The sequence below is a fragment of the Callithrix jacchus genome, chromosome 6 (genome assembly GCF_049354715.1).
Source record: "Callithrix jacchus isolate 240 chromosome 6, calJac240_pri, whole genome shotgun sequence".
Lineage (NCBI taxonomy): Eukaryota > Metazoa > Chordata > Mammalia > Primates > Cebidae > Callithrix > Callithrix jacchus.
In genome coordinates this window covers 141,328,816-141,472,103 of record NC_133507.1, presented here as the reverse complement: position 1 = coordinate 141,472,103, position 143,288 = coordinate 141,328,816, and the positions used below count along the sequence as shown (strand labels likewise).

General features: G+C 46.9%; 2 protein-coding genes, 2 long non-coding RNA genes and 1 pseudogene across 24 annotated transcripts; 1 reads left to right on the top strand and 4 right to left on the bottom strand.

Annotated features, from left to right (window-relative positions):
- Positions 1-32,717: 32,717 nt before the first annotated feature.
- On the bottom strand, positions 32,718-34,345 carry LOC144576715 (uncharacterized). Its single transcript, XR_013519117.1, has 2 exons — positions 34,116-34,345; positions 32,718-32,948 (listed from the first exon to the last, which is right to left on the bottom strand). It is a non-coding gene; the product is annotated as an uncharacterized LOC144576715 (long non-coding RNA).
- Positions 34,346-48,279: 13,934 nt separating this feature from the next.
- On the top strand, positions 48,280-49,288 carry LOC100413562 (dnaJ homolog subfamily B member 6-like; annotated as a pseudogene).
- An 18,986-nt stretch (positions 49,289-68,274) lies between these two features.
- LOC118154811 (uncharacterized) lies at positions 68,275-70,012 on the bottom strand. The gene is made up of 2 exons (XR_004745073.3): positions 69,886-70,012; positions 68,275-69,008 (listed from the first exon to the last, which is right to left on the bottom strand). It is a non-coding gene; the product is annotated as an uncharacterized LOC118154811 (long non-coding RNA).
- Positions 70,013-89,688: 19,676 nt separating this feature from the next.
- Positions 89,689-104,044, bottom strand: SLC4A3 (solute carrier family 4 member 3). Of its 13 annotated transcripts, none has more exons than XM_035305874.3 (23): positions 103,929-104,044; positions 103,631-103,774; positions 102,858-103,270; positions 102,253-102,530; positions 101,974-102,089; positions 101,321-101,520; positions 99,556-99,704; positions 99,231-99,411; positions 98,669-98,804; positions 98,226-98,409; positions 97,706-97,805; positions 97,054-97,238; positions 96,156-96,381; positions 95,758-95,976; positions 95,200-95,348; positions 94,832-95,026; positions 93,946-94,176; positions 93,495-93,584; positions 92,777-92,943; positions 91,912-92,165; positions 91,366-91,535; positions 91,008-91,181; positions 89,689-90,000 (listed from the first exon to the last, which is right to left on the bottom strand). In XM_035305874.3, the coding sequence occupies exons 3-23, from the start codon at positions 102,964-102,966 to the stop codon at positions 89,923-89,925; spliced, it is 3,591 nt and encodes a 1,196-aa protein (XP_035161765.1). In that variant the 5' UTR covers positions 102,967-103,270; positions 103,631-103,774; positions 103,929-104,044; the 3' UTR covers positions 89,689-89,922. The 13 variants fall into 13 exon arrangements, with proteins under 13 accessions (XP_035161765.1, XP_035161766.1, XP_035161763.1 ...); XM_035305875.3 differs by having other exon boundaries at positions 102,909-103,270; XM_035305872.3 differs by having other exon boundaries at positions 103,105-103,270.
- An 11,652-nt stretch (positions 104,045-115,696) lies between these two features.
- STK11IP (serine/threonine kinase 11 interacting protein) lies at positions 115,697-136,361 on the bottom strand. 9 transcript variants are annotated; one of them, XR_013519115.1, is made up of 25 exons: positions 136,293-136,342; positions 136,058-136,144; positions 132,771-132,976; positions 132,492-132,566; positions 132,122-132,217; positions 131,658-131,765; positions 131,456-131,527; positions 126,703-126,829; positions 126,379-126,482; positions 126,156-126,251; positions 125,923-125,964; positions 125,587-125,733; positions 125,133-125,217; positions 123,855-124,229; positions 123,377-123,582; positions 122,964-123,080; positions 122,637-122,814; positions 120,362-120,592; positions 120,146-120,249; positions 118,986-119,083; positions 118,221-118,399; positions 117,923-118,004; positions 117,477-117,692; positions 116,819-117,066; positions 115,697-116,101 (listed from the first exon to the last, which is right to left on the bottom strand). XR_013519115.1 is itself a non-coding variant. In XM_078328667.1 (25 exons), the coding sequence occupies exons 2-25, from the start codon at positions 136,116-136,118 to the stop codon at positions 115,955-115,957; spliced, it is 3,255 nt and encodes a 1,084-aa protein (XP_078184793.1). In that variant the 5' UTR covers positions 136,119-136,144; positions 136,319-136,361; the 3' UTR covers positions 115,697-115,954. The 9 variants fall into 9 exon arrangements, 7 of the variants coding, with proteins under 7 accessions (XP_078184793.1, XP_008997808.3, XP_078184795.1 ...); XM_078328667.1 differs by having other exon boundaries at positions 117,622-117,692; positions 136,319-136,361; XM_008999560.6 differs by having other exon boundaries at positions 117,622-117,692.
- Between the last annotated feature and the right edge of the window lie 6,927 nt (positions 136,362-143,288).

Sequence of the window (143,288 nt, the reverse complement as noted above, 5' to 3'; positions counted from 1 at the left end):
TCTAAATGTTCATATCTATTTAAATGCAGTATGCATCAAGTTTTTAAAAAATACTTAAGACCCTAAAAATTCAAGTAGTTGCATCTAATACTAATAAGAAACAGTAAAAATGAAAGAAGCATGTTCCTGAAACCATATGTATTTCTTTAAGAAAGACAACTTTACAGGCATGATCATTCCTATTAGCCTTGGATAGATAACCATCAGTTAAGTAAGTCACTGCAAGGGCCTAAGTCATTTCTCTCATTTGATTAATCTTTATTAAGCAGCTGCTGTATGCCATACACTGCACTGGGCATTCGGGGGGCAATTCTAATAAAGTCAGATTTCTTTCTGGTCCTTCTGGAGCTTATAATATCATGCCAGACATCAATCAACCATCCACAACTATAAATATAAAATTACAATAGTGATCAGTGCTACCGCCGAGAGGTAGATGGTGCTACGGGAGCATTGTTTCTCTTCAAGAATTCTGTTTTAAAATCCATCTGCATAGTAGGAAAATCCAGTATTGTTGAATTCTGGCCTAGGGCAGAAAAAGCTCGAATCAAAGAAGTAAAATCAACATTTTGTAGGGACAACATAACCGAGCAAACTCTGAGGTAGTGGTCAAAAAGGTGCTTCATTCCATTTAAATATATTTGTTCAGCATCTATGCTATGTAAGGAAGTGCTTATCAAACTTTCATGCGCTCAGGAATCTCTTGGCAATCTTGTTCAATGCAGATTCTGCCTCTGTAGGTCCAGGGTGGGGCCTGGGATTTCTAACAAGCTCATAAGAGATGCTGATTCATCTGGTCCCTTGATCATACCCTGAGCAGCTCCAATTCAGGCCGAGATGCTGAACTAGCAAGACTGCTGGATGCCTACCCCACCTCTCACCCCCATTAGCCCCATGGGAGCCAGAAAAGTAAAGAAGAGAACATTGTGAGAAGCTCTTGAGTTGACTGGGGATGTTTTTTCAAAAGAGGATTGTGAAGTGGTGGCTTTGTCCCAAGGCAGGAAGCAGCCCAGCAGGGCTGTGGGAAGAGAAAATAGAAAAACGGGTGGAATTTGGCTCCTGCCAACCTCTTATCACCTTGGGCAAACAGTGCCTGCACCTCACCCGCCAAGCTCAGATATCCTCAGAAGAAACTGACCTCTGAAAGTTATTTCTATGTACCTTCCCCTTCAAACTCCCAGGGCTGGAAAATTACAATCTGGTCTTGATGGTGGGCCTCAAACTTGGCTGCTCGTAGAAATCACCTGGGAAGTTTGAAAGTACTGCTGCTTGGATTCCACCTCCAGAGATTCCATTGAAATTGCTTGGGGGCATGACCCAGGCACCAAGATTTGTACAGTCTTCCCAGGTCATTAGAATGTTCCCCCAAGATTCGAAACCACTGAATTCTGACTGCCTCCTGCAAATCTGCTTCTCTCTGAGGGACAAAAGATGAAGGCCTGACCTAAAGGCTTCTTTTGTGGGATAAGGACCAACAGAACATACTTTTCAGGGCTCTTAACCCTGGGGCTCATCCAGCCCCATGGCCTGAGTTCACTGGAGCTAACAGGCCTGGACCTGCCTTTTCTATCATGTACTGCCTGTGGAGTCATTGCCCTAGGGAAAGAATGAGCACACAAAACAAAATCACAGGACACTTGAGGAACACAAACATCTCCAAAGGAAGATAGCCTCCTAGACGACAGATTCCAACAGAAGCAGAAATATTAGGACAGGTGGATCAAGTATTTTTAATCATCGTGGTAAATATATTAAAAGATAGAAGGAAAATTAATAAGCAAAAAATATATAAAAAGAATAAAGCAGAAATACTAGTAATAAAAATATAAAAATGCAAATAAAGAGCAGAATTGATACTACTGAAGAACAATTTAGTGATTTGGAATACAGATTGAAAAAAATGTAACAGAAGGTAGAAGAAAAGGACAAGGATGTAGACGATATCTTAATAAAAAGAAAAGCTAAGAGACAAGGAAAACAGATGCAGAGGTACTAACATCCAGACAGGAGTTCCATTAAAAAAAAGAAAAAAAAATGGAGGGAAAAACATTTGAGGACATAACTAAGATCAATCTATAGAAAGAGAAAGAAAAAAGCAGAATACACACAAATGCACACATACACATGAAAGAGAAAGAATGGAAAAATTCCCATCTACGTATGTTATAATGAAACTTAAGATTTTTATAAAGGCTAGGCACAGTGGCTCATGCCTGTAATTCCAGCACTTTGGGAGGCTGAGGCGGGTGGATCACGAGGTCAAGAGATCGAGACCATCCTGGCCAACATGGTAAAACCGTGTCTCTACTAAAAATACAAAAATTAGCCGGGCGTGGTGGCACGCACCTGTGGTCCCAGCTACTCGGGAGGCTGAGGCAGAAGAATCACTTGAACCCAGGAAGCGGAGGTAGCAGTGAGCCAAGATCACACCACTGCACTCCAGCCTGGCAACAGAGCAAGACTCTGTCTCAAAAAAAAAAAAAAATTTTTATAAAACAGAAAAAGTTTTTAAAGCTGTCATAAAAAGAGCAGACCACACACCAAAGAATGAGAATCAGATTGGCATCAACAATATTGGATATGAAAAAATGGAGTAATGTTTGACAGAATTGAAGGAAATAGAATTTAGAACCTAATATTTTATATTCAACCAAACTGTCATTCAAATATTAAGGTCAAATAAAATATTCTCAGACATAGAAGATTTGCTGCAGAAAGATATGCATTGTAAACTGTTTTGGCTGAAGTACTATGTAAGAAAGAGAAAAATCCAGGAGACTCTGCAAGTGATTTTGTGGAACAAGGATGATCAAATACCTTGATAAACTCTTATTGCTTAAAAAGGAAAAAAGCAAACTAAGACCAATGAAAAGGAGAAAATATATCTGTGACAATGCAGAATTAAAAGCCCAGGTTATATCAACATAACAGGGCAGGGGAGGGAGCAAGAAATCCTCGATTTTTACCTTATTAAGAAGAATTGGGGAGATACAAATATATTATTTAAAAGAAAAGTAAGAAAAAATAGAAGAAAGCACTGAAAAAGTAGCACAGCTGAAATAACAATGATAAAAGTTAGAATTAGATTTTTTAGAATGATAAAAATTGGTCCATGTATGTCATTTATTATAACAAAGGTAGATGGATTGAACTCACCACTTAAAACATAAGGTGTGACAGATTAGATTCATTTTTAAAATTCTGACACATGCTATTTACAAAATACATACCTCAAACATACAGATATGCAAAGACTGAAAGCAAAAGAATGGAAAAAGACATAGTACATAAATATTAATCAAAAGAGAGCTGACCTAGCTATATTAATTCCACAAAACATAGCCTTAAGTAAAAAGCATTATTAAGAAAGGACATAGCAATTCAATCCCAGGTATAAGCACAGAGAAAATCATATGCATGTGTAGCAACCAAGGCAGACAGAAGCTGAAATGGTCACCAACTTACCTTCTAGTATTTATACCCTTATGCAATCTCCTTCCTTTGATTGTGTGCCAGACTGGTGAATTACTTCCAACCAATAGAATATGGTCATGGTGATGGAAGATACATCTGTGATTATTTTACCTAAGAATATAATGTTTGTCATGCCTGCATGACCCTCTCCCTTGCTAGCTTTAATGAAGCAGGTGATCACTCTGGGGAGGTCCATGTGACAAGGAACTGAGGGTGCTCTCTGCTGACAGCCAGTAAGAAAATGAGGCCCTGGCCTGGCAATGTGAATCCTGCCAACAACTGCATGCACTTGAAAGTGAACCTTCCCCAGCTAAGCCTTGAGATTAGACCACAGCCCTGGACTGCAGACTTGTGAGGACTTGAAGCAGAGGACCCAGCTAAGCCCTTCCCCGACTCCTGACTCACAGAAACTGTGAGATAACAAACGTATGCTATTTAAGTAACTAAGTTTTGGGTTATATTAGCCAGGTGCAGTGGCTCACACCTGTTATCCCAACACTTTGGGAAGCTGAGGAGGGTAGATCACTTGAGATCAGGAGTTCGAGACCAGCCTGACCAATGTGAAGTCCTGTCTCTACTTAAAAAAAAAAAAAAAGTTTGGGTTATATTGTTACACAGCCATAGATAACTAATACAACAAGGAACATACATAAGACTGTCAGTAGTAAAACAAAACAATAATAAAATCCTGGAAACAACCAAATGCCCATCAAGAGGAGAGAGGAACAAATAAACTGTGTCATAATATGGATAAATCTTAACAATATAATCCTAAGTGAAAAAAATGTTAATTCCTAAAAGATTACCACAGCATGACACCTGGTAAAAAATTAAAAACAAAATCAAATTCATGTATTATTTAGAAAGACAAACATATATGAATTTCTTGTGAAATTAAACATGATGTTCTTATAAAGTTATATATAACCTTACCATATGGCCAAACAATACCACTTCTAGATATTTACTAAAAAGAAATGAAAACATTTGGCCGCACAAAAGCCTGTATATGAATGTTTCCAGTAGCTTTATTTATAATTGCCAAGAACTAGAAAAATATCCCAGTGTCCTTTAACTGGTGAAGAGCAAAACATACTGTGGTACACAACAGAACGCTGCTCAGCAACACAAAGCAACAAATGACAACAAACACACAACAACAACAGAGCAACAAACACACCGCCACATGGATGAACCCCAACGCTGAGTGAGTGAATCCAGACTCAAGAGACTACACATTGTGTGGTTCCCTGGATATGACTTCCTTGAAGAGGCAGAACCATGGAGACAAGAAACTGACCCGCTAGGTTGCCAGGGGCTTGAGGTGAAAGAAAGGAATTGACAACAAAGAGGCGAGAGAGAACACGTTAGAGTGACCTGTTCCATATCTTAATTTCGGTGGTAGTCATACTACTGAATTTATGTGTCAAAACTCATAAAAGTATACTCTAAGCAGGGTGGGTTTTACTGTATGTAAATTATACCTCACTTAAGTCAATATATACACACACATCAGGTAAGTGCTCCTTTTGACAATCCCCCAAACCAGATCCTCCACCCCTGCCATACCCTAGAGCCCCTTCCTGATCCCTATACAAAGAACAAAATGAGAAGTTGTGTCATTGGGAATGCTATGGTTAAAATAAGTACAGAAAACCCGGAATGGGGACCAGAGGAGAAAAAGGAGAATTTTGACAATTAAAATGATGTTTCAAAACAGAGTCAGGAAAATGGAGAGTATGTTCATGCCCTCTCCATAAAATGGGGCGTGTCTATGACTTTACAACAGTGAATCTCATTTAGCTTGAAGTGGGGAGTCACTGAGTCACTGTCCAACTCCCTGCAACACAGAAGGACCCGTCCCAAAGTCAGTAGTCCTATTTCTTTTGGATTCACGTTGCCTTGGACACCCTGATAAATGGCCCATTAGCAGCCCACAAAGAGATTAGGAAACAATTTCGTTTAAGAGAATGCACAGTTTAGCAAAATGGTCCTTGAATCAGAATGTTCTGCTTCTGCTATCTTTTATGAACAAAAGTAGCAGGGGTTTGGAGGTCACAGTCAGCCTGACCATATTTTGTTCTTATCTCCCTAGTTTCTACTCTATAATGAAATTTAAATAGCTCACTATCGCTAAGTAAATAATTGGCGCCATAACAGCCTTCTGGAAGCTTTTAATTGTGTCAAAGCAGCTCTTCAATTCTAAACATTCCTTACAACGAATGATACTTAGAGCTTTGGGTGTCTTCTTGGCAGATGGAGATAGGAACACAAAATGGCATAAGAAGGCAAGAACTTCGCGTTAATCATGGCAGTGTTCCTTTACTCAAAGATCATAAAACGCCTGAAATCACAGCTTTGTCTTGGCGAGGGAGGGAAAGGGGCCTCACTGAGAAGCAGAAAGTCTAGCTTTTAGTCTCTGCAGGGCCCCTGCCCAGCTTCCTGATGTGGAACAAGGTGCTCAATTATCTCTTTGGACCTCATTTTCCTCCCAGATTCTATAGCCAGGTGTCCCCTTCACATTGTCACAGGTCAAGGTCCTCTACCAAGCAATAAACTTACCCCCCCGTTCCAGAATTGGAGCTTCTCCCCTTCACCTTGCTGTCTGTCCAGGGCTCTGCTTCGATGTTACCAAAGTCCTAGGGTCCTTGTGGAGAAGTGTCCCCACAGGGTGGCCAAACTGTGGCATGCAAGAGAGACTCCAGGCACTGGCCAGATGCTCCTAACCCAAGATAAAGGGCTACTCCAGACAAAGCTTTCCACACTCAGAAACTACTGGGAAATCCATCTGAAACAAATCAAATCAATTTCTTTACCGCACGACTTCCCAGAGTCTTTATTTTCTCATGTACTTTGAGACTTTCCTAGAGGTAGGGACAGAAGTATTTGACCAAGGAATCCATTTTGTCAAAGATCTATGCTCAGGTCTGGCAGGCGTTAAAAATGCTAGTCCGAATTTATGATGTGGGCTGTTGATTTTTCATGCATTTTCTACAAATCGGGAGGGACTCAACCTTGGCTGCAGAATAGCATCACCTGGGCCCACTCCCTGGGCCTCATCCCCAGGAAGAGGAATCACATTTGTCTGAGAGGTGGGTACTGTTTTCAGCTCTCCAAATTCTAACATGCAGCCAGCATGGAGAGACGCTAGCTCAGGGGCAGGGGAAGGGGCTTCCTGCTCCTACACGTATTCTAGAGTATATAAGGGGGAGCACAGCCCCACTCCCGCGTCAGTGCCGAGGAGTAAACCCAAGGAAGTGTTTATCTCTCCACTCAGAGTCGAAGCTACAAGCCCCAGAAGCCCCCTACCTACTGATAGGATCTCCATGGAGGACGTAGAATGAGTAACACCGCATTTCCTAACAGTTACTCAATTAGGATTCTGGCCCTAATCATCTCTTTTAAAAACCCTGTGGACTTTTCCTTTCAAAACGGAAATAACTTCACTGATTTTCTGGTTGTAAATTTAATGCCTCCTCTTGGCAGGGGGTGGGACTACATAGAAGTGTAAAGCGAAAACGAATCGTTCTTAATCCCCCCCGCTGTGAGCATTTTGTGTTTACTTCTAGGCCTTTATATGTTTTTAATATCACTTTGTAACTTGACTTTTTCTTTACTTATCAACATTTCTCAAATGTCTTTTCATCTCAATATAAATAAAACAAGATCATTATTTTTAATGGTATCGCCATATTCTTAGTAGATCATAAATTAATCGAGCCCCGTGTTTAGCTATTCTAGTGGTTACCATCCATAAGGGAATAGACATCTTTGCACATACATCTGATTGGTTTCTTAGAATAAATTTTTGGAAGTGGATGCACTCACTCCAAATCCCAGAAGCCAACTTTCTATTTATCCTTCCCTTTCTATTTACCATCCTGGGGCATTGCTTTTCCTTCTCATTTCCCCACCCTAAGCCCCTCCAGCTTTCTCCACTCCCTAGCTCTTGTAAATTATTTTCCAGCTGCTGTTGATCCATGCCCCTCCACCTTTTATTAAATCTCCCTCAAGGTCTCTCTTAAAGCTAGCGTTTTACTTTAGAAAGTCCTGATTCCATGCAAATCTTCACTCTCTTTGCACCCACCATCTAGTTCCAGCTGGAGGTCTCATCCCCCAGCAGAGGTCACCAAATCCTCTTTTAAGGAATGAGCAAGGGGAAGCAAGCTGAGGCTGTCCCTTCTGCAAAGACTTAGGTGACCTCCCACACGTACCCTGGCCCCTCCAGCCTCCCCTAGAGCACCTGCCCTTTCCTCTGCAGTAGCACTTGTCACTCTGTGCTATGATTATGTATGCATCAGTTTTTCCCTTGACACTGAGTCCTTTGTCCCCATCCCTGTGCCTCTGGACTCCATCACCTCCCTGGCTGGGGAGACAGACGCCTGGCTGAGGAGACGCCTTACTGAATGCCTGCTATTAAAAGGCCACAATTTTTCCAGGAAAAATTCCAAGCAGTCTTTCTTTATAATTTTGAAAGTAATAACTATGACCTACATCCCCACCTTTTGCCAAAAAAGGACACAGCCTCAAGCTCATGCCTAGGTTGAGGCTAACTCTTGTGACCTAGCCACAGAGGCATTTGAACCACAGTAACTCCATCTTGAATTGGGCTAAGTAAAATGAGGTTGAGACTCACCGGGCTGCATTGCCAGGAAGTCAGGCATTCTTAGTCACAGAATAAGATGGGTCAGCACAAGACACACATACAAAGACCCCACTGACAAAACAGGATGCAGTCAAGAAACTGGCCAAAACCCACCAAAATCAAGATGGCAACAAGAGTGACCTCTGGTCATCCTCACCGCTCATTTTACACCGATTACAATATATTAGCATGCCAAAAGACACTCTCACCAGTTTCCAAATGCCATAGCAATGTCAGAAAGTTACTCTACAAGGATTCAAAGGAAGAGGAATCCTTAGTTCCAGGAAATCCCCACCCCTTTCCTGGAAAACTCATGAATAATCCACCCCTTATTTAGCATATGATGGAGAAATAAATATAAAAATAGCAGCCCTTGGTGATGCTCTGCCTGTGGAGTAGTCATTCTTTATTCCTTCACTTTCTTAATAAACTTTCTTTCACTTTACTCTGTGGACTTGCCTCGAATTCTCTCTTGCAAGAATCTTTGGGTCCTGGATTGGGATCCCATTCTGATAATAAATGCCACTGAATTACCGGAGTGCACCACATCTTCCAATGATCAGGTGTTGAAAGGAACTCCACTTTTCTTACTCACCAGTGCCTCCTGAAGTCCCTGCCTGACCTTTGGCAGGGGCAGGAAGGTTGCTGATAAAAACCATCTCAATGCCAGCAAGTGGCTTAGTGTGTTTCCTTCCTGCCAGCTCCACTTAGGGTTTTTACACAACTCACAAGTTTGATCATTCATTCAACCAGTCCTTTGTGACTGGAAGCCCTGTGCTAAAGCAGACAGATGTAGCCCAGCGTTCAAAGAGGTTACATTTTAGGGAATCCAAAAACTAGTAAACAAACAAAATATGTACGAATTTTGATGACTGCTTTGAAGGAAACAAAAAGGAGGCAAAAATAAAGAACAAGGAGATTCTTATTATTGATTCCTCTGAGTGGTCAGGGTAATTAGGGAAGGCCACCTGCATGCATGAGGAAAGGAAGGAGAATATGCTTCCAGGACAGGGAACAACACCCTGGAGCACCCTTGAAGCAGAAAGGGGCCTGGAGCCTGGCGAGGCAGGGGCAGACTGGAGACAAGTCTGGGGAGACGCGGGGAGTGTTGATGTGTATTTTTAGGTACATGAGTTTTAAATTATCTGCCGGAATTCAGGGTCTATTGGTTACTATCAGTAAGTAACCCAGATTCAAAATTACAAAATATCTCGGGTTTTTTTTTTACTATCTTCCATAAACAAAAAAAATTATTATCTTTGACTCTTCGAAGTATCTCAAACCATGGTCATGTCAAGACCATCCAGCTGGATGAAACCGGGACACTATATTGAAGGAGAGTCACATAAAAATTCTCTGAAACTCTGATTTTAATGTGTTTTCAGTTTCTTTTAATCAAAAAACAAAGCCTATCTAGAGATGTCATTTTCATTTTTTTTTCTAGTTTCAACTTTTTAATTAGAAGATCTTCACAGATTCCTCCATGAAGGAGGGAGAATGAAGGAGGAGGAGAGGCAAGATAGAGCCAATTTATACAGTTCTCAAAATAGAAATGCGGACCCTCCTTCTCCACTGTGAATAGTATGACTTAAGCTGCCCTTTCTCAGTTCCTTGCACCTACTTCTGCTCCTCTCTGGGGCCCCACTTCTAACCATGACTTCTTTCACTGGAGGTATTTTTGCCTTCAGCCTCCTATTTGTCTGGCCCCAAAGTTAGAACATATGCAGGCAAGTGTCCATGAAAACAGGGTCTGACCTGAAAGGACTGCACGGATAAGGACCTGTGTTCTGCTTCAGAGAAGGGAGGGTCACACTGGCTGAGGCAAGCGTGCGCTATTGGGAAATATAACGACATTCACAGTCTTCCTTAGTCAGGGCTGTTTGTGAATAAAATGTGCATTGAGTCCTTCTGAGTGCTGCCTTTAATAACCTGCCTCCCAGTAAGAACATCTCCAGCTCTGCAGCTTCAGAAAGTTGGTCTTTGAGGATTTCTGAAAGTAACCCAAATCTGAACTCCTGGCGAAGGGGGAAAAGGCAAAGAGAGATGGAAAGCACAACTCCATCACAAAATGCCTAGGTCAACATGGCTCAGCCAACCCTTTTATTCTTACCCTGAAAATAATTTCAAAATCAAGTGTCTTTGAAATAAGTCACTTTGCAAACACATACTAGGGTCTTCCAAGGGTCTTTGCAACACTCTCAGGAGTGACGAGAAGACAAAGAAATGTGAAACATAGTAATTATCCTTCAAATATTTTTACTGATTAAATTTTGAAAGATTTTCATTGTCTACTGGGCAAGAGGTGGATGAAGGGGAAGCTAATGAAAAAGAAGTCAAACAGCACTACAGCTAATCTAAGAGGTTAAAAATGCTGTGGGATTCAAGGGAGGGAAATTCTCCATCCATCTGTGAGTATGTGGCATAGATTCACAGAGAAATTCTCTCTAAATTCTATTCTGTTTTTTATGCCTCAGTACTGAGGTAGGTGTTGAGAGAGGTTGGGTCTGCCAGGGTCAAATTTTCTTGGCACTTAAATTACAGGGAAACATCACAGAGTCTGTGCGACCACATGAAATTTCAAGGTTCTGAAATCCTAAAAAGAAAGGCTAAGATTCTAAAATTTCAATATGGACATGCCAACCAGTTGAACCCAAACAGGTGAAGGCTGCGGGTGGGGGTGGCCACTTCATTTTGCCATACTCTGTATTAAGGGCTCCTTTGTTGCTCCGGGTGGAAATATGTGTACATGAAAATCACCCAAAGCCTCAGCAAGTGTTTTCTGGTTCCTCCCATGTCTAATCTAGGGCATCACAGCCAGGGTTTCTTGTTTAGTAAGAAAGCACATGAAATAGACCAATGCTCATGGCCAACGAAGGGGCATGCTCTTTCCAAACAGACAGAGCCCCTGAGAGTTATTTTTAGGATGCTACAAACACCTGGATGATGTCCCCATTCCACATCCAAGTAGACACCACAAATCGATCATGGCATTTATTCTCACCAAGCCAGATGCTACTCCAGAAACCTTCTCAACATAGGACTAAGTCTACCGTAACAGGAATGGTCACAAGAGATGAAACCCAGGCACCCTCTCTGTCCTCAACTTTATAGCAGTTCATGATGTGGGAGTCTTGTCTTCCCTTGCAAAGAGCTATGAGGTGGGTAGCCATTAAGGGTCTTGTGGTCTTGGGCCCTGCAAACAGCTTTGTGGAAACTTGAGGTAAATCATTAAGAAGATGGCTACAGGGCTGGGCATGGTGGCTCATGCCTGTAATCCCAGCACTTTGGGAGGCCAAGGCGGGTGGATCATGAGGTCATGAATTCAAGATCAGCCTGGTGATCATAGTGAAACCCCATCTCTACTAAAAATACACAAATTAGCCGGGTGTGGTGGCACACACCTGTAGTCCCAGCTACTCAGGAGGCTGAGGCAAGAGAATTACTTGGAGGCAGATGTTGCAGTGAGTGGAAACCGCTGTTGCACTCGTGTCTGGGTGACAGAGTGGGACTCTGTCTCAAGAAAAAGAAGATGGCTACATCCTCTTCAACAAAATGAATTTGTTATGTACAATCTTCCAAGTCTCGTTGAAAAAATAATACTCTTACCTTTTAGGTTGACTCGCGTTTGAACTATAAAGTAGATATGAACTTTTGGAGTTTCCAACTTTCAGAGCGGTTAACTTGGGGAGTTAAGTTACTTTCACAAGGACTTTAAATGCCAAGCTCCCTCGACCAAATGTGTTAAAGACTCTTAATACCTGGCAGAAAAGGAAAGGAGGAAGATAGATAAATATAAATTCTACCTGCAGCAAGGCACCACAGCTCTTTGAAAACGAATCCCAAATGACCATAAAGCAGCCATGAGAAAATGTGATTCTGTTTACATGAGTCTGATCCATACATGCTTCTTCAGAAAGGACTTGACTCTGAAACCATCACACACTGGGCTTGACCTGCCGGGCCCTGTGGCTGAATAGTTGTCAAGTGTGGACCACGGGCCAAGGACAGAGTAACCTCATGGAGAGGCAGGAAAAAAACTGGACATTTATCACTGAAAGCACACGTGAGGCTGTGTTCACGAAGCACAAGTCAACCGCTCTGAAGTCATTCTGAGGCTTTCACCCAATCAAGAACAGTCATTCTCATGACTATTAAGGGCTGCTAAGGTCAGTTGGACAGTGGCCTGTTTAATTTCCAGCAGTGGTTGTCAAACATTCCCTGGAGGTGCCTCAGAGCTGCCCAGTGGGCAGAGGAGAGACAGGTGCAATGGACAGGACTCTAATAAAACACCCAATGAACACACGCACGCTTCCCTCGGAGTGGCTTCTGTCATCTCCTCTGCAGCTTGATGCCCCACATAAGATTTCATTTGCAAAGAAAGTGTTTCACCACCCAAAATAAAAGGTTTTTTGAATTACTGGCATTACCTATTCTAAGATGTGGTCAGACGTCAACAGGGTCCCCAGAACCAAGACCAACAAACCGCACAGCAGGAAGGCAAATGTTCCTGAACCAAAGCAGGCCATACAGGACTGAATTTTTTTTAATTGGAAAATAATTTTGAACTTAAGAGAAAAACTGTAAGAACAAAAATAGTAAAAGAATGCCTATATTTCTTTTACCAAGAACCACCAATCGTTGACAGTTAACCCGTTTGTTTTATTATTTGTTCTTCCTCTTTCTCTCTTTTGCTCTGTGTATAGTTGATCCTTGAGTAACACAGGTTTGAACTGCACTGGTCCACTTATACCTGGATTTTTTTTTCAATAAATATATGGGAAATTTTTTGGAGATTTTCAACAATTTGGAAAAACTTGCAGATGAACCGCATAGCCTAAAATAGTTTAAATGAAGCTATTTTAACCACATAGCTTTAAAATTTAAGAAAAAATTAGGTATGTTATGAAAATATATGTAGATACTAGTCTATTTGTCACTTACAACCATGAAATATACACAAATCTATTATTAAAAGATGACGTTTATCGAAGCAAATACACACAAATACTTCCAGACCATACGTGGTATCATTCACAATCGAGAGAAATGTAAACACACATGAAGATGTAGTTTGAAATCATAACTGCATCAAGTTCACTGTAGTACATACTGCACTCCTGTAATAATTTCACAGCTACCGCCTATTGTTATTGCAGTGGGCACAAATGATGTGAGTAGACGCAGTGTGACACTAATCATCTCTGCGTGAGCAGCTCGTCGCTCACAGTAAAACGTAATCTCTCGCGGTTCTCATGTATTTTTCATCGTGTTTAGTGCAACACTGTAAACTTTGAATAACACCATGGGACCCATACCAAGTGCCACAAGTGATGCTGGAAGTGCTCCCAAGAAGCACAGAAAAGTCATGGAATTACAAGAAAAAGTTAAATTGCTTGATGAGTACCATAGATTGAGATCTGCAGCTGCGGTTGCCACCATTTCAGACGGACGGTTCATCCTGTAAACAGATGGCGCAAACTTACAGCATCAGTAAATACAGTGTAGTGCTGCAAATGTATTTTCTCTTTTTTATGATATTCTTAATAACATTTTCTTTTCTCTAGCTTACTTCATAAGAATACAGTATATGATACAGAAAACATATAAAATATGTGTTTATCAACTACTTATGTTATCAGTAGGGCTTCTGGTCAACAGTAGGTGATTAGTACTTAAGTTTATAGGGAGTTAAAAGTTATATGAGGATTTTTGACCACAGGAGGGGTGTCCCTAACCCCTACACTGTTCAAGAATCACTGTACATGATTACATTCTCTCATATAGATAGAGTATCATCCTCAACTCTAGTAAATTTAACAATGAAACAGCACTTGTATCTAATCTACTGCTCCATTTTTGTCAATTGGCCCAATAGTGTCCTTATAGCATTTTCCCCTCCAGAATGGAATCCAGTTTAGGGACAGGGATTGCGTTCAGCTGTCTCCATCCTTCATTGATCTACAGCCCTTTCAGAACCTTTCTTTGTCCTCCATGATGACATTTTCCAAGTCTAGAGCACTGCCCCGTTTCTAACAGAATGTTTCTCAGTTAGAGTCTGTCTAATATTTCCTCATGACTGAGGTTATACATTCTTGGCTGGAATACAACAGAGGTGCCATTGTGTCCTCCCCAGGGCATCACATCAGGAGGCACACAACATCCATCTGGCCTCATTGCAGATTTTGAAAACCCAGTCAAGCTGTCGAATTTCTCTACAGTATAATTGCTATTTTCGTTTCTCTTGGAACTAATACTCAGTCTGTAGGGAGATATTTTTAGACCAAACAAATATCCTCCTCCTTATCTAAATTTCTCCCTAGCTTTTACATCCATTGATGATTCTTACTTGATGATTCTTGCTGATCTTTGCCATAATGGTTGCAAAATGCTAACGTATCAGCTCTGGCCCTTCCTCCCAATTTACGAGTGGGCATGCAGCATTTCACTGTAAGCAAAAGCCCTCTCTTCTCCCCATGTAAATAAAGTAAAAATCCATTTATTATCAGTATGGGCTCATAAATTCTGATTTTTAATAGCTTATCATTCATTATTATACTTAATTACTTACATTGTTTCAGATTTAGCCAGCAGAAGTTCTTTCAGGCCAGATCCTGTGTCCTTGTGACATGGTCCTATCTCTTTTTAAGCTCGTTCCTAATTTCTAGTATCAGTATAACAGAATATTCTGTTATACTAGAAATTAAGAAAGTTCCAGGCTCACCTGGTACAGCCCTGCCCCAACCTGGAATCAGTTGGTTCTCCCAAGAACCCTGAGTGCTTTTGGTGAGGAATGGAATTAGAAACCAAGATTTGGGTGCAACGTGTGTCCATTGCCACTGAGGTATTATTGCTTCTTGTCCCTTTCAGCAGACAAAACTAGGTAATACACGAAGGCATATGTATTTATATATACATAGTCATATACATTTACATACACACATACATATTCATTTTAGAAATATAATACGTGGTGATACCCCAAATATAATCCATCCCAACAGGGCTCTTTCTCGCCTTCTCCCCATTCCATATACTGTCACTTTTTCTTCAGTGAGAACCCTGGTTCCCAATAGCAAAACATTTACTCATTTGCTCAATCCTATAATACGTATGTCAAACCTAAGTAACAGACAGAATGGGAGACTCTCTAAAGGAAAATGATATTTATTAAGGAGTAGCATTGCAATGGAAATGCACATGCCAGAGTAAACTATGAGCATATCCAGGGAGGTTGACACACACGGAAGTTTTTAAAGGCAAAATGAGGGGGAGTACATAAGTTTTTTGAGTAAATTATCCTTGGCTACAAGGATCTATAACAAGGGCCGTGTCAGTCTGAGGTTGGACAGACATCCTTGTGGAAGTATTTTCTGTGTAAAGCTACAGTGGCCTCTGTGCAAGGTTATGGTTTTTGCAGTGTTTTGTGATAGTTCTTATTATCAGGCATACATTCATGAGAACTCTGTCTTCATATCCTTCTCTGGCTCCATTTGTCAGGGTTTTGACACAAGTGACTTCATTTTGATTGAGACAACTTTCACACATATAAAGTTGTTTCAGAATGCTTTTACTCAGCAGGGTGCAGTGCCTCACACCTGTAATCCCAGCACTCTGGGAGGCTGAGGTCAGGAGTTTGAGACCAGTCTGGCCAACATAGCAAAACCCCACCTCTACCAAAAATACAAAAAATTAGCCAGGCATAGTGAACCACGCCTGTAGTCCCAGCTACTTAGGAGGCTGAGGCACAAGAATCACTTGAACCTGGAAGCAGAGGTTGCAGTGAGCCAAGATTGCACCACTGTACTCCAGCCTGGGCAACAGAGTGAGATACCATCTCAAAAAAAAAAAAAGAAAAGAAAAGAAGAATTGCTTTCTTCTATCACTACAAAAAACAAGTCTACTTTTTAAAACAGTTCAGGATTTATTACAATTCTACATATTTCTTCACCTAAGACTGAGGGTATATAGTCAAATATTATGTTCATAAGTTACTAGAATTAGTCCTTTCTTTTTTTCTCTTCAAAGTGATTATGGTATTCATTTGAAAAACAATTGGCTAATTTGTTTCAGTTTGCATTCAGTTTTAGGGATTTTGCCCTTTTCCATCCTTATTAATTTTACTTTAGAATATACAAAACATTAACATGCTTCTGAAGGTCAAAACTCTGCAAAAAGATAGATTTAGAGAAGTATTCCTCCTTCCAGATTTCTCCTGCCCTATTCCCTTCACCAAATTTAATGCTTCCTGATTTATCCTTTCTGTTTCTTTTGTAGAGATCAACAAATATATGTTTTATTATTTTTCCTTCTCTTGTACATAAAAGGTAGCATACCATATATGTTACTTTGAACTGTGCGTTTTTCACTTAACAATATCTCCTAGAAAGAACTCCACATCAGTTCACAGTAGCTTCCTCATTCTGTTGCTGTTGTTGTTACAGTGTCTCACTCTGTCACCCTGGCTAGAGTGTAGTGGTGTGATCTCGGCTCACTGCAACCCTCACCTCCCAGGCTTAAGCAATCCTTCCACTTCAGCCTCCCAAGCAGCTGCGACTACAGTGATGTGTCACCACTTCTGACTAATTGTTGTTTTGTTTTGTTTTGTTTTGTTTTGTTTTGTTTTGTTTTGTTTTGTTTTGTGAGACAAGGCTTTACCACATTGCCCAGGTTCGTCTTGAACCCCTGGGCTCAAGTAATCCACGTTTCAGCCTCCCAGAGTGCTAGGATTACATCTGTGAGCCACCTACCCAGCTACTCATTCTTGTTTACAGCTGCATAGTACTCCATTGTGTGTGAGTACCCATAATTTAGTCAGTCAGTTTCCTATGCTTGGACATTAAGATGGTTTCCAACTATAATTAATAAACTTGTGTGCTTTTTTTATATTATTAAAAGTATATCTTCAGAATAAATTACTATTAGTTTAATTGCTGGGTCAAAGGATAAATGCACATACAGTTTCATTAGCTACTACCAAATTCTCCTCCATAAAAATTATGCCATTTTTTCATTCCCATCAACAATGGATAAGAATACCTGTTTCCCTATAGCCTTGCCAATGAGTGTATTGTCAAGCTTTCAAACTTTTGCAAATATGATGGAGCAAGTTTAATGTGTAAACACAGTTATACACATTAAAGATTTATGGTGGAAAAATAAAAACTAGACATAGAAAGATCATTGGAGAGATTGAGGGCAGGACAGGTGACCAAATGCATTTTACATCATAAATATATAAATTGGAGATTAAGAAGTACAATAAGATGAAAGAAGAAAGAGACTAGAACTAATAAAAACCCAAATTAAATTACTTCTCAATCTCTGTAATTAAAAAGATTAAACTAACATTATATGCAAAAAAGAATCCAGTTTAGCCAAGTGACTGATGAATTCTGAGGTTACACATTTAGAACATGATGATACCAACATGTATTTTCTCCTCCCAGTTGAAATGCTAACGTGTTTTTGTTCCTTCTTTTGAGATGCCACCCCTGTACCCTGTTTATATTTATTCAATGGCATTTGTCTCATGCATTGCAATTATTTATTTCCAAGTTTGTCTTCTAAGACTATGAGCCTATTGAGAGCAGGACTACATCTTATTCCTGTCTATGTTTTTACCACAGAATCATTACAGATGAGCTTGGTCTCCAGCAATTAAATCTTGGTTGAAGAAAAAGAGAAGTGGAATGGAAAATGAAAGTATTTCGTAACAACTAGAATAGAGGCACTGCATATCAAAACATCAAGGTTCCTTCCAGTGTGAGATTCCAATTCAAAGAAATCCCGTTTTCCCCCCAGTTAACTTACTGCAGCTCTGAAACAGATACTTTCTTAACCTATATTTAAATATATGTTTAGACATCAGAATAAGAGAAGGATGTCACATACCGGGGGTGATGGCTAATGTCTAGTGAAGAGAAACTTCATAAATTTTGTCAAGATTAATCTTTTCGTGCCTCAATAAATCATCAAGCTTTGATTACAGGTGTCAGCGCAGAATGGCACCTTGGTGAGAAAAGGAAATCAGTGAGATTCAATGAAGCATGAAATTTAAGCACAGAAGCATTCACTAACAGACATTAGTGGCTAATAAGGCATCGTCATCACTAATGTAATAAATAACTAACCTTGAGAGCTTGCCAACATTTTATATGTTTATATTACTTTTTAGATTCTCACAGCTTTAAGGAATAAATTTTTTGATAGCCTTTTTTCAGGAGGGGAAACCAAGTCTTACTTTATCCAAGATCATTGGATTCTGGTTTTCTGAACTCTGTGGCTGTACCCTGCAGGCCAAAGAAGCTGTGTTAAAATTTAGCAAATGATTAGAATTGACTGGAAAAACAGGAACCCAACTCTAATTAAGGAATTTGCTAATTACCCTTCTCTCTGCAGACATTACTCCATTCTTGGTCTTCAGCCCTGGCATGGACTTGGCCTCCATCATGCTTTCTGCAAAACAGCAATGGCAGACAGAATACTGTTTCCAAGTTACATTTGGCTACAAAACAAATCCCTTCTGTCCTTTCTACAGCTATATCTTCAGCCCTTGGAGAGAAGAGCTGCCTACTGCTCCCCAGAAACCATATTAAGCCTAGCTTCCTACCCAGGCTTTCCCAGGGATGAGCTTCCCAAGGCTCTGGGTCCCACCAGCTTGCCTCTTGGCTTTTCCTTCCTCTCTTGTCCCTGGTAACATAGGCTTGGACCTGATAACATAGGCTCTGGGCAATCCACTTTCTGACCAACTGGGACATCCGGAATGCAGCCCCCAGAACCATTCCCAGATGCCACAAAACATTGCCAATGCTCAGTGCCCATCCCAGGCCAAGGCTTCAAATTGTCAATGATCAAAACAAAGGACAGGTTGTCAGCTCTTTGTGTGTTCTTCCAACCCCACATGGGAAGTCCACTCAACAAGTTTTCTATACCACCTATAACTGAGCACTACAGAAATTAAATATAATCAAGGAAAAGGAGAATAATGTGGAGAAAAGAAATGGTATGAGCAGGCAGATCTAGATATTTTTGTGTTCCCTCTCTATTCACAGTGCCACCACAGGCGTAGTGGTTGCCTTAGTCCATTTGGACTGCTATAACTAAAATACCATAGATGGGTGGCTCAAGCATTTATTTCTCACAATTCTGGAGACTGAAAAGTCCAAGATCAAGGTGTGAGCAGATTTACTGTCTGATAAGGCCCTGTATTAGATTGTTCTTGCATTGCTATAAATAAATACCTGAGACTGAATAGTTTATAAAGAAGAGTTTTAATTGGCTCATGGTTCTGCAAGCTGTACAGGAAGCATGATGCTGCCATGTACTCAGCTCCTAGGGAGGCCTCAGGAAACTTATAATCATGCCAAAAGGCCAAAGAGGAGCCAGCACTTCAAATTGCTGGAGCAGGAGGAAAGAAGAGAGGAGAGAGGTGACACACACACTTTTAAACAGCCAGATCTCACAAGAACTCACAACATCATCAAGGCCAATGGTGTTAAACTGTGGGAAACCACCCCCATAAGCCAATTGCCTCTCACCAGGTCCCACGTCCAACACTGGGGATTACATTTCAACATGATATATGGTTAGAGACAAAGATCTAAACCATATCAGGCCCTCTTCCTGGCTTACGGAAGGCTGTCTTCTCATTGAGTCCTCATGTGACAGAAGGGGCAGGGAGCTCTCTGAATTCTTTTTTATAAGGGCACTAATTTCATTCATGAAGACCCCATTCTTATGATCTAATCACCTCCCAAAGACCTCCCACTTCCAAATACCATCACACTAGAGATTCAGTTTCAACATATGAATTTTGAAGGGACAGAAAGATTCAGTCTACAGCAGTGGTTAAGGATACAGGCTTTGAAACCAGCTACCCAAGTTCAAATTCTGGTTCTGCTACTGACAGTGACACTTGGGCAAGCAAATTACCTCAATGTCCATTTCCTCCATCGGCAAAATGGATATAATAATAGCAGGATCTACCTCATAGTGCTGTCATGAGGAATCAATGTGAAATACATGTGAAAACACTTAGACCAGTGCCTGGCACATGTTAACTGTAGTTTTCACCACTTCACTTTACTCAGGCTGCAAACCTCTCTTATTTCCATCCCATTTCTAATTATTTGTCAAGCCTGGTCATTATGTGTCCAGGTGTCTCACACATTCTCCCTCTCCTCTCGATTCCCTTCACCACCACTACTTGAATTCACACTCTGAGGCATAACCTACCATTTGCCTTCCCCAACATCCTTTCTCCCCTTTCCCCTTAATAAATGAACCCTCCATTTTAGCCAAGCACATGGCCACCCAGCTAAAAGACTACATTTCCCAGACTCCCCTCGAGTTAGGTGTGGCCATGTGACTAAGTTCTAGCCAATGGGAAGTAGGCAAGCATATCATGTGGGACTTCTGGGAAGTCATTCTGTAAAAAACGTGCTTTTCTACCCCATTCCTCAACTTTGCTTCTGGAATGATCTTCAGAACGACAGCAGCACCCTAGGGATGGCAGAGAGCTAAAAGAGGACTAGATCCCTGATTACTTTGTGGAGACTACACATCAATTCTGGACTGCTTACCATAACTTCTTTTACATGAGAGAGAAATACACTTAACTTGTAATCCTTCCTAGTACAGGTAGAGGAAATTAATTCTGACTAATCACCTCTCTGTTTCCCAGCTTACAGGAATGGGTTCCTAATTTCTCTCCCTCTATATTCCCATCTGACCTCTCTCCCTACACTGCTGACAGACTGATCTCCCTGAAGCACAGCCCAGCATCCTCATGGAGGCTTCAATGACCTCCCCATTGTACAGTTTTCTCAACTACCATGATTTGCCCACCACCTTATTTTCCACACTTACTCCTACTCCTTCCCTCCTTACCCAACCAAACCCAATTACGCCTCATTGCACATTCTCATCCCACTTTTTTCCTGCCACTGTCTTTACCTATACACTCTCCCTTTAGACTTTATGTGCCCAATTCTGGACAGTCTGTCAGAATTCAGATGCCATTCAGTCTCCTCCATGGAGCCAGTCTACCCCTATGCCAGGAGTAATTCTCTATCCTCAGAACTTGCCCAGCGTTCACTTCCTGCTTGTGTCAGGGAAAGTAACAAACATGATATATGTGAGGCAAGTCACAGGTTTAAGGGAGCTCACAAGGCTCTTTTTCTTTCTTCTTTTTAAATTAAACTCTTGGTTTTTGAGATCCTAATAGATTCACATGCACTTGTAAGAAATAATACAAAGACATCTCCTGTACCCTTCGCCCAGTTTTGCTAGCCACACTATATTTCAAAATCGTAGTAAAATATCAAAGCCAGAAAAATGACATTGATACAATCCACCAATTTTATTCAGATTTTCTCATTTTCATGTGTGTGAATGTGTGTGTATATTTAGACTGCTGCAGTTTTATTACATGTGTAGATTACCATACGCACTACTGCAGTCAAGATACAGAACCCTTCCAAGGCTTCCTTCTCCTGTTACCCTTTCATAACTACCTATGTACATCAACTCACTCCCACCCCGCACTCCCATTGCTAACCCCATCCATCCCTAATCTGCTTTCCTTCTCTACCATGTGTTATTATTTATATAAATGAAATCATACAATTAGTAATCCTTTGGACTGACTTTTTCACTCAGCACATTTCCCTTGAGATTCATCCAAATTGTTCCATGTATCAGTAACTCATTCCTGTTTATAGCTGAGCAGTATTCAGTGATATAGACATACCATAGTTTATTCAACCATTTGTTCACTGAGAAACATCTAGCTTATTCCCAGTCTTAAACTATTACAAATGAAGCTGCTGTCAATATTTGTCTACAGGTTTTTGTATAGTCTTCTTCTATTTTTAGAAATACAAATGCAAATACAGGTGGACTTTTGCTACAAAGAAGTTATTTCCTTTAAAGCTGTAAGTTAAACAAGAGAGTCACAAGCCTTCTCTGACCACAGCCCCTGCTCGGAAGCTCTGGCACCTTCTTGAGCAGGAAGCCATAGCAGCACTGGGCTTCCTCCCTCTGGTTTCATGTATACAGGTGAAATTCACCAAACCCCCCAAACCACACACACACCCCATTTTAAACCTGCTGTCAACATTCTTCTTGAAGGCCCTCTTTCCAGAATCTAGGAAAGAAATAGAAATAAAAAGCCAAAGTAGATTTCTCCTGGCTCAAGTAGATATTATATATCTCAGAGAACCTTCAAACTGAAGACCGCCTTTTCAGGGGTTCTCTGCCCCTTAGGAGGAGTCGTCGGGGGCATTTCCTCCCATCTTCTTTCATTACATTTTGTCTCTTTCTATTTGAACACACCTTCTAGTAACTGTGTGTATTTGCATCCCTTCCCATCCCCAGCTGTACTTGACTTCTCTCCTGGTAGACTGCAAACGCCTTGGGGAAGAATCTAAACTTGGTTCATCTTTGCAGCCCTATCGAGCATACGTAGACCAATACCTCGCATGAGTAGCCATTCATTCAAGCATTAAATTAAAATAGATGAGATTTGTTAATTAACTGCATCAATGAAGACGAGACTTGGCAGAAATAATCTATGGAAAAGACAGAGCCCAAACCCATCATTCAAAGAAGGGATCCACTTGGACTTGCTGAGGAAAGGAAGAAACACTGCTGCGCATGGGGCTGCTAGGACCCTAGAGTGATGTTCTGCAAATACTTTCCCTTTGTCTCTCTCATGATCATATACCTGCGCTCCAAGCTTCATGCAGGGGAGCCTCCAGCTCTACACAGGCTTTGGAAACTCGAGAATTTCTCCAGTCAGGTGTCTCAGGGACCATGGATTCTACTATTAATACATCTGGGGTATCTGGTCTTCTGGAAGACCAATGACAGTTTCAAGGGAAATCTCAAACCCAGGCTCTACAGCTTGCACAATTTTTCCACCCCCACATTCTCCATCCAGTTTTGGAATTAAAAATAATGGTAAGAGGCTATGTGTGTGTGTTGAGACTATGGAGGGGAAAGCTGGAATTAAATTTGTCGAGTAAATATCCTCCAATCTGCATAATTCACTGTAGGAAAAGTCATTAGACTCATATTAGGCCCTTTTGTGAAAGCCTGTTAAGTGAAATTGTTTGAACTCGCAACCAAGGCAAAAAACCCTAGCTTTATTATAAGACAGGCTATCAATCTCAAAATAATTACTGATGGTCAAGGAAAGATTCAAACCAATTAGGTTTTTTGCTCAAGTTGATTCTGTCCCGGCTTCCAGTACTCTTGTGAAGTCTTTATATAATCCAGGGCAAGTCCCTCCCTACTACAGGAGGTCACAGATGAGAGGGGCAGCCTGACCCAGGCTTCATGCAGGCAGATGTCTCCACTTCCAGCCAGTTTGGAAGCAGGAACTGTGCTCTCCAATTCTAGCCTCTCATCTGTTTATATGAGGTTCTATGTCACTGTAACTGCTTGGAAAACTAAGCCATGTGGAAGCCATTTAAAATCATTTCACTTCTAATTATAAACCAGATAGAGTCATTTTCATGCAAGGGCAGGAACACTTCAGAGACTGTCAGGGTTCGGAACATTCCTTGGGTGACAGGTGGCTGGAATATTTAAAGAACTCTCTGTGCCCAAGATAACCTTGACTAGAGGAGTGAGCAAGGGAATTTTAAAGATATATGAAGTTGGAGCACGTGAAATACTTACTAGGACCTGATTTCAGAAAATGCATTGGACAGGTGGGACCAGTGGGTTTCCTTGGGAGGCCACATAGTGGGAAGGATAGGCTGTGGGCTTTGGTGCTAAACCAAGCTGAGCTAAGTAAATGGTGCTTAGCTATATTATATATATAATTATATATATAATGGTGCTTAGCTATATTATAGGTCTCTCAGAGCCTCAGGTTATTTATCTATAAAGGATGAGAAGTGCCTATTTGCAGGATTATTGTTTTAAAAACTAAATGAGGCTAGAGGCAGTGGCTTGCGTCTATAATCCCAGCACTTTAGGAAGCTGAGATGAAAGGATTGCTTGAGGCCAGGAGTTCAAGACCAGCCCGTGCAACATAGCAAAACACCATCTCTACCAAAAAAAAATGTTTTTTAAGTCAGTCAGGCATGATAGCACATGCCTGTGGTCCTAGCTACACAGGAAGTTAAGGCAGGAAGATCACTTGAGCCCAGGAGTTTGAGGCAGCAGTGAGCTATAATGGTGTCATGTCACCACACTCCAGCATGGGCCACAGAGCAAGACCCTGTCTCAAAAGTAAATAAACAAAATCTAAATGAGATAGTGTATGTGAAACTATCTACCTCTGTGTTTAGCATATGGCTGCTCCACCACTACATGACAATTATCATCCTGCTTATTATTATTAAGTCATAATTATACATTTGGAATAGTAGGTAGGTCAGGACTGGCCTACCTCATATGACTGGCTGTGCTTATGTATTTACAGAAGTATTTACAGTGGCCCAGGAAAAGTGAATGAGAGAAATACAATCTCCAACTTCACCACTGTTATGTAACTCCCACAGCTTTTTACCTTTTCCCATCTTCTTCCCAGTTGTGAGCCCTGCCAAAGAGAGTGATGCATCTCAGAAATTCAGTGTAGGATACAACATTTAGGACTAAGGACTCGAGAGGAGCAGGAGATCAACCTTCTGGATCTTGCATGAAAGCACATGTACAACTCCATGAGAGCTGACCTCGTAAGCTGAACCATCAGAGTCATGGAGGCCAGAACATGGTTGGACCAGAAAAGTGTATGCACTAGACTGGACTCTAGGGAGAAATGGTCACAAGTAAGGGATGTCACTGACCTGTGGTTCCATGTATGATCAACCCCAGTTTAGCAGTCTGCTAAAGTTTAATGGGCTATAAATAAAACAACTATTTCAACAGCACTCATTTGCCTCATTTGATGAAGCCTGGGGGTAGCTTGTTGTAAATCCACTGCATTTCATCAGTTGCCCATAAATTTTAGACATGTGAGTTGGTGTTTGTTTTCATGGTTGGACAGGACATCGTGGATTACAGCTTGGTAACCAAACCAACATGTGAAAAAAAGAGTACAGATGTAAGTCAGAAGCAACATTCAAAATATTTTGACAGCCAGAGTGACACAAATACAGACCAATCAAGCATGAGCTCTGTAGCAAGAAGGACAATGTCCCTTTCCACAAAATGGTTCCAACAGCACTAGTGCACGTAGGCCGAGTTCCCTGAATGGAATTAATTTTTCTTCACATTGGTAGTCAGAATGCACATTTACCAGCTAGCACTAGCTTTATACAAAAACCTGAAAGCCAAGTTTAATCCTGTGTGATTAAAAACGCTGAGCTCCACATCCCCCTCAAACTGTGCTGAAACACAGAACTCAACAGGCTTGTAATTACATGCGGTGCCACTATCTGGCATGCCTATCATACCATTTTACAACACAAAGGAGCACTATCGAGTTCTATTCACAAGAGAAAGTGCTACAGCGATTCCTCTCCTGGTGGGATAGAAAGCATACGTCATAGCATGTATTTTTTCTGCAATTAATTTTTATGAAACCAAGCATAAAAGATAACGTAACTGATTGCTGTATTTATTTTAATATACCCTAGGGAAATTCTAACAAACCAGGAGAAGCAGGAACAATGATGGGACCCATCCGGATTCCAGCAACTGAGTAAGGAGATATCCCCAGTGTGAGAAGCAAACTTGTTTTGTTATCCTTGACTGCCTTTCCTCCTCCATCCCCTAACCCCTATTTCCCCCCAGGCAAGACCACACAAAATCCAAAATCCACCCCCAAATGGATAAGACCTGCCTATTTCAAAGGTCCCTAAGGAAAGCCCACCTGGTCTTCATCCCAGTGACTAATGCACCTCATTATCAGAAAACTCTGCCTCACAGCTAAGCCCTATGTAACTGAGATGTCCCGCCCTTCTGACACCCACATTTCCCCAGAGGGCACTTGCATGCTTCAGACTCCCTCCAAAGTGTAGGCACTGGGGCCCCTCTCCCTAACCCGGTTAGTGGGTATCACTGACTGCAGGAGCCCCCAAGAGAACCCTGGAGCAGAGCCTCAGTGAGTAGGAAGGACAAGCCAAGAACCAAGGACATGGGGACACACCAGGCCAGGCGGGTCCTCTGCCCCACTCTTGCCTCAGGTTCTGGAAGGATGCCAGTTGTTACAGCTATTTATCTGAGCTCCCATACTCCCCCACTCTGTGGACTGCAAGCCAGCTCTAGAACGCAGGATCCAGGTGGGCTCAGCTTTCACAGCCTCATGGGTCCAGGGCCCCAGGCACCATCTCCGCTCCAAACATCCTTCCAGGAATTATTAGTCTCTCCTCCCAGACCCTGGTCCCAAAATGTCTGCTCACACTTCTTTTTCTGAAAAACTAAAACTAAAACTTTTCTGAAAAAGATGACTAAGACCCGTCATCTTTTTCCATGTCTCCAGGAGTCCCAGACCTCTACATGGGACCAAGAGACAGGGTACTTTCAGTCATTCAAAGATTTATTCTCCCTAAGAAACAAGATATTGTCAGGCATGGTGACTTGTGCCTGTAATACCAGCACTTTGGGAGGCTGAGGCTGGAGGGTCACTCGAGCCCGGGAGTTCAAGACCAGCCTGGGCAACATAATGAGATCCCTATCTCTACAGAAAAATTTAAAAGCCGGCCATGGCAGCAAGTGCCTGTAGTCGCAGCTACTTGGGAGGCAGAGGTGGGAGGGTCACTTGAACCTGGGAGGTCAAGGCTGCAGTGAGCTCAGATCACCACTGCCCTCCAGCCTCAGCTGAGTAAGACCCCCACCTCAGAAAAAAAAAAAGTGGGGTGAACAAGATATCTTTCCAACCCTTTCTTGCTAGAACAGAGGGGAAATACAGGTTTAATCTCCAGTAGGGCACACTGCTCTATTTATGGTATATATTTATTTTCAATTTTTAATCCCCTTTATAGAGATACAGACTAAAATTGATGAGTCCTTTCCATGCAGTCCTTGAAAATTATTGTAGTAAATCTCCCTATGATTCGTTTTCTTCAGTTAGAACTTAGTTCATTTCCTTCACATGCCAGATAATTCAGATAAAATCCCACTAGAGCAAATACAATTAAGTAAATGTTCTACATAAAGCGATTTGCCTTTTATTAAAAACTTCGTTGTTAAATGCCAATGCGAAAACAGTAAATTTTTTATTTCAGCAGCTTTATATTTATACCAACGAGGGATGCATGTCTCAGTTCAAATTGGTAGCAATTTACTAATTAATTAATTGCATCAAAGAGATTACAAGGTTAATAGCTGCTGTTTCTGAATATCGTTGGTCTTTTATGCAGGATATTAAAAAATAAAAATATACTTGTATTTGTAGAAGGTGTGTTTGCACCAAATAAATTCACTCTAATCCGGGAAGAGGGGTTCTTTTCAGTGCAGGGAATGTCAAATTTGGTACAAAACCTGAAAACCTAGATATGACTTTTGATTTCCCAAGTTACTCCATCTCCTTTTCTCTCCACTAAAAATTTATTTGACAGATTTAGATTTCAAATGGGAAAAATGATACCCAAGTGGTAGCTATAAGCAGGTAATAAGATCTGCCCAAGTTCCCTGGACTTGGATGTCACCCGAAGTCTCACTTTCCTATCTGCAATTGTTCTTTGCACCTGACCTTGGCATCTACATTTCTCCCTTTAGAAGCTGAGCTCTGTGCACTATTGAGCCCAACCCATCCTTCTAAATATTAATACAAGCACAAAGTTGGACACACAAGCTTAGAGAAGCTGCATTGGAGGTGGAAGCTGCATTCGAATCAGCCATAGAGCCCCTCAGACCCACTGAATCAGAATTACCGGAAGCAAAACCCAGCAATGAGCATTTAAACAGGCTCAGGCTGAAGTGTGAGCACATGAGAAAAGATGATGATGCAGTAGATGAAAGGTCTCCTGCAAATCTCCATGCAGGAGGTTGGATCACTGGCCACAGTGTGAGGCCACAATACTATGAGTGACAGCGTGGGCCAACTACCTAAAGGACAGGTTCTTCCCAAAGCCAGTTGTCCTAAATCAGGACATTAAAACTTGGTGGGTGGACTTGAGATAAGAGGTGGAGACTTCCTCTTTCTGGACATAACTCTCCTACTCTGTGCTCTAAGTATGCAGATATTCTCAAGGTGCCTCTGGGCATTGAGATGGGGAAACTGTCTTTGATGAGGGGGGCTGGGTACTGCCAGGAGAGGCCCCAGAGACATAGCTGTTCCCACTGCAGCCACGCCTGGCCACCCATACTCACCAGCTGTCTGTGGGGTACCTCCTTTGCTATTCCCCCAACAAGCCTGCAGGAACGTCAGACCTGCACACCAGCCTGGTCTCAGCTTTGCTCTCGAGAAAGATCTATGTCTTCCCTTGGCCAGAGTGGGAATCAAGAATAGAGTTCAGAGCTGGTGAGTGAGGACAACAGGAAACAGTCCCCCAAACCGACAACAAACCTACAGAGAAAGAGTTGGAACTGGGAGTTCTGCTGGTGAGAGTCAAGGAGGAGGGAGAGGTCTGTGGCATTGGGGGAAGACAAGAGGGCTTTGTGCTAGGAGTTCAGAAGGCCTGGGAAGCCAAAGACTTTTAGCAGAAAGAGCAATAGGATCAGATTTGTGTGCAAGGAGAACAACTGTAGCAGGCAGGATAGATTGCCCAGGGGAGGGCAATGCGGAGGGGAGAAGGAAGCAGAGAGACAGGTAAGGAAGACACTGCAGTTATTGGGTTCAGATGAGGAGTAGAAGGGAGCACCTGTATCACTTTCCCCATCTGTCACTTCCAGACACCCCATCAGGCCCTCATCCTTGTCCCTTCTGCCCAGGACACCCCTAGTAGGAGATACAGTCTAGACGGCCCCACCTAGGACTGGTCAGAACCCTGATAACTCCTGTCTCCCTTTCCTCCCCCAGCACCAGCTAAACTACTTAGAATGATTATTTTGTTTAAGATCAACTCTGTTCAGCTATGGTTATTTACACCTTTCTTTGGTCCCCGGGAAGGCAAGGGCCTTTGGGAAGAAAACGACCCCTCCAGCTAATGCTATTGAAGACCGCTTTGCTCTTCCCCGAACAAGCCTGGGGAAATGTCAGAATCACAGGCCAGTCTGGTTCTCAGCTGTGCTTTAAGGAAAGATGTATGTCTTCCCTCGGTCAGAGCAGTAATCAGAGAACAGAATTCAGAGCTAGTGAGTGAAGACAGCAGGAAACAGTCCCCTAAGAGAAGAGCAAATCTCCAGAAACAAGAGTTGGAACCGGGAGTTCCAACTTATTAGAGGAAACTCCTATGTGAGGGAAAATGGGGAGAGAACTCTCCTTGCTGGGAGTTCCTTGCTGGAGTGAGGCTCACAGGCCCAGTCAACATGAATGCTCTTTCATGCTTCCTCGCTGGAAGAGGTCAGGGTGAGGGTGCTCCCTGCATTGCTTTGTTCTTCATTTTAACTATAATCACATCCCTTTTGCTGTGCTGCTTTTTGCAGTGCATCTGGCTCAGCTCTCGCCACTGGCTATGCAGCAGCCATGGGAAGGCACCTCACCTCACAGGCCTCCAAATCCACGTGCATCACCCCCCAAAGGCCCCAGAGCCTGCACTCTGAGAGCTATGTCACCTTTGCACTGAGACCAATGACTGCGCACAGCCCAGATGCTAAGGCAGGTCAGTCTGAGGCTGGTGGACCACTTTGGCTCTGAGACTCCCCAGCAGCCTTGCTTAACCTTGCTTTATTTGCAAAGCAGTCTAAGATGCCACCACCCAGCCTTCCCTCCCCACTCTCTCCTGCAGTAGGGCAGGGGGTCAGTCTTACAGCACCCAGACCTTTTCCCGGCTCTCTCCCCATTTTCCCTCACATAGGAGTTTCCTCTAATAAAATCCTTGCATGTCTAATCCTGCCTTGATCTCTGCTTCTCCAAGGATCCAGATAAACACAGCTGTCCAGAAAAGAGAGACAAACCGTTGTGCATTTGGAAGCTGGGACGCTCTAGCCCCTTATTCTCTCACTCCTGAAACATCTGTGAAGAGCTTAAGGAACTTCTGGCATTGGGGTTGGGGGTGGGAGAGTACGAAGGCAGCGCTTCCTGGAAGAGGCAGGTTGGGAACAGGAGCTCAAAGTCAAGTCAGAATCCACCAGTCTGAACAGAGCCCTGGGCACTACCAGGAACTCAGCATGCCTCCATCTCAGACACTAACAGGAGAAAAGATAGAAAACCCTTCCTTACACCACCCCCTCTGGGAAATATTTCACACCACTAACAGAATGGCACAGTTGTGAAGAACACCTAGCCAGCTTGACTGACAGGACCCGAGTACAGGTAAGGCGGAAGAGGAGCCTGAAAGATTAGAAAACAGAGGAAACACTTCCAGCAAAAGCAAAAACCCAAATGTAGACTCAAGCTGAACGATTAAATGGCTTACTTGCAACAGCACTTCACGGTGAAAACCCAGAAAGTCGCTGCCAATCAGGTGCTCTTGTTGAAATTTTTTTTTAAATTCATTTAGACTTTCAATAAAAATAAGTGCCAGGGCATGAGAAATTTTTTTTTAACTCTCAATGTTGCCTAATCATGGTGAACAAGGATTCTCATCCTTCTACTTGAGTGAGGATTAAGCTGCTGACAGCAAGTTTATTAATGAAGTCATTGTAAGAAGGCAGCCAGCTAATGCTGCGAAGCTCTGCCCTGTGGTTCATGGTGGGTATCATTTAACCAAGAGCCTTGAGTTGATGGACACCGATAATCACATTAATCTGCCTTTTCCTTGTGATCTGGAGGATGTGACAAAAAGGAGTTTCAACATGATCTGCAGACAAGTTGTATCAGAGGAGTTGACAGAAGAGTCTCTTTATCCCACCAAGAAAATCAAGGGGCCTAAAAACTGTTAAGACTCCACATCTGTCACTAGGTGGTTAAACACCCCCAAAGAGCGTTCACAAAGACCCATAAGAGAGCTAGCAGAGAATAATGTGGATTTTGGGCAGCCTCGGCAAGCAGACTTCACCTTGCAGCACTGTGGGCTTACCCAGAGGCCGGGAGCCAAAAGAGTGTTTAAAGACCTTCATCTGGGTGGGGCATTGTTACTGGCAGAGCCAGCTGCAGGCAAACTGTGAAGTGGCAACTCGCTCCCTGCAGCTCCCACCATTCCCTTTGCTTGTCCTGAAATGCTCTCTCCCTTTCTGTCCTAAAGATCCTATTCCAGACCTAAGAAGAGAGAGGGAAAGAAAGGGAAACTGTTAAGTGTTCCATTTAGTTTTTCCCTTTCCCTTATTACCACAAGCCCACTACGGTGGGGTTGGCTGATAATTTCTAACAGAGTGTTTGAATTGAATGTGTCCTCTGTCCTACACCATAACCACCCTCTACTATCTCGAGGCTCTTATTGCAGACCTGCTCTGCCTGGCCTTGTCATTACTGTATTGGAAGAATGAGGACTGGTACTTCCTAACAGAGGGTGAAGCAGGTAAGTAAGAAGTGAAGGCAGTCCCAGGAAATGGCATGAAGGTGAGGAGAGAATAACAATGAAGACAAAGGCAGGGACACAGGTCCACACCAGCACAGCAAAAGAACAGTATCTGGCCAGGCACGGAGGCAGAGACGGGAAGATCATGAGGTCAAGAGATCGAGACCATCCTGGCCAACATGGTGAAACCCCATCTCTACTCAAAATACAAAACATAGCTGGGCATGGTGGTGCACGCCTGTAATCTCAGCTACTCTGGAGACTGAGGCAGGAGAATTGCTTGAACCCAGGAGGCAGAGCCAAGATCACACCTGGCGATTACTGCTCTGATTACTGCTCTGTCTGCCTGGCGACAGAGCAAGACTCTGTGGAAAGAAAAAAAAAAAAAAAAACCAATATCCCAGAGGAAGGTGACCCTGCAAAGGGAGAAGGTGGACACTGGGTAACATGTGTACCCCTAGCTTTCTGTTTTTTAAAAATGTATTGCTATAAAAGACATGGAATCAACCTAGGTGCCATCAACAGTGGCTAAAGAAAATGAGGTACACGGATACCATGGAATACTACACAGCCATAAAAAAGAACAAAATCCTGTCCTTTGCAGCAACATAGATGCATTTGAGGCCATTATCCTAAGTGAATTAATGCAGGAACAAAAAAACAAAATACCACATGTTCTTATTTGTAAGTGGGAACTAAACATTGGGTACACATGGATATAAATATGGGAATGAAAGACACTGGGGACTCCAAAAAGGAGGAGGGAGGGAAGGAGATGAGGGTTGAAAAATTATTGGGTACCATGTTCACTATTTGAGCGACAGAATTAACAGAAGTTCAAACCTCAGCATCACACAATATACCCATGTCACAAACCTGTACATCTACCCCTTGAATATAAAATAATTTTTAAAAAGAAGTTAGATTTAAGTACAAAGAAAGTAATGCTATAATATACGTAGTTGAAATAAAGACTAGTTTGTGACAATGTAGGCTTACCTGGAGGGTGGTACTGTCCTTACATTTTGGTTTATACATTCCAAAAATGTCTGACCTCCCAAATATTGCCTTTATAGTTTCTAAATGCCATAATGTTTGCTAAAAATCCATAGCATGAGAATTAAAACACCCTGACATGAGAGCAAAGTATTCAAAGAATCTTAACCTTAAAAGGGGAACGCTTTAGAATCAGAGGCGTACAAAGGGGCTAAAGGCAAACATACAGCCTCAAACCAAGGGACCAAGGCTCAGCGAGGTTAAGTCTTCGTCCAATGTCACGCAGTGGAGATGAAGCTCCAGGAGCCAGGTCTTCACCTAGCTAATGCTGGGTTCTTTCCACTACAGTCTGACCTGAGCATGTCCTTACTTGTCCTCTGAAAAAAAAAAAAATTAATATTTCAGTTTTCAGGTTCTCAATCCTTTGAGACTAGAACTTCTGTAGGACAGTAAAGCCTTGTTTAGTATTTTTTAAACCAAACTGTTTCCCCAGGAATCTGTTCTGGTCCTCTGCTTGTCACTCCCCCTTTCCATGTTTAATTCAAGCCTCTGGATTTATTTAGTCATGGCTGGAGTAAAGAGAGAGGGGAGGAGACAGCACGAGAATGTCTTTAATAACCGTCAGATGGCTGGCTGCTAAATCCTTTTCAAGAACCGAAGCTTTTGCTGTCTCACTGCTTTTCAGTCAAATTACAGGGAATGATGCCTTGGATGATTGGGTCTGTGACGAAACTGGCTATAGAAGCTATTTCAGAACCCACAGCGGTTCCCACTTAAATCTAAACACGAAGACCTGCCAAAGATACTCTATCTAAAACTATTTCAACGTGTCACGGTCTTCTGCACATGTCAATATTCCCTCATTAGCAAAGGTAATCAATAACTAAAGAGAAAAAAAGCAGACCTTGGTGTGAAAACACCTTTGGCAACCCTTGGCTATGTGAACTGCTGCTTCGGCCTGCAACCTTCAGTTGTATTTGCTGGCTTTGTTATCTGAGTAAGCTGCCCTCTGAACTATATTTCTTCTGTGTTTACTTTCAAAATTGAATTGTTTTCATTCTAAAGTGTACCAAGGATGCCGCTGTAGACAATCCAAGCTCATGCAGCATAAAGTGGAGTCAAAATCTGGTAACAACCTGGTTTAGTTTGCTCATTGGAGGCCATGAAATCAGTTTCCTTAGTCACAAATGACCATTTGTGGGTCTGAGGGGGTCTCACATAGCTCTGAAAAATATATCATGTTAACTGGATAAAAGGCAAACTCCCGAAGTCCTGTGTACGGTAAAGACCTCTGCTAGTTGTTGTTAACAAGCATGAATTATTTTACCAATGAGTCACCACAGACTTTTGTCTTAATTTACACCTCACCCTAAGAAGAGTTTTCCAGGGCAAACCTTATATGCTATGATGTGGATCACAACAAGAAAACAACATAACCAGGTCAGGTGGTATTTTCCTTTATTGTAGTATCAATGTGTTTCTTCATGTACCATATGAGGAAAGCTACGGTGGATACAGTATTTAGGAAACGCTAAGAAACTCACCCCATAATGCTTGAAGCAACTGGTTTCTGTCCTCTGTGTACCAGAGCTCGCCTTCCACACCCACAGTCCCTGGGGAGAGGAAACAAATTTAAAGATAACCACATCATAACGTACTTTTGGCAAGTGGGATTACTCTCTACTGGAACCGTTAATAACTCCTTCCTGGGGTTTTGTTTCCTGCTCTGAATTCACTGCAGATTGGGGATAATAAAGAGGGTAGGAAATGGCAAGTAAACTCCTCTAATACCAAGTCGGAGACGCTGCTACACCCTGGAGAGGGAGCCAGTGTCTGCGGTAACTAGCCCCCTCACCAGCTGCGTGTGAATTGCCCAAAACAGAGAAATCTTTAGAAGTACGAAATAAGCTAATAAATATAGATGTGCTCTATACATGATAAAGCAGATACATATTTGTTGTCCCTGTTACTTTGATAAATGTAACTGCAAAACTTCTCGAATGCCCTCAGTGATGAACAGGATGTTCACTTACAGGAGACCTAAAACGAGACCCAGGAAGTGCAAATGCTGTCCTCTACCTGCTCAGGTTTCACCTCTTCCTATAAAAGCCTCAGATGGCAGGGAAGTGTTTTTTTTTCCACTTTGGACGTCCCCCGCTGGCTGAATGTGCTCATTTATAAGGCCTTCTGTGACCGAGGGGAGCCAAGGATAAAAGGAAAAATAGGATTCTCAGGTATACAGATCAAGGAGGAAAATCCCCCTAACTTCTATGTGACCAGTAAGAGATTAGTGGGAATATGGCAATAATGTGGTAGCAAATGGTTTTTGCTGGGTGTTTTGGGAAGGGGGCAGAGTTCAATGGTTTGGTTTTTTTTTATTTTTCACAAATATACTAAAGATTCAGGCAGTGCTGCCAGCTTCGGACGTCAGCCTGGGCCACACAGCTGCATACTCCTTTGCAGCTGGCCCTGTGATGGCAGAACCTTTCATCGCACCTTTATTGCTTACGATGACCCTGGCATTTTCTTCAAACTAAAGAAACAAGCCATCTTTTCTCTGGTATGACTTTTGTTGTCACATGATCACTGCTGGATGCACCTTCCTTCTGAGCTCTGGCTCACCTACTGACCACGGTCGTCACCACATTATGCACGCCAGCAGGAAGTTCCACTGTCCCTTGATCTCATCCACAGAGATGATATACAGATTTTTCACTCCTGTGTGAGCAGCACGGTTGATCATTTTCCTACCAGAAGACCCAGGGAAATCCAGAATTTCATGTAGGAGGACCTACCACTCCTCACACTTCAACATCTTCTGAAAGGGGGTTGGTAAACATCTAACAATTGCTTTCTGGGGAAAAATGCATGCACATATAGATATACTACATATAGGTATTTGATATAAATCTTACCAATATAAAGGATCTATAGCATCCAATTTACAGATAACAAATTATACAATACTCTTTATTGTAAACTCCATATAGCCAATAGGTTCTCACAGAAGGCTTTGTTGATTTTTGCAAAATTCTTGTATCTGTACTCAATCTATGGCTGGAATAGACAAATTCACTTACGACATGAATGTTGGTTGATATTTTCTTTACATTAACAAGAAAAGAAGAAGTGAGATAATAAAGATGTATGTCAATATTTTCACTTGTTCTTCAATGACATGAGTGATTGCTTGCTGAATCTGATGATAGTTTCAAATACCGAGAGAATTTCCTAAGATTTTGTACTATTCACAATGTAACAGTTACAGACATGATACACTTTTAAGTTTAATATCCATTATTTACATCTTCCCCATCACTTTCTTAAGTTTAGGCAATCAACAAGATAATAAATCAAGCCCTGATAGCATTTTCAGATTTCCACGGTATAAATATTTCCACCAGGGCTGACTCCAAGCTACCATTTGATTTCATGGACTGCAGAATTGGGAAGAAATGTGCAATAGCACACTGTGACATACTGTTTCCACCACACTGATAAAATGGGTAGAAATAACATCATGGTCATAGAGAACAGTAAAAAGGTAATAAAAATAAATAGGAATTAATGAGTTTTGAGAATTGATTGCCTTTTTCATGTAATTTATTTAATTGTAAGCTTACATAATTTAATATTTAAGAATGGCTGTGTTTAACAATTGGCTTTCAAATTTCCTGAAAATTTGACAATCAGCTCTCATGAGCTGGTATGAGCCACTCCAGGACACCACTAGAAAATGCCCAAAACATAGCTGTGTGGGCTGGGAATTTTTGAGAGGCCGAGCATTTGAGACATTCATATACATGGGTTCTGGATTTTAGGGAAGATGCCTAATTTTGAGCCCAAGTTCTTGAAGTGGTGGTTAGGATAAGGAGAAGCCCATCTGAGTTCCTGGCCAAGCTTTGAAGGTTTGTCCTAGATGTCAGTGTTAATTCTCATGTATGATCTTTCTAGTCCAACTAACTATACCTATTTTGTGTTCTTCTGAGTAGCACCCATTAGACAAGTAGGGTTACCAAACCTAGCACAGCCTTCTTCAAAGCACATCCTGAACCTGAAGTCTGATCATCTTGGCTCCACCAGGAAACAACCATCAGCTGATAAATCACAGGAAGATGACTGGCCAGGGAAAGGCTAAAGGATACCTGAATTAAGTTCACAATAATCATACTCTATCTAGGAAGAGGAGGCAGGAAAAGAAAGATTGCTGGACCATGTTTGAATGCAATAGTATGCCTGCCTGAGAAGAGGGAGGAGTCACATGGGACAGTACCCTGGGTACTACCCTTAATTTAGAGTTTGTTGAAATCTTGCTACAACTCTTTTAGCCCCATGGCTTAGGGGAAATGCAAACATCAAAATTATCTATAGTCAGAGGCATCTTATTTGGTGCACTTGAAAGTTGACATGGTTCTCCTATAAGGTCCAAGTCACCTCTGAAAAGCATTGAAGTAGAGGGGTAGACTCACACATAACTTGGGGAAATCCTCCTGATATTTCCTATAACTTCAAAAAATGATGAATGTCTGAACACCCAACAAGAGGGAAAGAAGAATCATGATGAAAAGTCTGCTAACAGTTAAGTAGATTCATAGAGATCAAGGTTAAAATCTCTGCTTCCCCACTTACTAGCTGTGTGAACTTCAGTGAGCTTCCTTACTAGTAACATGGGAATAATAATTTTACTTACATTTTGGGGTCATCTGCAGATTTCATATATAAGTATAATATATATTATATACAAATATATACATATTATATATAAATATATATCATATATATTTATATATGTATAAACATATACATATATTTATGTATATGTATACATATGTATATACATATATGTATAAACATACATAAATATATATTTAAATATATATGATATATAATACATATATATTATATTTAATGTACATATATATGTATATGTATTATATATCATATATATTTAAATATATATATTTAAAGCCTCTAGTAAACAGTAAATATCTAATATATTAGCTTTAAAAAAAGTAACAAGAGGAAGCACCTATAGTTGTTTCTTTAAAAAGCAGAAGAATACAGATTTATTTACATTTCTGTAGTATATGAGGAAAAATGGCCATAATATTTTGCAGCTCCTCTCATCAAGTGGTAAAATCTGTTTATATAATCTTCAAATACAGGTTTGGCATGTAACTGGCTTTGGCCACTGGAAATATTAGCAAATGTGACACAAGCAAAAACTTGATAAGTACTTGCACAAGTACTTGAGAATTCTTCCCTTCTTACTGTTGGGAACGCTTTTGCTGTCATGTGACTGGCCCATTGGATCATGAGAGGCAGGCAAATGGTCATCATCCCAGTTGTCATCACATTAGCTGCCACCCATGTGAGTGAGGTCATCCTACTCTATCCAGTCCCAGCTTAGCTGGCCAGAACAGAAGAACCACCTAGCTGACTCCAAGAATCACGAACAAATACAATGGTTCTTGATATAAGCCACTAAATTTGAGGGCTGTTTTGCAGCAACAGCTAACTAATACACTTCTGACTGCAGCTATATAGAGTTACTTATACATTGAACAACATTTAAGGGATACTGAGATAAGAGCTTCTTGCCCTCAACTGCTCACAATCATTTAAGTGAGAGAGACAAGACATAGAAATAGACAATACAATTCAGCACAATTGTTGCCAATAGGTTCAGGGTGGTATTAACTATGAGTAATTTTTTACATGTTCTCTTAAATTATGATCAGTTTGTTCATACAGTTTTTAAATTGAATTTTTAAAAAGAGTGACTTAAGACTGTTAAGCTAGCATCTGCCCGAAGTGGAAGTTACAGGAGACAGAAAGAAGATGTGAAGTCTTCCCATGTGTACCCTCCTGAATCTGAAGGAGAGAGCCAGCCTGGCCAAATCATTTTCATTACCTTGAACAACCCCATAATAAAGTCAGGATGTGTGGATTTACCCAAAGTTATCTCCCTTATCATTTCAATTAAACATATGGCTGAGGAATCTAATGAAGAAGGCTTGAGTGATGGCCATAGAATCAATAAAGTCTTTCTGGCCTTATTGATTTAGCATTCTCCATGCAGTAGAATTGATTTATGTCCTCAGATTTATTTTGATAACTCAATGATAACTCCACTATTCCCAAATTAATGTCATCTTTTCCTCAGGCTAAAATTTTTTCTAGGCAAGGAAAAGATCTTATATCAAAGCCAAACTGATTTTGCTAAGCAATTCCATGGCTACCAGGATGCCATAAATCAAAGAGAACCATGTACTACTATGATTGTAAATCATCCTTGTCACAGAAAAATACAACGGCATTTATTTGTCAGTATGGTGATTGTATCATGCAGGGCCTCTTTCCTGTCAAAATTCATATCCTCCAATACAAATCCTATTGTCTAATTGCAATTTCATAAGTTCAATAGATTGTTTAAAGACTACATTAGTTTCCATCTCCTACAGCTTAAATTTCTAGAACATGTGAGGTGGATAGGTCCCAATTTCTAAGCAGCACAATCTTATTGAACAAGATAAACCATCATCTTTGCAGGAGGAACATTCATCTCGGACACACACAAGCAAGACAATTAGTGCCATGTAAATGGGTATCTTTGCAAATGCTTGGGGAAAAAAAAGGATTTTCCAACCAGCTCTACAAAGCAAAAGGAAAAATAGAGAAATTCTTCAATAAAAAAATATCAGAATGAGATAGCCCAATTAATCACCAAGTCTGTGAGTCCACCTCCTACATAACTCTGAAATCTACCCAATTCTTTCTATTGGCCCAAACACCATCAGGACCAGGAGAGCATCACTGCTTGCTGGATGCTGTGACAGACTCCTTGCTTCTCTTGCTGTCACCGCTGCTGCTTTTTCCAATTCATTTTCTACATTGCAGCTAGAGGGTTTGTATTCAAAAATGCAAATCTCATTATGACATTACTGCCTACTCCTTCCCCAGGCTCTCGGAATAAAGAAAAATAAGCTATCGAAGCAGTCTGCAAGACCCTGCCTGCCCCTCCTACCTCATCTGCCCAGTCTCCTGCTCTCTGCTCCAGCCAGGCTGGGCCTCTCTCAACACCTCTGACATGCCCCTGGAGTCCCACACACATGCTGGTCTCCCTACCTACAGCACACCTGCACCCTCTATTTGCCAAGCTAATCCCCACCATCCTGCAGCTCTGGGCTCAAAACACCAGTCAATATGATTTGGCTGTGTCCTCACCCAAATCTCAAATTGTTGCTCCCATAATTCCCATGTGTTGTGGGAGGGACCCAGTTGAAGGTAATTGAATCACAGGAGCAGGTGTTTCTCGTGCTGTTCTCATGGTAATGAGTAAGTCTCAAAAGATCTGAAGGTTTTGTAAAGGGAGTTCCCCTGTGCACACTCTCTCTCTTGCCTGCCGCCATGTAAGATGTAACTTTGCTCCTCCTCTGCCTTCCGCCATGATTGTGAGGCCACCCCAGACATGTGGAACTGTGAGTTCATTAAACCTCTTTTTCTTTATAAATTAGCCAATCTTGGTTTGTCTTTATCAGCAGCGTAAGAGCAGACTAATACACCACTTCTCCCAAGAAGGGTTCCCTGAGCTCCCCATGGGTTAGACCCTTCCACAACCTGCACTTCTCCTTTACAGCCTTTTCTGCTTCTCTGCTTCGTTTCTGTCTTCTCTGTTAGACTGTAGCATCCTGAGGATGGGGACAATGTCTGTTTACTCCCACTCCCCTGTCATACTGGTACTGATCTACATTTAATGAGTTCTTGACTGAGATGGGGCAGGCAAGTGGGGATGGAGATCAGAAGAGCAGGAGCATTCACTGGGACAAGGCTGATATAAATCCAAGCACACACCAAAGGACCCGTGAAGGAAGACGGGCCAGGCCAGCAGTGTACAAACGGCATGTGCTGCTGTGATTGCATGTTGGCCCACCTTCTTAATTAATGGACCTTTTCATTTTCAAAGAACTTCAAACCAACAGAACAGCTGCAAAAATAGTATAAGCAAACCACCATATATCCTTCAGCCAGATTCACATATTCAAATTTTACCAACTTAGTTTGTGTATTTAAACCTCTTAAACAGTTACCAATTGGACACAGCTAAAATACTTAGTCTAGCCAACTGGGCAAAACCTTGTCTCAGAAGTTTTCCAGGGGTGGCAAATTATTAAAACCCAGTCAAACCCCAAAACGGAAAGTTTCAGGTAAAGTAAAATTCCTAGATTTTCTCTGAGCAAAAGCAAACCACCTCTAAGCACAATTACAGGATCAGTGTGGCCTCTAAAGATCCTCCAGAGGCAACCCCCTTGGGCTTATAAAACTTTAAATCAGATCAAATCCATCTTTAATGCATTGCTAGGTAGGTCAATAGCCAAGCACAAGCTCATTCCCAAATATAAGTGCCACCTCTCCCAACTGGACCAAAGTGAGATATGGAAACAGAGTTAATAAGGGCAGGGACAGGGGCTGGTCACAGAACAAGCACAGCCAGGGGACATTCAGTAAATTAAATGGCCCATGGGAGGCAGTTCACACTCGAAAGAGCAATTTAAACTATTTATGATCGTTGATAGGCCTTGAATTAGTTATAACTTCCTAAAGAAAAAAATCTTGAGATTATCACAAAGCCAGCATTGAATATGGCTGCGCAGTGCTCACTGGAGGTCAGGAAGGAGAATGAGCTATTAGTCTGTATTAAGGAGCGAACACCATGGTAATGGCAAACTAGTGTGTAATACAAATGCGGGCGGCCCGACCTTGACTGCCGTTCAGTGCTGGGCACTCCATCTCAAAAGGAAATAGACGAGGCCACAGGAGGGCCACGGGGTGATTAGCGCATCGGGGAGGGCTCAGAACCTCTAAATGAGGAAAGGTTTAATTATACGGGCAGCTAATTAGGAAGAAGAGAGGAAAAAATGGATAGAGGTGTGTACATGAAAAGATGAGGATTTGGGGGTGACTGAATGAGGCCCCAAACGTTCTAAATGAGACTTTTACAAAACATCCATGAGGTTGGTTTTCAAAGAAAATTTTCAGTGGATCAACAAATTCTTTTGAGAAAATAAAGGGCCGGTCTCCACAAAGCAGTTCTAGATATCTAAATAAATGTGTGCCTGTTTGGAATTGACCAGAAATTTTAAGTGGTTATGAACTGTGTTTTATCCAGGAAACTGGATAGAATAGAGTTGTGAATCCAGTTGTTTGGGATTCTTAGAAAAAAAAAAATTGCCGTAACTAGAAAGGGATGATGGAATACTCACACGAAGGTCAGCAAACTATGGCTTCAGGCCACTTCCAGCCTGTTGTCTGTTTTTATACTATCACCAAGCTAAGAATGATTTTCCATTTTAAAGCTGTTGGAAAAATCAAAAGGAGAGTACTATTTCATGACACGTGAAAATAATATGCAGTTCAAATATTTGTGTTCATGAAGTTTCATTGGAACACAGTCACGCCCTTTCACTTTTGCACTATGACAGCAGAACTGAGGAGCTGCAACAGAGACTGTATTGGGCCACAAGTCTAAAATATTTACTTTCTAGGCTGGGTGAGGTGGCTCATGCCTCTAATCCCAGCAGTTGGGAGGCCAAGGCAGGTGGATCACCGGAGGTCAAGAGTTTGAGACCAGCCTGGCCAACATGGTGAAACCCCATCTCTACTAAAAATACAAAAATTAGCCAGGAGTAGTGGTGCATGCCTGAAGTTCCAGCAACTTGGGAGATTGAGATAGGAGAATTGCTTGAACCTGGGAGGTGGAGGTTGCAGTGAGCTGAGATTGCACCACTGCATTCCAGCCTAGGCAACAGAGTCAGACTCTGTCTCTAAACAAATTAATTAATTAATTTAATTTAATATTTACTTTCTGGTCCTTTTCAGAAAAAAAATATGCCCACCTCCACTCTAAGGTGTCATGTGTTAAATATTTCTAGTGTGGCCAGGACCCCAGACAATCAGCAGTGCTACTGTTCTCATGTCCAGTATCAGAGGACGGTGTAAGCCTCTTGCCAGAGTCCCCCACCTGGACCCCAGATGGAGATGCTCAACGGAATGCAAGTGAAGGGACCGGAAGAAGCTGCAGCACTGGCAAAGAAGGCCACACACCACAGCAGAACCTACTTGGGGCCACCTAGCAGCCCGCTGACCTCCTTGAGAGGCTCCCTAGCAATCTGGGGTCAGCCTGCTCAAAACCCTTGACTTTACAGAAGCATTTGGTGAGCGTTCAAAGGCTTTTTGTGCACCAGAGCCAGTAAATGCCATGTTTGCCAGCATTTCACAGGCTGGCATGTCAATTTTTCAGAAAGGTTTTTGGAAAAATAAGTAAAGACTAAGCTGTAATGGAAAATATTTTCTTCCTATAAATACAATACACAGCATTGTGACACCATTTTTTAAAAAATATCATTTTGATACACAGTCTATTATACCTAAAAAGAAGAAAATCACAGAAATAAAAAGAAATACCTTGGTATTTATGAATATAAGTTGTAGCGAAAAAACACTCAAATTTATAATGTAGAGGAATTACTCAAATTTTATATTTATCTGTGTGGTCTCTTATTGTTTCTGTTTTTGTTTTGTTTCATTTTGTTTTGATACAGGATGGAAAAGCACTCACCTTTGCAGAGATGTATGTTGCCCTACTCTGCCACTAGGGGGTAGCATGCCCCATTGTTTTACCTCTTTCTCAGCCTTCTGGCTGTCCGTTACAAACGTGTAAGACTGACAAGAAAACTTGTGTATATAATAAACAACTAGATATTGTATAAAGCAAATATGATGTATATGTTACATGTATAGTATTATGCAATATGTAATATATCTTATGTTGTATATTCATATATTATCATTATATTATTCATATATAAAGTATAAAATTTTATGCTGCATATATAATACATCATTTGGGAAAAGTGGGGAATGTATCCTATACAGCGGTAAATACGGCAAGCCTCACTGGAGCACAAAGAATCCAGTCGGAGTTCATCTGCTTCTGTTAAAAGAATAAGGGCAGCTCTGCTTAATGTTAAGGGAGAGATTAAGCCTATCAGGGTCTTCCCAACAGAAAGCTCCAGAAGGTTGGACCACCTAGAAGGCTGCATGGTCACCGACCAGCTTGTGGAAGGAGAAGGAGGCCCGGAGTCATGGGATATACAGACTCAGTAGCCAAGGGATCTGAGAGATGCCCAACCTAACTCAGAAGCCAAGAGGCCACAAGAGAACAAAACCAGAGGCCAGAGCACTTGAGGGACACAGGGAGCCCTGGAGCCTGAAGGTGAGTCCGGAGCTGCAGGTAAAGCTGGGTCAAGAGTCGAGGCTTAAAAACAGCCACAAACCAACGCTCCAAGTAGCTCAGTGCATCACATAGTCAGAATCTCAAAAATGTGACTTTAAATGCATTTCCAAAATAAGACAAGGAGTGGCAGAAGGGAGATTCAAATTCCAACCTGTCCAGACATTCTGAAACATAAAACCCTGAATGTTTGGGGGCAATTAATCCAGAAAACATCTCAGCCAGCTTCTAACATCTGCCGCTGGAGCAAGGATGAAAAGCACTGAAAATGACAGGCTCTCCTGTCATCTGGGAATCTGGGTGTGCAGGCCAGTTCCCAGCACACATGTGAACAATCCTTTACTGCAGTCAGAACTAAAGCTGCGTTCTGCATGGTCCATGTACATAAGGTCCCTCCATACACATGAAATGTCTTCGTGGTGCTTTTCAGCATACATCATACTTTTCCAATGAATCATTTCATTTAAACCAAAAAAAAAAAAGACCTATGAGGTAGGTATTAATATCATACACATTGCACAGATGAAGAAATAGACACAGAGAGCTTAACTTGCCCGAGGTCACGATAGTGAGTGATGGTGCCAGGACTTAAAACAGAAAACTCTTTATGTTGATCTGTTTTCATACTGCTATAAAGAACTGCCTGAGAATGCATAATTTATAAAGGAAAGAGGTTTAGTTGACCCACCGTGCCTCAGGAAACTTACAATCATGGCAGAAGCCCAAGGGAGATCGAGACACCGTCTTCACAAGGTGGCAGGAAGAACTGCTTAATGAAGGAAGAGGAGCCCCTTATGACACCATTAGATCGCGTGAGAACTCACTCACTGCCATGAGAACAGCATGGGGGAAACCACCTTGTGATTCAGTTACCTCCACCTGGTCTTTCTCTTGAACTATGGGGATTATTGGGATCACAATTCAAGATGAAATTTGGGTGGGGACACAAAGCCTAACCATATCACTCTTCTTGCTTCAAAATTGCCTGTTCTTTCTGCTACATTTGCTGCCTACCAAGACGTGTATAAAAAGGCAGGCTTCAATGAGCACAGTGGATTTCTACACATCAGAGGCATTCCAACCAGAGTGACTCCATCTTCAAGAGCAGCTGGGTGAAATGGGGCTGAGACCTGCTGGGCTGCATTCCTGAGAGATTAGACATTCTTAGTCACAGGATGAGATAGGAGGTTGGCAGGACCATTATCACAAAAACCCTACTGATAGAACAGGATGCAGTAAAGAAGCCAGACAAAACCTGCCAAAATCAAGATGGTGACAAAAGTGACCTCTGATCATCTTCACTGCTCATAGTACACTAATTATAATACATTAGCATGCTAAAAGACACCAGCACCATGACAATTTATAAATGCCATGGCAAACTCTGGGAGTTACCCTATATGGTCTAAAAGGAAAGGAATTCTCAGTTCAAGGAAATCCTCCCCCCACCACCACCTTTTTCAGAAAACCCATGAATAATCCACCCCTGGTTTATCATATGATCAAGAAGTAACCATAAAGATAGCCAGCCAGCAGCCCTCAGGTTCACTTTGTCTATGGAGTAGCCATTCTTTTATTTTACTTTCTTAAAAACATGTTTTCACTTTACTCTGTGGATTTGCCTCAAATTCTTTCTTCTGTGAGATCCAAGGTCCTTCTCTTGGGCTCTGATTGAGACCCCTTTCTGGTAACATATACATTTAAAAGAAAAAACACACAGGCAAACATAATAAAAATGTTCCAAAGGCTAATGGGTAGCCAGGGGTCATGAGAGAAAAGAACAGGAATTAGGGAAGAAAGAAGGAAAGGACTGGATTCAGAAGACAGGAAGATGGGCACTAACCTCGTATCTTTTCAAAGCAAGTGTAAGAGGTGCCAGCTGCATTTGGTGGCTTAAAATTCTGAAGGAGCCTTTGCCTGGCCCAAGAATGGAACCAGGAAAGGTGCCTGGTATGTAAAGGGAGCTAAATCAATAGCAGTGGAAAGAAGGAAGGAAGGAAGGAAGGAAGGAAGGAAGGAAGGAAGGAAGGAAGGAAGGAAGGAAGGAAGGAGGGAGGGAGGGAGGGAGGGAGGGAGGGAGGGAGGGAGGGAGGGAGGGAGGGAGGGAAGGAAAGAAAGGAGGGAGGGAGGGAGGGAAGGAAAAAGGCAGATTTATGCCTGGTCTAATGGCAAAGGACAGCAGCGGAAGCAGGGGCACCCCAGGGACTGAGCAGAAACAAAGACTCCAAGAGCAAGCAAGCTGAGTCTCTCCAGAGCTGCACAAAGCCACATTCTTTGCCTAATTACTTAAGCCTGAGTATGTTCGCCTGGAAGTTTCCTGCTGTTCAGAGGAAGCAGTTTTGTTTCTGTTGTTGATGTCTTGGTTGAGGGAGGAGCTCCAGGTGATTCTAGAAGACAGACAGGGCAGGACAACAGGGAACAGGGAACATGGCATGCCAGACACCAGACGCCACAATTCCACACACCACAGGTGGTTCCATTTCAGCCCAGGAGTGATCAGACCAGCCTGGGATTAGCTACTTTTCCTATTCCTTCTGCTGTGTTCTTTGCTTTAATGAGAGAGACAAAGAGAGAAAAGAAGAGAGATATAAGGAGGGGAGAGAGAGAGAGAGAGAGAGAGAATATGTCTCTGTAACAGTAAGAAAATAGCCATGTATCCATCCAATTGGAAGGCAGGTAAAGAAAGGGGGAAGCCCAGGTGTAGTGGCTCATGTCTGTAATCCCAGCACTTTGAGGGCCAAGGTGGGCAAACTGCCTGAGGTCAGGAATTCAAGACCAGTCTGGCCTACATGGTGAACTCTGTCTCTACTAAAAATACAAAAAAATTAGCCAGGTGTGGTGGCATGCACCTGTAATCCCAGCTACTCGGGAAGCTGAGGCAGGGGAATTGCTTGAAACAGGGAGGTTGCAGTGAGCCACGATCACACCACTGCACTCCAGCCTGGGCGACAGAGTGAGACTCTGAGAAAGAGACAAAGAAAGGAAGGAAAGGGAGGGAGGGAGGGTGGGCGGGAAGGAAATGAAGGAAAGGGAGGGAGGGAAGGTGGGCGGGAAGGAAATGAAGGAAATGAAGGAAAGGGAGGGAGGGTGGGCAGGAAGGAAATGAAGGAAAGGGAGGGAGGGAGGGAGGGAGGGTGGGCGGGAAGGAAATGAAGGAAAGGGAGGGAGGGAAGGTGGGCAGGAAGGAAATGAAGGAAAGGGAGGGAGGGAGGGTGGGCAGGAAGGAAATAAAGGAAAGGGAGGGAGGGAGGGAGGGCGGGCAGGAAGGAAATGAAGGAAAGGGAGGGAGGGAGGGTGGGTGGGAAGGAAATGAAGGAAAGGGAGGGAGGGCGGGAAGGAAATGAAGGAAAGGGAGGGAGGGCGGGAAGGAAATGAAGGAAAGGGAGGGAGGGCGGGAAGGAAAGAAGGAAGGAAGGAAGGAAGGAAGGAAGGAAGGAAGGGAGGGAGGGAGGGAGGGAGGGAGGGAGGGAGGGAGGGAGGAAGGAAGGAAGGAAGGAAGGAAGGAAGGAAGGAAGGAAGGAAGGAAAGTGGTCATTGAGAAATTGAGAAATTTTCAGCAAAGACTGGCCTCATGGAAACCTTAGCATGTCCCTGGAGGGGCTGCTGACTGCACCCTGTGCCAAGTCCTGCCTTGGCTGATGCTCACCATCTCAGTCCAGCAGATCAGGTGAGGCTGACTCAAGCACTCAGGGGCAGATCTAGCACCTGCTGTTCCCTCATCTAGTCGTGTTGTAGGACTTTCTCTTTAGTTCAGCAAAAAACAGGGTCCTTGTCACATGGCCAGGAGAGATTAGGTTCACAGACACTTCGAAAGGTGAGAAAAATTGAATTTCCTGAGTGAAAAGGAAATAGGGAGTCAGCAAAGCTGAAGTCCTACTAGCTGGCTTCTCGCCTCACAGATTGAATCCCTGGGGTACCAACCCCGAACAGGGATAACCAGGCTCCTCCCCACTGCAAATGGCGTGAGCATCGTGGCTGCACCCTCCTCCAGTGCAGGCGGGTAGGAGACGCTACCGGGAGCCCTCACTACCTGGCTGTCTCGGTTGTACCTAAATCGTCTGCTTGTAGAAGACTGTGGTTTAGTCTACCCAGGATGCTTTACCCACTTTCTTCTCCTGACCCCTTGGGGAACTCACCCTCACTCTGTGTGTCCCCTCGAGGCTGTCAAACACATTGGTGACACTGCAGGTAGAAACTTGTGATTCAGAGGCCCCCACCTGTCTGTAGTGAATTGATCGGAATCAGCCAACCCAGTCCAGTAGAGGTCCTGCAAAGGCCAGATACATGGATAAAAGGCCAAAGAGAAAGGAAAGCAGAAGGGGCTGCCACCGCCACCACCAGCACAGCATGCAGGAACCCAGAGGAGACCTGGGCTGTCTCCCTGCCTCCTCCTTCCAGCAATCTGCTAAAATACCATGGATTACCAAGAAGTTCCAGATGTGCAGAGACATGCCTCACCTGAGGATATTAAAAAGGCATACTGGCAACTGGCACTGAAGTGGCACCCAGATTTCTTTTAAATCCTGAGAATAAAGAAGCAGAGAAAAAATTCAGACAAGTAGCTGAGCCATATGAGGTGCTACCAGATGCTTTTTAAAAAAAAAAAAGAAGAGAGAGAGACATACACAGCCAAAAAAAAAAAAAAGTAGGCCAGGCATGGTGGCTCATGCCTTATCCCAGCACTTTGGAAGGCCAAGGCGGGTGGATCGCAAGGTCGGGAGTTCAAGACCAGCCTGACCAATATGGGGAAACCCCGTCGCTACTAAAAATGCTAAAGTTAGCTGGGCCTGGTGGTGGCGCCTGTAGTCCTAGCTACTTGGGAGGCTGAACCACTTGAACCTGGGAGGTGGAGGTTGCAGTGAGCCGAGATCGTGCCATTGCACTCCAGCCTGGGCAACAGACTGAGACTCTCTCAAAAAAAAAGAGAGAGACATCCACTGCAAAAAAAAAAAAAAGCCAAATACAGCCAAGAAGTATTAAATGATGGCGGTAGGAGATGGAAGTCATCTTGACAGTACCTTTGAGTTCAGCTTCATGTTCCCTAACACAGATGATGTATTCAGGGAACTGTTTGCTGGAAGGGACCCATTTTCATTCAACACCTTTGAAGACTCACTTGAGAACTTTTTTGGGAATTGGAGAGATCCCCAAGGAAGCAGAAGCCGAGGGATGTGGTCATTTTTCTCTACCTTAAACTGGATTTCCATCTTTTGGAAGTGGATTTTCTTCTTTTGATACAGAATGTATTTCAATCAGGTCACTAGGTCACAGGGGACTCACTTCCTTCTCTTCCTGTCCTTTGGTGGTAGTGGGATGGAAAACTTCAATTTGATATCAACTTCTACTAAAATGGTTAACAGCAGACAAACCACAACAAAAAGAATTGTCAAGAAAGCGAAGAAGTTGAAGATGACGGCCAGTTAAATAAAGTCCTTAACAATACACGGTGAGGGGCAGGCAGCAGCTGTGCTTGGATAAGAAGCAATTCAACGCATGCATTGAACAGAAATGTTCAACTACAACAAGCACCATTTGAAGACTAACAGGGACAATTTTTTGACGATTTCAAACAAACTTGCCTTTCAGTATAGTGGCACCTGAAGTATTTAAAACCAGCATCTCAGAGACCCTATTTGTCAAAGACTTTTGAGTTTATTTGAGGACTGTATTAGTCCATTTTCATGTTGCTGATAAAGACATACTGGAGACTGGGCAATTCACAAAAGAAAGAGGTTTAACTGGACTAACAGTTCCATGTGGCTGGGGAAGCCTCACAATCATGGTGGAAGAAAAGGAGGAGCAATTCACATCTCACATGGATGGCAGCAGGCAAAGACAAGGAGCTTGTGCATGGAGACTCCCATTTTTAAAACCATCAGATCGCATGAGACCCATTCACAAGAACAGCATGGGAAAGACCCACCCCCATAATTCAGTCATCTCCCACCAGCTCCCTCCCACAACACGTGGGGATTATGGGAGCTACAAGATGAGATTTGGGTGGGGACACAGAGCCAAACCATAACAGGGGCCATTTTGTTTTTCTTTAAAATTGTTGCAAATCTCTGTATGCACTTTGCTTTTTTATTAAACTCACTCCAAGGTGAGCCTTGACTCTTTAGTGGTAGGACAAGATCATACACTAATACCAGCGTGGACCCGCTTTCCCACTAGGTCTGAAATGTGAGTCAAGTAGAGTCAGCCTGCCTGACGTTAACATTGCCAGGATGAATCTTTTACAGAAATCATTTTGATTTTATCCAGTTTTTAGTAGTGAAAAATATTCATGCTTTAATGGTAATACATTTCTGGTTTAATATAAAATAAGGATGTTTTTCACTTGTGCATGAATGCGGGTGGCTTAGTTTTGACAACTGTTTACCTATGTCACGTTAAGCTTAGGTTTAAAAAAGTAAAGCCAGTCAACAGGGACTTTGTTATTTGCTTCAAAAGAAGAAAATAAACCTGAATGTGTTTGGTGCATCAACAACAAACCAAAAAAGAGTCCAACCATCTTGTTCTACACGTGTTTCTAAGCTGGAAGGATGTGGGTCTGACTCCACTACTGGTCACCTTATCCGCTGCTCAAAGGCAACTCTTCAAGGACAAAGGCAGAAGAAGAAGAGCTGAAAAGGCAACAAACTCCTGACGATAAAATGTATGTTCTTGGCTGGGTGCAGTGGCTCACGACTGTAATCCCAGCACTTTGGGAGGCCGAGGCAGGTGGATCACAAGGTCAAGAGATCAAGACCATCCTGGCCAACATGGTGAGACCCCATCTCTACTAAAAAAAAAAAAAAAAAAAAAAAAATTAGCTGGGCGTGGTGGCGAACACCTGTAATCGCAGCTACTCGGGAGGCTGAGGCAAGAGCATTGCTTAAACCCCGAAGGTGGAGGTCGCAGTGAGCCGAGCTCACGCCACTGCACTCCAGCCTTGCACCAAAGCAAGACTCTGTCTCAGAAAAAAAAAACAAAATGTATGTTCTTGGATGCAAACCTGTCTGAAGTAAGTCCATCTGTGAGCTTCCCGATCCATCACATGCGTACTTGTTCACTCTGGCTTGGGTTTCATTTCTGCAGCCTGCTCACTTTTCTTCCCCTGCGGTTCTTGCTTCCCACATTAGCCTCTGCCCATGCCATGGCGTACTCTCTTCCCATCTCTACATGTTTAACCCTAAAGTCTTTTAAGTCTCAACTCAATGCCATGACCTCCCCCATGAAGTCTTTCCTTACCCCTCATGTGCCAGCTCACCTCTCCCACCCAGATAGCCCCCTGACACTTTATCTGTACTTTTCTGTGCCTATGTCAGGATGACATTGAGCCTCGGGGCACAGAAAACTACAGCAGCTTAGATAAATAGGGGTTTATTTTCCTCACATAAGAGGTCATCTCATGGAAGGCAGCTGCCAGCTTTGCTTTGGAGGCCTGACAACATCAGGGACAGCCTCTCTACAGTGGCCTTTGTCTTAGACTTGTCACCTCTGCTGGACAGTCCTTAGATGGACTTGCAAGACCCAGTTTCTACCCCCTTCCTTCCTGCATGTAGTTCCCAGAATAACTTTAGAATGTCCTGGAATGCAACATCCTGAGATAGGACTGCCTGAAAGAGCTTGGCCCTTTTCCTGTTCTTCCTGGGGAATGTAAGATGTTGAGTTAAAGGGAACTGTTCAGGACAGCCCACGCTTTGTTCCTCTCTTCCCTGGAAGCAGGATGTCCTTCCAAGCTTGGCTCAGTGAGTCGTGGAGCCCCTGAGGCTTTTAACTGGAAGGGAGCTGTGTTTTAGGGGCCGTCAGCTGTCACGCAAGTGGGGCACAAGCAGTGGAAACTCCATCTACCCTGGGCAGCTTTCTCGAACACATTCACACTCCTTAGGGGACTGGTTCACAATGGATCCCAGTCTTCTTTGTCTCTTGCTGACTGTTGGTGAGCAATAAATCCATTTCATGTAACTTGTTTCACGTGAGTATGTTCTATCTCACAGGACTCAGGCAATTGGTAAAACTGCAGCCCGCAATGCAGTGAGCAGAATTGTTCAGACTCCTAGTCATGGTGGTTGGCATAGTGATGGTCTTTGCTGTCCTCTAAGCACTGGGGGTCCTCTCTTGTGATTGGTTATTGGTGAACCTGTTTCTCAGCCTCGTGGTTGCAAGATAGCTGCCACACATCCAGGCATCATATTTGCTTTCCAGGCAAGAATAAAGAAGTAGGAGGACCCATTGCTTACTCCTCTTTTATCAGGAGAACAAAAGTTTTCCTGAAAGCCACTAGCAGACTTCCACTTAAAATTCATGACCCCAAACCACATCATCACTGACTAGTTACAATGGAGGGCAGGAAATGAGGATTTAAGTCCCCTAGAGTAGACAAGGAAAACAAGAAGGAGATTGAGAATGGCTATCAGGTTAGCCTAAGAATAGTGACTGCCCCGCTTGCTCAAGGCCCTGGGCATAGTAACATCTTTTATTACAGTGTTTTGCATGCTAAAATCTAAGGCTCCCTCTGGGAAGGAGCTGAGTTCTCAATCACTGCAGCCTTCACAGAGCCTAACACATGAGACTTTGATAAATCTATACCTGGTGACTGTGGGGCTGCTACTTGCTCAGGCTCGTGGGGCCTCCTGGCAGGCTGAGCAGATTGCAGCTGCAGAGGAGAGGAGTAATTAAATGTGCATCCTTCTTTGATCTCTAAGCTTTCCCGTTTGAAATTCATCTGAATGGAGTGGAAAGATACTGGGGATGTGGACACCCCTGCCTTGTCTAATCATCCAGAAAGGGTTAAATAAACCCTTTCTATTTCAGGTCTCTTGTGATCAAGAAAGGTCTGCTGGCAGGAATGCCTCTTTGGTGCCTTAAAGGCAAGCAATTGTGGGAATTAAGAATTAGCTCTCACCCTGACTATTCTCTCGATACAGTTAGAATAAAAGCAGCAGTGACATTGCCAACGACCCAGATGTTGGAGAAACCTTGGATTAAGCCACAGAGGTCCTTGCCTCCAAATCCTATAATATTGCATTAACACAGGCTCAACCTGCAGAATTGGATTTAAATCCAGCACTTGAATGCTCACCCTACTGCAGCCCCTTCCCACACCTAATCTCATTTTGTCCTCAGAGTGCTGAAAATGATGGTAATGTAGTTGCCGTGGAAAGTGACTGTGTGAGCATATTTTACATTAGAAAGGCTCTTAATAAAGTAAAAGTGCTTTAAATGCAGAAGTCTCACCCTTTACATCGCTCCTGCCTGGATAATGAATGATTTGTCATAGTTTCAAACTTCTGTGGCCTACTGGGTATAGGAGCTGGGGACAGCCAAGCAGCACCAGGGCACAGGTGCTCATGTGTGCTGGGATGCTGGGCCCAGACCTACATGAAACACAGGACAGAGAATGAGTCAAGACAGAGACAGCTTTATGGCCAGAGGCTCTCCTCCACCTTCATTCATACATGTCAACAAAATAATAATAATGGCAGTTACCATGTGCTGAGCATTTATGACATGTTAAGAGCACTACACACATTGTCTCATTCAACTTCCTCAACCTCCCTAGGGGCCGGGCACTATCATTGTCCCCATTTTACAGATGAGGAAATTGAAGCTCCAAGAGGGTGAGTCACTTCCAGGATCATACAAATAGTGGGTGGGAGAGCTGGGACTCATGCCCCTGAAAGCCCCCATGCTGCCTGGGCTACCTCCGCATTGGAGTAAGGCAGTGGTTCTCAGTCAGAGGTGGTGGGATAGAACCGCCTGCCAAGTTTTAGGGACCCCCACTCAGACCAATTAAATCTTAACCCCTAGGTACGGAGCGAGTGCATCAGGGGCTTTAAGCTCTCAGCTGCGTTCTGGTGCTATGGTCTGAATCATTGTGTCCCCCAAAATTCCTCTGCTGAAACCTAACACCCAGTGCGATGGTTTTACAAGGCAGGGCCTTTGGGAGAGGATTAGATCATGAGGGCAGAGCCTTCCTGAATGGAATTAGTGCCCTCATGAAAGAGGCTCCAGAGTGCCCCTCCACCCCTTGTACCAACTGAGGACACAGAGAGAAGGCTGTGTCTCACTTGTCACCTAGGCTGGACTGCAATGCCACAAGATAAAATAAAAGACGGCAAGACCAACTTCCATTTTTTCACTGTTTTTCAATTTATGACAAACCATGTACCCCTGTTTGCCTGCATTAATCACTAATTAAAATTTAGCGTTTCTCTCAATTATGAATGTGGGCACTCACAAGGAGGTATTAACAGGACTTGTGACTTTGCCACCAACAGAACCACAGATATTTCATATCACGCTACAGTTGTCACAGTGTCTAAAATAGAGAGTTTATAGTTTATACTCATAACTACTTCCATATTAGGGTGATTATAAAACCATTGCTAGGTTTTATTATTTAATAGGTTAATACAAAAGATAAACTGTTACTACATTCACAAATTTGATTTTATTTTGTTTTTTAGTGTTTGGATAGACATATTACAATATGATCAGTTTCCTTTAGAATCTTATGTATTATAAAAGAGGTCCCTAACCTCCAACAGACAGACACACACAGAAAATGACGAGTATCTGCTACTCACTCTCTTAGGGTAAAGTGCTATATAAATGCTTGAAATATTATAATCTTTGTACCATTTCACTTTACATGTTTGTGTCTTACTTTCCCCAAATAAATTACCAGCTCTTGACAGCATGGACTGAGTCATATAGTTAGTTCTTCCTTTCCTCCACAGGCCCTTAAAAAGCATAGTCAGTCACTCAACCACTGCTTATTGATTTGCTGGCTGGTAGAAATCCCTCAAGCTTCTGTAGTTAAACCCAGTATCACAATCAGTGACCAGGAGACAAACAATATGGCAGAAGGAAGAAAGGTATTGAGATCAAACCTTCCAGATGGTTGGAAAACCCTGTGGATAGGGTGCTGAAACTTGCTTCTTAGAGACTAAATGTATCTGTAGAGAAAAAGGTCCATTGGAATTTTCCATCAAAGCTGGTAGGGTAGGGCAGAGTGCCCAAATGTCATGGGAAGTGAAGCAGACTCCAAACTGGGAAAACACTCCTGGACAAGAGGGCATCATTTTTATATGCATTGGAAGCCTGAGGAAATAACATCAGATGTCCCAGAATCCCAGTTCCCTGCCAAGAACCCCACTCTACCCAGAACATCACACAACTCCTGATTCTCTGGCACTAGAAGGCTGAAGGGGATTCAGGGACCCTCGGTTGTAGCTGACATCAAGCAACTCTGGCTGTTTCTGTCATCTTTGTTGTATGCCCAGGACTTTGTGACAGAAAACAACCACCGTTTTACTTTGCTCCCAATTCCTGTGGGGATTCAGGTACAGTGAGGATGACTTTTCTCTTCTCCAGAATACCTAGGGCTTCCAAGGTGGCTCCTGCACTTACAGGTCTGGTGCCTGGACTGTGATGGTCAAAGGACTGGCCAAAACACCAATATACGGCCTCTCCACAGGGGCTGGGCTTTTCACAACATGGCAGCTGAGTTAGAGCGAAGGCTTGCTAAGAAGGTCTCTGGAAAGCAAACACTTTCAGAGCACCAAGTGGAAGCTGCATGGCCTTTCAGTCTTAGCCTTTCCACCATACTCTGTTGGCCAAAGCAGAATTAAGAGGAAAGGTCAGCCAAACGCAGTGGCTCACACCTGTAATCCCAAGTGGATCATGAGGTCAGGAGATCGAGATCATCCTGGCCAACTGGTGAAACCCTGTCTCTACTAAAAATACAAAAAATAGCCAGGTGTGGTGGTGTGTGCCTGTAGTCCCAGCTACTCAGGAGGCTGAGGCAGGAGAATCACGTGAACCTGGGAGGTGGAGGTTGCAGTGAGCCAAGATCAGGCCACTGCACTCCAGCCTGGCAACAGAAAAAAAAAAAAAAAAAAAAAAAAAAAGAAAGAAAAAAAGAGGAAAGGTCATAGACTTCATCCCGGATAGGAAGAGTGCCAAAGAATTTAGGAGCTATGTTTTACAACCACCACACTGGCCAAGTGAATTCCTTGCTTCCAAGCTTAGAGATAATATCTAGACTCCCTAGGGGGCTAGACATGGGTTGATCTCTAACTTAGGTGGGAGAAGAGTGGGTGCTGGCCACCCCAATAAATTCCTCAAGGTTGATTCTCGAGAGTGTATTCGTCTGCCCCAAGAGAGATGCCCAGAGGAGGCTCAGCCCACAGGCAGCCGTTCACAAATGAAAAGAACCCTCTTGTCACTATCAGCCCCCACCCACCTTAATTACTATTCCTCCTGAAAACCTTTTCACCTCCAAATTACCCTCCAGCAAAAAACCTGCTCCCACAAAGCACGCTGTGCATGCTGGTGTGTCTCATTGTTCCTCTATTAAGACACATCATTCACAAACACTGCGTTTCTTAAAAGATACACTCAGCTGTCACTTACGTAACAGAACTTGGCAAAAACAGATGGAGCACGACAGCGGTGCCTTTGCCTGGGGCAGTATATGCTAATATCTTGGCACAGGCACCTTGAGCAGCTTTCCCCCCGCCCCTGGCAAAGTTCCATCAGCTGGAAAGTTTGAAGGGGCAAGCAAGATCATGGAAAAGTCAGTAGAGGAAGCTGTTTCTTTTTTTCCTCTGGAAAATAAAGCCACCTTCTCATTAATAAAATAGTGGGAAAAATCTGTAGAGCTGCTCCCCAAAACTCAGCAGAAAGGAGGAAGCTTGATGCTATCTAAAGAATAGTACCACACACAAAAGGAAGGGTCACGTGACCCAGGATGCAGAAAAAAAGGGCATTTCAGAGAGAGGGAATGGCAGGCACAAAGATGGGGAGGAAGGAATGTGTCTGACTCATTCCCAGAGAATCGAAATAGCTGGTCTACCTGGAGTGGAGGGTTTCGGCTTGGGAGTTGTAGAGGCCATTTATCATTTTGCCTTCCCGGATCATTTGGGAAACAGCTCTACTTCCATTTGGTTCTCTATAGCCCTGGCTGGGCTAATCCTACAAACTGGCTTCTTCTTCTTTTTTTTTTTTTTTCAGCTCTTTCTTTTTATTGCATTTTAGGTTTCGGAATACATGTGAAGAACATGCAAGATTGCTGCATAGGTACACACATAGCAGTGTGATTTGCTGCCTTCCTCCCCATCACATACATCTGGCATTTCTCCTCATGCTATCTCTCCCCAACTCCCCACCCCCCGCTGTCCCTCCCGTATTTCCCCCCGACAGACCCCAGTGTGTGATGCTCCCCTCCCTATGTCCATGTGTTCTCATTGTTCAACACCCAACTATGAGTGAGAACATGCGGTGTTTGATTATCTGTTCTTGTGTCAGTTTGCTGAGAATGATGGTTTCCAGGTTCATCCATGTCCCTACAAAGGACACAAACTCATCATTTTTTATGGCTGCATAGTATTCTCTTTGATATAAGTAATTGGTCCAGGGATAGGCAAATGGCCAGGCCAATTAAAGCCATTCCAGCCCAACTGCAGTGAGTTGGAAGAGCTCTTTCCTCTCTGCTCTCAAGAGGAGAGGCAAGAGAATGCACAGGGCTAAGAGCCCACGCTCTTCAATCAGCGTTGACTCCAGATCCCGAAGCTCTTTACCAGCTTTGTGAACTTGGGAAAGTTCCTCACGGAGGCTCCATTTCTTTATCTGTAAAATGGGGATAATGAGACCCATCTCATAGGTTCATCCCGTGGATTAAATGAGATAAGCAATTCAGGTGCTTAGAATTAAGATGGCAGCCCCAGAGCTGCCCATGCCATGGTACCAACTTTAAGGGACTGGCTGACCTGAGACAATTAAGTCCGTCCTCAGAGGAAGCAGGGATGAGAGTAAAAACAACCCAGCCTTCCTGAAACTTGGCAATAGGAGTCAATGAATTCACCTTTTCCAAATGTAAGCTGGCTTGAATTTGATTTCTGTTCATGGCCCCTAAAAAGGGCTTGAGTTGTATTTTTCAATGCAAAAATATACTTAGAAATACATCCATAATGTATTTCTCTATTTACAAAATCCATCCACTGAAATAATGCTAGGGTTTTGAAAACTTGTTTTGTTTTTTTCATTTCCCTAAAATCAACCTGCTAAGCTCTCAAAGACTACAAGCGAAGCTGGAGGAAGTACCAGGAAGGAGGAGGGATGATGGGACAGAAATTTGAGTTGTGGATGTGAAGGAGAGGATTAAACAGCCCACCAGTTTTGTGGGTCCCCAATCCAAAGGATCCCTTGAGCCCCTGACCTCTACTCCTCCCCAGAACCAATGAGAGCCCAAGTCAGAACTCAGGCTCAGTATCCCAAAACAAAATCAGAGAAGCAGAAGCCTCAGAAGAAACCAAATGGAAAACCCAAGAAGTCAAGAGAAGAATGCCCATGATCAGCACTGAAATTCACCGTCGTTGTAGGAGAATAAAAGTCAGAAACATAACAGAGAAGATAATATTATAATTATTTGCAACCGGTTTTGACTCTACACCTGGAAAACCAAAAAGAATCAAGTAAAAACAAAAACAAAACTGTTAAAATCATTAGGAGAATTCCATAAGATGGCTAGCTATAAAATATGTGTATATAAAAATCAATAGCTTGCTACATACACACAACTGATTTGAAAATATAATGAAAGAAAAAAATCCCATTTAAAAAGCAGCACTCCGCTGGGTCCTATGGGTCATGCCTATAATCCCAGCACTTTGGGAAGCCAAGGTGGGTATGTCACCTGAGGGCAGGAGTTCAAGACCAGCCTGACCAACATGGTGAAACCCTGTCTCTACTAAAAATACAAAACTTAGCTGGGTGTAGTGGTGAGCACGTGTAATCCCAGCTACTCAGGAGGCTGAGACATGAGAATCACTTGGCGATCCAAGATGGCCGACCACTAACAGCTCAGGATTGTAGCTCCCAGTGAAAGCCCAGAGAACGAGACGACGCCACACTTTTAGACGAATTTTCGTCACTCACCGATCAGCCGATTCCCAGTGGAGGAGCCCCACGGGACTCTTGTGGCCGCCGCAGTGGTCTTGCCGGCGTCTCGGCGCAGCAGCTCTTCATGCAGAGCCAACGGGACTGCTTCCCCTACTGACCGGAGTTTGGAGCTCCAGGAAGTCAGAGCCGCTTGTTGCGGACTCAAGAAGGAAGCCAGACCAGAGATTCCCGGGCAGAAGAGCACCATCAGTCTCACCGCTGCTATTTAGGCCGCCACAGTGGGTTGCTCGGATCCCAACACTGGGAATCAATAAGTCAGACGTCGACTCAGAAAACTAATTAGAAAGGCGGTTCATCTACAATGAAGGGAAAAAAACAGCCTAAGAAGGCCGAGTATACTCAAAATCAGAACCCATCAGCAACAGAACAAGCCCTGATGGAAAAGGACTCATCAGCAGCAGAACAAGCCCTGATGGAAAAGGACTCATCAGTAACGGAACAAGCCCTGATGGAAAAGGACTGTGTTCCATTATCTGAAGTAGGCTTTAAAAGGTGGATGATAAGAAACTTCTGGGAGTTAAAGGAACTTGTTCTAACCCAATGTAAAGAAACTAAAAACTTGGAAAAAAGATTAGATGAAATGTTGAAAAGAATAGACAATATAGAGAGGAATACAAATGAACTTATGGAGTTGAAAAATACAACACGAGAACTTAGTGAAACATGTACAAGCTTAAACAGCCGAATGGATCAAGCAGAAGAAAGGGTATCAGAGGTCGAAGATCAACTTAATGAAACAACACAACAAGACAAGAATAGAGAAAAAAGGATAAAAAGGAATGAGCAAAGTCTCCAAGCAATATGGGACTATGTGAAAAGACCTAATATACGCTTGATTGGTGTACCTGAATGTGACGGAGAGAATGAATTCAAGCTGGAAAATACTCTCCAGGACATTATCCAGGAAAATTTTCCTAATTTAGCAAAGCAGGACACTATTCAACCCCAGGCAATACAGAGAACACCACAAAGATATTCCTCAAGAAGACCAACCCCAAGGCACATAATCGTCAGATTCACCAAGATCGAAACGAAGGAGAAAATATTAAGGGCAGCCAGAGAGAAAGATCAAGTTACCCATAAAGGTAAGCCTATTAGGCTTACAGCAGATCTCTCAACGGAAACCCTACAAGCTAGAAGAGAGTGGGGGCCAATATTCAATATACTTAATCAACAGAACTTTCAGCCCAGAATTTCATATCCTGCCAATTTAAGCTTTACATTTGAAGGAAAAATAAAATTTTTTAGGAACAAGCAAGTACTCAGAGATTTTATTACCACCAGGCCTGCTTTACAAGAACTTCTAAAAGAAGCACTATACACAGAAAGGAACAACCAGTACGACCCTTTCTAAAAATACACCAAAAAGTAAAGAGCATTAACATAAAGAAGAATTTTTATCAATGAAAGGACAAAATAGCCAGTTAATATCAAACGGCAGCAACCCTAAATTTAAATCGACCAAACCTCCCAATCAAAAGATACAGACAAAATCTAACGGTATATCCAAAGATATACATAGACTCAAAATAAAGGGTTGGAAAAAAAAAAACGTACCAACCAAATGGAGAGCAAAAATAAATAAATAAGCAGGAGTTGCAATTTTCACATTTGACAAAATAGATTTCAAAGCTACAAGGATACAAGGATAAAAGGATTAATGTAATAATAAGAGATCTTAACACCCAGATACATAAGACCCATAATGAGATTTAGATTCAACGAGACAGAAAATTGATAACGATATCCGGGACTGGAACTAAGATCCAGAACAAATAAACTCAATAGGGCTCTCCATTTTAAACACACAAAATATTCATTATCCACAAAATCTAACGATATATCTAAAGATATACAAAGACTCAAAACAAGGGGATGGAAAAAAGCTCACCAACCAAATGGAGAGCAAAAATAAATAAATAAAAAGCAGGAGTTGCAATTCTCACACTTAATAAAATAGATTTCAAAGCTACAAGGATGCAAGGGTAAAAGGATTAATACAACAATAAGAGATCTTAACACCCAGATACATAAGACACATAATGAGATTTAGATTCAACGAGACAACAAATTGATAAGATATCCAGGACTTGAACTCAGAACCAGAACAAATAAACACAACAGAGGTCTCCATTTTAAACACATAAAATATGCATTAACCACTTTAAACACTCAAAATATTGATCGGCCATTATTGAAACCCATTTTAGGAATGAAGTAATATTCCTTTTTCCCTCTTTTTCTTTTTTTCCCCTTCTTTTTCTCTTTTTCCCTAAAAAAAAAAAAAAAAAAAAAAAAAAAGAGAATCACTTGAACACAGGAGGCAGCAGTGGCAATGAACCAAGATCACACCACTGTACTCCAGACTGGGCAATGGAGCAAGACTCTATCTCAAAAAAAAAAAAAAAAAGGTAGCAATACAAAAAAGTACAAATAAACCAAAATGCTACAGATACACCTAATAAGAAATGTACAGTACTATATGCAGAAAAAGAATAATTTTTTTTTTCGAGGCAGGGTCTTACTTTGTCACCCAGGCTGGAGTGCAGAGGCATGATCTCAGCTCACTGCAGCCTTGACTTCCTGGAATCAAGTGATCCTCCTACCTCAGCCTCCTGCATAGCTTGGACTATACTATATGTGCATGCCACCATGCCCAGGTAATTTTTGTATTTTTTTGTAGAGACAGGGTTTTGCCATGTTGCCCAGGCTGGTCTAGAATTCCTGGGCTCAAGCAATTTTCCCAACTCCGCCTCCCAAAGTGCTGGGATTACAGGCATGCACCACCACACCCAGAAGAAAATTTTTTTAATTCTAATGAGGTTTTATATAAATTTTTAAAGACCAGCAGATGATAAGGCAGAGTGAGAGACTAGACATATGGTACTGGAGAATAGAGATCAGAGGAACCAGATAAAAGAGAAGCATGGAAAAGAGTCAGAAAGACAAAACCTGTCATTTTTCTTGGACCAGCGAGAGAAGGGCTGCAGGTGCTTTCCCGGGGGCCCATGATCTGGGCACTAGTTGGGAGGAACTGACCTGCATGACCACCACAAATCTCTGAGGCACCCGTCCTCCCCTGGAGTCATGTTGCACTCCAGGCCCCCAAGATTTCGGGGCAGACTGGACACTGAGCAAGCCAGCCAAGATGGCTACTGGGCAGCAGAGGCATTGCTGTTGGCAGAAGCAGAACCCCATCCCAGCTGATGAAAATCAGAACCCCCATCTCAGATCCCAGTTCACAGCGCATCTGCACTTTCATGAGCCTATACCTTGCCCCTGACTTCCCTGAGAGAGAAGAAACCTGGGGCAAATATCCCTGTGCCTAGCTTCCTGATGATCAACTTGGATATTGTATTAGTCCGTTCCCACACTGCTATAAAAAACTACCTGGGACTGGGTAATTTATAAAGAAAAGAGGTTTAGTTGACTCACAGTTCCTCAAGGCCAGGGAGGCCTTAGAAAACTTACAATTATGAAGGAAGGCAAAGAGGACGCAGGTGCCTTTTCACAAGGCGTCAGGAGAGAAAGAGCAAGGCAGAAGTGCCACACTTTTAAACCATCAGATCTCGTGAGAACTCACTCACTATCACGAGAACAGCATGGGAAATCAGCGCCCATGATCCAATCACCTCCCCCATTAGGTCTCTTCCCTGACATCTGGGGATTATAATTTGAGATGAGACTTAGGTGGGAACACAGCAAAACCACATCAGACACCCAGGTCGCATGTGGTTCATTAGGTAGCAGACCCTTTCAAAGGAATAATTGTATGACTTTCAACTATACACATACTGCTTGAATATCAAATTGGTTTTTTAAAAATTGTATTTCAGTAGCTTTAGGGATACAACTTGTTTTGGATTATGTGGATGAATCATACTCAGGTTGCTTTAAATGAGAACAGGACAAGAATTAGAATCTTGCAGTCCACAGCAGTCCTTTCTCCACATCACTCAGTAGATACCTTGATATATACACATCTGCTTGTTTGATACGAAACATATGAGGGGACGATAGGAGAGGAATTTCTCAACCTGATTCAGTTGCCTGAAAATCCTTACCTTAGCTCATTCCTTTGAGCTGAAGGTATTGAAGCCCTCCTTTAAAATGCAAATATCATCTAGGAAGAGTGACACATAAATCATTGTCTTTCATTAGTCCCACAGACCAGAGCAGTTTATCAATCACTAATTTTTCTCCATGCTACTCAGAGAATGCTAACGTGGAACGTGTCTAGACTCACTGAGTGGGGTGGGGTCCTGCAGCTGGCAGGACACCTGTGTTCTGGCCTCTGTGTTTTCACTTTCGAAACAGGGTTGGATTTGATGATCTTTGAAATCCTGAGACTTAATGCCCCCTGTTATAGTCTGAATGGGTCCCTGCAAAATTCATATGTTGAAACTTAATTGACAATGTGATGTGTAAACAGATGGGGCCTGTTTAGGGGGTGATTAAGTCATGAAGGCAGAGCTCTTATGGATGGGATTAGTGGCCTTATAAAAGAGGTATGAGAAGGCCAGGTGCCGTGGCTCACACCTGTAATCCCAGCACTTTGGGAGGCTGAGGCGGGCAGATCACAAGGTTAGGAGTTCAAGACCAGTCTGGCCAATATGGTGAAACCCCTATCTACTAAAAATACAAAAAAAATTAAACAGGTATGGTGGCAAATGCCTATAATCCCAGCTACTCAGGAGGCTGAGGCAGAAATTCTTGAACCCAGTGGGCATAGGTTGCAGTGAGCCAGATCACGCCACTGCACTCCAGCCTGGGCAATAGAGATATTAAAAAAAAAAAGAGAGAGAGAGAGAGATACAAAGAATCTGTTTACCCCTTCCATTGATCTTAGATTTCTCAGCCTCCAGAACTGTGGGCAATAAATTTCTGTTGTTTATAAATTACTCATCCCAAAGTATCTTGTCATAGCAGCCCAAGTGGATGAAGAAACCCCACATCCATCAGAGGGCAAACTCTACCTTGTACATGTGTCTTGGGGAGGCTAGCACAATACAGTCCCACTTCGTCCCATCTCTGGCATTTGAATCCAAATCTCTTTGTTCTGTTAGGCAACTGTTTGGGGCTTTTTACTCATTTGACAGGTGGATCTTTTTGAAGTTCTCATTTAAAATAATTTGATATTCAAGCTGTATGTGTGTGGTTGAAAGTCATAAAATTATTCATCTGAAAGACCTCTCCTTTTCTCTCAGATACAAATTGAAGTGTGCAGCAGTTCCCCCGAGCAAAGCTCACTGCCTAGAAAGCTCTTTTTCAGCAGCGCTCTGCCACCATCACTAAATTGAGTTATTCCAACAGCCTTTGATGCTCTGGCTTTTTTTCCTAAGTGTGCATATGAAAGCTGAACAGCAACATAATTTAATTCTTCAACATTTACTTTTTAATCACCAGGGTGATTCTTGTGGGGTACAGAGAGTTGACCCCATTTTCTCAAGTTGAAATTGATTTAGGTCAAATAATTCTTGGAATTTGAATTAGATATTTTTCTCCTTATCTGCCTGAACTTCAAGCTTCATTTTCCAGCAGTTGGGAACATCTGTGCTACCTATGAATTACAGACGATTTGAGAAAACTAAACGTGGGCAAATAAGATAGTCACAACTCACTGAATTCTATCGGCAGAATTCTTCATAATGAGCTGAATTGGTGTCGAGGTACAATTGTGTTAGGTGTCTGAGTCCCTCTTATGAAAGAAAAATGAGACAATTACCAAGGACTAAGAATGTAATCAAAATAATACAAGCATTTTACTGTTGAATAAGAAATCTTTTCATAAACACTAAGGCATATTATTCTAGAATAAAAGTATTTACCATGAGGGGATTCTAGTGAAAGCTGTATCATGGAAAGTTAAGAGGCTTCTTCCCCTTAACTCAAATGTGCACTCACAGCATTATTGGTCTGATTACGTATTCAATGAGCAAGAAATAAATATATCTATCTAGAATAAATCACCCCGTTTACATGAAGGTATTTCTTCATACACGGATTGAATTTGGATACATCAATATTTCCATATGATTTGTCAATTACCTTTAGTACTAAAAATACTTATATCCTCCCAATGGAAAAAGATTATCTGAAAAGCCAACTGATTAAAGAAAAAAAAAAAAACGCGCTAGATTACCTTGAAAAATCAAAGAGTTAAGGCAAAGCATCTTGGGTGAGCCCACAATAACTTCACTCCTCAGCTGCTGCAGATTCATACCTTCGCGTATTTAGCCATCTGGGCACTCAGTGAATTAAAGTCCACAGCTGTCCAGCTCTCCTCTCATCCTCCCAATTTAGAATTTTTTAGGAAGACAGGGAAGGGCTAGGAGTGGATCCCCAGGCCTGATGAGGATGTCAGTTTCAGGGAAGTTCTAGGGATTCCCACTAGACCAGGGTTTCATGAGAGCTTTGCCGTCCCACAAAGCCAAGAAAAACGTCTGCAACAGGACAGAGAAGACTGAGACACCCTTATATCAATTCAGTAAATACCTCCTGAGCACTGATTACACTTAACCCTATGGGGGCTCCAAATCAAGGATTCTGGCATGAGGTGACACAAGTCTAGCTCCAACACGCCTCAGGCACTTGATATTTACTGAAGAAGAGGGCAGTGTGAATGAGAACAGAAAGGCACTGAACTCACAGTAATCACACAGAAAACATTTGAGGAGTCAGTAACTGTCTGGAGAAGAAATGAAAGAGAAGGGAAATTGAACTGTAGCCCAAAAGGTTTCTCACCCAGGGACCGATGTAATAGGAATACCAAAGGTGCAAATAGGGAGGGATATGGAGAAAAGAAGGACATTCTGGTGGAGATCGCAGCCTACCTGTCCTCAGACAGGCCTAGTTCAGAGCTGGACAAACCGCCCTTGGATGGCTTCCCGTGGAAAGCTGAAATTGGAGGCCCGAGATCCAGAACTGTAGAAACAGATTCTCTGACTGGGGGTCTCGTTAAAGGCCTTTATTTCAACCACCCATATGATCCACGAATTTATGGCTTATGCTACCCAAATCTTCCTTACATGGGCCCCAAACCTGTTTCTCTGTAATTACTCAGCTTAAAATGTTCAGAATTTAACATTTCCATCTTTTTCTGTTTATTTGCCCATGATGCCTAAAAACATGTTCTTCAGGTCCTTATGCTGTCATCTAATTTCACCCAGTCTCCTCCCTCTATAGAAATAGCTATTGATGTTCGTTTTGCCTTCCTGAGACTTGGCAGACCTGCTTTCTTTCTCATTCAGGAGGCGTGAAGGAATCTGGTGCCTGGAAAGGGAAGCGATGGGTTCAGGCTTAACCAAAACTGCATCCTTTGTCTACAATGGGTCTAAATGATCTAAATTGCTCGGTTGTCATGTGACTCCCCAGATGCCATGCACATGAAGAGTCTGCCTGGGCCGGGCGCGGTGGCTCACACCTATAATCCCAGCACTTTGGGAAGCCGAGGCGGATGGAACATGAGGTCAAAAGATCAAGACCATCCTGGTCAACAAGGTGAAACCCCGTCTCTACTAAAAATACAAAAATTCGCTGGGCATGGTGGTGCATGCCTGTAATCCCAGCTACTCAGGAGGCTGAGGCAGGAGAATTGCTTGAACCCAGGAGGCGGAGGTTGCGGTGAGCTGATATCGTGCCATTGCACTCCAGCCTGGGTAACAAGAGTGAAACTCCATCTCAAAAAAAAAACCAGTCTGCCTGTTTCTTCTGGGAACCCCATCCCAGAGTCAGAGGGTTGCAGTATCATGGGGAAAGGGAGGGTGTGGCCATGGTATGGGGCAGTCACTGAACTTATCCAGTGACTCATCTCTGTGGCCATATACAGATGGAAGAGCAAAAGGAAGCAGGCGGAAGCCAGAAGACGCTTCTTGCTGAATCTTCCTCCTGAATATAAAAATGCCCAGGGGTGCCGGGCACCGTGCCTCACGCCTGTAATCCCAGCACTTTGGGAGGCTGAGGCAGGTAGATCACGAGGTCAGGAGATCAAGACCATCCCAGCTAAGGCAGTGAAGCCCCGTCTCTACTAAAAATACAAAACATCGGCCGGGAGTGGTGGTGGGCACCTGTAGTCCTAGCTACTCAGGAGGCTGAGGCAGGAGAATTGTTTGAACCCAGGAGGCAGAGGTTGCAGTGGGCCAGATCATGCCATTTGCACTCCAACCTGGACGACAGAGCAAGACTCCATCTCAAAAAAAAAAAAAAAAAGAAAAAGAAAGAAAGAAATGCCCAGGAGTATCCTCATTTGAAAGACGCTTGCACGGAGATTCCAAGTCTACTGCTTCCCAAACTTCTGTCACCTGGGTCCCACCTTCAGAATTTTTGCCTTTGTCATATCACACTTACATTTATAATTTTCTTAATACTTTTTGCTTAAGTCAACTCACACTGTATTCAAATAAAGTTACTTTCTAAAAACAACTTTATGTCACTGTTATAAAAGGGAAAACCAATTTCACTTGCCATATAAGTCCAAAATATGAGATAACCCATAAAATAAATATAATGAAAAACTCACAAATTAATCCCTGTTCTCTGTTAAAAGGAGATTAGCAAGTGCCAAGAGAGGTTGTTGAAACATTAGGACCAAGCTGAGACCTTCTCTTTATTAAATCAGAATTAAAAGTGAATTCATCATCATTAACAAGAAACATTTACACAGAACTCTGTGCCAGGCACAGCTCTCACAACAACCCCAAACAGCAGGTATCAATCTTATCACCTTGAGAAATGTGGAAACTGAGGCACAGAGAGATTAAGTAACTTGCCCATAGTCACTTACATAGTAGATGGTAAGGCCAGGATTCAAGCCCAGCCAGTCTGGCACCAAACATTGGCTGGGCACAGTGGCTCATGCCTGTAATAAATACCAACTACTTGGGAGACTGAGGCTGAGGCAGACGGACCACTTGAGCCCAGGAGTTTGAGACCAGCCTGGCCAACATGATGAAACCCATCTATACTAAAAATACAAAAATTAGCCGGGCTTGGTGGCAGGTACCTGGAATCCCAGCTACTCAGGAGGCTAAGGCAGGAGAATTGCTTGAACCCAGGAAGCAGAAGTTGCAATGAACTGACATTGAGCCACTGCACTCCAGCCTGGGCAACAGAGCCAGACCCTGCCTGAAGAAGGAAAGAATCCCTTTCTCATGATGTTGCTTAACGTTGTGCATCCATCACCTCCAACCCCCGCCCTGACTCTTCAGCAGCCACTGATCAAGAGCAGCCTGACTCAGAAGGGAGATGTGCCAGGCCAGGCTCATACATTCAGAGTCAGGACCAGTATTCACTGCACCGTGACCTGGATCAGAACAAATCCTGCCCTCAAGGTCTGTCTGCCTTATTAACTTGTTACCTTCAACAAGTATTTCTTTTACAACTCACTTATCATCTCAGTTTCTAGGTGAACTCTGCCTGTTGCTCTGCTGCTTCTGCTTCTTCTTGTTCAAATAACGTGGTTTTTCTTTCTTTTTTTTTTTTTTTAAGACAATTTCTCACCCTGTCATCCAGGCTGGAGTGCAGAGGCGTGATCACAGCTCACTGCAGCCTTGACCTCCCAAGCTCAGGCCATCCTCCCACCTCAGCCTCAGCCTCCCAAGTAGCTGAGACTACAGACACACGCCACCATGCCTGGATAATTAAAAAAAAAAAAAATTGTGGCACTAAATTCTCACTCTATTGCCCAAGCTGGTCTTGAACTCCTGGACTCAAGCAATCCTCTTGCCTCAGACTCCTAAAGTGCTGGGATTATGGGTGTGTGCCACCACACCTGGCCAACATGGTACTTCTTAAAAGACTGGACACATTTCAAGAAACTTGATCATTTAACACTTAATTTTCAGCCTCTCCATCTTCAGACTTCAAACTAGTCACATGATTCCTGGGGCGGAGGGGGTAAGGGAGACATCTCACTCCGGCTCCTGCAATATCTTCAGGGAAAAGGGAGACGCAGCCTCTCCAAGCTTGAGATCTGATTAAAGAAGCAGCAGTTCAAACCATTTTTAGAATTATTGACTGAAGAGGAGACGTCGGTAATTGCTCAAGCCAGGGTTGGTGACTTAATATACTCGTGTTTGGATTCGTTAATAGTTCAGTTCCAAGAGGTTATGATTGTAAATCCCAGGACTGCTGGCTTCGCTTCAATGTGCAACTCAGGACGGTCTGTGAAGTTGCCATTTACAGTCAATCTCCTCTGAGGCAGAGGGAGAAGAAAATGGAAAAAGGGAATATTTGAATATCAAGTGAGTGCTTTTAATGCCTGTGTTAGCCCCTGGAGAATCCTGGTGAAGTTGGCAGTGTAAGTTGACAACCACACAGTGAAGCTGACAGCAGCCAGGCTGGGACCATACATCATCACCCCCTTTGAAGTGGCACATTCATTCATTAAAACCTAGGGGGTTATGCCGGGTGAGATGGCTAATACCTGTAATCCCAGCACTTTGGGAGGCTGAGGTGGGCGGATCACAAGGTCAGAAGATCGAGACCATCCTGGCCAACATGGTGAAACTCCATCTCTACTAAAAATACAAAAATTAGCTGGGCATGGTGGTGAGTGCCTGTAGCCCCAGCTACTCAGGGGGCTAAGGCAGGAGAATCACCTGAACCCAGGAAGTGGAGGTTGCAGTGAGCCGAGATCGCCCCACTGTGCTCCAGCCTGGCGATGGAGCAAGACTCCATCTCATTTAAAAAAAAAAAAAGCTAGAAGGTCATGATGATAGAAAATGCATGGGTTGTACCCCAAAACTTAAAATGCAATAAAAAGGGGGAAAAAAAAGAAAACACATGGGCTTGAGTCCCCTCTCCCCACCCATGACTCCCCCACTTCACCCTCATCCCCTCACCCTCAGGTTTCTCCTCCACCACCTGATTCGTCTCTCTGCCCCTCCTGGCTGAAGCTATCCTATGAAACCTCCCAATTAATGTTTCTAAAGCCACCCTGATTGTGTTCCCTCTTAAAGACTGGCTAAAACCCACTTCTGGCATGCTCGCCCTGCTAGCCCAAATGGTGATCTGGGGAAAGACCTGTTTACAGAAGCTCATATTTAGTTCTGAACTAATAAATTACTTACCATTTAAAAAATCCAATTTTTTTTTTTTAACACAGAGTCTCGATGTCACCCAGGCTTTGTTTGCTGAGGCAGAAGCCAGGTCACTCCTTGATTGAACCTTATTTACGAAATGCACGCAGAACAGACTAAAATAAGTACGAAGCCAGCAAAGGGAAAGGAGCTGGGATCGTTCACTGAAGCTGATGACAGCCTGTCCCCTGGAGCCCAGCCAGGAAAACGCCAGCTCCTCTTTCGGCAGGCAGTTCACACGTCTCAATTTACAGCAGTGGGGGTCCTAACTGGATTCAAACACTCCAGAGCCCTCCACCCACCACCTTGCGCTTTAATAAACGACTACTTTCCTAAATGAGGCAGATGGAGTTTTCTTGCCCTTTCCAAGCTACAGTGATAAAAGGGCCACCCCAAGGCTTTGGTGGGAGGCAAAAAGAGATTCCAGGAGCATATGTTTTTTTGTTGTTGTTGTTTGTTTTTTACACAGAGTCTTGCTCTGTCACCCAGGCTGGTGTGAACTTGGCTCACTGCAACCTCCACTCCCCGTGTTCAAGCAATTCTTGTGCCTCAGCCTCCCAAGTAGCTGGGATTACAGACATGCACCACCACACCTGTTAACTTCTGTATTTTTAGTAGAGGCAAGGTTTTGCCATGTGGGCCAGGCTGGTCTTGAACTCCTGACCTCAAATGATTCTCTCACCTTGGCCTCCCAAAGTGCTGGGATTACAGGCGTGAGCCACTGCACCCAGCCTAATGCGCTCGACTTTTGCTTTGGGTGGGGCTCAGGATTAGCAAGAGAGACGCTTGTCCTATAGACTTTTCCCTCCTGGGTGACTAGAATAGCCAGGCCCAGGCCCAGAGGCAGGTTAGGTTTTCTGAGAAGCTAATGAGGCCCCCTCCTGAACCCTGGGTAGGGTGAGGCATGACTCACCTGGTCAATGGTTTTGTAAAATTTGCAGCAATAAGACATTTTTGTTTGCTTTTTCTTAAAGAAGACCTTTAAGTATGAACTTCAGGCTCCACAAAATTTGAGTCTACCCTGTCAGACCTGGGACTATGCCCATAGCTCCCTCCTCCTTTTGCACAACATGAGGTTTTCCTGCTGATATAGTTAGCCTGTGTCCCCACCAAAATCTCAACTTGAATTATGTCTCCCAGAACTCCCACGTGTTGTGGGAGGGACCCAGGGGGAGGTAATTCAATCATGGCGGCCAGTCTTTCCCATGCTATTCTTATGATAGGGAATAAGTCTCTTGAGATCTGATGGGTTTATCTAGGGTTTCTGCTTTTGCTTCCTCCTCATTCTCTCTTGCCAACACCATATTAAAAGTGCCTTTTACCTCCCACTGTGATTCTGAGGCCTCCCCAGCCAAGTGGAACTATAAGGCCAATTAAACCTCTTTTTCTTTCCTGTCTCAGATATGCCTTTGTCGGCAGCATAAAAACAGACTAACACACCTGCCGACACTAACTGGCTGACACACTAACCACAGAAACCATGAGGTAAAGGAAAGAGCGATGGGACCCGTGGAGAGGACAGAACCAGAGGAGAGAAAGAAGAGCCGGGAAGGAAGAACCATGAGGGCCTCCACCAGGACAGGTGAGGAGCAAGGCAGAGAACTGCTCCCCAAGGTCTTTTAGACTCAGGATAGTCGAGGCAGCCTGGTATAGGGCAACCAGACTGCCCGGGTTCAATATGGGCTCTACCACTTATTGGCTGGGTGATCTTAGGCCAGTTACTTAGCCTCTCCGTGCCACAATCCTGTCCTTGGTCAAGTAATACAGAGTAGGTGTCTCATTGGATTGTGAGGATCAAATGAGCATTGTGCATGTAAAATACTTAGACCAGGGTGTGGCACACAGAAAGCACTAGCGGGTCACAGTATCTCCCTGCTTTGTCAAACACGAAATGCACAGCTAAGATATTCTTTACAGCACGGGTCCCCAACTCCCAGGGCAAGAACTAGTACCGGTTCTCCCTCCGAGACCTGTTAGGAAGGTGAGCCAGGAGCTCAGGCCAGGAGCATTACAGCCTGAGCTCCGCCTCCTGTCAGATCAGTGGCGACAGCAGATTCTCCTAGGAGCAAAAACCCTATTGTGAACTGTGCATGTGAGGGATCTAGGTTGCATGCTCCTTATCAGAATCTAACGAATGCCTGATGATCTGAGGTGGAACAGTTTCATCCAGAAACCATTCCCCCATCCGTGGAAAAATTGTCTTCCGCAAAACTGGTCGCTGGTGCCAAAAAGGTTGGGGACGGCTGCTTTACACAATGCCAAGCCCACTTTATGTTTTATCACTCCAATAGCTTGCAGGTGATAACACTATCTTTCTTAAAAGCATTCAGAGACCAGCTCCGCTCGCCTACTTTGTATTTCCTATACCAACAGTAGAGACTTGTCCCGGCATTAACTACTCCACCTTCCAGAGTACTCCCCACTTCCTCTCACACAAACAGCCTTTTCTAGTTGAGCACCTCTTTCTCTCCCCGGGGTAAGCTATGCTCCTCCCAGCCTCAGCCTTTGCTTTCCCCCATCAGAAATGCCTTTCACCCTCCTTTCATATCTCTTAATTCCTGTGACACGCAGGTATTTCTTTCTTCATTCTTGCACTTAGTGATTGTCCTCTGGCTCAACAAAGAAAGTATGGCTTTGTGTTCATGCTAATGACATCTGAGCTTCAAAGAATGGGAACGTGAAGGAGAACAAGCATGGGGGACAGTGGCAGGGAGTGGGTTTATACTTGTCCCTTCATTTACTCGTTTATTCATTCATTCATTTACTCATTCAAGCAATAGTTAACGGGGTGATCACCATGTGCTTAGATTCTATAGAGGGATACAGGGCTCTAGAACACGGCGCATCAGAATTATCCAGAGGGCTCGGGAAAACACAGATTCTCAGGGCTGCAATTGGCTTATGAATTTGCATTTCTAACAAGATCCCAGATGACATAATGCTGCCCATTCAAGACTACAGTTCAAGCAGCACTGCCATAAAAGGCAGCCCCCACTTGGCGACTGATCTGTGATGATTCTGATTCACCAGTCATCTCTGAGCAACATCCCCTTATCCATGCATGTGTTCCTGCCTGCATCAGGGTCTCCCCACACAGAGTATTTCCTCTGGAATACTCTTCAGTACTTGTACTTTCCTTACAAAGCTTGCTCGACTTCATCAGAGCCTCCCTACCCAGCCCCCCCACACATACACACACTCACACACACACTTCTCTACTTCTCCTTATTTGTTTCTTTCAGAGGACTTTCCAAAATTTGTGTTAGGTACTTGTTTACTTGTTTCTCCCACTAGAATAGACACTCCTAAAGGTGGGAACAATTTCTCTTTAGTTTTTCTGTGTATCCCCAGTGTCTAGCAAAAAGCTTGGAACTTAGCAGGTGCCCAACAAATGTGTTGATCCATTAACTAACTCTTCTGACAATGTTTGGCAAGTGCCCACTCTGTGCCAGGCACTAATGGACCCAAAAAACCCTCAATTCGTGGAGTATACATTTTCACAGGGTGGGGGAGTCTGATAGTAACCAGGGAGTGTAATAAATGATTATATTGTATAAGACACTGTAATCTGTTAAGTGCTATAGAAAAAAAGTGAGCAGAGCAAGGGAGCAGGAATGCTTGCAGTGGGGAGCTGGGCTTAAATTGAGTGATCAGTGTGGGCCTCCTGGAAATGGTGACATTTGAACAAAGATTTGGGAGTTGAGAGAGTTTGCCAAGCGGCTATCTTTGGAAAGAGCTCGCCAGATAGTTTAAAGTCCTTAAAGCGTCACTGCGCGATGGAACTTTCTGGGATGATGTTTTCTACCTGTGCTGTGCAATACAATAGCTACTGGTCTCCTGTGGCAATTGAACATTTAAAGCATGGCCAGTGCAACTGAGGGAATCAACTTTCTTTTTTCTTTCTCTTTCTTCCTTTCTTTCTTTCTTTCTTTCTTTCTTTCTTTCTTTCTTTCAAGAAAGGGTTTTGCTCTGTCACCCAGGCTAGAATGCAGTGGTACAATCATGGCTCACTGCAGCCTCAAATCCCTGAGCTCAGATGATCCTCCCACCTCAGCCTCCCCTCCCACCTTTATGAAGGCAAGAGGTTGCTAGGACCACAGGCACACACCACCACACTCAGCTAATTTTAAAAGTTTTTGTAGAGACAGAGTCTTGCGGATATGGTTTGGCTCTGTGTCCTCATCCAAATCTCATCTCCAGTTGTAATCCCCATGTGTCAAGAGAGGGACCTGGTGGGAGGTGATCGAATCTTGGGGTGGTTTCCCTCATGCTGTCCTCATGATAGTGAGTTCTCATGAGATCTGATGCTTTAAAAGTGTTTGGCAGTTCCCCCCTCACTCTCTTTTTCTGGCTGCCTTGTGAAGAAGGTGCTTGCCTCTTCGCCTTCCACCATGATTGTAAGTCTCCTGAGGCTTCCCCAGCCATGCAGAACTGTGAATCAATTAAACCTCTTTCCTTCAAAAATTAACCAGCCTCAGATAGTTCTTTACAGTAGCGTGAAAATGGACTAATACAGTTGCCCAGGTTGGTCTCGAACTCCTGGGTTCAACCAATCCTCCCACCTTGGACTCCCAAAATGCTGGGATTACAGGCGTGAGCTTCCACACCAGCCTTCAACTTTTAATTTTAGTTGAATTTAAGTAGCTGCATGTGGCTAGTGGAAATGAATCAGGTAGTGCAGCCCTAAAGCATGAACAGGTGAGGGAACTAAGTGGGAGATTAACTCAGAAAGGCACAAGAAAATAGGGAAGGACTTTGTTGGTCATTCCAAGGACTCCAGCTTTTATCCCAAGTGAGTTGGGAGCCATGAGAGGGTTCTGAGAAGAGCAGAGGTATAATATGAGTTCTGCCTTTAAAGGATTCCTTTAGCTGTGCTTTGAGAGTAAACACAGAGGGGCTGAGGGTAAATGGAAAGAGACCAATTGGGAGGCTGGGAGAGGCAGCCAGGTGAAAGACAGTGGTGGATCAGACCAGGATGCAGCAGTAAAGGAGATACTAAGTGTCAGGTTAGAGATAGATTTTGAAGGTTGAGCCCACAGGATTTCCTGGCAGCTGCTGATTAAAAATATATATTAAGCTCCTAATATATGCTGGGCACTAGCTATGAACTACTTCTGAGCCATATTTGCCAGAGAAATGTCACCCAGGCTTTGACAGCTACCAGCTATTCCTAAGACTGATTGCACCACGGGGCATTTCTCACTCTCAGGGTCCCACAATTTGGTCTTCAAACATCGCCTCTTCAGATCAGAGCCAATACAGCCTGCTGGCACTGTGAAATTTGTTGTTATTCTTATTATTATTCACCCAGCATCACTGCATGGTATCTACATTAAGAAAATAGATGACTTGAGTCCTCTATAAATCCTTCTTTCTTCTGCTTTATTTCCCTGTCCATCACCTCCTCATTTATTCTTAATATTCAGGTTTTTGCATTCAAGGCCGGGCCAGCTCTCTCGAGGACTTCCATCTTCTTCCTTGCACATCTGCCCTGTCCTCCTGAGACTCACACAGCCTGAGGATGGGAAATTGAGTCATCTGTCTTCTGTAACCATATGGATAAGATGTAGTCATTACCGTTCTCGGCATTGTTGTGCTTTGGAAGCTAATTAAGACAATTAGCTATTAAATACCAAAAACAATTAGGCTAATTGAAATAAACCATATGCAGTTTACACCCTTGCGTAGACAAAAAATTAACATGTGGCTGAATGGTAGCACTGCAGACACTCTGATGCCAAAATAAATCAGGGACTATGGGAAGCGAAGACGGAGGTGTCTTAGCACCCAATCCGTTTACTGCACAAAATGTTTCTCAAAAACATTTGGCTTGATTTTTGGAGTTTCCTTGTATTCTGAAAAAGAAAAAAAGTGCATTCCTGTCCAAATGTTTCTTTCAGGCTATAAAACAGCAGAATCGTGCTGTTTCCCTGCCTCTGCCTTAACTCTGTGTCTGGATGCAGCACAGAAGAGAAAGGCAGCCTTCTCAGGGGACCTCTGAAGCCTATCCTTAAAAGTCAACCAAATCTCTAGGTAGAATGGAGGCGTTCCATGGTTTTAGGTTGCAGCTGCAAGTTTTAGATCACAATTATAATCTCCAGAGTGGAGCCAATGGAGGAAAGAGAGGCTGTACGGACCAGGGGCGCTCTGTATGGAGTGTGTTTCTCTGAATTTTTTTCAGCTGCATGTGCCAAATAACTCAACTGGAATTTGCTTAAACCAAAAATGGAATTTAGCAAGGGAGGCCAAGCTGCAGGGACCAGGAACTCAAAGGCTCAGGGACTCAGCCCAAAAAAGACTCTGGCTGGGCGTGGTGGCTCACATCTGTAATTCCAGCACTTTGGGAGGCTAAGATGGGCGGATCACGAGATCAGGAGCTCAAGACCAGTCTGGCCAGTATGGTGACACCCCATCTCTACTAAACATACAACTTAGCCAGTCATGGTGGTGCACACCTGTAGTCCCGGCTACTCAGGAAGCTGAGGCAGAAGAATCATTTAAACCCAGGAGATCTTGCAGTAAGCCAAGCAAGACTCCGTCTCAAAAAAAAAAAAAAAAAAAAAAAGGCGGGGGGGATGAAATGAAGAAAAAGACTCTGTCTCTTATCTCTGCCCAGTTCTGTGTTGGCCACATTCTGGCTACAGAGAGGTCCTCCCTGTCTGTGAGGCAAGGACCATGAATACTGCCAACGCCAGTTTAGCAACTCTAGTGGGTGAAGAGAATGCCTTATAACCAATGTCCATGTGTCCTCTTGTCTATACAGACCTGACCTTTGGACCTATCACCATAGCTGTAACATAGGATAGGATAGTTCATCAGTTCCACAGGTCCATCTCTTTCTGCTTCCTTCTCATTTATGGCCAAATCGATATGCAAGGGATGGAAAAGCTTGCAGAAGAGCAAAGGTCCCTAGATCAGGATGCTAACAAAAGGATCTAAATTTGACGGAGAGAGAGTAGAAATGGCAGTGCCTGGGCAAAAGTATAAAAGAGATCTGAGCATTCGCGAAGCTCCATTTTTTTTGTTTGGTTTTTTTTTTTTTTTTTTTTTTGTAGTTTTACCATCCTGCCATTTCTATGCTGAATATCAAAGAAATGAGATTATAAACGGCCAGGATTCCATTCCTCCAGCATCTGCTTCAACCACAGTTCACAACGGCCTTCTATAAAATGAGGGAAGCAATGAGGTAGAGAGGAAGTAGCCTTAGGAAAAGCCAGCTTCTTCCTCCTCTATAACTGATCTGAGACATTATCCATTTTTTGATTGACATTTGCTCTTTGGGAGGCGGAGTCACCCAGTATCTAAACCCACTTCCTATGTTTGAGAAATTCCCTACCTTATAAGCAGTGGTGTCCCAGTGAAAGTTTAAAAACCATCTACGAAAAAAAGAAGGGGAGGACCTAATTTGTAGTATCTGCTGATTTCTCTGGTGTAAATACTCCCACAATAGCCAATTTCAAGCTATTAGTGTAATGTCACTGAATGCAGAATTGGGAAGAAATGTGCCACAGCACATCATTATAGAATATTTCCAACATACAGATATAACAGACATAAATAACACTGAGAATATAGACAATAGTAAAAGTAATAAAATAATTGGGAAGTCATGAATTTTGAGTATTCAGTACTTTTATTTTTAATATAATGTATTTACCTGTGTTTGAATATAATTTTTGTTAATTATACATTTTATTTTGAGATTAGTGTCACAACCAGAATACTGACATTGGCAGGGAAAAATTAAAGAACATTTCAATCACAATAATGATCCAATAATAAAATAATGATTTCAATAATAAAAATTATTGAACTAAATGAAAACTAAAATATAGCAAAGTTATTTGTTTCGTTGATTTTCTCTACTGTTTTCGTTTCCAATTTTGTTCATCTCTACTCTTATCTTTGTTATTTCCTTCCTTCCATTTGCTTTGGGTTTAGTTTGCTCATCTTTTCTAGATTCTTGAGGTGGGAGCTTAGATTATTAGTTTGAAACTTTTCCTCTTTTCTGATGTATACATTTAATGCTATAAATTTCTCTCTCAGCATTGCTTTGGCTGTGTCCCACAAATTTTGATGTGCTATATTTTAGTTTTCATTTAGTTCAATAATTTTTTAAATTTTCCTTGAGTCTCCCTTTTTGACTCATTAATTACTGAAAATATGTTGTTTCATTTCCAAGTGTTTGGAGGTTTTCCTATTATTTTTCTGTTATTCTAGTTTAATTCCATTGTGGCAGATAACAAACTATACTATTTTAATTCTCTTAAGTTTGTTGCAATTTGTTTTATAGCCCAGAATAGGGTCTACCTTGGTATATGCTCCATGACCATGTAAAAAGAATGTGTATTCTGATGGTTTAGCCTTCGTGTTCTGTAAATGTCAATTAAATCCTCTCAGTTGATATTGTTATTGAGTTCCTCTATATCCCTGCTAACTTTAGCTTCAATTATTCTAGCAATTGTTGAGAGAGGGGTGTTGAAGTCTCCAGTCATAATTGTGATTTGTCTGTTTCTCTTATCAATTCAATCGGTTTTTGCTTCTCCTATTTTGCAGCTCTGTTGTTTCGTACATGTACATTTTGGATTGCTATGTCTTCTTGAAAAATTGAGTCTTTTGATAAATTGACTCTTCTATCATGATATAGTGTCCCCCTCTGTCTCTTACTGCTGAATGATTACAAAGGTTCTGACTCCCCACTAGGCATCCTCTGACACCATCCAGTGGAAAGGATGAAGAGTACCTTGTTATTGCTAGGTGGGGCTGGAAGTCCAGGTTCTACTTGGTCTCCTATGACATCACTCCATCATGGGTATTGAGGTGCCTTGATGGTTTCTCAAGGTTGGAAATATAGGCTTCCAATTTAGCCTTTGTTGGCCTGAGTTGGGATGGGGTGAGGAGGTCACAGTATTTTCTGCTGTGTTTGGCTATTAGTGTCTGAAAGTTTTCTGTCCTGCTATGTTTCCTCTTTCCTACTCCTTTGGCTAGAGAGAGCAGACTTTGGTTGGGGCTTTTTTGCCTACACCTATTGGCATTTCTGCATTGCCAGCTTCTTCAGCTCAGAACTCACTAATGTATTATTCCTGGGTCCCAAGGTACCTAGCTCATCTGCCTTTTTCTTGCCTCCATTAACAGTCTTATATTTCTTTTAGACGTTGCAAGAGGAATAGAGAGAGTATATCTATTATAATTTACTTTTTAACAATGACTGTGTTTAACAGCCAGTTCACAAGTCCCTGAAATTTTTACAAGCAGCCCTTGTAAACTAGCTCCAACACATCACTACTGTCAGAGCCAGAGCTGCCTCCTACCACAAAAGCTGAAATGTCACAAGCCTCCTTCTCAGCCTTCCAGCAACTTGGACACAGGCACATGACATGAGCCAGTCAGGCACATCCACCTGAGACCTTGTGATGGATGCAGGTGTTGGGATGAATGCAGAGAAGCAGGATGTGCAGAATCTTCCTGGTAGCCATTTCAGGGGTGACATCCCCCACCAGGGGCTCAACTGTGGGATCTCATGTTCCACAGCAACAGCAGCATTACCACCAGATGTTTTTCTGTGGCATGTCTGTGACCATGGTTCTGACCAACACTGCTTCTGAGTTGGAGTCTCCTACCTCCCCAGTGATTCTGTGAGTGGCTTTTCAACAACCCTCTTTCTGCTTAAATCAGCTGAAGCTGGCTTCTACTGGCTGTAATAAGAATTTGGGGGCCAAGTGTGGTGGCTCACGCCTGCAATCCCAGCACTTCGGGAGGCTGAGGCAGGCAGATCACGAGGTCAGGAGTTCAAGACCAGCTTGGTCGACATGGTGAAACCCGTCTCTACTAAAGATACAAAAATTAGCCAGGCATGGTGGCGGATGCCTGTAATCCCAGCTACTCAGGAGGCTGAGGCAGGAGAATCCCTTGAACCTGGGAGGCCGAGGTTACAGTGAGCCAAGATCACGCCATTGCATTCCAGCCTGGGTGACAGGGCAAGACTCCATCTCAAAAAAAAAAAAAAAGAGAGAGAGAGAGAATTTGGACTGATACACATTCCCACTGGCTCTCAGCAGCAAACCCCCTGGGAAACAAAAACCTCAGCCTCTACCATAGAATGTTCTTATTCTTGCTCAGGGGAAATTATCTGGTGAGTAACTAACAGCAAACAAAACAGTGGAATATAACTTAGAAGGGCTTACTGAGAGGGACTGCTGAGAGCCCAAAGCCATCACGACTTAACCTACCTTCTTAGTCGCCAAACGCCCTCCTCAGCAATTCTGATCCCCCACACTGTTAGCGTGTGTTTAATTATAGTCTCCTGTGAGATGAGCAATTTGGCATGGAGCAGAATACACCATCTAGCCTGACCTTGGGGACAAGACAATCCAATGACACTAAAATCTTATTTTCCCTTTTCCATTTCCGCTCCCTCCCCCGGCACTGCTGAAGACTCACTGGTTAGGAAGGTATTTTATGTCCTTGAGGGTGGCTTTTGCACACTGAAAAGACCACTCTGAAATTTACTTGGGTTTTGAAAATTAGTATTTGATTTATTAAATTTCTAGATTTAGAAATTTATAGCTCTTCCTTACGCTTTTAAAATCACCTTAAGAATCTTATTATCCTATTTATAAGTCTAGCAAATATTAACAATCACTTTGAGAGGGTTTTGATTAATGCTTAGCCCCATTTACACGCTTAGTTAATTAAACCTCTTTAACATTTTAAATGGCATTTAATAAATTTAAGAAATGCAATTCCTTTTTAAGTACTTCATCTGACTGACAAACCTTCCCAAGTACAAAAGTAATTCTTACAGATCTAATAAATTCAGCATACAAGATACAGTGAACCTTAAATTCTCCTAATGTCCAGACTATATGTAAACTTGGAAATATTTCAACTTATCACAAATTCCAATCAATTACTCAAGTACATACATTAAAATGAAATATTGAAGGTAGTCTAGTATTCCAATAGGCCAAATTCTCTAAAATTATGCTCACATAAATATTATATATGCACAAATTCTTTAACTTGAAACTATGAAAACTATAGTTTTGATTCTGTTAAATGTTTGTGTGCTTAATTTTAAATTTTCCTAGGGCTATGAAAATGTCAACCCACAGGAGAGGTTTTCTCTTCTCAGCCACCTGAGTTTGCTAATCAACCAGAGGTTCCGGGTGGGATGCTGATTACATCCGAGCTGCTGACTCTATGAACCTGTCAAGCCCTATTTCCAAAGTTTGTTTGTTTGTTTGTTTGTTTGTTTCTTTCTTTCTTTCTTTCTTTTTTTTGAGAAGGAGTCTCGCTCTGTCACCCAGGCTGAAGTGCAATGGTGCAGTCTTAGCTCACTGCAACCTCCACCGGCCAGGTTCAAGTGATTCTCCTGCCTCAGCCTTCCAAGTAGCTGAGTGGCACTTGCCACAACACCCAGCTAATCTTTGTATTTTTAGTGGAGACAGGGTTTCACCAGCTTGACCAGACTGGTCTCGAACTCCTGACCTCAGGTGATCCACCCACCTCAGCCTCCCAAAGTGCTGGGATTAGAGGTGTAAGCCACTGCATCCAGCCCTGGTTTTTAACTTTTTAACTTAAAGATGGAGGAGGCTTAGTAGACTAGTCTCTTGATTACAAGTGATCAGTTACTAACAGTCAAGCCAGAGTGGAGTCCATAACTCCCTATCCAGGTTCTATAGCTGTTATTTATGTGAACCTTAAGGCTTATAACTATGTATTTGTCCATCTTACCTCTACAGAATCCTGCATCCTTTTCATGTGCTTCTTATGTGATAGGACCACACACCTCCTACAGATGTTGAAACGTCACCTAATTCTGGTGATCCCTCACAGCTTTTCTGAGATCCTGAAATCATTCTCCAAGTCATTGCTCAGCCCCACCGCCTTTTCCTACCCATCCCACACATTGTGTCTCTGAGTTCCTGATTCCCCTAGAAATGCAAAAATGGACTCCCTAGGATCTACACACCTTTTGACCTGGCAAGACTAAAGGAGACAATTCCTAAGCCTAGTAACTCTGCTGAGAGATTATTTGGGGGTTCCTGTAGCACTACAGACAGTGCTTCCCCCCCGCCTGAACCCCCTGCTTCTTGAGCAAGCACTGCAGTGTTGAGTCAATTGAAAGAACAAGGTCTATGAAGGAGGTGCTGGAGCCAAATTCCTAATGTCTCACAAGGATGAGGCAACTTAAGTTTAAGTCCAGCTAGTGCCCGAGGTGGGGCCAAAACTGAGGACTCCCGACTGCCAATCCCAGTGTTCTGGCCATCCAACTGCAATGCCATCAACAACAACAAAGTCAGAGGAGCAAGAGAGGGGCTCACAGATCACAGCCCCAAACAAGCAGCCTAAACATTAGAATGTGCCACGTGCAGCCCTTTCTTTCTTTATTTTTTTTTATTTATTTTTATTTTTTTATTTTTTTGAAATGGAGTTTCGCTCTTGTTACCCAGGCTGGAGTGCAATGGCGCGATCTCGGCTCACCGCAACCTCCGCCTCCTGGGTTCAGGCAATTCTCCTGCCTCAGCCTCCCAAGTAGCCGGGATTACAGGCATGGACCACCGTGCCCAGCTAATTTTTTGTATTTTTAGTAGAGACGGGGTTTCACCATGTTGACCAGGATGGTCTCCATCTCTTGACCTCGTGATCCACCCGCCTCGGCCTCCCAAAGTGCTGGGATTACAGGCTTGAGCCACCGCGCCTGGCCCTCTTTCTTTATTTTTTAACTTTAAGTTTCCGGATACATGTGCAGAACGTGCAGGTTTGTTACATAGGTATATGTGTGTCATGGTGATTTGCTGCACCTTTCAACCCATCACCTATGTTTTAAGCTCCACATGCATTAGCTATTTGTCCTGATGCTCTCCCCCGCCTCGCCCCCCACCAACCCAACAGGCCCCCACCAACTCAACAGGTTCCTGAGTCCATGCATTTACATCCCTTTCAGTTGCTTGATAAACAGAATACAAATAGGCATGGGTATTGCCCTCAAGCTTACTTTATGAAATAAATATGCATATTAAGTAAATGTTTGCATTTCCACGCCAAAGAGAAGCAATAAAAAGAAATAACGTTCAACCACAGTGAAAATTGTGGTGGAAATCAACCATAGGAAAGAATATATTGGTTTAGGACGATGATTCTCAAACCTGACTCCATATTAGAATCTCTGAGATTTTGAGGGGAAGGCAAGGGGAGGGGAATGTTTAATAAAATACCAGTGTGTGCCTGGCATACTGGCTCACACCTGCAATCCATGGACTTTGGGAGACTGAGGCTGGAGAAGCAGTTGAGCTCAGTTCAAGACCAGCCTGGACAATATAGCAAAACCCTATCTATACAAAAAATAAAAATTAATTAATACCATTGTGAACCTATAGAGATGAGGCTCAGACACTGATATTTTTTGAAACACTCCAGTGATTCCATTGCTTAGCCAGAGGTATGATGCTCCGGCTTGAAGCCATAATTTCTAACTTGTAGCCCTTTCCCTGTCACAATTTCTTCCTGTATATGCTGTATTAGTCAATTCTTACACTGCTATAAAGCTGAAGCTCGAGCCAGGCGCAGTGGCTCACACCTGTAATCCTGCCACTTTGAGAGGCCAAGGTGGATGGATCACCTGAGGTCAGGAGTTCAAAACCAGCCTGGCCAACATGGCGAAACCCCATCTCTACTAAAAATACAATAATTAGCCGGGCATGGTGGCACGTACCTGTAATCCCAGCTACTCAGGAGCCTGAGACACAAGAATTGCTTGAATCCAGGAGGTGGAGGTTGCAGTGAGCCAAGACTGCACCACTGCACTCCAGCCTAGATGCAGTGAAAAAAAAAGAGAGAGAGAGAAAAAAACCTGGAGCTGGGTAATTTATAAAGAAAAGAGGTTTAATTGGCTCACCGTTCTGCAGGCTGTACAGGAAACATAGTGGCTCTGCTTCTGGGGAGGCCTCAGGAAACTTACAATCATTGCAGAAGGTGAAGGAGAGGCAGACATGTCTTACATGGCCAGAGAAGGAGCAAGAGAGAGAGAGAGGGGAGGTGTAGCACACTTGAATGATCAGATCTCATGAGACCTCACTCACTATTACAATAGCACCAAGGAGGAATCTGCCCCCATCATCCAATCACCTCTCACCAGGCCCCACCTCCAACACTGGGGATTGCAATTCAACATGAGATATGGGCAGGAACACAGATCCAAACCACATCATATGCCTACTAACTGTACAGTTATAAACTTGGTACTCTTTCTTTTCTTTTTTCTTTTTTTTTTTTTTTTTAGTGGAGTCTCGCTCTGAACCATGCTGAAGTGCAGTGCTGCAATCTCAGCTCACTGCAACCTCCATCTCCCAAGTTCAAGCCATACTCCTGCGTCAGCCTCCTGAGTAGCTGGGATTACAGGCACATGCCACCACGCCCAGCTAATTTTTGTATTTTTAGTGAAGACAGGGTTTCACCATGTTGGCCAGGATGATCTCTCTCTCTCTTGACCTTGTGATCCACCCACCTTGGCCTCCCAAAGTGCTGGGATTACAGGGGTGAGCAATCACATCCAGCCTAACTTAGTACTTTTTCTTTAAATCAACGCACTATTTTTAAGATACATATTTAGGGCCGGCACAGTGGCTCAAAAAATACAAAAAATTAGCTGGGCATGGTGGCGTGTGCCTGTAATCCCAGCTACTCAGGAGGCTGAGGCAGGAGAATTGCCTGAACCCAGGAAGCGGAGGTTGTGGTGAGCAGAGATCGCGCCATTGCACTTCAGCCTGGGTAACAAGAGCGAAACTCCGTCTCATTAAAAAAAAAAAGATATATATTTAGACATATCCTACACAATACTGTCTGCAAAATTATGGGCTCAAGTCCCCATTGTATTTTTTTCTAAAACACATGAAAATACATAACTGTGACAGCTAAACTATCCAAACTACATCTAACATCATTGCACATACCACTACTGATATCCCTCCCCACTGGGGAAACACTGCCTGGGCACTCCTCTGATCTCAGAGAAATGTTCCCCAGCTCTGGGCTCTTTTCAGTAGTTTGTAGGACTTGCTGCTTCATATTTGTTGACACAACTTGGTTATTTTAAAATATTGTTTGTTCACTGGGTACAGTGCATACTACTCAGGTGATGGGTACACCAAAAGCTCAGAAATCACCACTAAAGAAGTTATCCATGTAACCAAACAGCTGTTCCCCAAAAACCTATTAAAAATAATAAAATTAAATTCAAAATGGTGTTTGCTGTGTGGACCACATTCGTGGGAAAATTCTACCTATCTCAAGAGCCTGATATCCTGACCAGCTGCTCCAGGCCTTACAGTCTAGGCTGGATGTCCCTGGAAGAGACACCACTTCCTAAGAGTGTGTCCTCCCTAAGCTTCCCCCACCCACCTTCTCTCTCCCAAGCCCGGAAAAGCTGCATGAGCTCCCCGGTGGCCCTAGAGTGCAAGGACCACTATGTTCCCTCTTATGATAACCGGTTATCACAGATGAGGATGCACATCCCACTGGATCTAAATGTGGTGGAGTCTGCGACCTCTTGGTCCTTCTTTCTCTGCCACCTGCTCACCCCCTTGCCCTCCATGCACCCCTGTGGCCAGGCACTGTGGGAGGCATTAGGAGTACAAAAGAGACTCAGGCCAGGTCTCTGTCCATCTCACAGCTTAGAGGGAGACAGACAAGAACATGCGATGGTGAGATGCAGTGAGAGAGGAGGCATAGCAGGGTATGCTTAGGGACTCTAAAATGAAAGTCTGGTTTTGCACCCTCCTCCATGCTCCCCTTGTCCTCGCCTTCCCACCAGCTCTGAGCTCTTGCTCCCAGTCCCTTCCCCATCTCTGGCTGTGCCCCAACTCCTCATTGTCCCTTCTCTCCCTTGGTCCTGAGCCCTGCCCCTGGAATTACAGGCATTAAAGAGCTCCCTGCTCCTCCTCCCCATCTCCCAAATCCAACTGTGACTCATCCACCATCCAGAGAACATTCCAGTGGCTGTCAGCTTAGTCAGCACTTAATAAAGCATTGTTCAATAAGAAGAAAGAGTTCCAACAAAATTAAAACTAATCTCAGCAGCAGGCTCAAATATTAAATCTTTCTTCCAGAACATAAATCCTGCAAACACTAGTCTGCTCTTTGCACAAATGGTGAATCACAATTATATAATTTATTTGTCTGGAAACCACATTCCTCACTTTGCATTTCTTTTTCTGCCACAATGGATCGAATCCACCATTCCCCGCTTGCCCAGAATCTGTTTTATTGTTGTTTTCGGCAATGGCTTAATCACCAGCTGCACGGGCAGCACTTGGCGCAGGTGCCCTTGAGTGCAGTGTCACCTTCCCCTTGCTGCTCAGAATTCCCTGTGAGAGCTCCAAGTGTCCACAGGCATGATCATTATTTGAGTCACCTGATAAGATAGAAGAAGAAATGTCATACAGGCTGCCAAACAGGACACATTATTGCCACGTTCTGTGCCCTAAAGGAGGGGCCCAGGGCAATCCCAGCAGATGGTCTATGAGCTCTGACAGCCAGACACTGTCACAAGGGCATCAGATATCTTGAGTGAGCTGAATCCTCAGCATGAACAAGAAAGTGACAGCCACCCTCTTTGCCCAAAGTAAAAGAACGAGCTAGCACTCCTCAGGGCCTGAAGTGGGCTTGAACTTGTCCGGGGATAATGAAAGCTTCCAGCAGCTGCCCAAGATGTGGCCATAACCCCACTCAGAAAGCAGCAAGGGGTGGGGGAAATGGCGACAGGCCAGATGAACTTACTGAAGGGCCCATGCACGTGCACGCTCCCAAAGCTGCTTCCAGTCCACAGCAGATGGCAGAGAGGCCGGATGTCCAAAAATACAATGGCCTTTGTCCCCCGTTTAGTAACTGTCCTGTCCATCCCCCCCCAGAGCTGGACCATCAGGGGCTCCCCTCCACTGACTCTCCTCTGTACCTTGAAGAGGGCCCCAGTTGAGGGCCCCTCCAAGAAAGAAGGTCAGAGACCTGGTGAAGAGAAAGAGGAAACACAGGGGCTACGGAGGGCTTCAGGACAAACTGTGAATGTCCCCAGATGACATGCTTTCTAACCAGCCAGGCCCTGGGCCAGGCCCGGTTGCCTTTCTATGGTTTCCCATATGTCTTGTCATCCCCTGTGTCATACACCCAAGCTGGGTCTCTCTTTCCTCTCCTATCCCCGTGGGTCTCCATCGCTTGGCAGCCGTTTGGGTTGCTGCAGCTTTCTGGGTCTTCTCAACCCTCCATATTCCCCCTGAGTGAGCTGGGTGAGCTCAGAATGTTAGCTGACTCTGGCCTCCCTCCTGCCCTTCCTAAACAGCTGCCCTCCTTTGGCATAGATGGCGTGGTGTTTAAATGAGTAAGGCTGTCAGGCTCTCTCACTGAAGCTATGTCACCTATTGCTCTGAGGCCTCAAGACCTAGTTCTGCTGGAGGCCACCCTGACCCACCAGCCGGGACCAGGACACATTCCCTGTGTCAGAAGGCCCCGCCCCTCTTTTCATTTTGCAGTGGAGGAACACCCACAGTTCACAGCTATTTGCCAAGCAGAGATGACTGACACCATCTGTGTCCAATGAGGAATCCAGCTTGCTGAGCCCACGTCGCCGTTTTCTTGCAGGAGCTGGAAAAAGTGCAGGTTTCTTCCTGTGGGGTCTAGGAATCCCGGAGATCAAACAGGGGCGCCTTCCCGCATCCAGGCCCCCAAGGAGGAGCAGGGCTCTGGGAAGGAACCAGGGTTCTCACGTGCAAAGCCTCGCAACCAAACTTGGCTGAGTGGCCCCCGCCATCTGTGTTTGGAATGTCCCTTCTAGGTTTTGCGTTTGACCTTGACTTTGTTCCTTGGCACAGTTCTTTTGAAATTCCACCCAGCCTTGGCCAATCTAAAGGAAAAGGAATCTTGTCCTCACATACACCAGGGGAGAGGCTAGATGTAGTTAGAAGCCACCACGGCACCCGAGACCTAGGGAGGCAGGGTGGACTGGAATAAACTCTTACACCCGGACGACAATCCAGGGCAGCTGGAGGGCTCCTCTTCCTCAGGAACACAACAAACAGCCTCGCGGTGGCCTGTCCCTTCTCTCCTGACCAGCTTTGGGGCACCAGCGGTTGGCCTGAACACCTGGGAGTGTATGGTAACCGCACCTGAGCGCAGGCACTTAAGCACAGCCTGAGAATGGTCCTGCGTGGCAGACACACCTGAATGTGTGTTCCAAACTAGGGAATCTGGGAGTGGCCGACCTGGATATTCGTTGTCTATGAGAAACATCTGAGCCCCGGACAGTGAAACACGGGCGTACAGGGTATCAAAACCCAAGTCTGGGTTGAATGAAGATCCCCAGGCGGAGGTTATTAAGGGAAGGCGCTAAGCGGAAATACTATAGAAACTGCTTTTTGCAATCGGTTGTGGTTTCTCCTGCCCCACTCACTATGACTGGACTCTCTCCCCTGCATGTAAGTCCAAATAAAATCCCATGTCTCATTTGCTGGTCTCCGTCTCCTCTTCTGCCTCTTGGTGCCTTCCCCACTGGAGTTGTAGGGGTTCAGCACATTGGGGAGCAAAATGGGAAAAAGAGAAGAAAGGAGAAGCACCAGCTCGGGAGGAAACTGATAACGCGAGGCTGAGGGATCCCTGGCCCTGGATTCTCTGAGCTGCCCAGGGCTGTGGAACACGGAACCTGCCTGGCCTGGCTGGTCTCCCTCGGAGGAACTGGATGCGCTTGAATGGGCTCTTTGAGCACCGCGGATCCACCAGGTGGCAGTACTGCTATTCCTCTGTCGGGACAGAGCCTGCAGCATGCGAGAGCGGCCACCGGAGGGCAACGGGGGACAATGTGCTCCTTCACTCTGGGGGTTGCCTAGCAACTATGACGCAATGGGCTCCCGCTCCCCTCAAGTCTCCCAGGTTATTTCTGGCAAAACGGAGACTGTTGCACAAGGAGTGGCCTCAGGAATCCCAGAACTGCCTCTCTAAGCCAGCAGAATCTAAAATGGTCCAGGGACCCCAAATCCAGCACCACCCTGGCGTCTAGAGGATTGGGCTGCTATCTCTGCTCCACCGAAGGCCAGACATCAAGAAGAGAGGCCTGGCACGGTGGCTCTGGCCTTTAATCCCAGCATCTGCCTTGGGAGGCCAAGGCAGGTGGATCACTTGAGGTCAGGAGTTTGAGACCAGCCTGGCCAACATGGTGAAACCCCGCCTCCACTAAAAATACAAAAAAAATTAGCAGGGTGTGGTGGCTCATGCCTGTAAGTCCCAGCTACTTGGGAGGCTGAGGCAAGAGAATCGCTTGAACCCGAGAGGCAGAGATTGCAGTAAGCCAAGATCACACCACTGCACTCCAGCACTCCAGCCTGGCAACAGAGTGAGACTCTGTCTCAAAAAGAAAAAAGAGAGACATTTTCCATTCCCTCTGTGGCCACACAGCCCCTGGAGATGCTCTGATTTCCCCAGTGGCTACACTGAAGCAACTTCCTCCCCTCCCCTTCCCTCCCCAGTTCTCCCCCCTTGCTAAGCAGGGGCTGGATTCACAGTCATGTGACCTTGAGCAGACCTTGAGTGCCCCCTGCCACCGCCCGCTCCTCAGCTGCACTTGAGAGGCCTGGGAGGTGTTGATAAGGCCCAGCTCTGGCCTTCTGTGGTCTTGATTCTCTCTTGTTCTCCCAAGGAGAATCTGTCCTTGGCTCAAACCTCTCCCTGGTTTTGATGACCCTGAAAATAGAATTCTCCAATTCCAAATGGATAAGTATGTCCTGAGAAACCAAAATGGAACCAACAAAGTGAGGCAGACACGAGACAAGGAGTGTGGTTATAATGAGCTCAAAGCCTGTGCCGGTCTGGTCTGTGAAAGGTGAGGCGTATCAACGCCCCAGGCAGAAGTCACGGGGGCCACTCTGTGGTTCCAGGCACATCTCTGGGTCCTGAGGAGCCCCCTGGCCCAGGCTGGGCCCTGCCTGGGGCCCAGGTGTTCATCCCTAAGGTCTTGGGGTCTCTGAGGGGCACTGTCTTCAAGGGTCACACTGGCATGTGCAGCTCATTGTACTCATCCTGGCCGTCCTCATCAAAGTTTGGTTCAGCATCTTCTGAGTCCAGCTGCAGAGGGAACAGAAGGTTGGGGAAGGCAGGGAAGCATCCTCATCCCCTCCCATTCTACACCTCCTCCTCCAACCTGCAGCCCTCCCTGCTCCCCAACGTTTCCTGGGCCTGTCTGCAAGTACCATGACCCCAGGTGGCAGCATGCCCTTGGCCAAAGCCTTCAGGTCACCTCCCAGACCAGACACCTGGCCCCTCCTGTTGATAATTATTATTATTATTATTATTATGAATCTCTTTCCTGAGGTCACTTCTAGTAGCTGTGGTACCTTTGTACACCATGTCTGAGTAGGATACATTGCAAAAGGATTTTTCTTTTTTTTTTTTTTGGCAAGAGGATTTTTTTATGGCCAGGCACAATGGCTCACTCCTGTAATCCCAGCAATTTGGGAGGCCATGGTGGGAGGATTGCCTGAGGTCATGAGTTCAGGACCAGTCTGGCCAACATGATGAAACCTCGTCTCTATTAAAAACACAAAAAAATTAGCCGGGCATGGTGGCATGTGCCTGTAATCCTAGCTACTCAGGAGGATTTCCCTCCTGAGGCAGGGCAATTGCTTGAACCAGGGAGATGGAGGTTGCAGTGAACTGAGATTGTGCCACTGCACTCCAGCCTGGGTGACAGAGCGAGACTCCGTCGCAAAAAAAAAAAAAAAAAGTCTTTTCCTCTAGACAAAAACAGGGCTCAGGGTGGACACAGGACATCAGCCCTGTGGCCTCAGCTGTGTGTTTTTGGTCAGGTACCACCTGCACAGCTCTGTGCCTGCTCCTGTATAAAACCACCATCCTCAGCCCTTTATCTGGACTAGCACTTGACCCTCGCAACAGTCCTACAAGGTAGGATCTATGATTACCCCTATCATACAGGTGAAAATAAGATTTCGGAAGGTGAGATAATTTGCAACAGAAGTTACACAACTAACACCCACAACTAGTGGGAGGCCAAACAGAGATTGCCACCCAGTGCCCATTTGCCCTAATACTGCCACCCCAGGCCACCCACTTACCGCCTGCAGCTCCCTGTCCTGGAAGAGCCGGGGCAGAAGGCAATGCCTCAGAGGCACCGTGAGCAGCAGCAGGAAGGGAAAGGCAAGTGAGGCCGCCGTGGACTTGACCACCCAGAGCAGCGCGATGCAGCCCAGCTGGATACAGGTGAACAGGTGCATCCGCCATGTCTTCACCTGGGGGAGCAGCCAGTGGGCCTCAGCGCACAGCACCCCGGCCTGCTCCCACCCACATCATGCGGAACTTGGTTCCCAGGTCCCAACTTCTCCTTCATATTCATCCCATCCATTGATGCCCCCAGGCCCCTCTGGATCCCCTTCCTGTCACCCCACTGCCCCACCCCATGCTTCCTGGCCCTACCTTGGTCACATAGGGCTGCTCCGGATGGTGCTTTGCCGGCATGAGAATGAGCAACAGACGCTGGGACAGCTGGATGCCAGACAGGGATGTGACCCCCATGTACAGGAAGATCCCAAAGAGCACAGCCAACGGGATCCGACGCAGCACAGCCCCCATGACAATGGACAAGCCTGGAGGAGGTGACACAGACCTGCTGACCCTCGGATAGCCCCTGGGAGGATGGACAGGCCTGGAGGAGGTGACACAGACCCTCCTGACCCTCAGACAGCCCCCTGGGGATGGACAGGCCTGGTGGGTGGGTGACATGGACCCACTAGACCAATCAGTTTGGCCTCAGCACCTTGAACAAGAGAAGAGCGGGCAGGACAGAACCAGGAAAGGGCTCGGGGAGGAAGGGGCTGGGGGAGTGTTGGGAAGCAGGTTTGAGGGTCAGATCGAGGGCAACACATGACACACTGGGAGATTCAGGGTCAATCCTGGGATAGAGAAGATATAAGACCATGGGGCCCCAGGAGGGGGGTGTGCAGGGTGGAGGTGGGCTCTCACCCACAAGGCTGGCGATGAGCACACCAGTGACCCGCTGTTCCCGCACCTCCTGGATCTGGGGCTTGTCACCAGGCGCGATGGCAGTGCGCATCACTGTCAGTGCATTGACATGGGTGACGGAGCGGACTGTGGCCGCCGTGAGCCACGGCAACCCAAACAGCCCACAGAGCCCCCCCAGGGAGCCAATGAGGAGCAGGTCCAGGTGGAAACCGGAGCCCTTAAGCAGCCTCCTCGCCTTCTGGCTGACGATGAGCCTACAGAGAGGGTGGGGGGAGTTGGGTGTGGCTGGCCCCACAGGAGCAGGGGACAGAAACAGGCAGGCACACAGAGACCAGAGGGTGGGGAGAGGACGTGCAAACAACAGTTCTCCCAGGACTGCCAACTTCCTCTTTCAAGTTCCCAAATTGAAGTTCTCACATTGAAGCAAATGTGAGCCAAATTCTCATACTGTGAATATTTAAAACACCACAAAAGCCAGATGCCAGATCTTACCACGTTACTGTGGTTTAACCAAAATTAGATATATGAGAGCATCCCTGGGTGCAAGCTTAGACTGCTAGAGTGTTCTGAAGACTGTCAAGTGCCACCCTGCAAACAGTGGTGGCGACAGGCAGATGTCATGTCAAACCATCACAGGGAGGCCATGCCCCTGCCCCGGATGCCACTGCTCTCTGCTCCTCCCCCACCTCCTCCTCACCCCTGCCAGCTCCTCGACACACACTCTCTTCCTCAAGGCTTACCACCAGTTCCTACCCACCCAGCCCCCCGATACTGACAATGATGTCTCTGATATAACCCTGAAACCAAGCCAAAGAGGCAAGATCCTGGCCTCGTCCCTCCCACCTCCTCCTCCCAGCCCTCTTACGCCGTGATCTGTGTCTCCATGAAGATCAGGATGAGGACAAGGAGGGCAGGGACAGCGGCTGCCACCATCATCCAGGGCGGGAAAGGACGGGCACTGCCCAGGGGTGGGATGAACCATGAGCGCTTATCGGGAGAGGTCACTGAGAGCCCTGTGGGCACTGTCAGCTTCTGCATGGCAGGAAAACAGGGTTCAGGGACACAGCCTCCCCATGCTAGGAAGCCCATGAAGCAGAGAGCCCTGTGGGCACTGTCAGCTTCTGCGTGGCAGGAAAACAGGGTTCAGGAACACAGCCTCCCCATGCTAGGAAGCCCATGAAGCAGTTGCTACCACCAACCTGCATCTCCAATACCAGGACTTCGGGGAGTTGGGGTGTGAACAGGTTAGTGGGAAATTAGCTTTGCATCCTCTAATAGTCACTGTCCTTCCAAGGATCCAGTAGAGGGCAGGGAAATGGAGCGCCTCCTCCCTGAGCCCCAGAGCTTCCTGGGACCTGTGTGGGGTACCTGTCATTCTGCTCCCAGCCCCACACCTGCTTCTGCTGGATTCTTCACTCAGGAAGGCGGGAAGGCCAGAAGCCGGAAGCCCCAGCCCCAGCACCCAGGGTAGCTACTCCACTAGGAGAGCTGGATTCAGGCCCAATCCCGACCCCAGGACCCAAGGAGGCTCCCTCTCCTAGCCTTGGGGTAAGAGCAGCTGCCACAGGCTCAGGCTCCCTCACCTGCGTGTAGGTATCTGTGATGGAGTAATCCACCAGGACCATCACCAGGATGGAGATGGGGATGCCAAAGTCCCCGATGATGCGGCGAGCCTGGAGAGGGGCCGGTTGGGGAAGGGGCAGAAGGTGGAGGCAAGGTCAGCAGACTAACATGGGACTTGCCATCCCTGGCCTTGCCTGGGTCCAAGCTGGAGCCAGAAGGCCCCCCACCTGCCTCTCAACCCCACAGGTGCCAGCACAGCCTGGGAGGTTGTTGTCTTGATTAGACTTCTCTGAGCAAAGGGCAAGAAGACACCCAGAGAAGAGGCTTCTGATGGGGCGAGGGGCTGCCCAGGCTGGGTTCTGGTCCAAGGGCTGACTGGGGAAGGAGTGCAAACTCTCTGGGGAGCTGAGCCTGGCAGTGACAGCGGGAACTGGGGGACTCTTGGGGGCTCCACACCCAGCAGCCTCGCACCTTGCCCCCCAGGAAGCGGCTGTTCCTGAACTTTCGCAGGAAGAAGGCGATGAAGAAGGTCCCGAGCATGAGGATGAGTGACAGCAGTGCCGTATTGGGCTGGTTCCTCGGGCCACGGGGGCCCTCGGTGGGGGGCAGGGCACTGCCATTTGGCTCCAGACCAGCCTCCAGGGACCCCTCCAGGGCCCCTTCAGGGGGGTAGAATGGTAGCAGTGGGTGCTCTGTGAATACCTGTGTGTGGATAACAAGGATGCCTTGTCACTTACCTGGCAGGTGACCTGATTTCATCGTCATCAGCACACCTGAGAGAGAGAGGGTGACCCCCTCAACAGCAGTAACGTACAGACATCCAGCTGCACCACACACACATATACACACATACGCACGAAACACACACAACACATACAACACACATATACAACATACAACACACAAAAAACAACACACCACATACAACACACATACAGCATGCACACACACATATGCACATACCACACACCACACACACAACATAAGACACATGCAGACACACACACCACACCATACTCACACACCACACAAACACACACTCCTCTACAAAAGGTGACCCAGGGACACCCAGCCCCTTAGCACTGGCAGCACCCTCCCCATCACATATCTGCAGGTGAGTCCTTATTACTAAGCCTCCAACCACGTGCCTGGAGCTATGCCCTGGCATCTACCCTCCGGGTCTGACTCCCTCCCTTTCAGCTCAGACCTAGCCTAGGGTGTCCCTAGAACCCCTCACTACCAACACGGTCCCTCTCCTTGTCCCCCAGTTCTCCATACCTCCCCCTCCCATGCTGTCCTCCCCAGGGCAATGTCCACCCCCATCTCTGCCACCCCCAAGACCTCTCTGGACCTCCACCTTGTACAGCTTGTAGAAGGTCTCATAGATGAAAATGAGTGAGATGAGGAAGGCGAAGATCTCCTGGGTGAAAGGCGAGATGTAACGGACCAGAAAGCTGCCTTCGGCGGCCACCAGCACAAGGACGAAGACCACCAGCCAGAGACCAACCCACACCCGGCCAGTGAGGTACTCCAGGTCCTGGGCTCGGCAGAACTGGGGGGGTTGGGAGTGGTGGTTACCCACAGGTGTCCTGCTCTGGGCGTCAGTGCCCCTGGAATGAGCAGCGGGTGAACTCCAAGGAAGAGGAGGGAGAATGCAGGGACCCATCTCCTAGGTAAGGAAGAGTGTGGGGCAGGATGCATGCAGCGAGCAAGGCTCCCCCTCACCTTGAAGAAGGCTTCCTCAAACACGAGCAGCGGCCCAGAGAAGCCAACCACAAGCAGTGGCTGAGCCCCCAGCAGAGAGAAGAGGACGCCGAGCACAGCGGTGGACACAATCAGCTCGGACACGCCCATCAGCCCCTCGGTCTTCTCTCCTGCGGAGGTAACACCAGCAGGATGGCCCTAGCCTGGCTCTGTCTATCTGCCCCCTTCCTTGTCTAGCTTGTCCTAAACTGGGGCTCCCAACAAAAGCAGAGCAGCCCCTTAGAGTGACAGACAGGGCCCTTCCATACCCCATTGCTCCCAGACCCTCCCCACTAGCCCCCAGTGGTGATCACAGGACTCCCGCCCCTTACACCTTTCACACACTCTCGCTTTGTAGCCCCCAAAGGTGATCCCTGGGGTTCCCTGACCCAGCATGTCTCTAAGGTGCTTACACCTTTGCTAGCACATCTAACTATGGGCCCCTAACATGATCACACCCAGACCCAGAAACCTACAAATGACACCGGGACCAAGAGGGACTGCAGGAGCCCCTCAATTCCCCAAGCCCCTGCCCCTTACCTAGCAGCCCTCCGAAGGTGATGGCAGGGCTGAGGGCTGCAAAGTAGATGAAAAGCACGGCGGCCACACACTGGGAGTGCAGGGCGTCTCGCAGGTCACTGGGGTAGTGCGGGTACCGGCGCCTCACATCCCGCACGAGCCCCCCAAATATCGAGCCCGTCCGCAGCAAGGGGTCATCTTCAGGGGTCGCCTCGGGGCCCCCCAACTCCAAAGACAGTTCTAGGGGAACAAGGGGCTGCTGGGGCCTCTTGCACTCCCTCTGGCTTGGAGGCCCCAAGCTGTTGAGATCAGGGATGCAAAGGACTCCAAAAGTCAGGAGGACAGGGCTGGGGTCACAGCCTTAGGGCCCTGGGATGAGGGAGTGTGTGTCAGGGACACTCAGCCCCCAAGGGTCTGACCTTTCCCAGGGGCCGTGTAGCCGCCCCGTGTGGTCATTTCGACTTTGGTCTGTTCACGCTCCCGCCGCTTCCTAAGCAGTTCTCGCTGGAAGGCAGCCACGGAGCGCAGCAGGTCTCGGCCCTCCACCTCGGATGGGGGGATCACGATGCTGCCGTCCAGGAACTCACTGATGGCGCTCAGGAGGTCCTGCCGGTCGTCCGCCTGGTAGGCAGCCTCATGAAACAGCTGGGGGCAATGAGAGGGCCAGGACTCTCAGGGACAGCCAAGGGAACCTCCAGGAGTGAGACATGGGCGGGAGGGATGTTGTGTCACTGAGCTATGGACACGGGGGACATTCAGCCACAGATACTGGGCCAGTCCAACAGCGTCGGCTATTGGAACACTGACACCCAACCCTGCAGGCCAGCAAGCCACTGCCCTGAAGTCCCAGGTGCCCTCATTCCCCCAGGAGACACCAGCCTTCCACATGTAGCAGCTATAACGGTGGCACCTGGCAGAGCAGGGGCTTCCAGAGCCATTCCAATTGGATCGGCCACACCTTACAGGCTGATAATATTGTGAACCCCCTGGCTAAAGGACCCTCCTATCCAATCCCAGGAGAAGCCACAGCAAAGACGAGCGCATCCAGCCCTTCTGTTCAAGTCTCATGTCACATCCAAAGCTCTGGAGTCTGGGCTTTTCCCCTTATGTCACCACCCCCTCCCGTAGCCACAGCTCAGGGATCTCACTTCCCCCTGGGCCAACAGTTCCCCCACCACATTCCAGGGCACAGCTTCCACCCAGGGCCCTCTAGCACCCTTGCCTCTATAGGCACCACTGTGGACAATGAGAGGGACAGAGGGACGGGGGCAAGCAGGGCCTAGGAGAAGAGGCCTAGAGAGCTGGCCTGTGCCCAACCTTGTCAGACATAAGAGTGGCAATGGAGCGCCCAAGCTCGTGATAGTCGGTGCTGGTGTGGCTGGGCCCCAGCATCACGAAGAGGAAGCGGACTGGGACAGGGACCTCAAGCACAGACTCTAGAAGCACAGCCTCATTCAGCCGCACGAAGGCTGCCGCCGGCTGCTCCAAGAAAGGCACACAACCTAGGGGAAGAGGAAAGCACAGGGCGCTGGGCAAAGGGCAGCAGTCAAGGCAGGCCCTGGAGTGGATATCTAGGACTATCATGTACAGTTGAGCAGGTTGTATACTGCACAAAGAAACCCCGGTCTAAAGGGGCGCTATTCACTTATGTGTCTATATGTACACTGATGACAATTCACCAGCAGATGGAAACGCCGGGAATTAAAGAAGGGCTGCTCTTGTTTCTAATTCTCAGTGGTGCTATATGGACTTGCAAGAGTCCAAGATAACAGAAAACTGGACAGGAAGCAGGCAGGGGACTAGGAAAGAAAGGGGTGGGCTAAGACCAGCCGTGAGGAAGAGCAGGGGCCAGGTGGAAGCTGGAGGGAGATGGAGGAGGCAGTCTCCAGGCCAGAACTCAGAAAAACAGGCCCCCAGGAGAGGCACACATACGCTGCAGACCCTACCCCCAGCACCCAGCCCTCCTCACCCACAAGCACAACGGTGGCCTCAGCATCTTCAGGGATCTTCTCCAGCAGCTTCAGGCTTTTCCCCCGGTGACTATCTCCCCCAGGCATGTGGAGGGGCTTCTGAGGACGCAGAACTGGAATAGGGCTGGGACCCAGACCGGAGGCCGTGGCAGGCCCTCCCAGCCCTGGCTCCAGTCCTGGGTCTGAGACCTGCTTCTCCCTCCCAGAGTGGGCAGGTACGGCACTGTGGCCCCACACTGGGAGCCACCTTCTGGGGTGTGGACCCTGACTCAATGCCCCCCACTACCACCTCAGCCTTCTCTTGTTGCAACAGCTTCTGTGGGTCTGCCACATTATCACATTCAAACCTCCAGTGTCTCAGGGCAGGGACCCCTCCTGCGGGTCTCCTCTAGGATCCCCAGCACCCAGCATGGTGCCAGCAATCCAACCTTCCCAACCCGCTCAGTGAAGTCATTGATGACCTCGATGGAAACTGGACACCCTCTCAGCCCGGGCCCAAGCCAGAGCAAGGGCACTGACCTCCTTGGCATCAGGGTCATGTGGCCAGAGCGGGGCTGGCTCCCCCAGGTCATCAGCCATGGTAGGCACCGCCCCATCAGGGCCATGGCTGGGAGTTGGGTGATGATTCCCCAGGACCGAGTTCATGCTGGAGCTCGATGGGTTTCGGGGAAAGAAGCCACTGTCCTTGTCATCGTTGGGATGGCTGGAAGGGGCAGGGTGAGGCAGGTTAGGAGAGGAGAGGCTCATGGCAGACTGAGGTCACGAGGTGAGCAGAGGAGGATCAGGGCCTCCGTCCCTCCGCCTCAGTGTAAGAAGAAACTTTCTAAAGATTAGAAGTGTCAAAAGATAGAAATGAGCTCTGTCACTTATTCAAGTAGAGGCTGAGAGCCACTCGAAAGAGGCTGTGCTCCTGGAAGGGCAGCTGAGCCAGCCAGGCCCCTCCCAGGTGCCCACCCCGGCACCTGTGTTTCAGCAGCAGGGTACGCAGGACGCTGGCCCTGTCCTCTGGTCGGATCTGGTCAGACACAATCATGGTCTCCACCACGAGGTGCGCAATGCCCGGCAGGGTGGTTTGCTCCAGGTCCAGGAGAGCAGCTCCTAGGGGACAGTCCAGGGAGATGGCACAATCCCATCAGACAAAAAAAATCTCCCCCCACTCTGCCTGACCCCCAAGAGCAGGCTAATGTGCTATAAGAGCAAAGTGTCCAGTGTACCCACGTGGATACACAGCTCCATATTGCCACAAGCCAGCCAGAGAGGGGCTGTGAAGACAGCACAGGAACGAGGGCACGGCCCCTCCTCATAAAGGAAGGGGAAGCCGTGTGTTGACTGACTGCATGCACTGCCCCTCAGGGCTCACGGGCTGCCCAGACAACTGGACCTCAAGGTCCCAGGTGGCAGCTGGATCTTGCCTGGGCCCAGGACTCCAGGGAGCATCCCTGGGAGCTGAGCAGCCTTGCACAGATTGAACTCTGCAGCCATGAAGAGGGCTTGCAGCCCCAGGCCAGGCCTGGGGGTCCCTACCATGGGCGATGGTCCTCCTGAGCTCCAGCAGGCTGCGGAAGGAGAGCGAGGCAACATGGGGCTTCCCCCAGCGCTCCGTCTCCTCCTCCACGTCCTCCTCAAACTTGATCCAGCGGGCTGTCTCCCGCCAGTGGGGCTCCTGGCTGCGGTCCAGCATCAACTCGTTCAGCTCCACGAACACCTGGGGGGCATGGCAAGGGTGAGTCCCGGGGGCCGCCAGGTGTGGGGAACACGGCAATGGGGCAAGGCAGGAAGGTAAAGAGAGGAGGGCTCTGGGGCTGAGGGGCATGAGGAAGCCACAGGCCCACCCACTCAGCATTCTGACCTCATGAGGTCTCCGGTCCAGCTTCTTCTTCTTCTTCTTCCTGCGAAGGATGGGGGCCAGGCCACTGGGGCTGCCCCTCCCACCCTGTGTCCGGGACGGCTTCTTCACTAAGTGTCGCCGCACACCAGGATTGTCCTCCAGTCGGTGACCTGCAGAGAAGATGGGCTTGGGGGTCCCATAGGGGCAGCTGGGGGCCTCGGGGTCACGGCCCAGCTCCTTCTACCCAACCCATCTACTTGGTGAGCTCTATAGTCATCAAGGAGCCATGCCAACAGGAGCCACATAATCCCATGTGGCCATTTCACTGATAAGAAGACTGAAGTTCAGAAAGCAGGAAGGACAGACAACTTGGTCTGTCCATGGTCACCCAGGACCACCAGCCAAGGTGCAACCCAAAGGCAGACTCAGATCATCCACAGCCCCAGCCAGACCCTCCAGCCCCTGCTGTGGCGGCTGTACCTCGCTCTCTGTCTGTGGTCCCATGACTGGCATTGAGCCAGAGTCCCCAGGCACTGAGCCCCCAACACTTTCCGTGAGCCCTCATCCCCTCTCTGAAGGTACACGGCCCATCGGACTCAGGCAGGGCTTCGCTCCCTTCTTCCCACCTGCCCCGCCCAGGCCAGCAGCAGTCAGGGAAAGGCCAGCAGCCCCCTTACTCACAAGTTAGTGGTCCTGCCAAGGGGCCCAGCTGGCTCCTGATGGACTCCCACAGGCCACCATCCTCAAAGTCCAGCACAAACATCTCTAAGTCTTCTGAAGCCAGTGAGTCTCGAGGGCTGGGTATTGGATCCCTCCCAGGGCCCTGGCCTCCGGTGTCCCCAGACCCAGGGCTTAGTGCCCCATGGGGCTCAGGGTCCTCCTCCAGTGGGCTTGTCATTCTCCCCGTGGCCAAGACCTTGGCCTCCGCTCCCTACCAAACCCCTCGTCTCTCCTAGAAGGTGGGAGCCTGGACAAGGTAGTCTCTGTCCAACCAGAGCCAAAGGTGGCACAGCCTCTCGACCCCAACTCCGCACATCCACAAGCCTGCTCCCTGAAGTGTCCAGCCCCGACCCTGGGTCTGTAAACACGCCCTCCCCCACCCCCCATCCCGCTGCTACGGCTGCCATCGGATTGTTCCTGTCCCTGTCCTCAGGCCCTGGCAACTTTCCATGACGTATTGAGCTCAAAGCCCTACCCTTCCCCCCTACCCCGCCCACATACTGTGGCTCCGAGGAGGAGGAGGGATCAGTGATGCCCCTGGCCTGGGCACAGAGCCCCATGGGTGATGACAGGTGGCACAGAAACCAGGGCACTGATAAGATGGAAGGAATGTGCCGAGATCACAGCCAGGCCCAGCCAAGGGTGGTGGGATGGGAGTGAGGGGTCCTGACAGGGAGAGGCAGGGGTCCGGAGCAGTGGCACAGACTCAGGGTCTGGTTTGGAGGCGATCAAAGAGCTAGGAGACAAAGGGTTCACCCTGAGAAGATGGGCCTTGGGGAGGAATACAAGGCTGTGGAAAAGAGAGCTGCCATTTTCTAGGGGTGACTCAGAGGACAGAATCAGGACTGAGGCTTGAAGTGTCAGGAAAGGAAATCTCAGCTCTGGCAATCAGAGAGGGTGGCTGGGTGAGGTAGTGAGCTCCCCATCACTGGCCACATCCCAGCAGACAGGGATTCAGAGAGGACTCAACCCTGAGTGGGGGACAGCTCACAGCCAGTCCAAGGTCACTCGCAGGCTGAGAGTCAGTCGAAGTGAACAGTGGGGGCTGCCACGAGGTCTCACTCACTCTTCATATCATCCAGGTCTGCAGAACCCAGCATCTGGGCCTCCGCCTCATCTGTGGGCACCTGCTGCTCTGGACCACCTGGGTTGCCCAGGGCACTGCCTGGGCACAGTCGCTCCCGAAGATCATAACTGGCCGATGGGCTCCAGGGCCGGCTCTTCTCCCCAGCGAGTCGGGAGGCCCTGGCCCGGGGGCTGGGGGAGCTGGGGAGGCAACACAGTAGCCTTGAACTTGACAGGGCCAGGTCGGTGGTTCCATCACTGTCCCCCAGCTCAGAGCAGGGCCTGGAGTGGACCCTGAGCACAAGACCCAGGCCCCTCCTGGGCAGAAAAGAACGCTGACTCAGGCCCTCTCTTCCCATCCCGAGGCTCCCCACTTCCTCCACCCTTCTCCTCACCCTCTCCACTCTGTCACTCTCTCCCGAGCAACTCCTAACCTCTTCACTCTGCTCATCTCCATTTTTCTCCCTACTTGTTCTCTCCTCCCCGTAAATCATGAGGACAGAGAAGAGATTCCCACCCCCCTCCTACCACCCTGCTCCCCTTCTCTCTGGGACAGAGTTGAGGACACTTCTCTGGATCAGGAAGGTGACTGCCAGGGTTCTGGACCCTGCAGCTCTGGGCAGGGCCCTGCTGAGTGGGGGCTGTGGCCAGTACCTGCCAGAGTGCTGGGGGCTCCTGTCAATGTGTGGGCCCACCGAGGGCAGGGGCTTGGTGATAGCAGCCCTCCCGGGGAGGCCTGGACTGTCATCCTCATCACTTCCAATGGAGAACTGCAGACACAGAATGTGCCCTGGGGCCCTGCCCCAACCTACCATGCAGCCCCAACCCCATCCAGCCTCCAGTCTCACACAGGCTCCCATCATGTGCTCCTCCCCTCCTCCCTGCACCCCTCCCTGACCCATGACCTGCCACCCCTCCAAGGGAAGCACCTACCTTTGCCTTCGGTGGGGACCCTGAGGGTGGGGGCTCTCCAGGTTCTGCCTCAGATTCTCCTTCCTCTTCCTCCTCTTCCTCTTCCTCCTCATCCACTCCAGCTCCCCCCTCCTCCTGGATGGGAGGGGTCTCCTCCGAGGGGGGAGCAGAGGTCTTCTCCTTCTTCCTCTTTCTCCTGTTGTGCCGGGCAGAGGTGGGGGGCAGCCGCCGCAGCTTGTGGGGTGGAGGCAGGCGCGCTGAGAGCGGGTGGTGGGTGTGGTGGGATGTGTGCCGGTGAACTGGGGGTGCAGGAGATCCGGTTGAGACCCCCACAGCAGAAAGGGGGGCCCTCCCCACCCAAGGGACACACACCTTCCAGCTCAAGGCTGCAAACAAGGGTACCCTAGTCCTTCCTCCAGCACCATGACCCCCCAACACCTGTGTCCACGTGCCTGTCACTGATGAGGTCCGGTGGAGTGGGAGGAGGGGACAGATGGAAAGGGAAGGTCATGAAGGGGACTGGGTAGGGGGAGATGATACAGCAAGGAGGGGAAAACTCGGAGTGAAAGGAGCCAAGGGGAGACAAGGAGGGAGTGACTGGGCCCGAAGGGGAAGTGGAAGGTCACCGTGGAAGGGCCCAGGCCTGGCTCCTAGAGCTCCCCTAGTCTGGGGCCCACCTCCCGTGGCAGGCGGACAGGCGATGGGTGGGGGAGGCAGGATGACCGAACACGGCATGTGGCCCCGCACAGAGTCCAGCACAGTGTCCGGCACAGGATGGCACTGGGTGACCAAGCCAGAGGTGAGCGCAGTGATGGTGGTGATGATGGTGATGGTGGCGAGGGCGGCCGTACTAGGGGTCCCCAGGCTACCCACACTCAAAGTCCCGCTCGCTGTAGCTGCGGCTGGGCTTCTCGGGGTCCCAGGCTGGGGGCTTGCTGATGAGGTCCCCAAACCTGCTCACAGCCAAGGTCTTGCCCAAGTCATCGTCCTCCTCCTCCACGTCTGGACTTAGAGGGGGCTCCTCCAAGGGCACCCGGACCTGCAGGCCCAGACAGCCTCTGCTAAGGACCCCTAACCCATGAAGGCCCCACACCCACGCCGACTCCAAGCCCTAGCTGGGGGAGCTCAGCAGGCTCCCGCACCATCGGGCCCCCCTCCCCTTGAGCCCAGGCCTGTGTCAGCGTCTCACAAACCACCCTCTCCGGGCTCCCAAAGCTTGAGGAGAGAGAAGGCTACGGATTTGGAAAACACCAAAAGCCCCCTCTTTCTCCATAACCCCAGCCCAGCTCAATCATGGATCTGGGGGTTCCTGGGTTCGGCCAGAGGGCACCTCTGCCCACCCTAAGGTTCCTCCCCTCTCCTCCCCCATCTCTCCCCCGCCCCCGCACGCGCCGGTCACCTGGGGTAGGGGGGAGGCGCCCCCGGGCGGCGGGATCACTCCGTTGGCCATGGCTGGGGAGGTGGCTGGGGACGCTCTCGCTCACTAAGGAACCTGAGCCCCGGGTGAGAAGGAGGGACCACTGAGGGGGCCTAGCGGGGAGCCCTGGGGAAGGAGGGAGGGGTCAGGATCCTCGCGCTGGCGTCCCCCACCCGGGAGCCGGATCCCCGCACCCGGCCCAAGCGCCCAGCCGAGGCCCAGCCACGCCCGGGACAGCCCGGGGCCCCCGCCCTGCCCGGCGCGCCCCGCCCCGCGGTACCTCGGGGCTCCGGAGCCTGCGAGGCCCAGGCGGGCCGCCGCGCCCCATGTCCCCCGCGCTCGCTCGGGAGCGCAGCCGCGGCTCCCGTCCGGCCTCTCGCGGCGCAGAGCCGGGCTGGCCGGGCAGACGCAGGCGCCGGAGCCCGCAGCCCGCGGCTCCACCTCCTCGCGCTCGGCACCGCACCTCCGCCGCCGCCGCCGCCGCCGCCGGGCCGCACAATGGGAGCGGGCGGGCCGTGACTCACCCCGCCCCGGCCGGCGCGGCCCCCACGCGCGAGCCCCGTAGCACCCCACCTGCCCGCGCGCCACTTCTCCAGGCGCCCCACGCATGGCTGGGGGCGGGGGCGCGGCCCGAAATTCCCACAATACCCAGATTCACTCCCCCACCTGCTTATTTAGCCTCTTCTCCCTTTCCCTCCAGAGCCCTGGGAACCACCCCCTCGGCAGACACAAGCCCCTCCAGTCTTGGGAACGGAGCTCACGGACCCATTGGAAGCACCCACCATCTCCCCTTTCAGCTCCAGTACAGCCTATGCCCCTCAAAGCCCTGGCCTCTGTCACCGGGCACCACCCAACCAAGTATGACCTTGACACTATTTCCCCTCCTCCGGCCTCAGCGTCCCCAGCTGCAATAGGGCTGTTCCAAAGTTCTATCCAACTCTAAGATTCTGTGACTCCATTTTCACATTTCCTCTGCCTCCTCCCCCATCCCTGAAGTCACATCTCATTTTCCAAGGGCAAAAGTCTTTGGAAGGAGCCGCTGGACCCCAATAGGACCCAATCCTGAGATCAGTCAAACTGGACTTATACACAGTGCCATGGCTATAACAGCCCTGTGACCTTGGCACTTTACCCTGTCTGACCCTTGGCCTCATCTAGATCCCAGCTCAACCCAAGGGAAGATTTTCTGTGTGCACAGCCTTCCAAGGGGAAGGGAGCTAGGAATCTGTTGGCCACCCACATTTTGTTGTGTGCTCACAGCCCTCTGCCAGGTAGCTGCCTCGTCTCTGGCATAAAAGTAGCTGTTAGGATTCCCATTCAGTCGGTAGAGGACAGCGGAAACTCAGGGAGGCTGGTTACCTGCCATGGTCACAGCTGGGAGGCAGGCTGCCAACAGGTCTGGGCATCATTATCTGTGTATTGAAGGTGACTCTCCAAGCCACAGACAAAATTTGTAACTGAAAGAGATGTGCTGTCCTTCTAAGTCTCACAGGGGGGAATTCCCAGGGTGGGAATCAGCTGTGCCCAGGCAGAGCATGTGAAGTATGCCCCAAAACTCAGAATGGGTGACCCAGCTGTTGGGGGTTGAATTGTGTCCCCCAAAATTTATATGTTGGCGTCCTAGCCCCTGGTACATCAGATTGTGCCCTTATTTGGCAGTAACGTTCTTGTAGATGTTAAGATAAGGGTGGGCTCCTCCTCCATTACGACTGGGTGTTCCTATGAAAAGGGGAAATTGGCCAGGCACAGTGGCTCACACCTGTAATCCCAGCACTTTGCAAGGCCGAGGTGGGTGGATCACTTGAGATCAGGAGTTTGAAACCAGCCTGGCCAACATAGTGAAACCCTGTCTCTACTAAAAATACAAAATTAACTGGATGTGGTGGCGTGCACCTGTAATCCCAGCTACTCGGGAGCTGAGGCAGGAGAATCACCTGAACCCAGGAGGTGGAGGTTGCAGTGAGCAGGGATCATGCCACTGCACTCCAGCCTGGGCGACAGAGTGAGACTCAATCTCAAATATATACATATATGTGTGTGTGTGTACATATAATAAAAATAAAAATGGAAAATTTGGACACAGAGGCACATTCAGGGAGAACACCTTGTGAAGACTGGAGTTCTGCTTCCACAAGCCAAGCAACCTCCAAAGCTGGGAGAGAGGCCTGGAGCAGATCCTTCCCTAGTGCCTTCAGAAGGAGCCTGGCCCTATTGACACCTCGATGTCTGGCTTCTAGCTTCCAGATCTGTGAGACAGTCGGTTTCCATTGTTTAAGCCACTCGGTTGACAGTACTGTGGTACAGTAGTCCTAGCAAACTAGGGCTATCCCGATTCTTTATTTCTTTGAGCCAGGCAACGTGGTTCCAAGTCTCTAGCTTGAGTTTTGATTTGGTAGGGCCTTCATGTCCTTAGAGATACAAAAGAGCCTTGAAACCTTTCCTGGTCAGCATTTCACGAGGGCTCTGGTCTTCAGTCTACCTTGGCATCGTGTTCCCAGCCCTGCTCCTCTAGCCTGTAAAGTCAGACATCAGTTACTTTAATGCTGAGACAGCCGAGGAGAGTCTTGTCAACCAGGGACCCCTGCGGTACCAGGCCATGTATATCCTGCACACCAAGATCCCATAGGGTATCACAGGACTTGTACCTCTGAAGCTCCACCCACCCCCGGGAGGCTGCTGAGCACAAGTCCTCATCTTTTAGGAGCTCCAGACTCCCATCCTCTTTAAGATAGAGACTCCCACACCCCACCCAGAGTCTGCAGCTCCATTCTCTACCTTTGCAGACCTTCCCCTCTCCTCCACCCCTCTGAGATGATGAAGTAAAATCTCCCCTTGAAGAGCCTTTAGAAACCCATGTTTATCTCTTTCCTGCCAGGCTGCGGGGAGTAAGAGGTGCTGACACCCACCAGTCGTTTCGTACCAACTCATCCTATTAGAATAAATGTATGCGTTCGGTAGGCCCGCTCTTGTCTCCTGACATCCTGCCTGTGGTGCACCTGCAACTGTCAGTCCCCTACAGTGGGATCTGCATTTCTGTGACAAAAGAGCACTCCTTGCATGCACAAAGGATGGTCACTCTGGGTATGTGTCAGCTTCTATCTTAGAGCCTGGAGACACTGAAGTGACAGGAAAGGTGACAGCAAAGGCAGAAGCCAGCGACAGGTCAGATCAGAGCAGTAGCCAACTGTCACATCCTTCCCCACAGTCCAGTCTCACATGAACGTCCCCAGCCTGCACACTGGCACCCCAGGACACTTGTCTGCACACGCAGCAGTACAGCAGCCTGTCCCCTAAGCCCAAGGGAGCAGGAGCCATCCCACCATACCACCCAGATTTTGGGACACAAGCACACCGTTCTCTGGGTTCCCCATGAATGGGCCAGAAGCCCTCAGGTGGCACCCCAGGACACTTGGGGGGGTTCCTCTCGTGCTGTTCCCTGGAATCACTCTCTGGGGTCCAGCATGCTGGGAACTAGGCCAGTATGGAAGATATTTATCATCCGTGGCCACCCAAATCTTTGAAAACCCACTTTTACATTTTGGTAATTTCTCGTAAGTCCTTTCTGGCCAAGGTAGAAGCCAGAAAACCCTTGCAGCCAGGACACAGATACTGACCTCGGTTCCACCAGTCAGACTCACCTGTGCAAGACCTGAATGGAGAAGGGAACAAACGTGCACAGGAGACTCAGACCTCTACAGGCATGGAAGGGAGAGACGTCCTCATGCTGTGGCTGCTCAGTAGCCCTCGCTCTCTATTCCTTCCCAGAATACTACCTAATCGTTATTTCTTTAATAAACTCCTTGCCAGCGTAAAATGGCTGTGGCTGGCAGCCTGACTGCTAGAATCAGGGAAATGGGCTCTCAGTACAGGTCATGGGATGAGCAGGCACCAGGCATTAGTGGTGCCAACATCAAGGAGCTGGCAGAGAGGACATGAGGGAATGGCCCTCCCGTTAACAGGCCTGGGTAGCCCCTGCATCTCTTATGATTACTGTCATTCCCCATCAGCTCCATCCTGTACTTTTAAGGATAATAACAATGATAACTTTATTATTTAAAATACAGGTAGTGCTTTCCGGCTTACAAACCACTTTAATATTCACATGCTCATTGGTTCCTCACAGCATCTCCGTGGAAGAGCAGCTTGACAAGTGAGAAAATTTGACAAGTGAGACAAATGAGGCTTGGGAAGTTTCATTGGCTTGCCCAAGGTCCAGGGTTCATAGGCAGCATGGTCAAGAAGCAGATGCCAGGGCTTCCGGCTTTATGTCTAATGTTTATCCCTGTATACCACCATACCTCCCGACACTGGGTCTTTTTTTTTTCCTAAAGGAGTCTTGCTCTGTCACCGAGGCTGGAGTGCAATGGCATGATCTCAGCTCACTGCAACCTCCACCTCCCAGGTTCAAGCGATTCTCCTGCTTCAGCCTCCTGAGTAGCTGGGACTACAGATGGGCACCATAACTGGCTAATTTTTGCAATCTTAGTAGAGACGGGGTTTCGCCATGTTGGCCAGGCTGGTCTCGAGCTCCTGACCTCAAGTGATCCACCCGTCTCGACCTCTCAGAGCACTGCAATTACAGGCATGAGCCATGGCACCTGGCCTCCCCCACCATGTCTTGCCCTCCTACAGCTGTTGGACCTTCCATGCCATGGGCACAAACTGAAATATACCACTAACTTCCCAGATCGACTTTTCAAGGAGACTGCATCTTTGTGACTAGCATCTACAAAGAGGAATAGATCTGTGAGACATCTAGAGCCAAGCAGCCTGAGTTTATAGCACAGCTTTGCCACTTGACAACTGTGTGACTTTGATTAAGTTATTTGACTTCTCTGGAACTCAGATTGCCCATCTGTAAAATGGTAGTAATAACAGGGTTGTTGAGAGGCTGAAATGAGTTCATCTGTGTAAAGCCATGACTGGCCCATAGTAAGTGCTCAACACCGTTAGCTAGTTTCAATACCACTACAAATCGAAGAGATACAAGTACCAAAAATTCCTCAAATAACTTGCAATGTGAAAAATGGTGAAATGTACACACATAAAATAAGCAAAAGCTTGCCCTTACCAGAGCAATAATTCTTAGAGCCATATTAAAGATGACAATTGCGGCCGGGCATGGTGGCTCATACCTGTAATCCCAGCACTTTGGAGACGAATGTGGGTAGATCACGAGGTCAGGAGTTTGAAACCAGCCTGGCCAAGATGGTGAAACCCCGTCTCTACTAAAAATACAAAAATTATCTGAGCACAGTGGCAGTCACCTGTAATCCCAGTTACTTGGGAGCCTGAGGCAGGAGAATTGTTTAAACCTCAGTGAGCTGAGATCATGCCACCGCACTCTAGCCTGAGAGACAAGGTGAAACGCCATCTTAAAAAAAAAAAAAAAAAAAAAAAAAAAGATGACAATTGCAAACTCTAAGAAAGCAAGGAGATCCAGAATGACTTTTATCCCCACCAGGGTAGATCATAACACTCTGGTCATGGACCAATCTTTGCCTTGGTAACCCTAACCTGGCAGGCTGGGGAGTTTCTGGAATACAGCAGGGTATGGGTTGAGCTAGCCCCAGTTTCACTTAGACCCTTGTCAAAAGTATCTCCCCACTCCCCAGAGCAGAGCACCCAGTGCCATTTGCTGCTGACTGGCCTGGTGGTGAGTAAGATCTTATTTTTACACAAGAGATAACATGGCATTGAGAAAGAGCCCAGACTCTGGAGTTAGAGATGCTATATATAAAATGCCAGTTCAATGCTTGGCACAAAATAGGTGCTCAATAAATGCCATTCTTATTATTTACTATTGTTATTACTCTGTGGTGGTTTATCCCATCATAATCCATGGGTTGCTCGGTAAATTTTGAACTCAGCTTTGAAATAAATCCAGGACAGCACTACTGTCCCTGAAGTGTGTCTGACCCTTGCTGAATCCACCTTTCAGCTCTTGTCTTTTACTGATGTATTGGATGTATTTGGCTAACAAAAAATTTTGAGATGTGGATCTATGTCCTTGCATGCTCCTCTTCTGCCCTTACCCAAGCAGGTAGCCTGCTTTGAGTTTTGTTATTTGGGGTGAATGGGTAGGACACAAAGCAGAAATCCCCTATGAGCCTTTCTGCCTTTTGTTCTTTCAGAGTCAATGCTTTAGGGAACCAAGGGAGGGTTGTGAAGGAAAAAAGAGGAAAAGGGCTAGCAAGAGAGATAGTGTCTCAGCTGGAAGGTGGGGAGGAGTGGAGGAGCAGACCCTTCGACCTCCCCAGTCAGCAAAGCAGGAGGTTCCCCAAGGTGCAGAAAGGGAAGAGTGAAATTTGTGAGTCCTGCTAACCCTATGGATGAGCGTTAGAAATAAAAGGCTCTTTTGCAAATGTTGTAAAGTAACATTTCATGAACCCAATGTGTAAGCTCCATGCCAGGTTGTGTATATATTGGTGAAAAAATCTGGGCTTGGTCCTTGTTCTTGGGCACCTTACAGAAAACAGACAAATACATAATTTATAATTAAGAAACATGGCAAATGCATGAAGGGAAGGGCCAGCTACACTGAACATTCAGGAAGCAGGATTAGGGACATCCTCTGTAAGGAGGTGACAAAGAGGAAAACCCTGAAGGGAATGGAAGAACTGGCCATGCCATGAAGGGTGAATTGGAGAAGTGGGGGGAGGAGAACATTCTAGGCAGAACGAAGAGCCTGGAAAGGTCCTATGGCAGGAATAGTCTGCCTGAATATGTAGATGATCTGGTTTGTGTTTTTCTGAAAGAATATGGTTTCCCTGGAAGTTGGTGCCACAAGAAGGTGAATAGAAAAGGACTAAAGGGCCAGGCACGGTGGCTCATGCCTGTAATCCCAGCACTTTGGGAGGCTAAGGCAGGTGGATCACCTGAGGTCAGAAGTTCAAGACCAGCCTGGCCAATATGGCAAAACCCCATCTCTACTAAAACTACAAAAATTAGCTGGGCATGGTGGCGCACACCTGTAATCCCAGCTACTTGGGAGGCTGAGGCAAGAGAATTGCTTGAACCTGGGAGGTGGAGTTTGCAGTGAGTCAAAGTTATGCCACTGCACCTCAGCTTGGGCAACAGAATCAGACTCCCGTCAAAAAAAAAAAAAAAAAATGAAAGGAAAGGGACTGAAGAGTGAAGCAGGGTGGGCATTCTGGAAGGCCTGAGAAGCAATACAGTTGAGATGAAACAGCACAGATTCTAGACAGATGGGCTAAATATGAGATCTAGTATTCCCTTGGTGAGATTCCCTATATTTAACCTGAGCCTCAGCTTCCTCACCTGTGAAATGGAGATCACATTTTTCATTCAGGGTGATCATACTGAGTGAAATAATGTGAACAAAATTATTGGAGCAGGTGCTCAGAAACAGTCACTATTGCAATATTCTCCCACTGTAACCTTACCCAGCCTTCATGACCATCTCCAAGGCACCTTTCCCCTTCCCTCCCTGGACCATAAACTCCTTGAAGGCAGGAGCGTGTCTGATTCATTCTTGGATCCCTGCCCCCATCTTCTCACACAGAAGCCTGGCATATTTTAAGAGCTCAGTAAATGTCTGTGGCATTGAAAGCAAGTGCACAAGTAATTATAGTAACTAATAAACTGAAGAATGTTTTTGTGAAGGATGGAGAAGTTACAGAATCCAAAACTATCAAATGACAAGATGGATGAAATACACAACTATGCCATGGTTCACTCCTAGCCCCAGAAGTGTCTGAGGTTCCTTCCAAAACACACTGAGGAAATATCCACTTAGAAACACCTGGGTGGCAATAACATTCAGGCTTTCCTTTTTTTTTTTTTTTTTTTTGACACAGAGTCTTGCTCTGTCACCCAAGCTGGAGTGCAATGGCACGATCTTGGCTCACTGCAACCTTCACCTCCCGGGTTCAAGTGATTCTCCTGTCTCAGTCTCCCAAGTAGCTGGGATTAACAGGCATCTGCCACCACGCCAGGCTAATTTTTGTACTTTTTAGTAGAGATAAAGTTTTACCAGGTTGGTCAGGCTGGTCTCAAACTCCTGACCTCAGGTGATCCACCCACCTCAGCCTCCCAAAGTGCTGGGATTAAGGTGTGAGCCACCACACCCAGCCCTTCCCCCTTTTGATCACAAAGAGTATTCCCAGGCAACAAAGCAGCTTGTGATAAGTAATAGGCAGGGTATTTTGTTTTTTGTTGTTTTTTTTGTTTGTTTGTTTGTTTGACAGAATCTCGTTCTGTTGCGCAGGCTGGAGTGCAGTGGCACAATCTCAGCTCATTGCAACTTCTGCCTCCCGGGTTCAAGCCATTCTTCCAGCCTCAGCCTCCCAAGTAGCTGGAATTACAGATGCCCACCACCAGGCCCAGCTAATTTTTGTATTTTTATTAGAGATGTGGTTTCTCCATCTTGGCCATGATCTCAAACTCCTGACCTCGGCCTCCCAGGTTCAAGCTGGGATTACAGGGCGCCTGGCCTAGGCAGGTTTTTATCCAGCACTTACTTCATGTTTTATGGTCCACATAGTACCTCCCTATACATGATTACATGCAACAATTTTGTGAAGTAGGTAAATTACTGATCAGTCTTATCCCCACGCAGTAGATGATGGAGCCAGGGTGAGCCTTGTGCCTTTGATTAGATATGGAGCCACAAAACTAAGGCATTGCCCTGGATCTTTTAGATCTAAATCCACCGTGTCTTTTCCTATACCACAGCCACGCCACACCACCCCTCGAATAGATGAATAAATGTGAAATAGTGCATGTACTCAGTGAATCGGAAACATAACACACAGAACCATGGCTGAATTTTCAACCACAGCCAAGCAATCTGGGTAGGGTCCCTTCAGAAGCTACCATAGCATCTTGACAAGGGTGGAGGATGTCACCCTGTGCTCCACGTGACATGATTCATCAGCAAAGACAGACCCTCTCCTAGAGAGAAAAAGAGACGGGTCCTTTGAGCTGGCCTGCTCCCTGCTTCTGAAGTCTTAGTCACTGATTTTTCTACCACTCAGTTAAGTCACTAAGCCCCATATGGCCTTATATAAAGTTTTAAATATAATCCTTGAATGTCTAATACAGGATTTTTAAGTACACACACAAAAACCCTCAATACACATCTCTGTGTCCCTTCTTCCTCATCCTCTTCATTCCTCACCAACAATTTCTTGCTTCTCCCTTGGGATTTAGTTTCAGGTGAGAGGATACCTTCTCTCCACTGCTTTCCAGGAGCCAGAGGCCTGTGTCCTTCATGCCAGCAAGCCCAAGGCCAGAGGCCAGGCGATCGATAAGCACTTGCCAGAGGGAGGAATCAATTTCTGGGAGTTGTCCAGGGTCGAGTGTTTCCTACTGACACCTGTGCTGAGCACCAGTAGTAAAGCAGTCACCTTCGCTCCGAGGGCGGAAGGGTTGGAGGGGCAGGTGCAGAACTAAAGGGACAGACACCTCCAGGAGTGGGGATGGCCTCACCCTTAACCTCTGTCTTCTGGGTCACTGAAGGAAGAGCACTTCTGCATAAAGGCTGCAGAAGACCCCACCGAATTGTTAAAGAAAACAAAGTGTTCACCACAGAGATGATAAGCACCAGGAAATGGAAGGCGCTTCTCTTCCCATGCCCCACCTCGCACTCCTCTACAAATCACCCTGGATGACTGGAGATTATTCTGCCCCATCTGCGCCATGGCCTGACTTGACCCGGCTTCTAGGGAGGTGTTGCAAACAGGCCTGGTGTGAAGGGCAGCCTCTGGCCAGGGAAGGCCTTCCTCGGGACCAGCACTGGCTCCTGTTTGCAGATGGTGCAAAATCACTGACCAAGAAAGGGGTGTGCATGTTGCCAAGAAAGTGGACTAATATTTTTGGGAAGTTTTAATTTGCTTCAATTAAAAATTGAGGGCAGCCCTGAGCAAAACAGAAGTAGGTGAATTTATTTTCTGGGCCTCGGTACAGATGTTTTTGGGCCCCCAGCCTCTGCAGGCCTTTTCAAGGGGCCTCAACCCCAGCCAGCATTTCCCAAATAGCCGGTTCCATGACTACCACCATTTCCTCCCCACTCTCCCGCCAAAACAGACCAGACCTGCTGGGGAAAAACTAATCTTAGAAATCAATCTTTTTTAATGGAATTGAGTGGGGAAAAATATGTATATGCACTGAGATTTCTGAGCAGATACACAAAAATGGGTAAGAAAGCCTTAATCTAAAGATTGGAGTTAGGGGCTCAGGTGTCTGAGAGCAACTCACTCTACATTCTCCAGTGCTGCATAATTTTTTCCTGTACATATTATCTTTTAAATAAATTTTAAGTAACTTGAAATACATGTAAAAGTACAGGATTTTTTATTTTTTTGAGACAGAGCCTCGTTCTGTTGCCCAGGCAGAAGTCCAGTGGCACAATCTTGGCTCACTGCAACCTCCACCTCCCAGGTTCAAGCGATTCTCCTGCCTCAGCCTCCTGAGTAGCTGGGACTACAAGTGCCCACCGCCACACCCAGCTAATTTTTCTATTTTTAGTAGAGACAGGGTTTCACCATGTTGGTCAGGCTGGTCTTGAACTCCTGACCTCGTGATACGCCCAGCCAAGTACAGGATTTTAAATTACCTCTTTTAGGCCGGGCGTGGTGGCTCACGCCTGTAATCCCAGCACTTTGGGAGGCTGAGGCGGGCAGATCACAAGGTCAGGAGATCGAGACCATCCTGGCCAACATGGTGAAACCCCGTCTCTACTAAAAATACAAAAATTAGCTGGGCGTGATGGCGCGCGCCTGTAATCCCAGCTACTCAGGAGGCTGAGGCAGGAGAATTGCTTGAACCCAGGAGGCGGAGGTTGCAGTGAGCCGAGATTGCGCCACTGCACTCCAGCCTGGCACCTGGCGACGAAGCGAGACTCTGTCTCAAAAAAAATTACCCCTTTTAATTTTTAAATACTTTACCCCATGGATTTAGGGATGTAGGGGGCTGGATAAGCCAGGCAACCTTCCCCACATCCTCTCCAGGTGGAAGGTTCCACAGTGACACAGCCCCAGTCCTGCTGTCCAACCAAGCAGTGGAGTCACAAAGTGGTCAAGGCCTTAGGCCTGACACAAAAAATTAGCTGAATTAATTATTCCGCCTCACTTCACAATAGAAACCAGGAACCAGGACCTCTCTACACAACTGTGTGGTTGTAATGATTTCCATTGTGTTCATTGTTGGGCACAAGAAACAGATCTCAGCCCAGCTCAAGTTGGAGTCGGAGTTTAGTTGGGACTCTTGGTGGCTCATACTTGCTTCAAATTAGCTTAAGCCATAGAAACAAAGAGGGAGGGCTTCCTTTAGCTCACATTACCTTAAATCCCACGGGCTTCTGCGTTCAGGCACAACTAGACCCAGGGGCTCCAAAGATATCCCCAGGATCTGGCCCTGCTCTCTCCATCTGGCCCTGCCTTCCTCTCTCTCAGGGTTCCACGTTCAGGAAAGCGCTCACCTCACAGCTAGCAGTCCCAGGCCAATTCTCTCAGCAACACTGAGAGGAAACTTGCCTCTTTCTTGGTTGCTCTAGTCAAATGCCTGCGCTGGGCCTTTGTAAGCCAAACCAAGACACATGAGTATCCCTGAACCATCACTGTGGCCAGACATGAAGACAAGAGGTAAGGGAGTGTGGCTGACCATCCAGGCCTCCTGGCTGAGGCAGCGCTGAGAAGGCAATGGCCGGAAGCACCAGGGGTCACTGCTCGACTCCACACACCTTCTCCCCAGACACCCTCTGCGATAGCCTGAAGTCCTCACTGCTTCCCACATAAAATCCAAGAGAGCAGGAACCCATCTGGCCCAGCTATTTGTTTAGTAGCAATTCCATGCCAGGCCAAATGACAGGTCACTGACAGCTGGGGATTGCGTGCCTGTGGGTCAGTTCTACTTGATCCTCCATGCTGGGACCACAGCTGGGTTAGAGATGGGGTCTCATGGTACAAACAAGGCTGCTTGGAGCTGCCCATTCAGGAAAGGTGATGGGCAGGACAGCTTCTGTCCGAAGAGGTTAGGGAACCGCAAGCCTTAAGAGTGACACATCTAAGTACCACACGTGACATATGAGTTGGAAATAACTTTATTGATACCTGAGAAAAAGTGCAGGAAAATGATTCCTCCTTACAATGTGGCCTGTCCCGAGGCCAGACCATTCTCTCGCCTCTCCCTGAAACCCTGGGTCATTTGGGGTCTCACTGGACAGCGCCCAGAGGCTGGAGAAGTCTGACAGCCAGAGTCTGGAAGCCAAACCCAGAGACCAGGAGAGGGAACGTCTACAGCGTGGCTCCTGAGGTCAGGGCCAAGGTTACCGTGGCAGCCTCATCAGTCAAGGGCCAGAGCCTCTTGGATGACAGTCCGGAGGCCGATGGAAAATAGCTCCTCCCACGGCTCCCGGATCCAGGCAAGCAGGGCTGTCAGCTGCTCCTGATACACCACACGGAGTGCCCAAAAGCTCTCCAGCCGGGACACCTGGCAGACCGAGCAGTCAGCAAGGTGAGGCTCAGGGGGGCCACATGGGATGGGTTGCGGGGGCAGTACAGGGAAGGTTTCTGGGAAGCCTCACTGTCTCTGCCTTGGCTCAGTGCCTCTCCCCTTCCCCAGCCCCTGTCACTCCCCATCAAAGATCCTGACTCTGAGCTTTGTAACCAGAAGCCAGTCCACGTTTACTGAAAGCCTCCAGAGGAGCCATTTCTTTCATCCTCCCTGTTGTACAGAAGATGTGGACTCAATTTTAAAGAACTGTGTGGATTCGACTCCCAGCTCGACCACTTGTGGCCTGGGCAAACTGGTTAACATCCCCAAGCCTCAGTTTCCTCATCTGTAAACAGGACCAGTATCTCCTCAGGTGGTGTCACAAAGACCAAACGGCTGGCACACAGCCGGCCCAATCCTGCCAACTCACAGCAGCTGGAAACCTCACTGAAAGCCTCGTGGCTCGTCAATGGCTGGGCTCCCAGTCCAGGTGTCTCCCCGGCCTACAGCTGCCTCCCTCCCTGACTTGGTGCTCATCCAAGCCCAGAGTCCCCCAGTTCCTCCAGTCCTCGTTCTCTCTTCTGTAACTGCCATTCTGCCATGAATGGCAGGGTTCCTAGACTCATTTCCCACCCTGTCCTCGGCATCCACCTGTGCTCACCATCTCCCCTTCCTCCCTCTGCCACACACACACACACACACACACACACACACCTCATCGTAGAAGAGCAGCCGCAGGTCCTCTGGGGCTGAGCGGTAGAGCAGCACAGAGCTCAGGCTGCTGAGTGGCTGCTGCTCCCGAATGCGCACAGCAGGGCGCAGTCCCGAGGGAGGCACCTTCTCTGAGGCTTCGTCAGCCGCTGCTGGAAGAGGAGGCTCTGCTGGCAACCCTGCAGCATCTTCCTCTAACAGGAACAGAGTGGACGGAGTCAGCAACAGGGACACAAGGCAGGTGGAAGGGCCTGGAGGAAGAGAGGCACCCAGAGTGGAAGGTCATGGAGGGGACGGATCCCTGGGGCCAGCGTCGCAGTTGCTGCTGGGGAGAAGAGACAGGAGCCACACTCTGAGCTGGGCCCCAGAGCACCCTGTGCCCCTGAGGACGAGATGCTCCCTTTCCCAAGCTCCAGGAATCTCTAGTCTCCAACATCTCAGGCCTACCACTCCCACTGCCCCACACCCACCCTACTCAGAAACCAGGCTGTGCCCTCGCCTTTTCTGACTGATGAGGCAGGGCTGACTCAGCACAGCTGTTCCACTTCAAGAAAGCCTGGGCCCAAGAGCAAAGGCTCTGTGTACCCGAGGACCCCAGGAGCCTCCTGACCCCACCCAGAGAGAAAGGGCACCCTGAGGCAGGACATGCTGAAGCCATTACTTGACTATGGCCTCGAGTGAGAGAAGTCCAGTTCCAGGAACTGACAGTTGTTACAGGGGCACTGTACAGCTGCTGGGGGTGGGCCAGGGCCTGTGACAACGGCAGGTATGAGTCCAGGGAAGCAGCAGCAGCACAGGGGCCTCACCTTCAACCAGGAACACACGAAGGTAGAAGAACTGGGGGGCCTCCAAGGATGAGTTTTTCTCCAGCAGTGGCCTAGGGGGAACATGGCAGGCAAGGGAAGATCAGCTGGGGGTGGGAAGGACTTCCACGAAGGGGAGGAGGAAGAAAGCCCTGAGGGTGGGTTGGGAGGAGGCATAGGGCCCATGGGGGGCATGGCATGAGGACAGGTGGGTATCCAGGGCCTACTCAGCACAGGGCCGTGTCTGGGGCTCTGGGGAAAGAGATTTCGGCAGCAACCCCACCTCTGCCTCCTATCAACTCACCAGAGCCGGTGCTGGGGGGTCACCTCCTCCTCCGTAGCACTAACACAGTTCCTCCAGGCAGGGGGCAGAGACTGCAAGACATCTAGACAGAGCCAGGCCAGGAACGTCAGACGGCTCTGTTCTCCTCCACTCAAACCCACCACCTCTCAATCACTTCCTGTTCTCCACATTGCTGGATTTCAGAAACATCTACAAGAGGCGAGTCCTGTTCCCTTCTCTGTCTCGGCTACGGACACAAGGCAGGGAGCTTGGCCCCAGGGCCCTGCCCACCCTCCCGCCTTCCCATTCCATCTCTCACCAAGGAGCTCCCCTAGGAAGGCCCGGCAACGCCTGGCATCTGGGGGCAGCAGCACACAGCTGCCTGCCCCACCTGCCCATTCCAGCCGCAGGCTCTGGCCAGCCAGGCCCAGCTCTATGCCACTTAGATCCTGCAGGGGAACAGCCAGGGTCAGCTGCAGCCAGCTAGCTGGAGGCTCACTGTGGAGAGAGGGGACAGAGTGATGAAGATGAGTGAGAGTGACGTGAGAGTACCAGGGAGGCCCTGCTCCAGCCGCACCCCCATCACTCAACTCACCCCATCTCCCCCCATTTACCTCATCTCCCCCTTCATTCACACCATCTCCCCTCCTCACCCCATCTCCCCCTTCATTCACCCCATCTCCCCTCCTCACTCACCCCATCTCCCCCTACCACTCACCCCATTATCCTCTTCATTCACCTCATCTCCCCCATCATTCACCCCATCTCCCCCACTCACTCACCCCATCTACCCCCTCACTCACCCCACCTCCCCGATCATTCACCCATCTCACCATACCACTCACCCCATCTCCCTCCTCACTCACTCCATCTCCCCCCTCACCCCATCTCCCCTCCTCACTCACCCCACTCCCCCCTCACTCCACCTCCCTCCTCACTCACCCTATCTCCCCCTCCACTCACCCCACCTCCCCCCCACTCACCCCATCTCCCTCCTCACCCCACCTCCCCCCTCACTCACCCCACCTCTGTCCTCACTCACCCCACCTCCCCGCTCACTCACCCCATCTCCGTCCTCACTCACCGCATCTCCGAAGTCACCTTCAACAGGTACAGCCTGTGGTCAGACAAAACCACAAGGCACAGGAACTCCCCGGTGTGGCCTGCCAATGCCACTGGCACCTGGGGAAGAGGAAGTTGGTGAGGAACCTGATGAGAGGCCTGGGGAGACGGGGCCATACTGAAAGCCAAGTTCCTGGTGCCAGCACCCTTGGCCGGACCTTCCTGCCACCCATGCACCTGTCTATGCAGCTTCCCTGGCACTCGACAGCCTCTCCATCCACCACTGCTCTGCCTTTCGGCCCCTTCCCTCTCAGAGCCTCAGCAGCTGGCTTCCCTGCCTGTCACCTCACCCCCTCCACTCTCCGCCAGACTCACTGTTCTAAGGCATAAAACTGACCGTCACTGCCCCATTTCAAATCCTTCAGTGGCTCCCAGGACCAAGTCCAAACTCCCTGGCAGACACAGGAGGCAACAACTCCTGACCTGGCCCCTACCGGCCTCCCAGAGTCCTCTTGGGACCCCTGCCCCTGCCCTGAACATCTAGGTGCCCTGTCCCCTCATCCTGGGCAGTTCTCCCCTCCAGTGACAGACACTCTAGGCCCTCCATACATTTGCTGTTTCCTTTACCTAAAATATTCTTTTCCTCTTACTCCTTAATTTATCCTTCAAGACTTAGCTTAGACATCACCTCCCAGGAAGGCTCCCTGACCCACTCAAGCTGCCCTGGACACCCCTTCTAGGGCTGCAGCCTGATGACAGCACCTGCACATTTGCAATCATCATCAATTTCTCACTCCAAACTGCAAGATCAAGGGCAAGATTGATCTGTAGCTCCTCAGTGTCTAGCACAACAGGTGCTCAACAAAGGCCTAGCAACACCATCTGTTTGCAATAAAGCTAGGAGGCCCTGCTGATGAGCGCCAGGTGCTGGGCCGGGCAGCTTCACCATGAGCTCTGACGCACGCCACCATGTAAAGGAAGCATCATTATCTCCTTTGCAGACGGGCAAAAACTGGGACTCCAACACCAAGCAATGGATCCACGGCCACACAGCAAGAAGCTGCTGGGGCTGAAACCAGAAGCAGGTCAGGTGACTCCAGAGTGCTTGATCTGACTCAGCTGTCTGTGATGGAAACGTGGCCAGCTAGGGGCATGGGGCGGGCAATGCCAGGGAGCACAGACCTTGAAGCAGCACTGGAACTCCTCCTGGGCATCGCTGAACACCTCAACATCCAGGAAGAGCCGCAGTCGGTGGTCCACAGAGCGGAGGCCACAGAGCTCAGGTGCTGAGAGCAATGGCGGGGGGCATCAGCCAGCCCCTGGGCTCCATCTCCACCTCCCCATCAGTGCCCCTTCCCTCCCTCAACCCCACTTACGTCTTGTTTTGCCTATACTCACGGGGACTGAGGCTCCAACTACTGTGGTCACGGGTGCTTGGTGCCTGAGGTGGGCTGCTCTTGGCCCTGTCGTGCTGGTCACCATGGCCAGGAGGGTCGCAGACAGAGCTGGCAGATGGAGAGGGAGCCAGAGACTGCTCTCCCTGTTTCTGCTCCCTGTTGGGGGTTCCCCCAGACATGGCCAGGAGAACCACATGGTCACTACCACAGTTAGGACATACAGCAGGAGATTCTGGAGGGAGGATGGACACAGTACCCGTGAGCATCCCCCACACCATGCCACAACTCCCACCACGCTCACGGCACTCCTTGCCCACTCTCTGGTCTCCCCTGAGCCCAAGTCTTCAGCTTCATACACAACCGCAGTGCCCCAGCCCACCAGCTCCCTCTCCCGGCTCAGCTGCTGACTGATCACTCCTCATCCCAGGGAGGGATGAGCAAACCACAGCCCACAACCTCCTCAAAGTGCACTCCACCTTCTGACACTAGGCCCTCTCAGACTGGGCCAAACACAACTAGGCCCTGCTCTTATGTCCTCCTCCAGACATGGGCTGATCAAGTACTTCAGAGCTCTCCTAGCAACGTCTGAAAGAACAAAATCCACAGGTCTGGAAAGGCAGAGAGAACTATGTTGCCCTATTTGGGTCCAGTTCCAGGCTCCATCAATTAATGGCTCTGTAATCATGGGCAAGTCACCCAAGCTCTGCGAGCCTGGTTCCTCGTCTATAAAACAGGGATGACGACAGGGTCTATCTTGTACTCATCCTTAGTGGCAGGAAGCCAGGAAGGAATCAGGACATGGATCAGCAATGAGAGAAGCAGCTCTCTGAGCAGCTACCCTCTGCTGGGCGTGTGCTAGCTCCTATGCCAGTATGATCACATTTCAGCACCAGAGAAACTCTCCCTATCCCATTTTGCAAAGAGGAAAAGAAAGATTAGATTATTATTATTTTTTTTTTGAGACGGAGTTTCGCTCTTGTTACCCAGGCTGGAGTGCAATGGCGTGATCTCAGCTCACCGCAACCTCCGCCTCCTGGGTTCAGGCAATTCTCCTGCCTCAGCCTCCCGAATAGCCGGGATTACAGGCACACGCCACCATGCCCAGCTAATTTTTTATATTTTTAGTAGAGACAGGGTTTCACCATGTTGACCGGGATGGTCTCAATCTCTTGACCTAGTGATCCACCTGCCTCAGCCTCCCAAAGTGCTGGGATTACAGGCTTGAGCCACCGCGCCCAGCCGAAAGATTAGATTATTTACACACGCTGCCCAGGAGCATATAACTGGGGGCAACGACAGCAGCTACCATTTACACAGGCCCTTCATTTTCTGTCAGGCCCTATGCTTGGTGCCTTACTGTCACATTTAAGCAGCATAATAGCACCATGGGGTGAGTTCATTCCCTTCTTTGTTCAGATGAGGTAAATGAAAGGAGAATGGAACCCACAGTAATGTTAATTACATAATGTTACTAATGTTCATTAATAATGCCACCATGGAAGAGACTCCAGCAGCCACAGCTCCTCACGGTGTCCAGCCAGGGTCCGGGAGGGGCTGGAGCTGTTTCTGTTCATGCTGTGTCACTAAGGCTGCAGTGCTCAGTCCAGGTCATAGTGGGGAGGGCTCCATTTTCTGAATAAAATGTAAACTCCTGCCCCAGCTGCTGCCAAGAAAACTGGCTAATAAAATTCTGGCACTTCCACATAGCTGTTATCAAGAATATTTCTTTCTTCTTCAATGTCTTCTTGCAAGGTAGTGCTTTTTGACCAGTCTACAATGGAAACAATTCTCGTTTTCAGGATTAGTGCATGAAGAAATGCCACAAGACATTATGTAGCTTCCAAGGTCAGCCGGGAAGGACAAAGCAAGCCAATCCCTGAGCATCCCACTCAACAGCGACACTTTCGGGCAGGGGCAGCAACACAATCTGACACTGCAGTGAGGGCCCATTAGGTTTTATGTAGTGTCTGAAATATCAGCCAAAAAAAACCCCAACACAACAAGCCTTCAGGTTATGAAAAAATGATGAGTATGTTTAAGCACTGTTAAGAGATTGCATTTCCTGACTTCTGGAGTAAAAAAAAAAAAATCAGGATACAGTTTCTTCTTTTTCTGTTTTCCTTTTTGAAAATGCAGCAGGCAGGCAGTTTTGTTTTTCTTCCAGCAGAACAACTGGTCTCCACTCTCTCTCATCCCTTCTCCCTGGGGCTCCCGCTCCACACCTTCCCTGCAACAGGGGAGGCAGTGGGCAGAGAGGTCAAGGGCAGGACTTGTACCTGTCTTTTGGAACAGAGGCCTCCAGCCTTCCTCACTGTCCAATCCCAGCTTGGGCTCCTCTGGCTTGAACTCATGGCCACAACGTAGACACTGAAATCTGCCTGGCAGGAGGTTCCTGGCCTCCCCAAGCTGATGCCGAGCCATGTTGGTGATTGGGGTCAACACGGCAAGCAGCTCCTGACAGCAGGTGAATGGGAGGCAGCTGTGAGCAGGCAGACCCCAGATGGACACCTCCCACAGGCCCCTGGCCCTCAGGCCTGCTGCCACTCCCCTATGGCTCTCTCAACCCCCGAAGCCTCCTGGGCCCCCACTCTAGGCCCCATCACCTGGACGGCTGCGTGGGCATCAGGCTCCAGCACCACATAGCGACGCAACTGACGGTCAGGGCAGATGTACGAGAAGCGAAGACTGAGGATGGGGGCTCCAGGCAGCAGATCTGAGCCCTGCAGGAGGAAGCGGGACTGAGTGAAAGACAGCAGGGGTGGCGGTCAGAGGGATGAGGGGATGCTGAGAGCATGGAAGACACGCAGTAGCTCTGGAGCCCGACACAGGCCTGTGCTAACGTCCAAGCTCCAGCACAGAATCCCTGCTCCTCAGCCCAGCCTCCTGAGCACCTGACGCTCCCTCCTCAGCTCCTAGTGCCAAGGAGAGACTGTGATAAACGCCCAGCCCAGTGCTAGGCACACAACAGCCACGGCTTCATAGCTGGCTCCTCCAGAGCCCCCGCCGCCCCACTCACCTTGGGCACGGGCAGTCTCTGAACCTGGGCCTCCAACTCCATCTCAGCTGCCTCTAGACTCTGGAGCTCCAGTCGTTCCAGGGTGCGAGCTGCTTGGAGTTCCACCTCCAACAGGTGGGCAGAAGTGACCCTGAGAAAGCATTCCCTGCCACACACACCCTCAGGCCCCACCAGGGGACACACCAACATGGGGCGACAGAGCTCCGCTGTGGAGAGACCGAGAGAAAAGCTCTGCAGGGAGGGAAGTACCCAGACTCTGCCCTTCCCTGGAGTGGCCCTCCACCCACCAGGCCCCACCACCCCCACACATCCCAACGAGGGGCCTTCCTCACACAGGCCCCTCCACCCCCACACATCCCAACGAGTGGCCTTCCACCCCTACACATCCCAATGAGTGGCCTTCCTCCCACCAGGCCCCACCACCCCTACACATCCCACCTGCCCCTGGCCCCAGCACGCCCCAGTCCACAGTGCTCACCTTCCACTTCCTTCTGGTCCTGCGCCTCCTCCTCCTCCTGCTCCTCCTCTCCTGCCTCCTCCTCTCCCTGTTCCACCATCTCCTCCTCCTCCTCCACTTCCTTCTCCTCCTGTGGCTCTACCCTGACCTCCTCTGACATTTTCTGTGGTGACTGCCAGGGGCCTCTGGCTTCCTCCTCTGGGGGTGAAGGTCTGGGTGTCGTGTCTGGGCCCTGGGAGCCAGCTGGAGGTTCACTGGGGGCAGGAGTGGTGGGGGCGGCCGGCAGAGGGTTTCCAGAGGCCTCCAGGTGGCTCCTGTACTGCAGCCAGTCGTGGCCAAACCGTTCCCGGAAGCTGCTCATGAGCTCCAGCTCCCGGTGCTGCTGCACAAACCATCCTAGGCAGGAGAGGATCGCAGAGCTGAGCAAGCTTGCCTCCCATGTACCCCAGATGGCCCCAAATCCTTCAATGGTGCTTTTCAGCGATAAGAAAGCAATATGGATGGAGATGGGGCAAGGGAGGGTATAGGCGTCCCCTCCACGGAATGTACTGAAGCGTGTCCTATGAACACTGTGGTCACAGGCAATCCAAGCTGCACATCCTCTGCTACTTCTGGGGACTCACCATGCATGGCAGCATACTGAAGGTCCCAAGGCAGCCTGCAGCTAACACACCTATTTCTCTTCACCCTTGAATTTCCCAAACTTCTCTGGCCACAGTCCCATTATTTTATATGTATACATATATACTTTCTTTTGGTTTGGGGTTTTTTATTTTTTATTTTTTTGAGACAGGGTCTTATTCTGTCACCGAGTTAGAGCACAGTGGCACAACCATAGCTCACTGCAACCTGGAACTATCAGGCTCAAGCGATCCTCCCACGTCAGCCTCCCAAGCAGCTAAGACTACAGGCGCGGACCGCCATGTCAGGCTAATTTTTTAATTTTTTTTTGTAGAAATGGGTGTCTCTCTATGTTTCCCAGGCTGGTCTCAAACTCCTGGGCTCAAGCAATCCTCCCACCTCAGCCTCCCAAAGTGCTGGGATTACAAGTGTAAGCCATTGCGCCTGGCCCACATGATCTCTTGACACCCCACAAAATTAATGTTCCTTGAAACACTTTTCAAAATGCGTCCAGAAGCAGTGTCTTCTCCTTTCCCTAAATTAAAAGACTAAGAAGCCCTCTATAATAGTCCACCCCAACAAAAAATAACATTTCTTCTACCAGACCTTCACCGTAACTTAAAGGTTAGAGTGAGCTGGACAGGGATGAGAGAGGTTAGTGGGGTGGGGCTGACTTACCAGCTGGAGAGGGGTTCAGAGTTCGGGGCTCCGGGTCTGTATCACTGGGTTCAGAGATGCTCGCCCGCCTCACACGGACTCGGCTCTGAGGTTGGTGGAGGGAAGAAGTTCTGTGAAAGCCAAGCCTCCAGCCCTGCCATCCACGGCCGACTATCCAACCTACCAAAGAAACCCCAACCACATGCAAGCACAGTTCCTACCATTCCTGCCTGCTGGAATGTCAGAGGAGGTCAGGGTGGAGCCACAGGAGGAGAAGGAAGTGGAGGAGGAGGAGGAGATGGTGGAACAGGGAGAGGAGGAGATGGTGGAACAGGGAGAGGAGGAGGCAGGAGAGGAGGAGCAGGAGGAGGAGGAGGCGCAGGACCAGAAGGAAGTGGAAGGTGAGCACTGTGGACTGGGGTGTGCTGGGGAGACACCCCACCCCAGGCACGAGGCAGCGGAGGACATGGCTTACCTTAACCTTATGAAGTGGGGGCTGGACCACAACACCCCCTGAGGAGAGGCTTTCACTCAGATCAGGGCCGCCTGAGGTTTCAGGAGTACTCCCCACTGGCCAGGGCAAAGGTGGGCCCATGGGGCTGAGCCCCAAGGATGTGTGAGTCTGGCATGAGACCACAGAAGATCAAGGTTGGAGCCCAGGAGCGCCTCTGCCTCACCCAAGCCAGCCAAAAGGCGAGACCCTACTTTCCACTGACCAGGAAGACCCTGTCACCAGCCAGCCCTCTGTTCCCTTCCCAGCACTCTCCCTTCATGTTTTCCCCTAACAGTCCTTGCCCCCGATCACACCAACCTGAAAATCTGTCAGCGACAAGACCTTGCCATCAAGAAGGAACTGGGCAAAGACAAAAAGGGGTGGGGGAGGGAGGATGTGGTGGGGCCCATGCTGCTGAGTTCCAGGTATTAACAACACAGTAAGCAGGGCCCAGCTCCTCAGCCCCTCGCCCAGGGATAGCAAGGGGGTACAAGGTGAGGGAGGTCTGGGCAGGAAAGGGGTAACAGAGTGGATATAGGACGATCACTCACACCGGTAGCAGCATCCCTAGCCCGTGGTGACAAGTACTGGGCAGTGGCCGCTCGGTGTGCAGGGTGGAACCACAAAGGGTTTCCCTCTAGGTAGAGCTGAGGAGCAGGAAGGGCAGAATGAGGAGGGCCCAGGGCCCTCCCTGTGTGAAGATGGCACTGACCAAATCAGCATGGGGAGGTGGGTGCAAGAGTGGCTCCCAAGCCCGATACCCTCCCGTCTCACCTTGCGGAGCTCGGCCAGCAGCCACAGTGGCGACAGCTCCCAGTGTCCTTCCAGCAGATTGTATGCCAAATCCAGGTGCCGCAGATTCCTCAGCTGTTCCAGGCCTGGGGTGGAGGCAAGAAGGGAGGACAGGCATGCAGATGAGTGCGAGAGTGTGAATGTGGTATGTGCACTGTGGAGGGTGCAGCAGAAAGACCAGCTGGAGCATCCCTGCCCTCCCCATAAGCCCTCTCAAGGCTCTAGAGGCACGTGGCCCCCAGGCCAGCCAGAGCCTCACTCCCCACTTTCCCCTCCGTGCTTGCCCCATTACACACCCCGACGCACCATGCAGACTCTGTAGCTCATTGCCTCGCAGTATCAGGACCCCCAGAGCAGTCCCCGAGGGTCCCATTCTTGGCACCAAATGCAAGCGATTATAGGAGATGTCCAGATGGTGGAGCTCACACAAATCCTGGCGGGGGCAATGGGGAGAAAACAATTCTCTCCTTGACCAAACTCTAATCAGCATCCTCTGAGACCTCTTCTGGACTAGGCCTCAACCTTGGCCTATATAAAACTGCACAGGCCCAGTACAAATGATTTCATCCACCCCTACCCCCATGTTAAAAGACTTGAACAACACCAGCACTGTTCCTAACAGTTCAAGGCCACATCCCAGGCATAGCAGCTCCTCCAGCCCCCTTAAGGTCCTGCCTGGGAAAAGTCAAAGCTGCCAAAAGAATTTCCCATTTGTTCCAGCCAACACCCGAAGATAGGGGCCCGTCTCCCAGTCTCTGTGAAAGGGTAGAAGGCTTATTTTGATAAGTGCCAGTTAGTTAGCAAACCCAGATGGGTTTCACATGGACCAACCTGATTTCTACCTCCCCAGCTCTGCTCAAGGCCCTACCATTCCCCCCACCCACTTTCCCCACTCTCCTTTTAAAAGGCCCAGTCAGCACAGTGGCTCATGCCTGTAATCCCAGCACTCTGGGAGGCTGAGGAGGCCAGATCACTTGAGGCCAGGAGTTCAAGACTGGCCTGACCAACATGGTGAAACCCTGACTCTACTAAAAATACAAAAATTAGCTGGGCGTGGTGGCACACACTTGTAATCCCAGCTACTCGGGAGAATGAGGCACAAGAATCACTTGAATCTGGGAGACAGAGGTTGCAGTGAGCTGAGATGGTGCTACTGCACTCCAGCCTGGGTGACAGAGTGAGATTCTGTCTCAAAATTAAAATAAAATAAAATGCATAGTCATCCCTGCACAAAAATAAACTACACTCAACCCTCTTCACTACTGCAATTGTTTATTACTGATTAAAATCTAGTGTGCAGCTTTATCCATGACAGCCACCTGGTGCCATGACTCAAATTGGGTCAGATTCATCATCAGATCCTCCCAGCCCTCTCACTTGGGACCCCAGCTGCAGACGTTTGATGCCTTTGCCTTCACTCCCGACTGATCAATGAGATCCGTTGGCAAGTCTGACTCCCAGCCCAGTGCTTGCGACAAACATCCATTGAATGCACAATGAGGAAGCCTTTGACTCTCCTCATTCTAAGTACACTCGTGAAGCTTGGTTAGAGTCCCAAGTTTCATGTGAAAGGCACCTCCTAAGCTGGAAGTTGTTCTTCCTCACTGTTTCAAGCAGGAATTCACTCCCTGACTCCTGAGCTGGAAGTTCTTCCTGGCTGTGTTTTGAGTCCTCTCTGTTTTCCCTCCTTGATTCTGCCCCTCCCATGGACTTTGCAGTCAACTGAAACCCTCTTTCCAAACCCCACTGACTATATGGTATATGTTACCACTGTGGCCGTAGCTCTGTCCATTTCATTTCCTATTGGCAAGACTTTACTAAGGATAATCTGGAACTTTAACAGCTTCTTTGGGAAACTAAAGATCTCTCCAAGTTGGCTCCTCTAAGAGGCCCCCCTCCGCAACACCTCTGCTCCCCTTTCCTCCTCCTACCACCTTTCCTCTTTCCTTCAGCTCCCTGGACCCGTGACAGGTTCCCCTTCAAGCCTCTCCTACTCCACCCCTACTCACCCTGCTAGATCTTTCCCTTCATACTCCAGCCCCTCAACTCCCTACAGTCACTCAAACTTTAGGTCCTCTGCCCCCACTGGGGGGTCTCAAGGGACTCAGAGACCTCCAAAAGCAACCAACTGAGGGGGAAAAAAAAAAAAAAAGCTCATGGAAACAGACCACTTAACCTTTTCGTCATCCACAGAGTTACGCTTTACCCTGCTTCCTAAAAGTTCTTGCAATCAGCTACAGGTCAGAGGACTTACTTTGAACAAAAAGGGACTGTCACAGAGACCCATAGAAAAGGACTATGCTAGGGCCTGTAGGGGAAAGGCTTCTGGCGGCACTGCTTAAACAACTTTGAGATCATACCACTGGACCGAGTCAGAATTTCCAAAACTCTAATGAAGCTGATGGATTCCTAACACTGCTAACCCAAGATCAAGCACAACGAGAACTGACTGCATAAGACTGAATGAAGTGATGAAGGATGATTATAGTTTTAACGGCTTTGTTTAAAATACTGTTGGTTCTGTTTTGGTTTTTTGCTCTTTTTTTTTTTTTTTCTTTTTGAGACAGAGTCTTGCTCTTTTTGAGACAGAGTCTGCACTCAGACTGGAGTGCACTCACTGTCACAATCTTGGCTCACCGCAACCTCTGCCTCCTGAGTTCAAGTGATTCTCCTGCCTCAGCCTCCCCAGTAGCTGGGATTACAGGCACACACCACCACGCCCAGCTGATTTTTGTATTTTTAGTAGAGACATGGTTTCACCATGTTGGCCAGGCTGGTCTCGAACTCCTGACCTTGTGATCTGCCTGCTTCAGCCTCCCAAAGTGCTGGGATTACAGGTGTGAGCCACTGTGCCCGGCCCGTTCTTTAATGTTCTATTTTTTGGATATAAGGAACCTCTTTACCTTTTCTGTTATGTGATCTATAGCACAAAACAGTTTAGTAAATTATACTTTTGTAAAAAAATATACATACATATAAATACATGTATATATATACGTATATACAGATACACGTGTATACGTATATACGTGTATATAGATAAATGTATATGTATATGAAGCATTTATCTTTTCTCCATGCCTGATCCCTCCAGAATTCGGGAACTCCCATGAGCATTCTTATTTACATAGCAATATGGTTATTTTCATAGGTTCAACAGGGTCTGTCCTCCTTGTAACAGGACATAATTGGGAAAACTGGTATATAACTAGGCTTTGACTTAACTTTTAAAATATGACTAGAATGTTATTTTTTAAAATAATGCATACAATCAGATATGGACAGACAGTTTTAAGGAACTAAAGTGACTATATGGAGCCAATGCTTGCAAAGCCTTCTTAGAAAAACCAGCCTGCTACTTGGCTTATAGGGTTCCCAGCCTTACAAATGAGTGGCAAAGGCTAGTTCCTGACGGCCCCAGGAACCTTAGAATATTTTGGAGACATCAAGAAGAGAGGAATTCACACATCTATAGGTACTCTATGTGAAGTCTGATGACAAGTTCTTGGCTTCCTAGCCTCAAGAGGGTTTTAAAAGTCCAGTCTGAGAGTCCTTATAAAAAGTTCCAGGAAAGCAAACTTCAGGAAGACCTCTGTGGTCAATTACCATTCTTACTACACTTATGTAAATAAGCAGACCAATCTAACAGGATCAGACTTATTTTGTAAACAAGAATAATCCTGCTTTCACTGTCTTTAATCAAAAGGGGAATGACTGACCTTAGAGAAAAATATATCTTTTAATGAAAACTACTAATACACCCTATGGGTTACCAGATTCTAGTCCTGTTCATTGTATTTGAAATTTTATTATCTACCTGTAAATTGGACTGGGTCCTGCCGTCTTACACATCAGCCCTTATCAAATTCTCCATTCTTCTAGTTTTCTTCACTATTTGGTTACAGTTTTCTAAACTAACATTTCCAATTTTCTCCCTCCCAACTTGGCATCACTGAGAACTAAAGCCTGAATGCCCAGATCCTTGTTGGAATTTTAGCTGACTTATAGCTGCCCTTTCCCCCAGAATCTTAGAAAAAGCCCTGTGAGCTGAAGTTGGACTAGGTGATACAAACTTCAAAAGATAACGTGTGGACGGCCTACATGCCTGGAGCTACTCAAACCCAGAAGGATTTCATGTGGACTAGCTTCCACTTCCACTTTTTGTACATTTCCACTTCCTTTACTCTGCTCAAGCCCTCAGAGTTCCCCTTCCTACTCCCTCGCTCTCCTTGTAAATGCGCAGTCACCTCTGCACAGATCAAAGTGGTGTTCAGTTCACGTTGCACCCTCTCCCCTATTGCAATAGTTTATCACTGATTCAAATCTGTCCTTACCACTTTAACTAGTTCCACTTTGTCTTTGACAGGTGGATGGGAGGACACAGAAGAAAGGTTCTTCATCATCATCACAAAAGCTATCTGTTTCTGAGCTAGGCACTAGACTAAGTAACACTGGGTACTTCTTCACAATCATTTTAATACTATAAAAGCAGGTACTCGGTCGGGCATAGTGGCTCATGTCTGTAATCCCAGCACTTTGGGAGGCCGAGGCAGGTAGATCACTTGAGGTCAGGAGTTCGAGACCAGCCTAGCCACCATGGTGAAACCCCATCTCCACTGAAAATACAGAAATTAGCCAGGCATGGTGGCATGTGCCTATAATCCCAGATACTTGGGAGGCTGAGGCAGGAGAATTGCTAGAACCCAGGAGGCAGACATTACAGTGAGCCAAGATTGTGCCATTACACTCCAGCCTGGGCAACACAGCGAGACTCCATCTCAAAAAAAAAAAAAAAAAACAGGAACACTCTTGTGATTTCTGCTTTACAGGTAAAGAAACCAAAAAGCAACTAACTTGCTCCAAGTCACACATGTACCAGAAGTTGAGATTTGAACTCTGGTTTGTCTGATGTTAGAGCCTAAGCAGTTCTGTCTCCCAGAATGCAGCTCCACCTTCGTGGCAAGACCAAGATGGGAGTAAAAGCTGGTCAAGGAGAGGGAGTGAGAGCAGAGCCATCGAAGACCCATGGTGTGCCAGCTGCCAGAATGCCCACACTCACCATCAGGAATCCCTGGCAGTCCTGGACTTGATTGTGGCTTAGGTTCAAGAAACGCAGAGCTGACAAGAGGCGCTGAGAGAGATGGAGAGGAGGCAGAGAAATCAATGTTCCCTACAATACTATGTGGCCAACCACCTGGCCCTCCTCCCCAAAGGCCTGGCCTTGCCCTTCCTCGAAACCCTCTTCCCTCCGAGGCACTCACCAGTGAGCTGTCTAAGGAAGTCAGTGCATTGTAGCTGAAGTCGGCAGAAAGCAGAGCCAGCCAAGGGAGGGCAGAGCAGAAGTCACCACCGCAGGCTGAGAGGAGCTCCTGAGCGGGCGGACAGGTGCTTCATTACCCCACCCTCCCCTGCCTCCCCATGCCACGGCCAAGCTCTACCACCCAGTCACTCATTCATTTTTTATACACTGAACTCCATCTGAAGATACAGGCTTAAAGCCCAGGTCCCTGACCCAAGAACTCACTTTGGGGCGAGTAGGAAGGCAGACAGTAGAATATGTAATATAAGATGGTAGGTATGACTGTGGGAACACAGAGAGGGAGTGAAAACATTGTCAAGATGGAAGCGGGGGGCAGGGAGAACTTCAGAGAGGGGAGAAGATCAGAGCTTGATCCTCTGTCACTCTCAGGACAAGGCGTATGAGTTTACCCCTCACCCTCCTTACCTCTAATGCCTGGAGGCTCTTGCTACAAATCAGGGTCTCCAGCTGGGAATAGATGCCTCTGAGACCATGCAGACAGTGGAGGGGAACACCTCGGAGCTGGGACAAGGAAAGGGGAGGGAGGAAGGCAGAACCCCACAGAAGACAAAGACCTCATCCCCACTTCCCCTAGTTGGGAGGAGGGAGAAGACCACAAAGCCCAGCTATGGTTTAGGGAAGCAGTAAATGGAAAGAGTATGGATATCACATTACTGCAGAGCAATGGGTATACTCCGGCCTGGTCTCCCCACCAAAGAGGCCCTTCTCCTTCCTATCCCTAAGTGGCTGCCTCAAGTTGGGTGCTGTGCACCAATATCCCCCAGTGTCCCCATACCTCCAGGCGCCGAAGGGATTTGAAGGGGAAAATCTTGATGGGCCCTGGGGGGCCAGGACCAGGGACATGGACCAGCTAAAAAAAAAAAAACAAAAAACTCTATCTACTGAGGAACAGCAGATCTCCCTGTCCTCAACATTCCTTCCTTAGGAGAACCACTGGTACCTCTGACACCCTGTGGATCCTGGCACCGCAGACTTCTGCACCCCTCCCCTACCCCCAGCTTCCATCATTCTCTTGGGCTCCTTGCACATCCTGCCCCTTCCCCACACCCAGAACCTTGAGTGAAAGTGTTTTCTGCAGCACATCGAAGAGGAACTGAAGCTGAAGGATGGCAGGGGAGTCGGCAGGATGGGAGGGCAGAGCCACAAAGCCTGTCTGGCCAGGGCTCCAGGGCCCCAGGTGCAGCTCAAATACGTGGTTCAGCTGTTGCAGTGTGGGAGTCAGCAGGCTCAGGGTGCTACAGCCAGAGAGGACCACATCCCCTGCAGAGAGAGGGGCAGACAGGAAGGAAGACAGTGGAAAGATTTTTCCCTTTATTCTAAGACTCTGTTATGCCAAAATATACCCACTTCAATCCCTACTGTAGATCTCCTATTGCAGGATCAAATTTTCTATCTCCTCCCCAGCTCAAAAGCATTCAATGGCTCCCCTCATCTTTAAAAAAAAAAAAAAGTGCTAACACTTCATTCAGCCTGACGACACTACTCGGCTACACAACTCCAACCAACTCTTTCAAATTTTCTTTCACCTTCTGCTCAAAAGAGCCACATCTACTGACGGTGCTGGAAATACAGCCAGCTTGATTCACAGCTCTCTCATGTTCTGAGACACTAGCTTCCACCGCCCAGCTTGAGACCAGCCTCCTCCAGGAAGTCACTTCAGAAAGTAATACTGCTGAATTTTCACATTGCAGTCACTCGTTATTACATAAAAGTTAATTAGATGTTTTATCTTTATTTCTTTTTCTGATTGCAAAAGTAATATAAACATTTGTAGAAACTTTCAAACTATACTAAAAAGTATGTCATAGAAAGAATATTCATTACAGCACTAAGGCATTGTTATTGCTGTCAAAAGTGCTCTCTCTAAGGAGACTTTCATTCTTGAGGGTATCTTTTGATCACTCTGGTATTCATTACTGCATCTAAAAAAGTGCAGCTACAAGCTAGGCATGGAGGAATGTTTCCTTGGCTTAAAAAAATAGAGTAAGTATAGAGTCAAAGGATGTTGCAGAAATAGCACAGAAAGGTCCCTTATATCCTTTGCCCAGTTTTCCCTAATGGTTACTTTGACATAGCTATAGTACAATATCAAATTCAGGACACTGAGCTGGGTGCAGTGGCTCAGGCCCTATAATTCCAGAACTTTGGGAGGCCAAGGCAGGTTAACCACTTTAGGTCAGGCGTTCAAGACCAACCTGGCCAACATGGTGAAACCCCATCTCCACTAAAAATACAAAAAATTATTCTAAGATTCTAACCCCATCTCTCTTAAAAATACAAAAAACTATTCTAAGCTGGGTATGGTGACACATGCCTGTAATCACAGTTACTCAAGAGGCTGAGGCAGGAGAATAGCTTGAACCAAGGCAGCAGAGGTTGCAGAGAGCCAAGATCAAGTCACTGCACTCCAGCCTGGGTGACAGAGCTAGACTCTGTCTCAGAAAAAAAAACCCATCAGGACACTGCTGTTGATACAATATGTATATTTAGTTCTATCCTGTTTATGTAAATTCCTGCAGCCACACCACAATCAAGATACAAAACTATTCTACCATCACAAGCTCTCCTCTTCCTGCTACCTCCCTGTAGTCACACATTCACACATGCACCATTCATCACTGAATAAATTAACAACTCCTACAACCTGACATGCAGGATTCTGTGTGTACTAGACACTGAAGATAGTCACAGACATGGTTCAAGAACTCTTCCCACGCTCAAAGGGCCTCCTAGTTGTCTCCTCCCAGAGAAGGATATAACACATTTGCAAAGGGTTTTTATTTTGTTTTGTTTTGAGACAGAGTCTTGCTCCATCGCCAGGCGCCAAGCTGGAGTGCAGTGGCACAATCTTGGCTCACTGCAACCTCTGCCTCCCGGGTTCAAGCAGTTCTCCTGCCTCAGCCTCCTGAGTAGCTGGGACTACAGGGGCATGCCACCACGCCCAGCTAATTTTTGTATTTTTAGTTGAGACAGGGTTTCACCATGTTAGCCAGGATGGTCTCAATCTCTTGACCTCTTGATCCGGACACCTCAGCTTCCCAAAGTGCTGGGATTACAGGCGCGAGCCACCACACCCCACCTTGCAAAGTTATTAATACAAGCCAGAAAATAAAACTGCTACTGGCCGGGTGCCGTGGCTCACGACTTTAATCCCAGCACTTAGGGAGTTCCAAGGCGGGTTAATCACTTGAGGTCAGGAGTTCAAGGCCAACCTGGTCAACGTGGTGAAACCCCAGCCCTGCTAAAAAATACAAAAATTAGCAGGTCATGGCAGCAGACACCTGTAGTCCCAGCTCCTCAGGAGGCTCAGGCAGGAGAACTGTTTGAACCCAGGAGGCAAGGAGTTTACAGTGAGCCAAGATTGCACCACTGCACTCCTGCCTGGGTGACACAGTAAGACTGTCTTAAAAAAAGAAAAGAAAACTGCTATAGAACTTTCACAGATATCAACAGGAGTGTGGAGTGATGGAGGGCAGCTAATATTAACTGTAGTACATGCTGGATGACTCTGATATCTCATTCAAACCTTCTCAGAATCTCCCAAAGAGAAGCACTATTAACCCCATCTTACAGACAAGAAAATTGAGGTTCAAAAAAAAAGTGAAGAATCTTGAGTGAGATCATATAGTTGGTAGGAAATTACTTCTCCTATCTGAACACAAAGCCAAGGCTTTTTCTACCACAACTAATGCCAACCAAGTACTCAACAACTACTGTGGCTCCACTGTGCCCAGGCAGTGCCAAGCACCAGGGAAGTCATTACAATAACAATAGCTCCCAATTGTGAGCACTTACTGTACTTGCAGACACTGTACTAAATTCTCCACATGAATTAAAACGAATCCCCGCAACTGTTAAGTACAATCGTTAGGCCAATCTGTGAGGAACACTTGAGCCTCAGCAGTCTGGAAAGTATGAACACTTGAGCCTCAGCAGTCTGGCAAGTATTCCAATCCAGGCGGGTCCACTCCAAATCTCGTGCTTCTAGCTGCTGTACTTAGTGCCTTGCTGCACAACAACGGTTATGATCAAGATCAGTCCCTGGTCCTCAGGGGCTTTCAGTCAGGTAATGATCACTCCTTCCGAGAGTGTCAGAGTAGGCAGTGTCAGGAGGGAGAGATACCGGAGTTTGGCCTCAAAGGACGGCTAGAGTTTAGGCTATCACAGGCAAAGGACACTGTAGGCAATGGCACTAAGGGCACAAACCCGGTAAGAGTAAAGAAACTGAACTCTGACACCCGGTGACCCTACCAGTCCTAACTCCGTGACTCTTACGGCGTGTCTCCAGAAGACACCACTCCGAGCTCGCCCGAAGCCCAGCTCAACCGGAAGTCCACTCACCGGACTCTCGCAGCAGGCCGGCGAGCTTCCACACCAAGGAGTCCCGCCGAGCGGTCGTCATGGCCACAGAACGCTGAGGGGCGGAGCCTGGGAAAAGAGGAAGCGGAAGAGCCTCAGGTGGGCGGTAGTGCCAAAAGCCCAGGGCGTCGTGCGGAAAAAAAACCGAGAAGGAAGATCAAGGAAAAACATCCTCCTGGCCGCCCTTTTCAAGAACATAAGCCCTGGTCAGACATACCGACCGTCCCAGTCTGGTCCTCCTACCGGCTCAGCAGCCCGACGCCTATCAAAGATGGACAGGAAGTCCAGCCCCGGAAGAAAATCGAGCCAAGGAATGACCGGAAAACAAGCCTCTGCTGCCGGAAACCACACCCTAAGACGTGCAAACGTATAGAAAAGGGGTGGTGCGAGGACTGGCTCGTGAGGGGCGGTCCCTCCGCTGTCGTGGCTACCTGGGCTTCCAGGCCTCGAACTGTACGCTCATTATTACCCCAGCCCCGCGCAGCCTAGGACTCCTGCTCGGCTTTCGGCAAGTCGACCGCGCTAGTGAGGAAACCGGTGACTCGTTTGCAAACTGGGCGGGGAAGCAGCGTTTAGAGAAATGGAGCTTTCCGTATCAAACACTCATCTTCCAGTGAAAGGAGAGCGTGTTCGCCGTGGGATGGACTTAGATCGTGTGAAAGTCGAGGCTACCGAGGGTATCGCCTCTAGGGTCCTTTGCCTTCTTTTCCTTAGTCTCCCTCCAAATTCGTTTGTCTTTCCTTCAGCAGTACCGGGCTCTACGCCAACCTAGTCCTTTGTGTTTACTCTGTTTCCTTACGTAACATCCGAGTTGAAAAGTAGTTATTCCCGCGTTTGAAAATGAGAAAACAAGTTCACAGAGGCTAGGTTACTTGTGAAGGTCGTTCAATTAGTAACCAACAGCGCCGGGACTGCCAAAGTTTCTTGCTTCCGAATTCTCATGGTAGCTTTCAAACCAGGCTCCCCGTCAAATGCTGACATCAACTACTCTACTCGATTAGTAGAAAGGTCTTTTAACAGAATTCCTGGTTTTCAGGGAGGGTTTCTTTCATAAAGTGCCCGGTTTCTACAGAGGAAAATCATAATGAATTATAAGCCAGTTGAAAGGAGGAATCAGGTCCTAGTCATCTTTATCCCAAGTTGCCAGATTTGAAAGATTTTATTTTCTAAAGACAAAATATTTGAACCACACAATTTCGCATTCATGGTGTACTACTTGTGCTCTGAGCCGAAAGCCTTTTAGGTTCAATAAAATAAGTGGAGATACATCCAAAACAGTGTTAGAGCTCAGAAAAACAATATTCCACAATATGGTGCTTTGGCATGCTGACTATTTTGAACTAAAAGAGATTGGAGGGCCTCAGGCACAGTCATTCTGACCTTCTCTTGCCCTCCTGTCTCCCAGCCTTCTTTCTCCCCTATGGCAAGCCATAGAAACCAGAATTCCTCTTCCCCAACATGAGTCTTAGAAACTAGAAGCCCTCTCCCCCAAAGCAAGCCGTAAAACCTCAACTTCCCCCACCTTTCTATGTAAGAGCTGGCCATAAGAACTTCTCTGGCCTACCTTGCTTGATGGTAGACCATAAGACCCTCATTCTGGAAGAGATCCTGCCTATACCGGGGAGGAAGGAATGCCACACAGAAAGGCCTTGTTGGGTTCCCTCCCTTGTCTATTACTATTAGGTGGTAACTTTTTGCCCAACCACATTACTCCAGGCTGTCTGTTTTTCATAGAATCTAAGCATTAAAAACAGTTCTCCCTAGGTCTTTGGGTAGCCATTTCTGAAGGTTGCCATGTCATGTAAAACTTTGATTAAATAAACTTCTTAGATTTTTCTCTTAACCTATCTTTTGTTATACAAGTGTCAGCTCTGACCCTTATAATGAGGAAGAAAGGTATCACACCTTTTCAGCTCCTACAACAGCTAACTAGTACGCAACTATAAAGTCAGAGTAAGAGCTCAGTATATTTTGTTGAATTATTAATCCCATAACCTGATGGTTGTCAGTCCCTGTTTATTAATCGTCTGGAACTTAGAAGGGCGGATTTTCTCAAACAGTAACTGCCAACTCTTCTCTTGAAGTCCCTGACATTGCAGTTTCAGCCCATAGTTATTTTCTGAGGATTGCTCCACCCATATGGGTAGCCCCTGTAGCCAGGTTTACTCTATATCCCTTTGCTTCTCAGAAACATGGAAATGGGAAAAAGGGAAAAGCAAAGAAAACCGAACTACAGGGGGAGAGAAAAGTAGATCTACTAAGGGAAAGCAGCAACAGGAGGCTCAGTAGTTCTTGCTTCCCTCCCCCTTGTGAGGCCCACTCTCCTTTCTACCCTTGGCCTGCAGGGGAGGCCTTGGCTGCCTTCCAGATAATTCTCCCCGGCTTTTTTTTTTTTTTTAGGCCTAAATTAATCTGAATGTATTTCTGTAAATTGCTACAATAAGAACCTCCACTAAGACAAAACCTTTACAAAACAAATTAAAGTCTAAAAGGAGGGAAAATTTCCCATTCATCATAGCAGCCAAAAAGAAATAAACTATAGATATAGATATAAATACACACACACACACACACACATAACTTTTTGAGAAACATGCCAGGTCTATGTGAAGATAACAAAAGAACTTTAAGGACATTAAAAATGACCCAGCCAGGCACAGTGGCTCACACCTGGAATCCCAGCACTTTGGGAGGCCAAGGCAGGTGAATCACTTGAGGTCAGGAGTTTGAGATCAGCCTCACCAACATGGTGAAACCCTGTCTCTACTAAAAATACAAAAACTAGCCAGGCATGGTGTTACACACCTGCAATCCCAGCTACTTGGGAGGCTGAAGCAGGAGAATTGCTTAAACTTGGGAAGTGGAGGTTGCAGTGAGCTGAGATGGTGCCATTGCATTCCAGCCTGGGCAACAAGAGCAAAACTCCTTCTCAAAAAAAAAACCAATTATCTTTATTAAAAAGGCATGCAATGCCATTTCAAAAATTTGTGTTGCTGGAAAGTAACGTAATATGTATTGGCTGCTATTGCATAATTTCATACTATCATTAATGAATTTGTGTTTCTCAAAGACAAGCTCTGATATCATTCTGTTAACTTGCAAACACTCTTCTAAGTTTTAGTCCCCAGAGGTAGTACTCCACCTAAAATTAGAAATGTCCTGCTGGTTCTTTCAAGCACCAACACCAGCTGCGCATGACCAAGAGCTCCCAGCACAGCTGTGGATCTGGTACTAGGGAGGCACAACTAATCTTCCTGGGGCTCTACCCCTGTGTTACTGTGTGGAGAGAGAGCTGCTGCTGGTAGCTTTCCTACCACCCCTAAGTTTCCTGGAGTAGGCTCTGCAAAGTGCTGGTGATTTTAAAAGAGGGTAAGGAAAGGTGTGCTTGTTAGTGGCTTAGGTTTCAGGGATGAAAAGAAGGGAGAAGGCTAGGTGTGATGGCTCACTCCTGTAATCTCAGCAATTTGGGAGACCAAGGCAGGTGGATCACCGGAGGTCAGGAGTTCAAGACCAGCCTGGCTGACTCAGTGAAACCCTGTTACTACAAAAATAAAAAAATTAGCCAGATGTGGTAGCATGCACCTGTAGTCCCAGCTACTCAGGAGGCTGAGGCAGGAGAATCGCTGGAACCCAGGAGGCGGAGGTTGCAGTGAGCAGAGATTACACCACTGCACTCCAGCCTGAGAGACGGAGCAAGACTCCATCTCCAAAAACTAAATAAATAAATAGAAAAAGAAAAAGAAGGGAGAAGAATGTATCTTCATACAGGAATGACAGTCAGCCACGGGCGAATACAGATCTCAGATCCTGCTTATTTCTGATACCTGGAACCATGTGAGACCCAGGGTTCTTGACTACAGGGCAACAGAAGTCATAGTTCACCTTTAGGATATGAGCCATTGTCTTGGGTCTAGACCTCCCCGCTATGATGCTGCAGCCTCCAATAGCAGGTCAGGTAACTGAGACCTAAGGATTCCACCAAAATGAAAATTTTACACTTGGGTTGAGTGTGAAGGGGTGTGAAATTGGATGATCTATTTGTTTCATCTACTTGGTATCTATAGCTGGGCATGGTGGCATGTATCTGTAGTCCCAGCTCTACTCAGGAAGCTGAGGCTAGAGGATTGCTTGAGCAAAGGAGTCAAGGTTGCAGTGAGTTGTGATCACACCACTGCACTCCTGCCTGGGCAACAGTAAAAAACTTGCTATCTTTGTGGAGTAGGAAAGGGGAAAGGATGGAAGAGACTGAAAAGATGAGAATATTACCTCCAAATATAGTTTTGATAAATAGAGTCTGTACGAGAGAGTAATCCATATGTGGCCGGAGGTAATTCTTTCTATAAGTAACCTTGGCTCTGCTAGTAGACTTGGCCACAAAAGACTGGCCCAGGAATTAGCCCAGTCACCAAAGTCAAAACATACAGGTCACATCAGCTGCACTGGAGGAAGTCTGGCATGAGAACTCTGAGTTAGACCGTGACCAGGCAAGTTCATCAGAGCTTGGTTCCGGAAGAGATTTAACTTGAGGCACACAGAGAGAAAACTGAGGAAGGCAGAAACTAAGCTCACCGAGAAATCACAGAGGCTGGGGCCTGAGAATGCCTGACTGAGAAGGAAGCAACAGAATAGCAATATTCCAGTGACCCAGCAGCCGCTCTCCCTGCCTGATAAGGTTTTCTTTATAAATTAGGCACAGTAAATGATTAACAGCAATAACTAATAGTAAAATAGAGCAATTATAACAATATGCTGTAATAAAAGTTATGTGGATGTGGTCTCTCAAAATACCTAATTGTACTATGCTCACCTGTTTTCAGACTGCAGTTGACCACAGGTAACTAAAATTGTCATGGGTGTTTGAACCAGAGCAACTCCATCTTTGGTGAGGGATAGGAAAATGAGGCTTGGACATGCTGGGCTACATTCCCAGAAAATTAGGTATCCTGGCCTCTAGATGTTTACTAAACAGACCCAGACTTGAGAGTGACCTAATACCCTGATGTTCTGAGAACAGAAGCATTCCTAATTTTGCTTTAAAGATAATATCAATTCTTGCAAAATACAGTGATTAATAAAACTGATCCTTTATCACAAACCCTTGTAGCAGAGCATGTCACCCCATGATCTTTTTTATCCTGTATATAAACAAGTATTGCACCTAGGGTGGACGAGTTCCTCCTCTTAATTTCAGGAGTGCCCTACTGTGTCTATGGGGTATCTGTACTGTCTTACTCTTTTTTAGAGGCAGGATCACCCAGGCTGGAGTGCAGTGGCATAATCTTGGCTCACTGCAACCTCCACATCCTGGGTTCAAGTGATTCTCCTGTCTCAGCCTCCTGAGTAGTTGGGATTATAGGCACACACCCACTCAGCTAATTTTTGTATTTTTAGTAGAGACATGATTTTTGCCATGTTAACCAGTCTGGTCTCGAACTCCTGGCCTCAAGTGATCCTCCTGCCTTAACATCCCAAAGTGCTAGGATTATAGGGGTGAGCCACCGTGCCCAGCCACCACTTTACTTTCTTAATAAACTTGCTTTTGCTTTACACTGTGGACTCACCCCGAATTCTTTCTTGTGTGAGATCCAAGAACCCTCTCTTAAGGTCTGGGTCAGGACCCCTTTCCTGTAACATCTTTCTGGCAAATCACAGAAGGGATGACACTGAAGAGACCCCTGGCCCAAACTAAAATCATCTGTGCACACCAATTGGTTCACATTAGGTAAGCAGAGTGCCTATGCCTGGGTAAAGGATGGGCTTGGGTTAGAGGCCCAACTTAGGGGAGTTAGAATCTCTAAGACAGAATGGGTTAGAAGGCCCTCTTAATAAAAGGCAGGGACGCTTGACCGACTTTGGTTTAGAGGCCTAACTTAGGAAGGTTAGAGTCCCTTCTATGATTTAGGGAGGTAGGGCCTGGCATGGTGGCTCACACCTGTAATCCCAGCACTTTGGGAGGCCAAGGCAGGTGGATCACAAGGTCAGGAGATCAAGATCAGCCTGGCTAACATAGTGAAATCTGTCTCTACTTAAAATACAAAAATTAGCCAGGCATGGTGGCACACGCCTGTAGTCACAGCTACTCAGGAGGCTGAGGGAGGAGAATCACTTGAGCCCAGGAGGTGGAGGTTGCAGTAAGCCAAGATTGCACCATTCCACTCCAGCCCAGGCTACAGAGCAAGACTATATTTCAAAAAAAAAGGGGGGGATTTAGGGGGTTAGAGACCCCTCTCAGTAATGTCCCTCTCTGCTAAGAATGGGTTTGGCACCACAGAATGTTAACTGCCATGCTCTTTGTATTAACCTGCCTTGTCCTCTTTGCTGCATGAATCAATTTCTTGGTGCTATACCTGTTACACTGTCATTTTCAGGAGACTTTATTTAACTGGTCTTAGGGATTTTAACATACTCTTCCCCTCTGCCTCCCAATTTCCGTTTGTTTGCTTGTGAAGCATAGGGAACCCGAAAGCATTGAAGACTTTGTCTCTAAAATTGCTGATTGAGATTTGGTATTTAACAGCTATGAGCAGTAAGACTAGATAGACGTGGTTATGTTTGGTTGCAGCTGTGCCCATTGGGTGTGATGGAGAAGCACTAGGATGGAAATCAGGGGACTTTTTTCCTTGCTGTTTTGTTTCACTTTGCACACTAAAAATAAAAAAAAGAAGAAAACAAAAACAAAACTTCTTTCCTTTCTTGGATTTGGCCAAACCGGCTTTGCTTGTCCAATCCACACTGCCACTACTGCCCAGAACCTATTTCCCCAGGTCATTCCCATTGAAATCCTCTTTGTTTTCTTTGCCTTGTTTGATTTTTTTTTTTTTTTTGGAGGCACAGTCTTTCTCTGTCACCCAGGCTGGAATGCAATGGCTCACTGCAACCTCCCACTCCCAAATTCAAGCAATTCTCCTGCCTCAGCCTCCTGAGTAGCTGGGATTACAGGCATGCCCGGCTAACTTTTTATATTTTTAATAGAGACAGGGTTTCTCCATGTTGGTCAGGCTGGTCTCAAACTCCCGACCTCAGGTAGTCCTCCTGCCTTGGCATCCCAAAGTGCTGGGATTACAGGCATGAGCCACCATGCCCAGCCTATTAGACATTTCTTTTATCAGAGTTCAAATGTAGTTTATCTAAGATTCATGGCTCAGCTCATTTATATTATTTGGATAGTGTAAATAAGAGAACTCAATTTTTGGCAGGGATCCCCTCTTTAATG

Bases quoted from the DNA above. Each gene is read 5' to 3' on its own strand.
- STK11IP (XM_078328667.1), bottom strand. From the start codon at position 136,118: ATGACGACCGCTCGGCGGGACTCCTTGGTGTGGAAGCTCGCCGGCCTG. The intron at 117,693-117,922 runs GTGAGTTGATAG...TGTTCCCCCTAG, and splicing joins ACCCCCCAGCACCGGCTCTG to GCCACTGCTGGAGAAAAACT. The intron at 117,067-117,621 runs GTGAGGCCCCTG...CTCTTCCTCCAG, and splicing joins TCGTGTGTTCCTGGTTGAAG to GCCCTTCCACCTGCCTTGTG.
- SLC4A3 (XM_035305872.3), bottom strand. From the start codon at position 103,681: ATGGCCAACGGAGTGATCCCGCCGCCCGGGGGCGCCTCCCCCCTACCC. The intron at 97,239-97,705 runs GTGAGGAGGGCT...CTCTTCCCCTAG, and splicing joins GGCCACCGTTGTGCTTGTGG to GTTGTGTGCCTTTCTTGGAG. The intron at 95,977-96,155 runs GTCAGACCCTTG...TTGTTCCCCTAG, and splicing joins CTACACGGCCCCTGGGAAAG to AACTGTCTTTGGAGTTGGGG.